This window comes from Meles meles, chromosome 9, assembly GCF_922984935.1.
Source record: "Meles meles chromosome 9, mMelMel3.1 paternal haplotype, whole genome shotgun sequence".
In the NCBI taxonomy this organism is placed as follows: Eukaryota; Metazoa; Chordata; class Mammalia; order Carnivora; family Mustelidae; genus Meles; species Meles meles.
In genome coordinates this window covers 36773450-36917628 of record NC_060074.1, presented here as the reverse complement: position 1 = coordinate 36917628, position 144179 = coordinate 36773450, and the positions used below count along the sequence as shown (strand labels likewise).

At 38.9% G+C, this 144179-nt stretch overlaps 1 protein-coding gene and 2 long non-coding RNA genes across 8 annotated transcripts in view; all 3 read right to left on the bottom strand.

Moving 5' to 3' along the window:
- The window catches only part of LOC123950340, a 14250-nt gene extending 8729 nt beyond the window's left edge, over positions 1 to 5521 (bottom strand). Inside the window, exon 1 of the long non-coding RNA XR_006820222.1 lies at positions 5104 to 5521. This is a non-coding gene — a long non-coding RNA (uncharacterized LOC123950340). The remainder of the gene's footprint in view (positions 1 to 5103) is intronic.
- A 24174-nt stretch (positions 5522 to 29695) lies between these two features.
- LOC123950273 lies at positions 29696 to 32589 on the bottom strand. The gene is made up of 3 exons (XR_006820214.1): positions 32154 to 32589; positions 30840 to 31642; positions 29696 to 29827 (listed from the first exon to the last, which is right to left on the bottom strand). It is a non-coding gene; the product is annotated as an uncharacterized LOC123950273 (long non-coding RNA).
- Positions 32590 to 43979: 11390 nt separating this feature from the next.
- On the bottom strand, positions 43980 to 126079 carry AGFG1 (ArfGAP with FG repeats 1). Of its 6 annotated transcripts, none has more exons than XM_046018384.1 (14): positions 125623 to 126079; positions 108193 to 108286; positions 81009 to 81124; positions 77370 to 77532; positions 75852 to 76005; positions 67921 to 68040; positions 65631 to 65840; positions 64387 to 64567; positions 61552 to 61631; positions 60988 to 61080; positions 55827 to 55874; positions 53599 to 53757; positions 52095 to 52186; positions 43980 to 51507 (listed from the first exon to the last, which is right to left on the bottom strand). In XM_046018384.1, exons 1-14 carry the CDS (start codon positions 125787 to 125789, stop codon positions 51448 to 51450), a joined length of 1737 nt encoding a protein of 578 aa, XP_045874340.1. In that variant the 5' UTR covers positions 125790 to 126079; the 3' UTR covers positions 43980 to 51447. The 6 variants fall into 6 exon arrangements, with proteins under 6 accessions (XP_045874340.1, XP_045874341.1, XP_045874342.1 ...); XM_046018385.1 differs by having other exon boundaries at positions 52095 to 52180; XM_046018386.1 differs by lacking the exon at positions 55827 to 55874.
- Positions 126080 to 144179: the final 18100 nt, after the last annotated feature.

The window sequence follows — 144179 nt, the reverse complement described above, 5'->3', positions numbered from 1 at the left end:
GAAGCACTGCTTTCATGCCTTCAGCTCCTACATGTTTCTCCCCAATTCTCTAACCTTCAAGGTGCCTCTGTTCTCATTTTAAAGGGCTTGTGAGCTTCTACCTTAAAGCACATTAATATTTTCATATCAACTTTGGGGGGGTAGCATATGCAATTAGCTAAGTAGTTGTTGGATTATCCTTGTCTTGGTGGGGGTAATTCTGAGGATACTGTGAGGGCACCATGAAATGAATCCAGACTGTTAGTCTGGTGAGAAATGCATGCATGAAAGAAGAAGGAAAAAAAAGGGAACCCCAAGACATGGCACCAGAACCAGAATAACCCAATCAGTGGACTTTCTTAGAGGTATGAGAAAGAAGTTGTTGATTCTGGGTATATGTGGGAGAAGGGGAATTGGGAAAATTCTGACAGGGACCATCTATTGCAGGAAAGGCTTCTTTTCCTAGAAGGGCTTCAGTAAGGACTAGAGATGGGAACAGGTGAGGGGTGATCCAGGCAGCACCCCCATGGGCCTGCAGCTGGTACTTATGGGATGGGACCCAGGGGAAGGCCTGGAAACATAGGTAGAGTTAAGGGTAGAAATCTCTGGGCACAGGTATCCCCACTTTTTGAAAGTTCATGTTAGGCTACTTTGCTTTTATAAAGACCTACGTTAGCACCTGTTTTTGCGGATGGAAAGAAATCTGAAGAGGCTTTTCACTTTTATGATTAAAGCCAAAATTACAGAGCTGTTCCAGAGGCAGGGAGAGCAGCCCCACCCAGCTCCTTCCCGGGGAAGCACCGCACCCTCAGCATCCCACCATCAAGCGCCCAGAGCTTTTAATTATGTCCGCGAGCATTTGTGCTTTATCCCCATTGATTGTGTGCATCTGTTGGCAATATGTATCCTAAGGTTGCAGAAAAGCTGAAGAGAGGTGCTTTGGGAGTCTGGGAATCCTCAAAAATTTTTCCAGATAAAGTAATACTAATTGCTTCTTCTTCGGCTTTATGCTTCTTTGGTTTATGGAAGTGTTCATAGGAACACTCTGCTTCTGGCCAGAGAACAAGGGGAAGCTGGTCCAGAAGCACTAGGGGTGTGCGGTCCATGGGACCCAGGATTCATGTTTCTGGAAGATGACCGACCACAGAACTTGGGAAGGTGAGACCCCCAAAGTTGGGACCAGTTAAAAGGCTTTGCAACAGCGTTGGCCAGATAACCTCAGTGGTCTAGAGACGGGGACAGAGAGGGAAGGAACAAGTGGTAAGCGGGGCACAGAACATTCCCCAGGGAACTCTATCAGAGTAAAGAAGAAGACAGTATCACATTAACAGTAACAGTGTTTTACTAGATCAGCTACTTAGTCCCTTAGTAAGTGGTCAGTAATTATTGTTCAATGTGTCGATCAATTAACTGATTAACTGAATTTTGCCCATCATTGGGTGCCATGTAGGTCCATCCTCTCACCCTCTTCAGAGGCCTCCTGCCCCAACAACCATGATCCCGGGGGGTCCTCAAGAGGTGTCAATGTGCTCAGGAATGTAGCACACTCAGTGGTCCTGTGAAGCATCCCATTCTCCCCTGGCCAGTCCCTCAGGACCGGCAGTGATACAACTCTGAGCCCTTGCAAGCAGGAAAAGCCATCACAGTACGTGGTGGCTGCCACCAGCTGCCTAAGGGCTGCAGATCCTAAGCCAAAGCCACACCATGATGGAGCCCACACTGTCACCAGACACCGCCCTGTGCTGTGGCTGCTACCAGTGCCGACCTTCCCGGCCACATCTGCACCCGTGTCACTCTGCCCTGAAGTCGCTCTGCTGCCATGGAGAGAATGTCCTCCCCCACCTGATACCGCACCCCAGACTCTCCATGTCTGTCTGGGAATATTGCTCCTTGACTTTTTTCCACATGCCTCAGGCCCAAGACCAATAGCTCTTGGTCCCCGACATAAACCACTGAAAAGACCTCTAGTAACTGGGTCATCGTCCTAGAACTGAGCACCGTTGCCTGACTCTTTTCCCTTCAAAGGACCCTACTTGCTTTTGTTTTCATTAAGATGCCCCTCAGTCTTCATCTCAAGTAACCCTAGACAGTCTCACTTCACCATTTCTGGAGATCTAACCAGACACGTCAGCATCCCAGACCAGTCGAGTTGAAGTTCATATGGAACAGTCATTACCTAAGTGTACGAGGCATCACGGAAGCAGAATTGATAGATATTTGTGATTATCTATATGCTTTTCCAACTACTTATTCTAGCTGAATAAGCAAGACAACTTTACCCCTTCCGGCTACATACTTGCTACTGTCCCCAGTTTTTGTACCAATCCTCCCTACAATTAGGCTAAAATGTAAATTTCTACATATAATACATGTGCTCAAAGTGTATTTGTGGAATGCCAAGGTGAAAAAGTATAGGGAAATTCTTCACCGGTGCCCCTTGATCTCCAAGCTATCCTTCAAGCCAGATATTCAAATAAGGAATAAGACAGTAACTGAATCGTGGTAGAGTTGAAATCATCATTCAGAGGCTCTGCTCCTAATTAAACTGCTAGGGAATGGATTAACAGCAGGTAAAGTAACTTATTGTCTGTAAAGGAAATTGAATTATTTGTTTTTATCTTGAATATTTAACTGTGTTTCCCTTACTTTTTGTTAGTGAAAGGATGGAAGAACCCTTTCTTTCCTTTCTTTTTCTTTTCTCTTCTCTCTTCTCTTCTCTTCTCTCCTCTCTTCTCCTCCCCTTTTTTCTTTTCTTTTCTTTTCTTTGAGGGGGCTTTTGGGAGGAGGGGCAGAGGGAGAAGGAGACAGAGAATCCTAAGCAGGTTCCACACCCAGTGCAGAGGCTGACATGGAGCTCAATCTCACGACCCTGAGATCATGACCTGAGCCAAAAATCAAGAGTCAGATGCCGAGCCGACTGAACCACTCAGGCACCCCAAGAACCCTTACATTTAAAAAAGAAATAGTTTGTTTCTCTTTCCTTCTTAAAGTACAGAAAGGTTCTGCACAGTACCCTAGAGGAAAGAACAGATGTCAGTGGATGTGGCAAAAGGATGTCTTTTAAGGATACTTCACAGAGCCAAAGAGATGATGGAAACGATTGGTTAAACTGGGAAAAGACCCCTGGGGATAAAAATTCATTATATGTTTATTAAAAAATTTTTCTAAAAATTAAATTTTAAAAAAACTGGGAAAAGAGAGTTAAAGACTAAAGAAATAAGAACTCAGAGCACATCAAGATCACCTGTAGACCTTAAACCATAATATTAATCTTAACAATGATGCCTTCCATTGTAAGAGTGTGGGAATCCCAAAGACTAAACTAGACTCCTACAGATACCATCTGATGGGTACTTTGTGTCACTTGAACTTTTACCAAGATTTTGAAAAAATAACATTGGACATTGATCAGATCTCATTCAAAGGGTGACTACATTCAGATTAACTGAATGCATATGGGATGGTCAGCTCATCTCCATCCCTTTGGGATAGAAAACAATTCCAACTCCAACCTGTACAACCAGGTCATTGGAAGCCTCATAGGATTCAAATGTGTGACCCATTAGTCTGTAACACAAATTCCTACCTAAAGCATGGTTCGAATGGATAATGCCAGTTAAAAATAACCAGGTGTGGTTGTTCTAAACAGAGGATACTATGCAGCGCATCTATCAATTAACTTCCTACTTATAGTTCTACTTGGAATGATAAACACTTCAGCAAAGCAAACCACATTAACAAATATCTGTTGAACCCATTTCACATGCCAGGCCACATGGGCAATGGAAAGAAATGTACTTCTAATTAACTCCAACTGATCAGAGATAGGAGAAAATATAATTGGGTAAATTCAGGGGGAAAAAGCTTTAAAATAATGGTCCAACAAAATAGGAGTTGACTCCAAGTGTGGGATGTTTAAGTTCCAAGTGAATATTAAGACTTGCAAGAGTTCATGGAGGGGCTAATTAACTCCAATTAAGTCGCGAAGAAGGAAAGCTTATGAAGCAGGTAGAACTCAAGCTGGGTCTTGAATGGGAAACCAGATGGGAACAGGTAGACAGGAGAAAGGAGTGGGGGCTGTAGCATGCAGTCTGGGATCATCCTGCTTCCTCCCTTCACCTCCAGAGGTATGATCAGATCCTTCTTTATCTCAGTTTCCTGATGAAAAAATAATACCTCTAGCAGAGGGTTATTGTGGAATGTAAAAGTAATAATACCTATAAATACTTAAGAGAGCTTGGGACCTACTCAGTAAAAGCCATTGTTAGTATTAGGATGGCTTTCCTATTTATTTACAAGTTCTTGGGATTACTGATACCCAGTCACAGTCTGAGAACACAATTTGAATAGGAATATTATTCCATGTAGAAAATCTATGTTTGGGGCGCCTGGGTGGCTCAGTGGGTTAAAGCCTCTGCCTTCGGCTCAGGTCATGATCCCAGGGTCCTGGGATCGAGCCCCGCATCAGGCTCTCTGCTCCGCAGGGAGCCTGCTTCCTCCTCTCTCTCTGCCTGCCTCTCTGCCTAGTTGTGATTTCTCTCTGCCAAATAAATAAAATATTAAAAAAAAAAGAAAATCTATGTTTATATCTGCATAGAAACAACAGTGGTGGGGAATATTTGGCTCCACATAATGCTTTCTCCCAGGGCCAGACGTCATATAGGGTGAATGAAGCACTTACCTGGGGTGAAAATTTAAGGTGGCACCAAAAATTTAAGGTAGCACCAAAAACCAAGTCATCAAGAGTTTTTAATACAATATTTTTAAAAATTAAAATTGGTGCAAAAGTCCATGATCATAACAGTATGAAAATTTTACTGAAAGACAGTGTTGGATGATGTACTTGCCTGACTCAGCTTCCCCTAGTCCCAACCCTCCTTCTTACTTTACAAGCGTTTGACAGTTTAATAAATGGTCCACAAACACAAACATGGCTCCACCTCCCACCTGTTAAAGACTGTGCAGGAGGGAAGATACATGTGGTTAGCATGAATGCAGAATCCCTAAGGTCCCATTTCCCAGGGAGCAGATTTTCAATTACAGTCACAGCAAGAGGGAGGCCTCCAGTGTGAATCATGTGCCAGGTTCTGGAAGGCCACAAAGATAAGCAAACCTTGCTCTCACCTTCACTCCTTCTCTATGGCACTTTCTGGGAGCAGAGAAAGTCAGCAGGGTGTCCAGCAGACTGGATTTGATCTGGGCTCCACTATGTAGAGTCTGAGAGATGTCCCCTAACAACCTCAATTTCCCAAACAGTGGGGGTGATTTTCATACCTTCCTTCTAAACCATTGTTGAGGACCAATCAGGAGGAGACTTGCTGGCAGCATCAGCTGCCACCATCAATATCGCTGACTCGGTGGGTGACCCCATGATCCATGATCCATGATCCATTTCACCAGCTCCCCAACCTGTCCCAGGTAGCTCGCCTGGGACTCTTGAATTCTCCTGAAGTCCATTTGCTTCTCCATTTGACATTTAAAATTTCTCAAATTTTCTCTCAAACCCATAGCATGCAGTTCAAGCCCCCTTCATCAGCACCCAGACCACAACCACAGCTTCTTGTCTGTTTTTCTGCCTCTGGACTTGTCTCCCTGCACCCATCCTCCTTATGCTGCCAGACTGGTACTTTCCCTGAAGTACGTCACTTCCCGACTAAAATCCTTCAAGGAATCTTTCACAGTATGGAACACAATGTCCACACACTTGCATGAGGTCTTCCCTGGCCTGGACTTTGCTCACTTCTTGGCCCCATCTCCTCATGTGACACCCACACCCTCAAGTCCACAGCTACACCCAACTCGGGCTCTCCCCACCAGTCATACTGCTTTTCACCTCTGACCTTTGCACACATTGTTGCCTCACCTGAAATAGATCCCATCCCTGCCATGTCCCCTGACACACCCTCTTCCCAGCAGTTGCCTTAACTCTTCTTGACTTGGTCTTAAGTGTCACTTCCTCCATGAGCTTTCTATGACCCTGGCACCACCACCACCTCCCCCACCAAAAACAAAAAAACAACCTGGATTAGGTCTTTGTACATTTCTGTAATACCTCAGGCTGCTGTCAGCCATAGCACTTACCACGTTACAGAGTATTTCTCATTTACTTGCTTGTCTCCCTCCTCAGAGTGTAAGCACCCCAGGGCCAGGAGTCATTGCTTAGCATAGTCCAGCCCCAGCATCTGGCACAGTGAGAGGCACAGTGCGTGAGCATCATTCTGGAGCCTGAATACACAGATACATCAGTGGGACAGAACAGGAAAAAAATGACACCTATAGATAGATTTATTAAAAATTACATGTGTAGGGGGGAGTCAAGATGGCGGGGAAGTAGGGTGAGGCACCATTTCAACCTGTACCCTAAAGTGAGCTGATTACCTACCAAAGAACTCCGACCACCCATGAAATCAGCCTGAGATCAGAATTATACACGTCTGGATCTCTACAGGAGCAGAAGACGCCAGTGGCAGGTAAAGCAGACTGGGAGCTTCAGACTGATATCAGAAGATAAACAAAAGGGGGAGGGAGCCACCAGAGGTGACCGATTGGAAAGTAATACCCCAACACGAGAGTGCTCTGCGTCTGGGGACCAGCATTAACTTGGAGTCTGGTTGAAAGTACTCAAAAAACAAAGAGCAAAGGATCGAGGGGGGTAATAGTGGGAACCTGGGCGATTAGGGTCAGGGACCTAAGTCCCCGGACCCAGGACAGCCTCCCCTGGTGCTGAGCCAGAGAGAGTGCGGCGGAGAAATCAGGTCTCCGTCCCTGAGCCGCCAGTGCGCCTGAACACCAGCGCGCGCGAGAACGAGTGGGGTCTGGCTCCCGTGAGGGGCTGGGAGCCTGGCCAGACGGCAATCCTGAAACGCATGCGTCCCACACCCTCCCTTGGGATAGGTGCTCATAGGCGCTAGCCTGGAGCTCTGGCATCCGGAAAAACCAGACATTCCCAGCCCGGGACAGTGGGAAAACCTCAGTGTGCGATCTCTGCTCCGAACCTCTCTGGCGGTCTGGAGCTGCCTAGACAGCCACTGCTGCCCTGGTTTTGGGTACAACGAGGAGCTCCTACATCCCCAGGGACAGTGACTCCGAACCGACTCTGCCAGCAGCTTTTGCAAAACATTCTGAGGCTTCTCTCTGAGAGGGAGGTTGGGGTGCTGTTTGCTCTCCTCTAAACCTCCAAAAACCATCAAAAGCTGTCAAGGCGAGAGAAAGCAGATGAAAGAACATAAAAACCCCCAGAGAACAAAAGGCTGAAAAAAACAGTTTCCTCAGAGCTCACCCCCTTGAGGGGAGCGGGAGGACCTAACTCATGGAACATCATTGTCTGAAAACCCACGTGGCAGGCCCCTCCCCCAGAAAACCAACCAGGAAGGAAGAAAAAAAAAAAAAAGACTACAAGAGAACAACCACCACTACTTCATAAATACAACTTTTATTTTTAACTCCTTACCAATATTCTGGTTCTTTTTTTTTATACATACAGATAATTTTTTAACCTATTTACCACCACACTGAGATGTCCAGTACATCAAATTCTTTAATAGCCTTCTAACCTGAACTTTTTGATACATACACCCGTGTTTTTCTTTTACTTTTCTATTTTTTTAATTCTTTTTTAATTTTAACTTAGTTTAGTCTAGTTTATTCTTTTTTAATTTTTATTTTCTACTATACATATAGAGTTAAACTTCAAGGTAATCCCCTTTCCCCAATCAATCTACCACTATAGGCAAACCAGTTTCTAATCCCCTGTAACTTAGGAAAGTTAAGTCCCTTAACAAAAACATCAAGATACCTTCAGGAAGAATCAAAATAACCTTCCTCACCCACACTGAGAATTTATAACCACTCTCCCAATTTTTCCTTCTGTCAGTGTTTCTGTGAATTTGTGTTTGTCCTGATAATATATAAATCTTATACTTGGGGTTCTTTCTGATGAGGTTCTTCCCTTTTTTTTGCTTATATATATATTTTTTTCTCTTGTCATATACTTTTATCAGTCTTTTTGTTTGTCTGTTTTTGTTTGTATACTTCATAAATCTTACCTTGTGGCCCATTTGGGCTGAGCCTTCTCTTTTATCTTCCCTTTTTTTCCTATCTCTCTCTCTCTCTCTTTTTTTTTTCCTTTTTTCTTTTCCCTTTTTTTCTTTCTTCTTCTCTATTTCTTTTTCTTTTCTTTTCTCTCTCATTTGGGTGGGGAACCCTGATTGCACAGAAGCGTTCCAGGGTGCACCTTGACTGCACCACAATCGATAAGTCCAGCTGCATCTGTTTAGTCATCTCTTTCCAAAATGACTAGGAGGAGGAATACCCAACAGAAGAAAAATACAAAGGATGGGCCTTCTGCAACAGAGCTAATGGCTATCGACATAGACAATATGTCAGAAAAGGAATTCAGACTAACAATTATCCAGGCAATAGCTAGGTTGGAGAAAGCCATGGATGACCAAACAGAATTGATTAGGGCAGAACTGAAAGCCACCAAGGATGATGTTCACAATGTTAGGGCAGAACTGAAAGCCACCAGGGATGATGTTCAAAATGCTCTCAATGAGTTCCAATCTAATCTAAATTCTCTAAAAGCTAGGGTAACTGAGACAGAAGATAGAATTAGTGATCTGGAGGACAAACAGATAGAGAGAAAGGATCAGGAGGAAGCCTGGAACAAAGAGCTCAGAAGCCACGAAAACAGAATCAGGGAAATAAACGATGCCATGAAACGTTCCAACGTCAGAATTATTGGAATCCCTGAAGGGGAGGAAAAAGAAAGAAGTCTAGAAGATATAGTGGAAGAAGTTGTCTATGAAAATTTTCCCAATCTCACGAATGGAAACAACGTTCATGTACTAGAGGCAGAGAGATTTCCTCCCAAGATTTTAGATTCTCGAAAGTCCTCACGACACCTTATAGTTAGAATGAGGAATTATGTTTCAAGAGAGACCCTCTTAAAAGCAGCTAGGACAAAAAAGCTCCTTACGTACAGAAGAAAGCCCATTAGAATAATGTCAGACCTTTCCACAGAGACCTGGCAAGCCAGGAAGGGCTGGCAAAATATATTCAGAGTACTAAATGAGAAGAACATGCAACCAAGAATACTCTATCCAGCAAGACTGACATTTAAAATGGATGGAGAGATAAAGAGTTTCCAAGACCGGCAAGGCTTAAAAGACTGCAACCACCAAGCCGACACTGCAGGAAATATTAAGGGGGGTCTTTTAAAAGAGAAAAAATCCTAAGAATATCATTGAACAGAAATATAGAAACAATCTACAGACAGAAAGACTTCAAAGGCAACATGATGTCAATAAAAACCTATCTCTCAATAATCACTTTCAATGTGAATGGCCTAAATGCGCCCATAAAATGACACAGGGTTGCAGATTGGATAAAACGACAGGACCCATCCATATGTTGTCTACAAGAGACCCATTTTGAACCTAAGGATACACCCAGACTGAAAGTGAAGGGATGGAGAAGCATCTTTCATGCCAATGGGCCTCAAAAGAAGGCTGGGGTAGCGATTCTCATATCAGATAAATTAGATTTTAAACTAAAGACTGTAGTCAGAGATACAGAAGGACACTACATAATTCTTAAAGGGACTATCCGCCAAGATGATCTAACAATTGTGAATATCTATGCCCCCAATATGGGAGCACCCAATTACATAAGAAAACTATTAATCAAAATAAAGAGTCATATTGATATGAATACAATAATAGTAGGAGATCTTAATAGCCTCTCTCAGAAATAGACAGATCATCGAAGTAAAAAATTAATAAAGAAATAAGAGCATTGAATGAAACATTGGACCAGATGGACCTCATCGACATATACAGAACATTCCACCCTAAAACAACAGAATACTCATTCTTCTCAAGTGCACATGGAACCTTCTCCAGAATAGACCACATACTGGGTCACAAAGCAGGACTCAACCGAAACCAAAAGACTGACATTATTCCCTGCATATTCTCAGATCACAATGCTTTGAAACTGGAACTCAATCACAAGGAAAAGTTCAGAAGGAACTCAAACACCTGGAAGCTAAAGACCACCTTGCTTAAGAATGCTTGGATCAACCAGGAGATCAAAGAAGAACTTAAACAATTCATGGAAACCAATGAGAATGAAGACACTTTGGTCCAAAACCTATGGGATACAGCAAAGGCGGTTCTAAGGGGGAAATACATAGCCATCCAAGCCTCCCTCAAAAAAATTGAAAAATCCAGAATACACCAGCTGTCTCTACACCTTAAAGAACTGGAGAATCAACAACAAATCAAACCAACTCCACATGCAAGAAGGGAAATAATCAAGATTAGAGTAGAGATCAATGAGGTAGAAACGAGAGATACAGTAGAACGTATCAATGAAACTAGAAGCTGGTTTTTTGAAAGAATCAATAAGATCGATAAACCATTGGCCACACTAATCCAAAAGAAAAGAGAGAAAGCCCAAATTAATAAAATTATGAATGAAAAGGGAGAGATCACAAATAACACCAAGGAAATAGAAGCAATTATCAGAAATTATTACCAACAGTTATATGCCAATAAGCTAAGCAACCTAGATGAAATGGATGCATTCCTGGAAAACTACAAACTCCCAAAATTGAACCAGGAAGAAATTGACAACCTGAATAGACCGATATCTAGTAACGAGATTGAAGCAGTGATCAAAAACCTCCCAAAAAACAAGAGCCCAGGACCTGATGGATTCCCTGGGGAATTCTACCAAACTTTCAAAGAAGAAATAACACCAATTCTCCTGAAGCTGTTCCAAAACATTGAAGCAGAAGGAAAACTTCCAGACTCTTTTTATGAAGCCAGCATTATCCTGATCCCCAAACCAGGCAAAGACCCTACCAAAAAGGAGAATTTCAGACCAATATCACTGATGAATATGGATGCAAAGATTCTCAACAAGATCCTAGCAAACAGGATCCAGCAGCACATTCAAAAGATTATCCACCATGACCAGGTGGGATTCATCCCTGGGTTGCAAGGTTGGTTCAACATTCGCAAATCAATCAATGTGATAGAACAAATCAGTAAGAGAAGAGAGAAGAACCACATGGTCCTCTCAATTGATGCAGAAAAAGCATTTGACAAAATCCAGCATCTGTTCCTGATGAAAACGCTTCAAAGTATAGGGATGGAGGGAACATTCATGAACTTCATAAAATCTATCTATGAAAGACCCACAGCAAATATCATCCTCAATGGGAAAAAGCTTGCAGCCTTCCCGTTGAGATCAGGAACACAATAAGGATGCCCACTCTCACCACTCTTGTTCAACATAGTATTAGAAGTTCTAGCAACGGCAATCAGACAACAAAGAGAAATAAAAGGTATCCAAATTGGCAAGGAAGAAGTCAAACTCTCTCTCTTCGCAGATGACATGATTCTTTATATGGAAAACCCCAAAGACTCCACCCCCAAACTACTAGAACTCATACAGCAATTCAGTAACGTGGCAGGATACAAAGTCAATGTACAGAAATCAGTGGCTTTTTTATACACTAACAATGAAAATACAGAAAGGCAAATTAGAGAATCGATTCCATTTACTATAGCACCAAGAACCATAAGATACCTGGGAATAAACCTAACCAAAGAGGTAAAGGACCTGTACTCAAGGAACTACAGAACACTCATGAAAGAAATTGAAGAAGACACAAAAAGATGGAAGACTGTTCCATGCTCTTGGATTGGAAGAATAAACATTGTTAAAATGTCTATACTGCCTAGAGCAATCTATACTTTTAATGCCATTCCGATCAAAATTCCACCGATATTTTTCAAAGAGCTGGAGCAAATAATCCTAAAATTTGTATGGAATCAGAAGAGACCCCGAATTGCTAAGGAAATGTTGAAAAACAAAAACAAAACTGGTGGCATCACGTTACCCGATTTCAAGCTTTACTACAAAGCTGTGATCACCAAGACAGCGTGGTACTGGCATAAAAACAGACACATAGACCAGTGGAATAGAGTGGAGAGCCCAGATATGGACCCTCAACTCTATGGTCAAATAATCTTCGACAAAACAGGAAAAAATATTCAATGGAAAAAAGACAGTCTCTTCAATAAATGGTGCTGGGAAAACTGGACAGCGATATGTAGAAGAATGAAACTCGACCATTCTCTTACACCGTACACAAAGATAAACTCGAAATGGATAAAAGACCTCAACGTGAGACAGGAATCTATCAGAATCCTAAAGGAGAACATAGGCAGTAACCTCTTCGATATCAGCCACAGCAACTTCTTTCAAGATATGTCTCCAAAGGCCAAGGAAACAAAAGCAAAAATGAACTTTTGGGACTTCATCAAGATCAAAAGCTTCTGCACAGCAAAGGAAACAGTCAACAAAACAAAAAGGCAACCCACGGAATGGGAGAAGATATTTGCAAATGACAGTACAGACAAAAGGTTTATATCCAGGATCTATAAAGAACTTCTCAAACTCAACACACACAAAACAGATAATCATATCAAAAAATGGGCAGAAGATATGAACAGACACTTCTCCAACGAAGACATACAAATGGCTATCAGACACATGAAAAAATGTTCATCATCACTAGCCATCAGGGAGATTCAAATTAAAACAACATTGAGATACTACCTGACACCAGTTAGAATGGCCAAAATTAGCAAGACAGGAAACAACGTGTGTTGCAGAGGATGTGGAGAAAGGGGAACCCTCTTACACTGTTGGTGGTAATGCAAGTTAGTGCAGCCACTTTGGAGAACAGTGTGGAGATTCCTGAAGAAATTAAGAATAGAGCTTCCCTATGACCCTGCAATTGCACTGCTGGGTATTTACCCCAAAGATACAGATGTAGTGAAAAGAAGGGCCATCTGTACCCCAATGTTTATTGCAGCAATGGCTACGGTCGCCAAACTGTGGAAAGAACCAAGATGCCCTTCAACGGATGAATGGATAAGGAAGATGTGGTCCATATACACAATGGAGTATTATGCCTCCATCAGAAAGGATGAATACCCAACTTTTGTAGCAACATGGACGGGACTGGAAGAGATTATGCTGAGCGAAATAAGTCAAGCAGAGAGAGTCAAGTATCATATGGTCTCACTTATTTGTGGAGCATAACAAATAACATGGAGGACATGGGGAGATGGAGAGGAGAGTGAGTTGAGGGAAACTGGAAGGGGAGATGAACCATGAGAGACTATGGACTCTGAAAAACAACCAGAGGGTTTTGAAGGGGCGGGGGGGTGGGAGGTTGAGGAACCAGGTGGTGGGTAATAGGGAGGGCATGTACTGCATGGAGCACTGGGTGTGATGCCAAAACAATGAACACTGTTATGCTGTAAATAAACAAATAAACAAATAAAAAAAATAAAAATTAAAAAAAAATTGCATGTGTAGTTATAAAAATTGTGTATATAATTTTATGAAGAAGAAAGTCCCTGTCTGTCTATCTATCTAGCATCATCTCTTATTTATAAGTAACAATAATAAGATACAGAATACATTATTTGATACTATAGAAATAAAGAAGCATTATGAGAGCTCAGAGAGAAATAAGTTCCTAGCCTAGAGGGGAAGATGGGGCCTAACTGAACCCACGCCACCTTTAAATGACCTTGGGGGGGGGGGGGGTGTTCAAGAAGCACAAGAAATAGGACTTAAAAAAATAAAAAGGAGTTAAAGTCCTCCAGCCCCGGCCCCATATCTCCCAGGTAAGCATGGTAAATGGATAACTCCCACACCACTTGTCAAGGAACCCAGAACAAATACACCAACTTCAAGACCACTTCTGGAGACTAAAAGACCCCTCTTCCTTCCAGCATTAAGCATTGGTAAACAGTTACATCCTACCAGGAATGAGTTAAATAGCTGTCACCTGAATAAGCAGAGAATGTGCCCTGGTGTGGCCTAGAAATTCCTTTGATGGCTGAGAAGAAATTTGCTGGAACATAGCTCTTACCTAGGAAGCAGTGTTCAAGGACCACCTGGCAGTATAAAGAACAGACAGATATCATCATATGTATGCATAAGCATGGGAAGATCAAAAAGGGGGGAAATAAATGAACGAGGAAACCTGTTGAAACTCGGAGAATCGTTTTGCTATAGGAAAAGGATTATCATGTTTGGTGTCAGAAAAACCTGGGATTCAGTTGGGATTGATTACCTGCATTTCTTTCAGTGAATTTCTTAACTGCCTCAACGTCAGTCACTTCAGCAATGAAATGGGTCTAATACAACTCACCTTGAAGACTTGTAGTGAGCTATAGATGAGGGGGCCGGTGTCCGGGAGAACGCAACACCCATTCTCTCTTTCCTGCATGGACACCGGAGCAGCATGCAGCCGAAGGAGAAAACCCATTGGCTGCCCTGCTGCTGGAGCTGGTCTGGCCACAAGGGTTGACCCTGATGTCATAACGTGTGGCTCCCCTCCCCCTCCTGTAGCTGAGCAGAATCATCCCATGCACTCAGCAACTGGGCAACGGTACATCTTCCCTCCCCAAGGGCCTGCCCCGAGAGTTTGCTATACAATATCACCAGAAGCAGAGAGAAAAGACACAGTTGTTGGAGGCATGGCCAAGGATGCTAGCAGAGAAAGAACCTTCTAGAACCCTCCACGGAGCTTGAGCTCCTTGCCAGGACTAATGCTTCTCAGTCTCCTGGGAAACCACCCAGCACTGCAGGATAAAGTTTACCTGCCTTCTTCCTTCCTTTGGGGCTTTTCTTTTCTTTTTTTTTTCTTAAATAAGTTTGAAGAAACAGAGTCACACCACCACCAACGCCCACCACCTTTACCCTACCCTGGAACATTCTCCTTTGAGTGTGAGCGCAGAGGCCCCTCAGGGCAGCAGTGAATGGGGCTGTGTGCATGTCTGCTAAGTGGCTATGGATGCAGGGTCCAGCCCCTAGGCCGGCTATGGGGCGATGGGGCCGCGGGAACACCGGAGCTGGATTCACTGTGCAGGCCTTGAGTAGCCCACGGTGAAATTCATAGAACATGGACTAATGGAGAGATGTCATTGTGCATCAAGTCAGTTTATTATCAGTTTATTTAAAACAGCAGATGTGGACAGAGCAACAGAAAAGACAGTGCACAGGCAGAAAACTCCCAAATGGCCAAAAGCCAGGCCTGAATATTTATAAAAGAAAGGCCATTACAAACAAATAAAACTCCTAGGGTTCCCAGTAAACTTTGGCTTTGCCCAGCTGTCTTCTCATGGGCTCTTTGGCTGCATCTTTGTTTCATGCTATGCAATCGGGGCAAATGTGTGCCAGATGTGGGCAGAGGGAGATCTCAGAAGGACAAAGCATCAGGCCCAGGAAGCAGGAGGGGGGAAGCCGGTGGCAGAGAGGCCAAGGGAAAGGAGTAGGTAATGAGGCGAAGCCGGCTTACCCGTAGGGCGGAGGGGCCTCCAGCTCCTGGGAGAGGTGGAGCCGCCGGACGCCTAGCAGCAGCACTGCTTCTTGCAGCAGCACTTCTGCTGGCAACAGCCCTTCCCACAGCCGCAGCCACATGAGCCGCAGCCACACGAGCCACAGCCACAGGAACTGCAGCTACAGGAGCGGCGGCAGCAGCAGACCACGGGGGTACTGCAGCAGCCCCCGCAGCAGCCACAGCAGCAGGGGCAGCAGGCGGAGCAGCAGCCCACGCGGTAGCACCTGCAGGTGGTGCAGCTGCCACAGCCGCCACCGCAGCCACCGCAGCCGCCGCAGCCGCCGCAGCCGCCGCAGCCACCGCCGCAGCCGCCACAACTTCCACAGCCACAGCACCCCATGGTGTCAGGAGAGTAAGGACTCAGGAGAGGTGAGGATGGAGACTCAGGAGGTGAGGGAGGTCTGATGCCGCCTTCTGCTGGGGGAGCCCCTTATATACCAACTGTGGGGGTGAGAGGGAAGACACGTAAGCACTTCCCTGTGGTTGATTTGAGCTCCTCTAGGAAAACTGGGGCCTCTTCCTGTTTATTTCCTGACACCTTTCATCTCATTAAGTCACCTGCTTTTAGGTTTAGCTAAATTTATCTCTGTTTCACCCAACAGGAATATTTAGCAAAGAAACTATCCCCGTTTTCAAATATAGCTGGTCTTAGAATCCAGGATTCTGGGGAGACGCATCTGCCCACTGCATCTGCCCACTGACATTTTGCTTGCTCACCAGTATTTGCCCCGGGGGAATTATTATTTCTCTTGGCACCTCTCTGAAGAAAATTCTGAGGGGTCCTTTTAGTAGGGGAAAGAATACAGAGAACCTTGAATAAAGGAGGTAACTTGCAACATCCACCATGTTTTCTACCAGTGGTCAGCATGGCACAAAGAGGCCACATCCCTCTAGACAGCAGACATGGGTCCTTCTTCTTCCTGGAACACACGCTCTGGCTACAAATGGTGAACTCACTCAGCAAAGGCTAAAACCATCCTCCCTGGAGAAGCCCACAGTCTCCGGATCTGGCTTCAGGACCTTCGCACTCTGGAGTGTCTGCCTTGTCATTAGTTCTGCTTGCTTGAGTCACATGTGTAGCTTTGGTCTTAGTCACAGAGCACGCAACAAGGTGGCCACGTGGTGAGTTTCACGGGCCCTGAGGACGTCCTCTGCCACAGAGACTCCCTCATCCGCTGGCTGCCTTCCGAGCATTAGCATGAATTTTAGAATAACACCATAAGCCCATTACTTGCTCACATAAATAGCACTTTTTGGGGGAAAAAAACTACATTTTCCCAAAAATTTAGTGAATACAGTGACATTGTTTTATAACTTTTGAAAATTGCTTTAATGTCTGACTTAATCAAAGATGACTGGCTTCTCACTATCTACCTTCCACGTTAACTATTGGACTGTGTTGCTTTGGTTGAAGCACATAAAGCAAACCCAGCCTCACACTGATACCAGTTGGAAAAGAATGATCTTACCAGCCTCGGGGCCCCTGTGGGTCTTGCAACCACACACTGAAGCTACCAGAAGAGAGATTTGGAAAAGGGGGTCCCTGAGGAAAGAAACTGCTTTAAAATGTACCCAACTATTAACTTTCGCCTCATCGAGTATAATAAATCTCTACGTATGGTTAGTATATGGTATAATGATGGCTCAATGCCATTTAATGAAATTTTAGTGCTTATACATATAAGCACTAAAATATATATTAAAATTATTATAAATTATATATATATATATAATTAAATATATATAAAGCTTACCTTATGCTGCTATATTTTCCAGGGGCGTATATTTTGTTCATACTCCATAATCCTCAGCTGATTGCCTTTGTCTTTAAACTGAAGTCCAGACTCACCAGTAACAATCTGGCTTCAACAGGCTTTGCAGCCTCAACTGTCTGGGGCTCTAGGATAACCCAGGACTGCATGAGAAGGGAAACTATGGCAATTAATAGCACTATAACTAGCAGTTAATCTTTATGGTACAGGTACTGTGTGCTGCACAGTGTAAGGAGCATTTAGAAATAAGACCAATGACTTTTTTTTTTAAAGATTTTATTTATTTATTTGACAGAGAGAGAGATATCACAAGTAGGCAGCGAGGCAGGCAGAGAGAGAGGAGGAAGCAGGCTCCCGGCTGAGTGGAGACCCCGATGTGGGGCTTGATCCCAGGACCCTGAGATCATGACCTGAGCCGAAGGCAGTGGCTTAACCCGCTGAGCCACCCAGGTGCCCCTAAGACCAAAGACCTTAACGATGAAAGAGGCAAGATTTAGCAAAGAACACGCAGCACAAGAAGGAAGAAGAAGGTCAACAAGCAAAATTCTCTGGGATGACGGTGACAACACAGGACACGCCCTAGATTTCTCCTGTGACCCAGACCTTTTGCTGCTCTCCACAGCAGCCATATAATCATTATGTGAACTTTTATATCCTCCCTTACCTCCCTCATGACAGTGCCTTTAGCTGAAAATGTCCTCTTCCACCCCTGAAATTCTCGTTTTTTAAAAACACAGTTCAAATGTTAGAATTTCCCGATCGTTTCAGTTGAAATTAAGCTTTCTTTTTTCTATCCTACGGTTCTGGCTGGATTTTCATTACATGATAATAAAGGAAGGAGGGAAGACGGGCAAGGAAAACAGGCGCAAATGGTGTTGAGTAGGAGGACAATGGTAGGCGAGAAGGGGCTGAGAGCTGGGAGCACCACCGTCAACGGTGTCCAGTGAACTAGCTGGACCCTCCGCCCTGTCCTCTTCTGCGCTCGCTGCTCTGCTCTCATCAGCTGGGCTCCCCTTCCTCTGCCAATGATACTTCCAATCTCATCCCCTTTCTTCAGATGCCAGATGCCTCCTCCAGCCCCTTCACTCAAGAAGGGCTTTTCTACCACAGACTCTATAAACCCGCCCGTATCTGTGCCCTCTCTCTCCTTCTGCTTTGAGTTACAACCAAGGTGGTGCACCGCCCACTCCTCCCACCACTAGGCCAGCCCCTCCATCTGTGCTCCAAAGACCACCCCTCTGGTCTTTTAAATCTCCTTTCTCATGCACCTCTTACCTCCACAGGTTTTTGCTGAGCACCTACTAAGTAAGTGTCCATCCCATGAAATGCACTGCAGACACAGCAATGAATTCCCTCTGCTTTCGGGACCATTCTCAGCAGCACTGAAACCTTCAGGGTGGCCTCTCTCTCACCCTCAAACAAGAAAGTACCTCCAGAAGGCCCAGTCTGCCTCTTGCTACTTTCTCTTGTTTCCCCTGCCCTTGACAGCCACACTTACAGAAAGCATTGTTCCCAGACTAGCTCCTTGTAGATGACAGGCATGAGAAGAGTGACATTAGAAAACAAGAACTGACCTTTCACACCGTATACCTATATCAAATCATCACGTGGTAAACTTAAATATCTTACAATTTTATTTGTCAATTTTACCTCAGTAAACTGGGGGGAAAAAATCAAATGAAAGAGGGATTCAGTGGGGATGAAGAATGTGGGAAAGGACAGTCAGCAAAATATGCATAAGATTATATACAATAAAATGCATTGGCAATCTTTTAACATATAGTAAAATATGTAGAAACAAAATATTACCATAATTTCACTATTTGAACATAATTATTGATAACTTAATAATACACATATGCATACTTACTACAATTTTTGCTTTTTCTGATCATGAAAGCTATATATGTTCATCATAAAAAATTTGAAAAATGCACAGAAATACCAAGAAAATAAGGATTACCCACAATCACACATTACTGAAATAAATACTGTTCACTATAATTTTCTTCCAGAGTTCTGGAAGTATACACATATGCTTTATTCAAAAGCATACTCTATGGGGATGATAGTGTGTATCTTGGGTGTTATTTGTATTTTTTGTTTACTATAATAAATAAAAATCTTCGCCAAAAATCTAGAAGTTCTCCACTCCTCCCTAGACAAGCACTTCACTGGAACTACTCTAGTTCAAGTCCCAGATGGCCTCCATGCGCTTCACTCCAAAGTATGCTCGTCAGGCAATCTACAAGATAATTTCTCAGAACTGAGCTGTTGGCAAATCTCTCTTTCTTGACACACTCTTATCTCTTGGCTTTGATGAGACAAGATCCTGTTTCTCTCCTACTGATCTTGCCATCTCCCCTCAGTCTACTTTGCAAAAAAGGCTATTTGGGAGGCTTGAGACTTGGTGTATAGTCTTGCCTTGTATTGTCTCTTTAAGAAAAATTCCCTTCATTTTTAGCTCCTTGACTCCTTTGTGGAATACTGTAGATTTTATTACACAGATCGAGCTTCTTTCAAAATCTGATTTTTCTGAAGAGGACTTTCAGTCTGAAATGTTCTCAATAATATTTTCCCAAATGTGGGATCACCTTTTTGTCATTTTCCTGGGAAGGTGGGGGGATATCACCAGGTCTTCTGAGAATGATCTGGATAATTAGAGAGCTATAACTCTTCATCCACTGGAGTCTAGAACCAACACTGGCCAACAGAACTTTTGGCAATGGAGGAAATATTCTATTCTGAGCTAGCCAATATGGTAGCCACTTACCACATGGGACTACTGAGTGTTTAAAGTATGACTAATGAGGCTCAAGAACAAAAACTCTTTACTTATTTAATTTTGATTAATCTAAATTTCAGTAGCCATACATGGTGAGCTCAAATTATATAGAAGAGCAGAGCTCTGGGTTGACAACACCTCAAATGAAAGGACCACATCTCCTCCCTCTTTCAATCGGTTCACCAAGAGTTCAATAACTGTCTCCGAGATTCCAGACACTGTGTAGCAGTCAGGGAAGTAAGGTGAATGAGAGATGAAACTGGCCCTCAAGGAACACACATAATCCATCAAAAAGAGACAGACGTAAATCATAATAATGTAAAACGAAAAGTTCTACCACAGAAGGCCAGGTGGAAAACATACAGAAGATCAGTTCATTAAATTCCCAACACCTAGCATAATTCCTGATATATAATACAGCCAGTTATGTGATAACACATGTTTTAAAAATGCAAATTTGTTCCAAGGAGGACATTATGCTAAGTGAAAGAAGCCAGACATAGAAAGACAAATACTGCATGTTCTCACTTATGGATGGAATCTAAAAAAGCCAAACTCACAGAAGGAGGGAACAGAAAGGCTGCAGGGGTTGAGGGGAGGGGACATGGGGAGGAGGTTGGTCAAAGGGCACCAATTTTTCAGTGAGATGAGTAAGGTGTGGGGATCTCATGTACAACATGGTGACTGTCGTTCATAATACTGTACATGTCCTTGAAATTTGCTTCAAAGGGTTAGTCTCAAATTTCTCACCACAAAAAGGAAAAAAAAATGGTACCTCAGTAAGTTGATGGATGTGGTAATTAACTTGATTATGGTAATTATTTTACAATGTATACATATATCGAATCATCCCACTGTACACCTTAAATATATATAATTTTCATGTGTCAATTATACCTTCAAAGGGCTAGAAAAAAATGTTATTCCAAGGAGATTGCTGTATTAGGGAACAATTAGAGCAGAATGCTAATTCTTTGTTTCTTATGTGGGACTTTGTCGATAAGAAACACCAAATAGATGGAGAGAACTATAGCAATATGGTTTTTACTGCTTAATTTTGTAGTACTATGATTTGCTGGAACACATACATTGTGTTACAGCAGAACCAACTATAAATAGAGAAAAAACGCTGCAATGAGCATAGTTGCCACCCTAATTCTAAACATCATTCTCCAATAAAAGGAACCAGACTCTTTGGAAGAAAGGTTGATTCCAGGTCTGGGGCTGAGGAAGGATGAAATGGGCCGTGAACCCCTTTTGTCAGAATATAAGTCGGTACTCAAAAAATGATAAAGATATTTTAAAAGGTATAGAACCAGCTTGAAGTTGTGGCGACTGGGAAAATGTAGGACAACTTGAGTGTCAAAACAATGACAGTAATAGATGGTAACTCAGTGAGTAGGATTGTTCTTTCCATTAGCGCACACTGATGTAAGTGAGTAAACGGGATAATGCACATCTGTGTCTTGACCAGAAGTGGTTGAATCACTCTGCAAATTGGTCATAGTGATGTACATTCCCATCCAACACCGTATGAACCTTCCAACATTCTCACCAATATTTGGTATTATCAGACTTGAACTTTTTTTTTTTAAGATTTTATTTATTTATTTGACAGAGAGAGACACAGCAAGAGAGGGAACACAGCAGGGGAACAGCAGAGGGAGAGGGAGAAGCAGGCTTCCTGATGAGCCGGGAACCTGATGCGGGGCTCAATCCCAGGACCCCGGGATCACAATCCGAGTCAAAGACAGATGCTTAACAACTGAGGTGCCCCTAGACTTGAACATTTTGATAAGCAGGTGGATATAAACCGTACCACGGTGTGGTCTTAATTTCTAGCTTTCTGATCATTAGTGGCATTGAGCTTCTTCTTGTACGTAGAGCTGTGTCTTCTGTGACCCCTCAGTTAATATCCTTCATGCATTTTCTATTGTTTCCCTTTCTAAAATTGATTTTCTCCTTAGCCTGTGGCTGGTTTTAACTTTTGTTTTCAGCATCATTGTGTAAAACGTTTTCTTCCCTTTCACGTATTTTGTCTTTCATTAATGTATTCCTTTTATATCTGAAGAAATACTTTACGAATTTGAAGTCATAGAGCTAATTTTCCACATCTCCCTAAAATGTCAAATTCTGCTTGTCACTTTTTGATCTTAAAATCATCCAGAACTTATTTTAATGTGTAGGATGACAAAGGACCCTCATATTATTTGTTTCGAGAGAGGCAGCCTGTTATTTCAGTACCAACACTGAATGGCCACGATCTGCTCCTGATTTTTGTAGTGTTTCTGCCATACACCAAATTCCACAATTTGTGTGTTGTTTTTATCTCTGTGCTCTCAGTTTCCATCCACTAGTCTCTGTCTCTCACAGCAACAGACTATCACACTGTTTTAATGATTGTAGCTTTAAAATTAGTTCCAATATATGATGGGTGAACTTTTCTCTTCAGTCTGCTTTAAAAAAATGTTTTGGGATGCCTGGGTGGCTCAATCAGTTAAATGGATGGCTTTTGATTTTGGCTCAGGTCATGACCTCAGGATCCAGGCATCAAGTCCTGCCTTGAGCTCTGGGCTCAGCAGGGAGTCTGCTTGAGGATTCTCTCCTGCCATCTCCCTCTCCCTTCCCCACCTCCCGCTCACATGTGTGCTTTCTCTCTCTCTCTCTCTCTGTCTCTCTCTCTCAAATAAATACATAAATAAATCTTTTTTTTTTAATATCTTACATTCTTGTTTTGTCAAACATATTTTGGGGGAAGCTGTCTGGTTTTTATAAAAAATGAACAATGAACCCATGAAAAGAGATCAATATTTTAAAAATCTCTTAGGGCTTTTCATAGAATAGCAATGAATTTATTAATTGCTTTGGGAAGGACTGACATCTGCATTAACCAGTGTTCTCCAGAGACACATATTCCATAGGATATAGAGATACAGATACAGACATACAGATTTCCCACAGGAATTGTCTCACATAATATGGAGGCTGAGAGTGTTGTGACCTGCCACCTGCAAACTGGAGAATCACGAGAGCCAGTGATGTAATTCCGCCCGCATCTGAAGACCTGAGCAGCAGAAACTCTGATGTCTGCAGGCAGAAGATAGCTGTCCCAGCTCAAGCGAAACAGCAAATTGGCACTTCCTCCACCTTTTCATTCTGTTGGAATCCATCAATGCCCACGCACACTGATGAGCACCATCCTCTTCATTCAATCTACTGATTCAAATGCTAATTTCTCCTGGAAACATTCTCAGAGACACAGAAAAAGATGTCTTACCAGATATCTGGGCCAGCCTTAGCCCAGCCAAGGGGACACAGGAAACACAACCACAACATCGTTTCAATATTGAGAATTCCCATCTATAAACCTGGCACATGTCTCCATTTATTTCCTCTCTTATGTCCTTCCATTCAATTTAATAATTTTCTTTCTAAAGATCTTGCAAGTCACTAGGTTTACACACTGGTATAATTTTGTTGTTATGTTCAATTTTTTAATTAATGTTTGATGTATAAGAAATTTCTTTATTGCGGAAAAATGATTTTTTTTCCCATTTTCCCCCTCCTGGACTTCTTCTTATCTCTGCTACGTTAATGTCAACTCCCCAAATGGAAACATGACTATACAACCCTTCCTGGATTTACTTGACCATAAAATTCATTTGAATAGAGACTCTACACGCCAAAAATCATTGCCTTTTTAAGAGTGATTAGATAAGATAATGTACATAAAGTGCATATAATTAGAGTAAGATAAAAGATAAGATAAAAACGCCAGTCTGAACTCTCCTCTGGGAGGCAAATCCACTGAAGAAAAGGGAAAGCTATATCTCCACAGTCTTGATCATCTAATATTAATCAGAACTGCACTCTCGGGCAGACATATTGGGGGAAAAGCAGCATGTTATTAACTCTTTCAGTCAGTTCTGATTTCACTTTTGAAATAAAACTGAACTCATCTGAAATCGAAAGAAAATTAAGTTGTGTGTACTCATGAGGAAGTTAACAGGAAATAACCATCCATCTCCGAAATGGTTCAAAACAACCGGAGGTTGAATACATAACATGTGCAAAACCCCCACATCCAGTATTTAAGGAACTCTAGCAGAGGCAAATACCAGACCTCCCCATACACTGAGTCTCCCTCCTCACCTCTCCTTAGTCCTCTCTCCTGATACAACGGGGTGCTGTGGCTGCAGAAGTTGTGGCGGCTGCCGTGGCTGCAGTGGTCATCGTGGCCTGCTGCCACACTCCTGTGGCTGCAGCTCCCGTGGCCGTGGCTCCCGTGGCTGCGGTGGTGGGAAGGGCTACTGCAAGACCAGTGCCCTGCTAGGCGGGTGGCCAGCCTCTGGTAGAGGGTGCCCAGATGGCACCCGCCTGTTGGTGTGACTTTCCTCCAATGCTCTCCATTTCTCTTCCCATGACCTGGCAGTCAGTCCCGGGCCCTCAAGAGGAGGAAGCTGACACCCTCCTCTCTGTCATATCACAAATGGATCATTTCAGAAAGACCCTGCGATTGATAAGAACGATAAGAACTGAAAACAAGAGACATCCCAGCTCCTGGAGCCAATTTACATGCCAAACAAACTAAAAATGAAATCAAAGCTACTAACTTATTTTTTGTTTTTCTGGAACTCTTTCTCACAACTTTGGTGCCTGCATTTCCATCATGCCCACACGTTCCAGGCCATTTCTACTCTGTTCTTATGCCCCGCAGGTCTGTGCTGCTGAAAACCAAATGCACGAGTGGAATAATGTACCACACACGGATGGCTGAGATCTCTTTTATTTATTTTTATTTGTTGTCTTACTATGAAAGGACATTTGTGTTCCATAAATTCATGCAAGCTAAATAAAGAAACCCTTGTTGGGGAGAACATCCCCTATTGTGGGAGTCTTGTCCTTTATGATCACAGTTGCCCTGAGAGGCTTTACCGTCAGTGACCCAGGCCTGTGCAAGCTCTGGAGGGCTGAAGAAGCCGGGCCATGGCGAAAGGATGCTAACCCTAAATTTTGCCTGAAGACCCATTTTCAAAAGAAAGGAATTGATATGTTTTCTTCTGTCATGTTTTCTGCCAATTCACACGGAGAGACAGACCCTCAAAAGAATTGGATTTCCATGTCTGTCTCCAACTCCAGGCAAGCAGCCCAGCATTGATGAACCCCCTTCATGGCTGAAATTTCAATGTTCATCTTTAATCCCTGCCACGAACTGTGTAGACATCTTTCTATTAATCTTTTGTTTGAATACTCTCCTGCCTTGTTCCCGGCACTCAAGATGGTGACTGACTCCATTTCCGGTCCTTGAAAGTTGGCTTTGCATTACACCATACGAGGCAAGTGATTCAGATGACACGTGATCCCAGGGGGCGGGGCTGTGGCCTGAAAGCCTATGAGAAGAGGCACTTCTCACCGCGCCCTGGTTAGCCCAGTGCCTGATAAAGCGGGCTCTTTCCTCTGCCTCGAGAGTCGGAGGTGGAGGGGTGGACTACAGCTATGCTCAGGGTCGTGCAGTAAAGATTTTACCTCTCTCTGCTCAGGTCCCTTGAAATGTTCGTTCCATCAGGAAGCTCAGAACGGATATACGCCTTATCAGAAAAGGTCTTCCATTTTGCTTTGAGGTTCAGTGTCTGTCCGCCATGTTACCGCAAAGCCAGGCCATTGTGTCAAGATACGATGAAGTGTTTAGAAAGCAAACATGATGTCTCTATTGTGCAACCTCCTTTCTCAAGGATGTACCTGTCTGTATCAAAGTAATTCTGGGGGGGAAAATCCCTATGGAGTATTCCTGAACATAAACTTTTTCTCTTTTTTCTTTATTAAAAAAGAAAAATCCATGTCACCATTCCCTTTTCAGGAAGACTCTTTCTCTCCCTGTTCACAGTCACAGGCAGGTCTAGACCAGCCTTATTTACATAACTTCAATTCGAGTCTCACTGTCTGGAACACTCAGTTCTTTGAAATCGATGGGGTTGCTATTATTCTTCCCCAAAAGGCCCACATGTCACCTTGGGTTGAAGGAACACGAACCTAGTTTATGTTGTCGTCGCTCCAGTAGAACAGCAGGTTTTCCCCCAAATCACCTAACTACCCCCCAAAAAGGGCATTCTTAAGACAAATGTAATATGTCTATCAATCTGCCTTAAATCTTTGCATTTCAAATATCAATGGGAAGAATGTGGCCTTTGACACAAAATGCTTATCACAGAGAGTGATTTGGGAAGAGGTCATGACCAGGTCAGGCAAGCAGGCATTTAACTCTTACACAGAAATGGCTCTGTGCTGGGTTGGGTCAAGATGCACAGACAGCGGGATTGTGTACAGGTGGAATCAAAATTCGCTACTTCCACTAAGGCTTACCAGTGGATTTCAGTCCTAGTCTCTTCGTTTTTACTCTGACATCTTTCTTTCTTTTTTTATACTTTATTTATTTGAGAGAGAGAGAGCACACACGAGCAGGGGAGGGGGAGGGGGAAAGGGAGAGGGAGAAACAGACCCCCCCCCCCCAGAGCAGGGAGCCTGATATGGGGGCTCCATCCCAGGACCCTGGGATCATGACCTGAACCAAAGGCAGACACTTAACCAACTGAGCCACCCAGGCGTCCCACTCTGGCATCTTTCTTAGACACAGTGAAAATATTTTACTTTTGCATTTGCCAGTTGATGAGGGAGATTCTTTGCCTCATTTTCATGTGAACAAACAAACTAAGTGTGCAAAGCAGATCTAAGATGTTGACCAAGGACTCCCCGCCCCCAAACTATTTCTGTACATTCATGGGCAAGAGGATGAAGACTTTTGAAATCTCTGTGTGACATGGGGATAAGGACCACAATGACTCTTGGCCAAACCAAACCACCCACAAATATACATACCTACCACGAGTGCCTGATTCTCGCCCCCCCCACCTTTTTTTTTAGACTTTATTTATTTAACACATAGAGAGAGATCACAAGTAGGCAGAGAGGCAGGCAGAGAGAGAGGAGGAAGCAGGCCCCCCGCTGAGCGGAGAGCCTGATGTGGGGCTCGATCCAAGGACCCTGAGATCATGACCTGAACCAAAGGCAGAGGCTTAACCCACTGAGCCACCCAGGTGCCCCACGAGTGCCTGATTCTTAAGTCCCAGTCCTTATGTGTAACTAGGGGAACACAAGCCAACCATAGAAAGAAAATATCTATACAACTAAAGAATTTAATTGAGAAATTGGGAAGACTTAATCTATACCACCTTTGTGGCATGTCCTATATTTTCAGAAACTTAATCATTTACCTATAGACAGGAGAACTTCCAAATAATTCAGGACAAAAAATGGCCTGTGGCCTATTTTCTTTAGAAGGACTCCAGGTATAGAAAACTCATGCTCTCTTTGATTGATTGTCCCAATACAATATCATATCTCCCTGGAACTTAATGTCTTCTCTATCTACAATGGAAATCTACTCTACTTTTTGCCCACTGATGACCCAAGGGTAACATCTAGAAATCTGTTCATTCATAGTCTTTGTAGACCTGAGGACAGCCTTCAGTCCTTTCCTTGTCAACCCCAATATTTTAGTCTTTGGTAGAGTTAAGAATAAACTATATTCAATCTAAGAGTTGGGTCCTGACCGTAGCAGCATCAGCATCAGAAGGAAACTTGTTAGAAATGCACGTTTCAGAGAGTCTGGGGCTGGGCCCTGGAATCTGTGTTCTAACTAGTCCTCCAGGTGATTCTGAGCCATGTTCAAATTTGAGACCTTTTTGACTGTGTCAATCTCGAGAAAGAGGCTTATTTCCATTTGGAGTTGGAGTGTCCTCCTGTCATAATAGACACCTTATTTACTATTTCCATCCCACTTTTCCACTGAAGATATTTTAAAAATAGAGAAGATTAAAAAATTGTTTTAATTTAAAAATTAAAATAGAGGGGCACCTGGGTGGCTCAGTGGGTTAAAGCCTCTGCCTTTGGCTCAGGTCATGATCGGTTCTGGGATGGAGCCCCGCATCAGGCTCTCTGCTCGGCAGGGAGCCTGCTACCTCCTCTCTCTCTGCCTGCCTCTCTGCCTACTTGTAATTTCTGTCTTTCAAATAAATAAATAAAATCTTTTTAAAAAAATTAAAATAGAGAAGATTACTAATTTTCATTATTTGGTCACCTTTTGTATGCTTACTTTGCCTTCAGGATTTTCTTTCCATAACTTCTCTTGACCCATGAGTTGATGAAGTCTACTATTTTGAAAGCAGTATCTTTTCTTGCTAAGATTGTATCACCTGCTAAATTTGCACAAATATAACCCAAAACACAGGGTTCCCTAATAATTACCTGGTGCTTCTAGGCTCACATCTCAATAGATACATTTCAAAACACATATAATTTTCCTATCAATAGATAATAACTTAGAACTCATTTACTCAACTCTAATGCTCAGTTTGGGGTTGGGAAGTGTGATTCCCCTAACGACACCAAGTGCTGAACATTCTTTTCATGATGTCTGTCAAATATACAATAAGAAACAGAATAACTGTTCTTGACTTCACAGTTGCTAGTCAGAATAATCTGGGAGCATTTGCCCTTTCCTCAGTGACCAGAGCTGCCAACCTTCAAATTACTTATTTTGATACTGGTTCTTAGACTAATAGGTGAAGAAAACAGAAGTATGTTATTACAACAGGTACATTGGATACTTCCCGACAAAATACAAAAATCAAAGAGAGTAAAATAAATATAGCTTGTATGAACATTCTTTCAGGCCACCTGCCTAATTCTAAATAGATCCAAAGAGCCAAAAACAGCTAATGCAAAGAGAATTGTGATTGCCTGAACAACAAAATCCCTTTCCCTGGAAACAATGCTCCCCTCTTCGTTGACACACAGACTCACAGTGACTCCCAACCAAACATGGAGGTAGAGGTGGTCTAATTCTTACCCAGATGATGATTCCAGAAAACCAGGATTGAAACTGTGTTTGGAAATTGCAATTCCAGGACTCATGATTCTCTTGGTGATTTGTATTTGCTACAAGGTATAATCTTTTACCTGAGAATGGGTGGGGGAAAAAAAGTAGAGCAAAAATAACGTACGTACTAACAATGAGAAAACCCCATGTGGAAATGATTTAAAACAATACCATTTAAAATCGCTCCAAAGAGGGGTGCCTGGGTGGCTCAGTGGGTTAAAGCCTCTGCCTTCGACTCAGGTCATGATCTCAGGGTCCTGGGAACGAGCCCCGCATCGGGCTCTCTGCTCAGTGGGGAGCCTGCTTCCTTCTCTCTCTGCCTGTCTCTCTGCCTACCTGTGATCTCTGTCTGTCAAATAAATAAATAAAATCTTTAAAAAAAAATCGCTCCAAAGAGAATGATACTTAGGTATAAATCTAACAAAACGTGCACAGAACCTATATTCTTGTAAGTCATGAAATGCAGATGGAAGAAATTAAAGTCCTAAATAAACAGAGAGATATATCATGTTTGTGGGATTTGAAGATTCGACATAGTGGAGATGCCAATCTCCCCCCACCTCCAAATTGATCTGCAGGTTTGATCAAATTCCCAAGTCCCAACCAGGTGTTTTGTAGAAACAGAAAAGCTTATTCGAAAGTGTGTATGAAAAGGTGCAGGACCTATAATAGCTAAAGCAATTTTGATAAAGAAAAGTAAAGTGAAAGGAATCGCTTTTACATCCAGGATTATTATACAGATAGAGTAATCAAGACAGCGTGGAATGGGAAGAGGCACCCACTTGCAGATCCGTGCAGCAAGACTCAGGGATCCAGGAGAGGACCGACACTGACATGCCCAGATGACTTTTGAGGAAGGAGCAAAAGCAATTCAGAATAGTCTTTCAACAGAAGCTGCTGGAGCAACTGGACATCCATAGCTAAAAAAGAAGAAGGAAAGAAAGAAAACCTTATACAAAAATTAACTCAAAGTCAATCATGGGTTTAAAGGTAAAACATAAAACTATGACATTAAAAAAAAATGTAGGACAATATTTTTAGGACCTAGAGCAAGATGAAGAGTGGTTGTTTTTTTTTTTAAAGATTTTATTTATTTATTGACAGACAGAGATCACAAGCAGGCAGAGAGGCAGGCAGAGAGGAGGCAGTGGGGGGGGGGTTGGGAAGCAGGCTCACCATGGAGCAGAGAGCCCAATGTGGGGCTTGATCCCAGGACCCTGGGATCATGACCTGAGCCGATGGCAGAGGCTTTAACCCACTGAGCCACCCAGGCACCCCAAGATGAAGAGTTCGTAGACGTGACACAAACCATAAAAGGAAAAGTTGATTACTCAGACCTCATCAATATTACAATGTTTTCTCTGTGAAAAGCCTGCTTGACAGAACAAGGAGACAAGCCACAGGCTGAGACAAAACACGTACAAGCCACATATTTAGCAAAGGACTCATTTCAGAACACGTGAAGAGGGGCATCTGTGTCAGTTAAGCAACTGCCTTCAGCTCAGGTCATGATCTCAGGGTCCTGGGATTGAGCCCCACATTGGACTCTTTGCTCAGCAGGGAGCCTGCTTCTCCTTCTCCCTCTGCCTCCCTCACTGCTTGTGCTCTTTTTTTTTTTTTTTTAAGATTTCATTTATTTATTTGACAGAGAGAGAGAGATCACAAGTAGGCAGAAAGGCAGGCAGAGAGAGAGGGGGAAGAAGGCTCCCCACTGAGCAGAGAGCCCGATTCTGGGCTCAATCCCAGGACCCTAGGATCATGACCTGAGCTGAAGGCAGAGGCTTAACCCACTAAGCCACCCAGGTGCCCCTTGTGCTCTCTTTCTGTCAAATAAATAAAATCCTACCAAAAAAAAAATGCATAAAGAACTCTCAATGCTTGATGGTAAAAGAAAACAACCAGTTAGAAAATGAGCAAGAGACATGAGCTTACTTTTCCCTGAAGAGGATATACAGATGGCAAGTCAGCACATGGAAAGGTGTTCAACGTCCTCAGCCATGGGGGAAATGAAAACTAAAACTGCAAGTAGCTACGGCTACACACCTACCAAAATGGCTAAAATACAAAATAGTGACAACACCCAAAGCCGGTGAGGATGCAGAGAAACTGGATCACTCATTCTTTGTTAGCACCAACGCAAAATAGTGTAGCCATTCTGAAGACATTCCAGCAGTTTCTTACAAAACTAAGTTGTCAAAGAAGTCAGCACTTTTACCCTGGGACATTTATCCCATAGAAATGAAAATTGTGTTCAGGCAAAAAACTATATACAAATGTTCGTAGCATCTTTATTCATAATAGACCCCCACTGGAAAAATTTCAGCCACCACTCCACAGGTGAGCAGTGAAACTTGGGCACGTGCCATTCTCTGAAATACCACGCAGCCCCAAAAAGGAACCTGCAAAACGTGGAGGATCTCAACAGAATTATGCTGAGGGGAAAAGCTTATCGCAAAAAGGTATTTATCGGATAATTCCATTTACATAACATAATAAGAAGAGTCGGGAAACAGAACAGATGACTGGTTACTAGAGGTTGAACTGAAGGAAGTGGCTGGGTGTGATGCCAGGGGTCCTTGTGATTGAACTGTTCTGCATCTTCCCTGTGGGGGCAGTTGCACGCATCTACACACATGATAAAATTGAGGGAAAGCCGGACACAGCCTCCAGTACTGTTTCTCAGCTGCAATATCATACTGTAGTTTGGCAAGATGTTACTCCTGGTTTTAAAAAACCTGTAAGAAACACGTCGAGATTAATATGGCATCAGAGCACCAAGCCCTCGGTCCCTGCTTCTTTATGGCCACTCCCTCTGCTCACTCTCAGCCCTGAGGATGGTTGATATTGACTCTCCCAGACCCGCTGCTGTGTCTCCTGGGTCCTCCCTTCACCTAGGACGCCAGCATCCCTTTCCTCTTTCACAAACACGCACCTCCTGTTCCAGTACCGTCAACCCCTGGTAGCCGCCACCAGCCCTTTCCTCAACTCTTCGTGCAAGCTCACCACCGTTGCTCATGCTTCACTCTCGCCCCAACTAAATGCCATCTTCTGCCCAGCCCAGGACATGCATGGAGACAGTCCCCCAACCGGGTTCCCTTTCCGCTCTGGTCCGTCACCCCTTAGCTCCGCCCAGCAGGTGCCCTGTGGTCTGCCACTGTCCCCTTCCTAGGCCTCACCGCCCACCCCCAGCCACTCCTGCTTTCTTTCCATTTCTCAAACACAGAAAGCTTGTTTCTACAAGAATACCTCTGCCTGAGCTGTCTCCTCTGCCTGGAAGTTTTTCTTCAAATCGTTGCATGACGGACTCCTGCCTAACCGCCAGTTCGGAACTTAAATCCCATGCCCTCACAGTGATCTTCCCTGGTCACTGGATCTGAAGCAGCTCTTAGGTTATCTGTTGGTAAACACTCAATTTTTGTTTGTTTGTTGGCCCTTACTTATTTTTCTCTCTGCCTCCCCATGACAGTTGAACTCTGTCAGCTTATCTGCGCTCTTGGCCCTGCGTTCCTGCTGCTCATGGCAGTGCCAGGCACATAACTCAGTAATGCCCACTGAGTAAATAGAAGGGAGCTCTGACCATCTCTCTCCTCCCCAGTTCAGAGTCGGTTACTTCCTCCCCTGTGCAGGCACCTGCCTTTTCCACGATCTTACTGGTCCTGCAGTCACACACGTGCCTGTTTACAAGACCTTGAAGTTCTTGGGGGCAGGAACTGTATGTTCAGTGCTGCATTCCCAGGCCCTTTCACTGTAGAAGGCATGGGTTAATATTTGATGAATGAATGACTTCACCCTCTTTGCAGGGTTTGACACCAGGTGGTTACATCACCAACAATCCATTTACAGCCATTTACAAGGCCAGTGGTGATGGATATTGAACGTGTCTTATGTGGGGCATATGGGTCAGGCACAGGAGACCTGACACTTCCTTCTCGTTAAAGTACACAATTCGGCAGGGTCAGGAAGCTTCTGGCCAAAGACCCATTTCACAAAAAAACACACCAAAAAAGGAGCAAATCTGCACACCCAAAGCACAGTTGTATCATCTAGAAATATTTTGAATTGAAACACTCTTCCAAAAGGCGTATTATCTAAAGCAGCAGAGAAAGGAAAGCCCCATAAAAACAATACAACAAATTTCACTCAAATTAAAATCAATGGTTTACATAAGGGATGTTCCTGTGGACTCTGGGAGGGAACCAAAGTCTCTGGGAGGGAACCAAAGTGGATGAGGGAAACTCACAGAATAAAGTCATCTTTTTTTTTTTTTTTTTTTTTTTTTTCCCATTTTATTTATTTTTTCAGCGTAACAGTATTCATTCTTTTTGCACAACACCCAGTGCTCCATGCAAAACGTGCCCTCCCCATTACCCACCACCTGTTCCCCCAACCTCCCACCCCTGACCCTTCAAAACCCTCAGGTTGTTTTTCAGAGTCCATAGTCTCTTATGGTTCGCCTCCCCTCCCCAATGTCCATAGCCCGCTCCCCCTCTCCCAATCCCACCTCCCCCCAGCAACCCCCAGTTTGTTTTGTGAGATTAAGAGTCATTTATGGTTTGTCTCCCTCCCAATCCCATCTCGTTTCATTTATTCTTCTCCTATCCCCCTACCCCCCCATGTTGCTTCTCAGAAGATGTGGTATATATACACAATGGAATACTATGCAGCCATCAAAAGAAATGAAATCTTGCCATTTGCGACGACGTGGATGGAACTAGAGCGTATCATGCTTAGTGAAATAAGTCAAGCGGAGAAAGACAACTATCATATGATCTCCCTGATATGAGGACATTGAGAATAAAGTCATCTTAAAAGCAGACGTGGCTTTTTAAAATCTGTGCTGTTATAGGATCATGTTTAACACTCTTTTAAAAATGCTTTAAAACGATCCCCCAATTCATCTCAAGTTTATTGTTATTGTGGCTTTTCTTGTGTTACAAAAATGTGTCATTAGATACAAGCAAAACTGAGCTACCAAAAAAAAAAAAGAAGACAAGCCAAATAAGCAATAGAAAGAAAACCTCTGGAATGAGGTACCTAAAATGTCTAATCTTTGTGGCTATTGCATAACATCCTCTATCCACGTGTCTTAACTAGTTTTCAATAGGCTGGAAACTTAACCTCCAGAAAGAAGACTTTCTCTTTGCTGCTTCCCACCCAGTCCACACCTGCGGGCCATGCTGCACCCAGCCACACCAGCCCCAGGGGCCGGTGGCGTTGTTCAATTCATTCACCAGCCTCTTGATCCTGGGATACAAAGTTTTGCCAGCAGGACCACGACAAGAACAAAGTGATACACCTAATTCCCTGGGATCCAAAGTCTTCAAAATGGCTTTTAACTATTTTTCAAGGAGGATGTTAGTGGGTATTCTTTTCCCTTTGAGTTATTCTGACAAAGAACAGAATAAAGAATTAGAAACTGGGCGCCTGGGTGGCTCAGTGGGTTGGGCCGCTGCCTTCGGCTCAGGTCATGATCTCGGGGTCCTGGGATCGAGTCCCGCATCGGGCTCTCTGCTCAGCGGGGAGCCTGCTTCCCTCTCTCTCTCTCTGCCTGCCTCTCTATCTACTTGTGATCTCTCTCTGTCAAATAAATAAATAAAATCTTTAAAAAAAAAAAAAGAATTAGAAACTAAGATCCATTGAAGGGAATATAAAACAGGTGTCTGGGCAACAACGCTAACCCACCAGGAGCCAGCAGGTAAGACCAAAATCCCATCAAACACTTCTCCATGAGAGCCACAGGATATGGGGCTGAGTATTTTTACCCAGAAATAAGCAGCTCTCTAACTGTTCATAAGGCTGTAGGAATACAGTGTGAGAGGCAATGCTTACTGGCAGCTCTCTGAAACCTTGTGAACTGGAGGTCAGGAGAGAGCCTGGGTGTTGTAAGGCTAATGAACTAGAATGGGTTAGGCGGGGGGCGTGAAAGATGGAAGATGTACACTGGGGAGCTCAAACAGGGAACTGCAGAGACAACAGAAAGAGAAAACCCTAAGGGCAAGTGACCACTATCACTCTTTGTCTTTTCCTGAACATGGGGACTGGTGCCTGGAAACAAGCATTGAGTGGGAATCTGGTTTTGTCCGTATCACTGGTCAGCTGTCTGCCTATCAGTGAGTCACCATTCCTTTCTAAATAGCCATTTCTTCCCTTAAAAACATTGGCTCAGACTCTCCCATTGATCCTGTAAGCTCTTAAATTCTTCAGTGAGTTGAGTTCAGAAAATTCAGAATTGTCAGTTTTAACTAGACAGTCTTTCCCAGATACATACTTGTTTAGTGAATTACTCATTTGTCTAGAGAGTATAAAAGGAGTTATTTTTATTTGATCTGAATTGAAGATCTCGTTCTTATTAATTTGATGTATACAATTAATGTGTGAATTTATTTAAATTAAATTTCTTTTCCTAATGAGAGGTTAAAGAGGCGATGCTAGAATTTTAATTTAAATTAATAGAAGCATATAGACCCAAATTTTCTTCTTAAAAATTAGGCCAGACCTAAAAAAAATTTAGACTCTGAACAAGTAAGAACTTGAAACTAGAGCCATGATGATGATAATGAAGATATAGTAATAGTTAACACCTACAGAGCACACACATAATAGAATTTAATTCTGATGACAATCCTAAAAGATCAACAACACGATCACCATTTTTCAAATGAAGAAACTTTCAAGGAAATGAAATAAGCTACCAAAGGGGCAGGGCTTTCTGAGGAGTGGAGCTGGAAATACAATCCAGATTTGAGGGATTCTACAGCCCACACTCTAAGAGGGCTTGTTGCAAACACCAGCAGAGTCACGGGAACGGTGGGTTGCTGGACAAACAAGGGTAAATGGCAGTTGAGATGAGGAGATGTCTTTGTATATTTTAGCAGTAACATTGTCCATTCTTTCTGGATAAGGAGAACCAATTTATCGACATCTATCTGAAGGACAACTAAACCTTTTCTGGACTTGAGCAATGTCGAGCTCTACCCCTTTAAAAGTAGCGGAGAGAAGTAAATACCAGGCTCTTTCTAAACTGGGGACAGGACCATGTCTCATCAGCACCTGGGCTGGTCCACCCCTTTTCTCACTTGTACCTTCTCCTCCTCCTCCCACAGCGTCTCAACCCACACCCAACATGGTGACGGTTGAATGCTTTCACTGCGGAAACCTCCCATCTCGTTTCTTTATCCAAGCGATCCTGGTGTCCTGAATGAGATCTTGGAATGATCGTCAACAGAGTGGTGGAATACAACGCCGCAGGACTAGATTGCTCATACCACATCACTTGAGCAACTGGATATTTGGTGAGTGGCTGATGGCTAAAGCGGCTCTGGGAGGGAAGCAGCTACATCATCACCGGGAAATGAGTCATAGGGACCCAATTTTATTACCCCTGGGAAATGAGTCAAAGGAATTCAATTTAGGATAACATATGTATTTAGTTCACTTATTTAATTGCTCAAAGTGGGGGGGAAACACAGTGTCTCTAGGCACTGATTTGCTGCTATGGATTTAGAGGAAGTCCTTATTTGCACAACTTACCCATATATAGGGGTTTTGTTTTTCAATTTTTTATTGGGATATAAGTCACCTACCATAAAATATACCTTTTGAAAAGTCAATGGTTTTTAGTATATTCATAAAATTCATCATTTAATGTCAGAACATTTTTATCACACCAAAAAGAAACCCCACCTATTAGTGGTCATTTCCTATTCCCATTCCTCCCTTCTCCCAGCCCTGCTAACCCTAGTCCACTCTCCGTCTCTATGGATTTGCCTGTTGAGAACACTTCATCTAAATGAATATATAGGCGTGCCTGGGTGACTCGGTGGGTTAAAGCCTCTGCCTTCAGCTCAGGTCATGATCCCGGGGTCCTGGAATCGAGCCCTGCATCCCTTCTTCTCTGTTGGTCAAATAAAGTCTTTAAAAATAAATAAATGAATCATAAATAGGTGGCCTTTTGGGTCTGCCTTATTTCATGTAGCATGATGTTTCCAAAGATCCATCCATGTTACAGCACAGATCAGTACTTCATTCCACTGTCTGGCTATTCCACGTTTTATTTATCTGTTTCTCAGTTGATGGATATTTGGGCAGGGCCTACTTTTTGGCTTCTATGAATAATGCTGCTACGAACATTCGTGTACAAGTTTTTGTGTAGACATGTTTTCGGTTCTCTTGGGTACATACCGAGCAGTGGAATTGCTGGGTCATATGGTAACCATGCCGAACTTTTCTGAGGAACTGTTAAACTGTTTTCCAAAGCACCGCATCATTTTAAATTCCCGCCAGCAGTGTGTGAGGGCTCTGCTTTCTCCACCTCCTCACTAACACTTGATGCTGTTCATCTTTTATTATCAGAGCCAGCCCAGTAAATGTGAAGTAGCATCTCACTGTGGGTTTGATTTGTATATCCCTGATGACTGATGACATTGAACATTTTTTCCAAGAGCTTATTGGCCATTTGTATATATTCACTGGAGAAATGTCGGCTCAGATCTTTTGCCCATTTTTTAGCTGGGTTGTCTTTTTTTTTTTTAATTTTAAGATTTTATTTATTTATTTGACAAAGAGATCACAAGTAGGCAGAGAGGCAGGCAGAGGAGGAGGGAGAAGCAGACTCCCCACTGAGCAGAGCTCAACGTGGGGCTCGATCCCAGGACCCTGAGATCATGACCTGAGCCGGAGGCAGAGGATTTAACCCACTGAGCCACCCAGGTGTCCCTGGGTTGTTTTTCTTATTGTTGAGTTTTAAGAGTTGCTCCGAACAGTTTAAAGTACAAAAAGGAATGTGGTACACATTATGTTATACCAAGCTGGAAATACAAGTTTAGAATTCATATATAAGCTTATTTTTGTTCTTTCAGGTTCAATAATTTTTTTTTAATAAATTGATACTTAAGGAATTCAGTTCTGGCCATAGTTATCATAAAAAGAAAGGCTCTACGAACTCTTCAATAGATACTAAAAAGAGAAGTACCAAATATACTTAAATTTTATTACAGGAAACTAATTTCTCAATGGGCATGATATCCAGCACCTGTTCAGCTCTTCACATGTAAACTGGCCACGTATCTTTTTCCAATGATAAGCAATTGAAAAAATTCCGTTATATCAGCCTGAACAAAGCAGGTTGTATACATATATTGAACCACGTCATTAAATATTGGGAAAACAAGACTTTAAACACCTAAATTGTATTCCAAAAGAGATATGCAATAATTTACTAAACATTCCAGTTTGCATTAGTAAAAATATTTTAATAAATATCCTTATACATAAATCTGTGTGTACATATAGTGTTACCTTTACAAAGAGTTCCAGGAATAGGCTTCCTGCGATTGATCTATACACGAGTCTTACTTATTACCAAACGACCTCCCAAGACATTTTACTAAGTTTAGACTCTGACATCAGGTTGTGAATGTTCATTTTGCTTGATCTTAACTGATGGGAAATTTTTAAGTAGTCTTTAGTAGTATTATAAGCAGAAATTGGTATCTCATTGTCTAAATTGTATTTAAACTGCTAGAGAAGCTATTTTCTCAAGTCTTTTTGCTGGTTCTAGTTGCTTTTGTTGCGGGGGGGGGGCGGGATTTGCCTATTCACATCCTTAGCATGTTTCTTAAATGTTTAGTAAAGGAACATTTTTCCTATTTGGAATATATTCATCCTCCAATATCCATTCTAGAGATTAACTAATGGAACTGCAGTCGAGCAAAGATTCTGAAAGTTGGTTCCTAATTAGACAACACGAACAGCCCCCAGGTTCATTGGGGCAGTGGGCAGTGTAGCCTGGGGCCCTGCTTTGTTAAATCACGTGTCACTCACACACAGTACAGCTGGCCCATTTCTATAGTGCTGCTTTTGTTCTGCTGAGGCAGTGCCCAGTGGTTGGGACAGAAACCACACGGCCTGCAAAGTCTAAATATGTATTATCTGGTCATTTTAAGGGTGCAGACCCCTAACCTACAGAAGTAGTAAAGAAATTTATGGTCTGTCTAAAAAATTATCTCCATCATTAAAAATCACTTTATATACTAATGATGGAAGAGTATTTTTCAATTATTAAAATGTAAAAGTAGACAGAATATTTCCATAATTGTATGCCCCAAAAACCCCAATTATAATTGGGAAACTCGACATTAACATGTTGATATTGGTGATCTCGGGATGATGAGGTTATTCTTTGGAGGGGGAGGGGCTCTTTTAAAGTTTCCTTCAATGAACAGATATTACTTTTGTAAAAATGCAAATAACAGATCTATGAAGTAACTGCTTTTACCGGTTCAAAGGTAAATGGTTGGGGTAAAAGAAAAAAACTGTGAAATCATTTCTTCGAAATCATCATGGGAACCACTGCCCCTCCTCAGCCAGTGTCCAGCGCCCGGGCAGCCCCTAGGCCAGCAGGGGAGGGACCCTCCTCCTTTCCGTCACTGCTCTTCTGTGCCAGCTGCTCCAGTGTGCACTGCCACAGTTCAGCGGTCACTACCAAGAAACACCTCCAGCGTCCTTAGCTGCTTCAGTTCTGTCATCTGCAGAGCCTCCTTTGCTTGCCAGTGACTGGCTTCAGTGAGCTGTGACCTTGCAGCCCGTTTCCTTTGAACTCCCCTCTTCTGCAACGCCCTCTGAAGAGAAAGGCTTACCTCTTTCAGGCACACCCTCCTTTTATAGCCTCACCTAATGCCTTTATGTGTTATGAGGGCAGCATTGGCATATGTCTTTACTAATTCTTTTTTCAACAAATAAAATACCCTCTGCACTGACTCCTGATTCCTAGAAACATTTAAAACTGAGTAAAAGGGAACTGAATTCAAATTTGCTTTTACCTAATTTCTTTTGGTTTTTCTTAATCTATCTTAAGATTCTCTAAGGCAATTTTAGCAAAAAAAAAAATTATAAGATTTAAAAAGCTAGATGCAAAACTTATTTCTCTAACACAGGATCAAAAGCGATACATCTCGATCTCTTCAATGTGTACAAATCACCCGAGATTTGCTAAAATGCAGACATTGACTTATTACCAGGGGATGAGATTCTGCATGGTTAACAGGATCCCAGGCGACATCCAGGTTACAGAGCCCCAGACCACACTCTCGAGTAGCAAATAACCATAATCGTCTTTAATGCAACAGCTGCAATACAGATGTTGTAGAGAAATCCAAATTATTACTACATTGCAAAGGAAAGTATTTGCAACAAGTATTCTACACACACACACACACACACACACACATTATCCTTTCACCTAATGCTCCAATGCCCTGGGGAAAAATTGGCCGAAGTGTTTCTAACAGCTGCTTTTCTGTCATTACCCACAACACAAACTCCTCTTCATCCTGCTTCCCTCCACTTCTGCTGTCTTAAATCCTATTCTTGCGAGGCTACCACTGCTTTGTCAAGTGTGCATCAGGCAGGGTTGAGATGTTTCCCACTCTCCAGAGCTCCCTTTCCCTGCCCTTGATCTGCACCAATACATCCATCAGTCTTCCCCTGCCCCAACCCCCAGGTCTAAGGGGTCCTTTCCTTCAGGTGACAGTAAAGTGGTTCTGAGCACCTGCTTCGAGTGAGAGCTGCATTCAGAGGTCAGTGCTAGCACCCACTTTGCCTGAGCAATTAAATCACCTTCTCTAAGCCTGTCTTGCCTGGTAAAATACAAGTCATTCCTACATATAAGGTTGTGAGGATTATTGGAAATAATATTTAAAAATTATTTAGCAAAGTAGCACCAAAATGACACTAAATGGGAGCTACTATTATGACAAGGACATAAAGCACTTAATTTCTTTTATATGGGTAGTTCTCAAACATCACTTAAAAAGTCAAAATTGTTATGCATTTTAAAATGTTATGCATTTTAAAGGTATTATTAATAACATTTTAATTAAATATCTTAATTAACACTTAAGATATTATTTCTAAATAGGAGAAACTCAAAATATTGGAAGTTTCTCAGTGGCCTGGGACTTGCAAGTTTCTCTATTCTGAAATTCCCGGTTTATTTAGGATGTTGGATATCTTTATCTGGAAGACGTGGCAATTCCTCACTTCTCTCTTTGAGAGAGCAACCCAAATATGTATAGTAACTGAAAATAAGGTTTGAGGGGAACCGTACTGTTCCAAAATCATAACTAATGTAGTCTATAAATACACACTATCCTTCTGTGGAATTTCATGGAAATGTAGTCTGAAATGTTATTTATAACCATAAAAAATTAATATTTAAAATTCTTCTATGATTACAGAGAATTTTCTTTCAAAACCTTGAACATTACTGCAGAAGTGCATACAGCAGAGATGACACTTAAAAAGACAGAATGATCAAGAAACTTGTAGAACTGGTAAAAACTCAAGGACCATCAAAATCCATGCACAAAATAAATAATAAACAAAATAAACACTACATCCAAATCCCATAGTGAAACTGATATATCCTGCAAAAAAGAATCACTTTACTAGTTCTTTACTAGTTCTGTAGATCTGCACTCTTTTCTTAAAATGACCAGATAGCACATCCTGCAAAATAGCCATTTCTGCATGTAGCAAATTCAGGGAAGGGAGAAAAGGAGTTCGTGGGCCTGCATAATGGCCAGCTCAACTAGGGGATCTGAAAAAGCAATCTTTTTTTTTTTCTTTAAGAGATTTTATTTATTTGAGAGAGAGCGCATGAGCAGGCAGGAGGGGGAGAGAGAAGTAGGCTACCCGCTGAGCAGGGAGCCAGACACAGGCTGGATCCCAGAGTCCTGGGATCATGACCTGAGCCAAAGGCAGCCACTTAACCACATGAGCCAAGCAGGCACCCTAGAAATAATCCGTTCTGGATTAAAAAAGGAAAAAATTATGAAACTAGAAGAATCTCAGCAGTTTTCTAGATTCGAAATCCCATTACAGATGAGGTTATTTATCCTAAATGACATCATTAGCATTAGAAAGGTTCTCTTTTGTATGTGTAATCCCCAAATACAGAATGTGATAAAGATATAACTTTAGGTGACCTAATTAATATTTTTACATTAACTTTAAAAACAATCCACAAATGAGAAAATGCAACTAGGAAATCATGGGAAAAATCAACTTCAGTAATCAAAGAAAGGAAAATAAGATGAGGCATTATTTCGTATCCCTTACATTAGCAATCATTAAAAAGAATTCCCTCTGGCAACTGGATATAAGGTAAAAATGGGCCACATGCCTTTAAGGTATTTGTAAAAATTAAATCAATCCCTTTAAATAGCAATTTAGTTGAGAGGATAAAATGTTAATCCTTATACACCATTTGTGTGATTTTATAAGAATTTATTCCAAGACCTAACACAAATGAAAGGTTATACACAGCAAAATGCTCAATTAACATTAAATTATGAATAATAAGTAACAAAGAGATACACTGTTCACTCAACAATTCTAAGAAAATCTGATGACAAACCCTAAGTGTATGAAGGGCAGGTAAAAATTCTGATGCTGAAAAATTACAAGCAATCTCAATGTTCACCATAGGGAGGCAAACACCACATAATGAAACATCCTTAGCAGAGAATGTAGATCTACGTTTTAAACTGAAAGAAACCCATGGTATATTGAGGAAAAGGTTACAAAATAGTGAGCACAGCATGATTCCACTCTGGAAGAGGTCTTTATACTTACTTATACATGGGACAGAATCCAGAAGTACAATATATCTACACAAGAGAATAGTTTTTTTTAAAAGGAAGTTAATTTTCTCGATTTTCAGATTCTTTATAAACATATTATTTTTACAAGCAGAAACAATAGTAAATGCATTTCCAGTTTGGAAGAACATAGTCATGTGGGGAAAGCATCTTAAAAATTAACTGGCTATGATCACAATGCAAGATCTGCTATGGGCAAGGAGCAAATACGAAGGGGAAAAACAGCCAGAACTAGATCACTTAGGATAAGAAGGCTGTTTTTTTACGTCCATTAATATTTGTGAAATAGGTTGTTTTTTCAAAAAAAAAAAAAAACAAACCCACTCTTACTAGAAGTTTCAAAGTGTGAATATAGAAGAGGATGAATTATAAAGTCAGACAGAATTCTACTCCTGCCACTTACTAAATAACTATAATCTTGGCCAAATATAAATACCTTTTCTGTCACAAATACTGCCTGGAAACAGTTGTTGTGACTATTAAATAATAGCAATTCCATGTGATACAGGTCACAAAATTGGTTTAATTAACAAATACTAAGTTCTAAACTGTATGAATTAGAATCCCCAAGGGTAATCACTATCTAATTTAAACACGTATTCTAATGGCTGAGGGGAATCCTACTTCACCATTTGGAAGAGGTGTCATTTTGAAGTTGAGGAACTGAAAGGATCTAAATTATAGGCCTGAAGGCCAGTTAACAGCAGAACTTAAGATTTGAACGCAGGAAATTTGACTCTGGTTTCTTTTTCTAGAGTCCCAATCAAGTTCAGTAAAAATTGTTAGCATACCCTTTAATGTGGGGAAAGAAAAGGAAAAAAAGAATTTTAATCTTTTCTCATTAAATGAGACTAAAATAATTTTCCCATAAAATGAGACTAAAATAGTTTCCCCCTGGGAGAAGGGAGGTGATACTGGTGGTCATGGTGGAAATAAGGATTCTAAAGAAAGTACATTTTCTTCTGGGTTCTGGTGACGGTTATTAATGGAAATAAACAGAAATGTACAGAATAATCAGGATGGATACAAATAATAGTGACGGCTACCACAAAGACTGGGTAGTAGAGAACTAGGCAGATAGTTCACGATTTACCTGTTAAATTTCTATAGGTAATAGAGTGTGTAAAACCCAATTACAATAAATCTATCTTAAAAACAAGCCAGATCAACATGTATCTCAAGGAAAAAAAGTCATCTTTTAGGGGCAAAAAAAAAAAAAAAAAAAAAAAATCAGTACTGGAAACAGTAAAAATATGTGCTTTTAAAAAATGTTTCGTAATGTATAAAGACAAAAGTGAGAAACGTTACTAATGTATAATTAATGGAATAGAAAAGATTAAGTTGGAAGTAGATGCATGAGCTGCTTTACAAAAAATAATGTTACATGACAATTAAAGAGGCTATTCTCAAATGGTACACAAATTGAGGAGTCTTTATTTTGAAAAAATTCTTCCAACAATATTTTACAATGAACAAAAAACTCAACCAAATTTATCTACTATACTAAAGGTTTTAAGAGATACTGAAATCAGTCAGCAGGTTTTCGTCCCAATACCTAAAACCACCTCCTGCGTTAAGACTGGTCTTCATAAATGTTGGCATGTTACCATATCTTCCAAGACCTGTCTTGCTAGGTAAAAAGCTCTCCTTTCTTTCAGACTTCTCAGGAAGTCCTCTCTCTCCCTTCACTTAGCCAGAAGGTGCTACAGTACTTTCGCTGACATCGGTCCTCCTAAAGAAACTTCCAGGAAGCACATCCTGTCTTGACAAATGGTAAATGCACAATAAGAAATTCTCTAGTCTTTTGAGGAGTAAGAATCAGAACTTTAAGTTATTATCCAAGTCTTTTCTAAGGCAAAGGGAACTAATTTTGAAGAATAAAATACATGGTTGTGCCAGTATAGTTTATTGCAGTAAATCTATCTTTTTTTTTTTTTTTTTTAAATATAAGGCATATTCTAAATGTTAAGGAAAGGTGCAACACCAACAAGCAGTAATAGAAAATCACCCCAAAGAGCACTTTTAGAAACTTCCAGAGTCATGGGTAGGGACAATGGAAAAATTAAAGTGCAAAATGGGTATGAACTTGCACAACCTTTCAATGACTGACTGAAAACCTTCAAAGTTTAATTTAAAAGCACAGAATTTTTCAAATATCTTCAGATAGTCAATTGGAAGGATTCCCCTGCCTCCTTAAGTGGAAGAATTTCCTAAATGGAAGCATAAGAAAATAAACAGCTGGTGAGCCTCAAAATTGAATGAGGTCTGTCTGATTGAGTTTCTAGTCAGGCAAGGTCAAGACTTATCTTCATATATGCGTAAGGATGTTCTCAATTTTAATAATAGTTTTAGTAGAAAAATCTATACAAATACTCTTCAAAACGGACATCCATGTAATGAAATCCTGTAGCCATTAAAATAATGAGTTAGAGCTGATGTGTTAATATGTAAAGATAACCAATTAAATAAAAAGAACCAAGTTACAAAACTGTACATTTAAAATAAGGGACGACAGCAAGAGGAGTAGATATGTATACAGACATACGAAATAAACGATAACATTTCTGAAAGACTATACGAGAATACAAGAAAACTATATTCCCCTGGAGTGTGGGAATGAAGTCACAGGAAGGAGACAAGATTTAATTTTTCACTTTATACCCTTTATATATCACATAATTTAAAAAAAATCACAAGCATGTATTATTTTATAACATATAAAAAAGTTAGAGTCTTTAAAAAAACCTGATTGTACCTACAGCATTCTAGGAAACACTGACTGTATAACGTCAGTTTACAATCCTTTGCTGCCTTTTATTTAATGGTCATTTAGTCAAAATTAGAAGGCTACTTGGGTGCATGCTTCCTCTCTCTCTCCACTCAAGATTAAGGGAAAATACTGAGAATTTAGAGTTTAAATCTTAACTCGCAATGATTAAACTGTGGCTTGGATGACACCTAGTCAAGATTCCAGAGAACCAATGACAAAATTAACTTATATGAGAATTTTAATCACTAATTAAAATATTTTATCCAAGATCACTTTTCCTTTTCACAAGAGCCAGAGTCACAACATTTCTCTTTTCATTAAGCTCCACAGCCCTCTGAGTTGGACAAGCACAGATTTCAAAAATACATTTAAATACATGTTGAATTCTTATGCAGGACCAAAACATAAGCAGAATACATAGATGTCACAAGTTTGAAAAGAAACACACTCTTAGCAAAAATCTTCACTGGAAAATAATATCATAAATTCAAATCCTACAGGACTCCAAAATCAGAACAAGAAGGTTGCATAAGAACTCCCTTACCTAGACATGGGATTTGCCAACTCAAGGGTCTTAAAACACATTTGAATGTTTGAGGCTAAGAAAATTAGGAGTGGGAGGCCAGTGGCCATCTTAAGCATGCTTGCTTTAAAACTATGCAAAATTCAAGTTTGTGAAACACTGTGCTGATCAAACGAAAAACTGCGGGCAGAATTCAGAGTATATGTCATGACTGTACAAGCCTTACCATTAGCACAATAACTGGAATTTTTAACACCAGGGTTCACAATACTTGAGTCTTTCCAGATTAAGTATCTCCATATTCCATTCTACTTATTAAAGCAAATTAGTGTCCAAATGCTTGCTGAATTAACAATATAAAACAAAAGGCTCTTCAAATATTGGATACCATCACCAATAAATTTAATGAACAAGGTGTAGAACTGGGAGTGTTGCGCTGCAGTTGGTCTGCAAAGGCTTGGGAGCCTGGTGTACATCTCTTTCTACTTCCGAGTTTAATGACATCAGATTGATAAGTGACATCAGCCATTGTGAGAGTATATACACCACAAATATCAGTAAACAGTACAAAACAGGGCACTTTTTCATGAGAGAAAAAGTCTCATCAGCACAACACTAAGAACTACATGTTGGTCATTATACTCACTTGTTCAAATATACAATGCAAGCTTTTAGTTAATGACATTACAATGTTCTAAAATATACAAGGAAAAATTTAGCTAATGAGGATGAATTTCATATTAACAGGCTAACTTAACACAAATTTTAACAACAGCATCCTTTAGAAAGTAAATTTTAAAATCACCTAGTACACAAACATATCAATAAAAGATGGAATGTTTCTCAAAAATAGGAATCATTGTAATACTTCAGATATTTCTTTAATAAAATAAGCTCCACTAATTACCCCATTAATTAACTTGAAAAGTTTAAATAAAAACCTAGTGAATAAACTGTACTGATTTCATCAATTATGAATGGGACTCAAATAACTAAGTTTTATTAGGTACACAGGATACAGAAATTGGAATTTTCAAAGACTTTTTAAAGGACTACTTACACATAAATGTGACAGCCCTTTAATCCAACAATGAAATACTTGCTCCCTAGAGCAAAAGCTCTGTCACTAGCTTAACCTCTCTATGTCTTGCCTTCTTTCATCCTTAAAGTATGCATCCACTTTAAGGATTGTATAATACATGAAAAGCACTTAGCAAGTTTCTCATACATTTAAAGGGCTTAATAAACCACACCCCATAATACCACCACATTACTTTGAAGTCATTACTTTTTTTAAAAAAAAACGTATCTTCACAATGGTCTCCTAGAGATTTTCTGAGGGAAGTCTGACACTGTCGGTGGAGACCAAAGATGAGGTGAGTCATTCTGAACACAAGCTCAGTGAAGGAGCACAAACACATGGACGAAGAAGGCCCAAGAAGCAAAGCACAAGGATGGCCTGGGGATGGAAACGGAGTATTAGTTCAGAAAAGCCTATTTTACAATATGCCAACAACGGCAGCAACAAAGCCAGAGTCTGTGGTGACTTATTATTGTGAACTATCTTGCAAAGTCGCTTCAAAAGAATTTTACATTTTGTTTAAATGAGAAGCAACTGCTCTCTTTATAGATGGACAAGGTATAAAAAGCCACTGGTAGAAAAACCATAGCAAACCTCTTTCTAAAGAAGCGAACACATTCCTTTAATTGTATGTAGTAGCAGACTTCCTGGAGGGTAATGATTTCTGTTACAGGAATCCACTTTTCATTAAAAAAATTCTTTAACTATAGCTAAAATTAACAACTGTAAACATGAGAGATAAACTATTCACTTTGAACTTTCAAAATATGCAAAGCATTTTTTCATTTTTAAAATAGCTATTTGATAGCTATTAAACAATGACACAATTTCAAAGTGGTTGGAATAGTAATAATTCCAAAATAAACATCAATAACCATGAATCAGAAATTGTAATATCCTTGAAGGACATATTCACCAATGTCAACATTAAAACAATTTTAAATAAAAATAGGAGAAAATCTAGAAAACAATATTAAAAATATTTGCAGTTTCGACTCAACTTTCCACTTTTCCCACCAAGCAAAGAAAACCACTGGCAAGTTCAATGAGCAGTATGTTTACCCTATAAACCACACGCTGTTATTCTGGAAAATAGAAAGTTAAAGTGTAGCACAGCGGTTTTCAAAGTGTGGTCTGAGGACCTCTGAAAGTCCTCAAAAGCCAAGCGTCACAACTATTTTCATACTACTACTAAGATATTACAGATCTGTCTCATGAGTTCACAAGTGCATGGTGGAGTTTCCCAGGGCCCATATGCCACGTGACGGAAAAATCACTGCAATGCCAAGGGAGCATAAGAAAATCGCTGCTTCTCAAGTCAGGTGCTAGAGATGTGCAAAACATAAAATAATGTTCTTCTCATTAATTAACTGCTTTTGGAAGACAACTATAGTTTTTATTTAAAAATGGCATTTATGGGGGTGCTTGCATGGCTCAGTGGGTTAAAGCCTCTGCCTTTAGTTCAGGTCATGGTCCCAGGGTCCTGGGATGGAGCCCTGTGTCGGGCTCTCTGTTCAGCAGGGAGCCTACTTCCGTTCCTCTCTCTCTGCCTGCCTCTCTGCCTACTTGTGATCTCTGTCTGTCAAATAAATAAATAAAATTTTTAAAAAATGTTTAAAAATGGCATTTATGTTAACATGCAATGGGTTTATTATTGTTATGTTTAAATGAATGAACACGGTTTTTTAAGTATCTCAGTTATTAATTTCTAATACAGTAATTTCTGGTAGATACAAACTACATAAACAAAAGCTCTCTGGGCATCTTCAGTAATCTAAAAGAGAGTGAGTGCTGCCACACAAAAGCAACCAGTTAGTCTTCTCTTCATTTTTCCAATTTTCAGGAACTGTTCCAAACACGGTATGTGCTGGGGGCTAGGGCAATACGCAGGTAAAGCACGGACAGGTATCTTCAAATTTACAAAAGGAATTACTTTAAGGAAGAAAGTGATTGCCTAATCTCTATTGTCACAAAAAATATGCCTTTCAATATATCAACAATGTTTGCCACCCTAAAAGAAATTTTCCTTCCAGAGCAAAGACAGGAGAGAAGATCTGATTCTACTACTAAGCCAGGAAAATTGGAAGGTTTTCAGCCTTGTCCTCCTCTTTCTTCAATACTCAACACAATTCTGATGGGTCTACATTCAAAAACAAATTTGAATATGAAAGTCTAAAAGAATTGATTTAAATCCACATTAAAGCTGGATCACTTTTTAAACTAAGGATTTCTACTTTATAAGCACTCATTTAAAGTCAATTAAGAGTTCTCAATTACTTAAAAACTTCAAGATGGTACCAGAAAAAAAAGTCTTTAAAATCATTTTAATAACAACTGTTTAATTCACTTATTTCTTAGATGGAAAGCCTGGGAGGTTATTTGGGTAATGGCCTACAATCATATAGCATAACTTTGTACATATGAATTGATTGGGACCCAATACAATCTAAAACATAGAAATTCAAAGACATTTCTTAAGTAGTCCCTCCATGAAAAAAAGGGCTGGAGAGAGACCCCCAAACTGTAGGTATTTTAAGTTATACCCACACACAGCTAGACCTCTGCAGCATTTTCAATATTAAGAGAAGAGGCATAACATTCAAAAAGGGGCAGAGATTTCTGTCTTCTTGCTCATCAAAATAGTTCAGAAAAACTACACACTGAGCTAGAGATACAATGGACAGCAATGCTTGACCAAGTCTGAAACACTACACAGACTTCAAGATTGTGTAACAACTCATGTAGTCACCACTGGAAAAGGTATTCAACACAAATAAAATGTTTGAAGAAACTGATGTTCATTTCTTTTAATACCAAAGCTTTAAAAAAAAATGTTTAATCATGGTAAGATGAAACTTTCCAAACACGTATTACATATTTGTATATGTAACTTTACCTTTTCTCGATGACAGAGTCAAAGTACCAGACTATTATCAGAATATGATGTCATACAGTGATGTCTTCTAGGCTGGCCTGGCTGTCCTTAAACTAAATGGTCGACAGGTTTTCATGGTTTGTCTATCTCCTTCCAAACTGTTCCTTCTGAATTGCTAATAATACACTAGGGCTGGGAAATCAAATAATCAAAATTTCACATATATAGAGATTTTGTGACTTGTGTTGCTCAAAAGCATTTAAAAAGAATTATTCCAAGTTTCTCAGTTGTGTTCTGTATTGATGAAGACTGCTAGATTACGTCTTAATGAATGAGGCATTACTGTACATAAATATTTAAACAAGTTCATCTATTAACAAAAAGATATAACTAAACATTAGTATTGTTGCCTTTTTAAACAAAGTATTCTATAACCTTAAGGTAACACTGGGTTCCAGTTTGTTTTGCCCCCAGAAATGAACATAAATAAATGTCCTATTTTAATAATATCAGTTTGTCCAAACAAAGGGGAAAAAAAAAAAAACTGAGGTGCAATCATGTCACAGTTAATGCATGTCTGCTTCCAATACATTCAAAGACAGTATTTTTGTTTAAAAATCAATAGTTAAAATAGGACTTCTGCAGTCTGAGAATTCAAGATACTTAAAAAAATTTGTAAATACACATACATGCAAATTCTTCATATATACAAATTTTCACAAAATTAAGAAGTTGCAAAGAAATTAGAAGGATTACGGTGAATCTGACAAGCTACATTTAAATGCTTTACCACTGACATATTCCTGAATATAGCAGTCATAGTAGTTTTAATAAATTTTCTACATGGCCTTTTTTATAAAATTTTCTCTTTTAGACATAAAAGTTAGTCACTAGAAGTCTTCTGAAATTCTAATTTAAGAATTCAAGATGTTCTCAATTCACTACTCATATTTTAAGGCCACTTTGGTAAAGGCATTGCAGCAAGAACACAAAAACAATAGCATATTTTCTAATATTTATTTTTTTCACCTGCAAACTGTAGCAAAACATGATCAGCTTTATTATGCAGACAGGTATCCCTCTACATTTTTAAAGAATTTAGGTATGTATAAATAGAAGAGCTCTTTAGAAAGGAAAAATTCAAGAATGAATAAAACCTTCCAATTTTGACTTTGTAACTTTCCAGTAGCAATGGTTAAAATGATTTTAGGTCATTCATTCCAAGATATAGGACAGCACCTTAAAAGTGGCTGATCTATTTCCCCAGTAACATTTCTCACATAACAATGTGTTAAAGTTACAAATACTGATATGCACAAATAGCTAATTTCTAAGAAAAATATGTACAGTACTGCAGCATAATGAATGTGGTATCTGCAATAACTTAATATTAGCCAATTTTTAATATACATGATACCGCTACCTTTTTCTGCCAATTCACAGGTTAAAAGTTGTTACTGGAGCCCTCTGTTTTGCACATATTACCTGGTGTTTAATACACAATGCAGGCTTTTTAAAGACTTCTCCTGTGTTTAAAGCTAAGATCAGTGAAACAAGACAACAGTGCAAGAGGCGGAGAGATGTAATGTGACCACGTAAAAGTTCGTTCCAGTAAAGTGTCTATATAAGGCTATAAGAAAGGATTGGTTGATGAGCTTCCTGTTGGAAATTGTCCTGTTGGTGCACCAGTCTAAAGGAAAACATAAGACAAAATAAAGACACAAATAAGGGTGGTATATGTGTGAACTATGAAAAGATTTAACTTTGATTAATTAAACAGTATTTAGATTAGAAATTATTTTATAATTATTGGCAATCATATTTATTCATTATTGTTATTAGCAACATGATATAATAAAACTTAGGTGTCAGAAGATCTGTTATGGCCTTTAAAATCCATTGTTACACATAATTCTTATAACAGAGTCTAAGAAAGGACTTGGCCCTTAAGAAATTGCATTTATGATTCAAACCAAATCTGAGTCCAAGCCCTTTTCACACAGTTCAACTAAATCTACAGCTTTTCATAAGGCATTACTTTGACAAGAAAACAGCTAAGTTTCATGCTATAAAATAGCTTATACTGTCAGTGCTTTGATTTGCAACTGATTAATAATGTGTGTGTGTCTTTTTTAAGTCAAAAAAGGATCATGCATGATAGCTGCCTCAATCTGTAAAATCTTTTACTGTCACATCAATAGAAGAGTCACATCTTGCTTTTCCTAACTTGAAGATAACACACAAATTATAAAGTGCTTAAAATTGCATCTCACTTACCATAAAAGGATTACTAGATACTCCAGCAGCTGCAACTTGACCAAAAGGGGTTACCACTGGCTTTGTTTGTCCAAATGCTGCAAAACCTGCACCTTGTTAAAACAGAACCACCAATTAAAACCCATACCTTTCAGAGACAATCTGCTGTTTATAAAGACTCATAAGAAGTTTCAGAGAAATTCCTACCAGAGCAACAATAATAAAATATCAATGTTTAACTGTTGAGTCTCCTGCTCTTTCAAATACCAGAGAAAAACTTCCTGTGGCACATGTAACAGAGCTTTCATACAGCTTCTCAGAAATGGTTTCTTCTCATGTGTCTCAGCTATGTAAGCTGCTGACATCTGAAGAATGGAATTAATAAATGACCTGTGGCTATCTGAGACGGGATGTGAGCAAAACACAATGGATTCATGTGAACAGCACAATATTTGTTAGGAAATATTTTATCATTATGGCTCTGCCATGGACCTTATTTCCAAATTTTTATCTAACCAGAGACACTAAATATAGAAACACAATTATAACTTAAGAATAATCTTCAAACCTATGGTCTTTCAAACTTCAGCAAATAAGCTTGATTAAAAAAAAAAAAAAAAAAATCCCTGGCTTCTAGAACACAAACTCTAACCACAATACAGTTACCTACTTGGAAAATTAAGTCTATGTCTCCCACATAAATACATTATACAAAAGAGCAGATCCACAAGTTTTCTGATGCAAAGTTTTCTTTTTCTTTTTTTTAAAAGATTTTATTTATTTGACAGACAGAGATTACAAGCAGGCTGAGAGGCAGGCAGAGAGAGAGGAGAAAGTAGGCTCCCTGCTGAGCAGAGAGCCTGCTGCTGGGCTCTATCCCAGGACCCTGGGATCATGACCTGAGCCACAGGCAAAGGCTTTAACCCACTGAGCCACCCAGGTGCCCTACAAAGTTTTCTTTTAAAATCAAGAGACATGTTAGAACAAACAAGAGAAATTAATAAGAAAGAGACTGGGGCGGTGGGGAGAGAGCGCGTGGGTTGCTCAGCCAGTTAAGTATCCGGCTCTTGGTTTCGGCTCTGGTTGTGATCTCACGGGTCTGAAACCAAGCACTTTCTTCAGCTCCACTCTTAGAGGAGAGTCCACTTGAAGATTCTCTCCCTCTGCCCCTCCTCCAATTCACACACAGGCTCTGTCTCTCTCTCTCTCTCTCTCTCTAAAATAAACAAATCTTTTTTTAAAAAAAGAAAAAAGATAAAAGAAAAGACACTGGAGATTCTAAGAAGGGGTACTCTTTAGAGAGTCTCTGATTTCTCCTAAATCTATAACCTGGTCACAAAATATTACCAAATCATTCAGTTCTCTAAGGCCCAAACCAACGAAGGCATCTATATTTGTGTTGTAAATGTTTAGCAGACAGTGCCACAGCATTCTTTGGACAAGTCTTTCTGTCCAAACATAAAAGATTATGATACATAAAGGATATCTGAAGTGGACTTACAGCTAGCCAAGTGTGAGATCTTACCATTGGGCTGTTGAGAAAAAGCTGTCTGTTGAGGAAAAGCTGCTTGGGCTGGGAAAGCAGGCTGCTGGAAGCTGCCGCTGAAGCTGGTGGGAAGACTATAGGGAGCAGGAGTTCCGAAGCCCGCGGGCATGCTCATGGAGGCGGTGCCAAAGGTTGCAGCTGACAGGAGAAAGCAAGGGCTGATAACTAATACACAAAAGAGCAGGCTTTGCTCCTCATACCACACGCTACAGAATGACTTCACTTGAAAAACATTAACTTGTACACTAAAGGCACCTTAAATTCCAAAACGCTGACAAAGTTAGTAATAAGTTTTAGCACTATACAGTTTAACACAATCTATAAATTGTTGTTCTCCTGAAACCCATGACCAGAATGACACTAATAAAGCTATCATTTGAAATCATAAGAAAATTTCTCAAAGTAATTAAAAGTCTAAACAGCGGTCAACTTTCTTAAAGCCCATCATGCGAGTCACATGTGTACTAATATACATTTGTTTTTAGCTTTATTTTGCTACATACAGTAAAATCGCCAAAAATCGAATTTTATCCACTGAATTGTCTGCTATAACATAGTAAGTATGTTCCTGATAAAAACAACTTTAAAACTTCTAAAAAATAGTTCATTGAAAATAACAAGACTTATAGGAGAAACAGAGTTTAGAAGCAGGCCTCTCAAAACCTATACAGTTTTGTTAACAGAGCCCAAAAGGAGCCGGAGGGGAAATGGCTTTCCCTAATAAAACCACTAACACAATTAAAAGAACATGTGAGGTTCTTAATACATCAATTCCAAAAGAAATATATGGACCACTGTATCTTATTTGAAAGATAAGTAGACTGCTTTGGATAAGAGGTTTAAGGTTAGGACTGCTAAGTTATAGAGATGCATAAAGATTGCATAAAATGCATAAAGATTGCATAAAACGCATAAAGATTGAAAAGGGAGTGAAATAAGCATTCTTAGAAAAGATGGATATAGGGTGAATGAGCGTAGTAATCTAGACTGCACTGAAATCAGTGTATTAACAATCACTACACATGTGGTATGCTGCCATCACTCCCCCACTTATGAATTACTTATAACCTAATTTGCATTACAGAAACGCATGTAGTAGGGGCACATGGGTGGCTCAGTAGGTTAGGCGTCTGAATCCTGATTTTGGCTCAGGTCATGATCTCAGGGTTAAGAGACTGAACCCCATATCAGGCTTTCAGCTCTACGCAGGGCCCAAGATTGTCTGTCTACCACTCCCCTGCCTCTCTCTCTCTCTCAAAAAAAAAATTGAAAAGGAATGCATGTAGTAGCAAAACAGTATATTACTTACTGCTAATGGAGATTAAAAACAGCACCTTCTGAATGTATGTTCCAGAAAAAGTCTCGGTAAAGTAAGAGCCAATAGTGGCGCTTTTAACACAGAATACTAGCAATTAAAATAGTGAAACATTGTTGGCATGATGCTATCAAAAACATGACAATTCACTGTATTTGATTTAAAATTTTTTTTTAAATTTACCAACTTGATCTCTGATTTAAGGCACAGGAATTAATACTAAACATGTTACACAGATTGTATTTTATTTTTAAAAAACCTTGGAAGTCATGTTATAGATACTCCCCAAAGAAATCCTCATAAACCTATTGTTTATAACTTTTCAATTTTTCTCAATGAACCTAGTCAGAATTTTTTTTTGAAATTACAATTGATGAGAAAACAGGAGAAACAAGCCACTACGAAGCAAGTGAATTAAAGAATAATAAGCACACTGCAAAGGAAACAGAAGGGTTTCATAACAGACAACAATGCATTGACAAAACTTTGACAAATCACTTTTTAAGAAAGCACTAAAAAGCGAAACTTGTATACAGTTAAGCAAAACCAAACCCATGGAATAATGTGGTAAAATGGTTTTTGGTATATCAAAAAGGTGTCAAAAGTGCTATGAATTCAAACTCAAGGAAAATAATCAAAAAAGCTATTAACATTCTAATGTGACCATGGAGGTAAGCGATAATGCTTTTCAGCATGAAAACACAAATCACCACAATTTTTATGTAACTTTAAATATAATGTAAACCCCAATGCCACACATCCATGCCCACTCCATTGTAAAACATGGAAAAAATTTAATTCCACATGCAGGGATCCAGAACACTAGCAGAAGCTTCCACAAGCAGGTAGACAGATTGCCACACAAATCCAAGTATCAGTTGTGGCCACCTACCAAAATGAGCGTGAGGGAATACTTGAGAATGCATTGCTCCAGAAAGGCCTTATGGAAAGCCATAAAGAGACCAATGTCAATTAACTTAAGGATAATTATTGTCAAAAAAAAAAAAGTAAATTTGTTTCATTAGAAAGTACTAAAATTAGAATATACTGTTACAAAGTGGGTAGCATAAGAATACATAATAAAAACATATCCACAAAGTCTTTTAATTTCAACAACATTCATGACACTAATATTTAACCTGTTTGAAATAAAGGGAAAATTAGCATAATAAATATCAGAGAAAGAAATACCAAATGATAAAACCATTTATGAAACCCATTTTTAATTAAACACTAACATTTTTTTCATGTTAAGATGCAACTATAGCCATAAAAAGACTTTGTAGGCCTCATGAGTTACACCCTATGCTATTCACAGGATTATCTAAAATGACCTGGAATCTAACTTTTACATCTAAAAAGTCAAATCTTGTGGACAGCACCTGAAGGATGTTTAATTATTTTATTTACAGTTCTGTACACTAACTAGAAATTCATAAAGATAACTCAAGTAAACTAAGTATGATGAGTGGGAAATTATTTAGTGTAAATCATTAGAAAGGTGAGCACAACTTTCAGCTTACAATGTAATGGCTGAAAAGAGAAGAGAAGAGAAAAATCCATCTTGTGTAAATCTTATCAGGCATAAATGAGGTCAGAGAGTTTACACATAAATACATGTAAAGAACAGAAACCAAATTACGTTTTTAAGTACTAGAAATTTTCTGTTGGTTTTAACCATCTGGAGTGGAAATGTTTCTAAAATATATGTCCATGCATTTTAAATTACCATACTTAACCAATTAAATGTGGGAAAACAGAACTAGTGAGAGATTAGAGTAGTCAGGAGTCTTGGTTCTGTCATTTTCTAACTACCGAATGTCATTTAACTTCCACAAGCTTCTGTTTCCTCATTTGCAAACAGGAGGCAGAGGGAGGGAAAACAGTACCTACCTGAAAAAGCTGCCACGAAGATAAATTTAACAAATTTTTTAAAAGTACTGTAAATACTCAATGGATATATTTTCCTTGCTAATAACTTTAAAAGATGGATACTTAAGAGATACATCGGTACTGTGTTCTGAATTCAACAAGAGGGTAACCGAGGAGGAAGGATACCATAATAAATAAGTTAAGTCACTCTATGTTTATCTCCTTTCTTAAAATCCTTAAGTCTCTTAAGAAGTCCTGCACTAATAGTCATGGATTAAACTGTTTGTACCAGCGTTTCCCATATGTGTTTGGGCATAGAACCCTTTTCCACGGAGTATTTGATAACATCTCAAGATACATGCTCTACAAAATACACTTTGGTACAAACTGACCTTCAGTCAACAGTGACTGTGACCCAATATTAACTGCTGTAACCTCAGTCTGCAACAATGATGCCCTCGTAAGCTCTAGTCCTGCTGCAATAAAACTTGCGACTTAACAGCTTTTTAAGATATAATCTACATTATCACACTATTTGTCCACTTGAAGTGTAGAATTCAACGCTTTTTAGTATCTTCCCAGGGTTGTAAAACCACCATCACAATGGAACTGTAGCACATTTTCATCACCTCCACCCCAAGAAATTCCGTATCTATCAGCTGTCACCCTCCCTCTCACCTCCCCTCCTTTCCAGGTCTACAGATGTGTCCATTCTGGACATACCACTTACAAATGGAATCACAGGCTTATACGTTACTCTATGACTAGCTTCCTTTAGGCCAATGTTTTCAAGGTTCATCCATGTTGCAGCATGTGTCAGGACTTCATTACTGTTTATTACCAAGCAAATTTCTATTGTGATTATAACATATTTGGTTTATCCATTCATCAGCTGATGACATTTTGGGCCGTTTCCACTTTTTGGTTATTATGAATAATGTTATGAACATCTATGTACCAGTTTCTACGTGGATGTATTTTCATTTCTCTTAGGTATTGTTCTTAAAAAGTGGAATCAGTGGAACCAGCAGAAACAGTGATGGTTTAGAAGAGTTCTAAACTATCACAACTATTGTAACTATTAGATTAGTCATTAATCAATTCTGAAAGTTTAAGGCAAACCCATCAAATCAGTCTCCACCTAGGTAATAAAACAAGGATGCTGGCCTAGATGCTACTATGATTCTTTCATCTCTACATTTCTGTTAAGTTTATCTCGTTGGAGGGGTAAAAAAAAATCCTTTAAATCGTTCCATCATTCATTAAAATGAAGTTAGGGAAATAAAGACTATTCATTCCATAGCGAAGGAGAAATTTAAGAATTATAAGAGAATTTCATAATAATTGAAAATTGTATTAACTGTTAGATTTAAGGTCTCAAAAGCTCTATAAAAAAATGCTATTATAGAATCCTAAAATGAAAAAGGTCTGGGGTGCCTGCGTGGCTCAGTGGGTTAAAGCCTCGGCCTTCGGCTCAGGTCATGGTCCCAGGGTCCTGGGATCAAGCCCCACATCGGGCTCTCTGCTCAGCAGGGAGCCTGCTTCCTCCTCTCTCTCCCTGCCTGCCTCTCTGACTAGTTGCAATCTCTATCAAATAAATAAATAAATAAATAAATAAATTTTTAAAGAAAAAGGTCTTAGGCCATATTGGTTAATATCCTAATGAAGGTTTCTATGTAATACGGTAAAAGAAAATTAAAGCCCCAAAGCTTTATAAATGCAGAAGAAAAATGATTATTAAAATATGTATTTCAAGAAAGAAACATCAAAAAAAAGAAACATTTGTAAAATGTTTTAAATTTTCAAAGAACTACTATGCAATACCCTCTTTCAAAGGCTACCTCATATTTAACAAAATATTTGAAAGCAACAAAAAATATGTCCTAAAGAACTAATATTAATTTTGACATGGGAAATTTCTAAGCATAGTGTATTTTATCAAAATACTATTTATATTACAACTTCAACAGAAAAATTAGTAGTTAACATTTACTTTTAATATTTTATAAAAACTTAACAAAGGTGGGGCACCTGGGTGGCTCAGTGGGTTAAAGCCTCTGCCTTCAGCTCAGGTCATGATCCCAGGGTTCTGGGATCGAGCCCTGCATTGGGCTCTCCACTCAGCGGGGAGCCTGCTTCCTCCTCTCTCTCTCTGCCTGCCTCTCTGCCTGCTTGTGATCTCTGTCTGTCAAATAAATAAATAAAATCTTAAAAAAAAAAAAAAAAGGTGATCAATGTCATAAATTGAAGCGGTTTATAATGGAAAACATTTTTTGCCTTGAAATAAAAATTTGGGGACATAATTTCCTTTCAATAAACTGTGCTTAGCCTAATACTAAAGATCACCTTATAACATCTGAACATACATCATACCTTTTATATTCATGTACATCCTACATAGATCCTTAACTTTAAAGGACTTTCATACTCTACATAAAATAGAAGTTAATAGAAGTTAAGAAAGCCCTTAACTCTAATGACAAATCAATTTGGAGATACAATCATGAACGGAAAATAATAGAAAGATTTACCAACCATATAGAATAATGCAAAGACCAAACAGTGATTTGTAATTCTCACAAAAACTCTGCCAGTAGGAGAATATTGTTCACATTCTATAGAAAAGGGTAACATTAAGGCTCAGAAAAGTTAGATCAATATAAGCTTAGTCAAGGTACAATCTGGGTTTCCAAACTTCAGTTGTCAAATGGTGTTATATAGCTATAAAAATTGTGACACTACCTTGCAAACAATTTTAAACACTCAACAAACATCAGTACATCTTCCTAACATCTTTACTCTACTCATTATGAAATTAATATATAAAAAGATATCTTAAGATCATCAAACATGTAAATATGAAGTCAAGATTTGAACACAAGTCTGGCTGTACCCAAAACATATTCACTTAATTTTTCTAAGCCTCACTTTCCTCAGCTGTCAACATGTATTTGATGAGAGTTAAGAGGACTAAATAAGAAAATATACAGAACCCTCTGGGCCCAGAGACACCATATATATTCATTCCACCAGGTCAAAATAATATGCTAAGAAATAGAAATGTTCCATATATTTTAACTGATGAATATTTCTGTCTGAAACAGAAATTAAATCACTGATTAAGTATAACTGAATTAAAACAAAATCAATTTAAGGAATTATGTGAAATTAAAATACTTATTAAACATCTATTACATGAGATACCAACAAATCATGACTGAAGAAACTCCTACTACCACAATTCCTAATCTTGCCAATGACACAGATTTGCTAATAATTACCAATTCTTAAGGCACAAATTATGTTACAAACACCTTATTCTTTCAAGATTTCACATCAATATATGCTATACGCTTAACGATTTCGTTCTAAAATTATTGGGACACGTGCACAAGAACAAAGCTAGCCAACTTTAAACTTAATGGGTTTCAGGCTATACCATGTACACTTGCTGACACCCTAAGATACTGGCAAACAGTTCTGGTGTTCAGGGTAACAGGACAAAAATCAAGGAAGTGCAATATAAAAGTTATGTGGCTGGCTTGCAACATGAACCAAAAAGAAAAAAGGGAAGGAATAAAGAGGATTAAAAAAATTATCAAGAGAGAATATTCAAATACTGTACCCCAAATCAAATCAAGTTTACGCAACTTAAAAAAAATGTGAAATGCTCTAAAATAGAGAAGCACTAGAAGACCTAATTGCTAAGACCTCATGTAATAAAGCTAATGTGTTCCTCACCAACTCATGAAGAGCAAAACACGAAACAAAAAAAAACTTCTCATAAATTTTTCCTATTAAGCTTGAGTGAGTAATAACCAGTAATTCCAAAACCAGACCACCAAATGAGTCAGAATTACTGTATTCAAAAGTCCCATCTCAGTCACAAAATGGCATGGCTGGAAGAAGTCTCATCTCCATGCTTGGGGCTGCCTCACCTGAAGAATGAAAGCTGTGACTGATCCATGGGGGCTGCTTGAGAACTGCTAGGGTCCCTCTCAAATATTAAAGTCCAGGATTTTATAAATTTTTAGCTAGTGTACTCTTTACGGACAAACTCTTCCATCCACTTCAGTAAGAAAGAAGAACTTTACTTTCTGATGTTCTTCTCATGGTGTCTTTGCAATAAATAAACACCTTTTCCAAAGTTTTCTGTTCTATAATCTATACTTATTTCTTACCTGTTGCTCCTCTGGCATTGGTCTGAAATGGATTTGTAGAAGATGCCACAGAAGGACCAGCAGCAGCAACAAATGGATTTGTAGAAGGCGTAGCTTTAAGAAATTACAAAAATATACTATAAAATCCTAATATATTTGTATTCAATTAACAAAAATACTTGTTCACACATTAATGAGGACAGAAAACTAGAGCTTTTTGGGGCGCCTGGGTGGCTCTGTGAGTTGAAGCCTCTGCCTTCAGCTCAGGTCATGATCCCAGGGTCCTGGGATCGAGCCCCACGTCATGCTCTCTGCTCGACAGGGAGCCTGCTTCCTCCTCTCTCTCTGCCTGCTTCTCTGCCTACTTGTGATCTTTGTCTGTCAAATAAATAAATAAAATCTTAAAAAAAAAAAGAAAAAACTAGAGCTTTTTGATAAATTGTTGCTTTCATAATCTTCCAGTACTCCTAAGAAAATGCAATACTATAATAAGCTTTATATGTTTTATAAAAATCAATACACACATTCATATATATATATATATGCGTATATATATATGTATATATATATCGCAGAAACACGTACCTCCAAATGGAGCAGGCACACTTGAAGAAGCAGGCTGTGTCTGTGCAGAAGCACCCACTGGCACTGTTCCAAAAACGTTGCTGAAAACAAACACAGAAGGAGTTCTTTTTATTTTTTTTAAAGCAAAGGTAATCAGTGTAAAGGGTGGCCATAAAATGTGGAAACAGGTAATACTGAGAATACCATATATCATATATCATATATATATCATCATATGTATCATAGCAGTTCTTAAACTTTACATCTCAGGACTCATTAACATTCTGAAAAGTTACTGAGAATTCCAAAGAGTCTTTGTGTAAATGTGCTGTACATTAACAATACGTACAGTAAAGAAATTAAACCAGAAAATTTTAAAAATTTCATTCTTTTAAAATTAACCATAAAGCTATTACATGCTCACATAACTAGCATTTTTATGATAGAGAATTATATTTTCTATAACCAAAGGAACTTAGCAAAAATCAAAAATTTACATTAATATCACCACTCATTTTATTAGAAAAGTAATGTGAAGCTGTAAAGCTCATGGTGGATTAAAAAATTTTCTAAAATTCTAGTATTTGTTTGGACGTGTGAATTTTATCAGTTATTTTCCTTAAAATGACAGACTTAAATATTCATTTTTGAGAAAATTTCTGCCAAATATCCAAACCTGAATAACCATGGTATATCATTCTTACTTTTAAGGAAAACCAGTGTTCCATAAAACAATGGATGTATTCATTATTATGTGTGGCTGATTCATTCCACAACTCGAACAACCACACAAGCTGACTTTCCTCCAGTTACCCATGATACTTCAACATGCAGCAAAAATTATTTGATACATACCTTGCTTGAACACATAGAAAGTTAAGAGTACATTATTTAAGGGTCAGGATTTAATAAAATTAGATTTGCTTAGAAGGTTTTATTTTGGGGGGGCAAGAAAGAGGTGGAGAGAATCTCAAGCCAGCTCCCCGCCGAGGTTGGAGCCTAATGTGGGGCTTGATCCCACAACCCATGAGATCATGACCCAAATTGAAACCAGGAGTCAGATGTTTAAACAACTGAGCCACCCAGGCACTCTAGTAAAATTTACTGTTTTGTCAAGAATATTTGTAAGAGGGGCGCCTGGGTGGCTCAGTGGGTTAAAGCCTCTGCCTTCGGCTCGGGTCATGATCTCAGGGTCCTGGGATCGAGCCCCGCATCGGGCTCTCTGCTCCGCAGGGAGCCTGCTTCCTCCTCTCTCTCTGCCTGCCTCTCTGCCTGCCTCTCTGTCTGCTTGTGATTTCTGTCTGTCAAATAAATAAAAAAAAATATAAAAAAAAAAAAAAAGAATATTTGTAAGAATATATAAGTAAGTCTCAGGGTAGTAATGTACAGCACAGTGACCAGTCAATAATATTATAGTGCATACTTGAAAGTTATAAAGAGAGTAAATCCTAAAAGTTAGCTTTGTATGGGGACGGATAGTAACTACATTTACATGATCATTTCACAATGCACACAAACATCAAATTATTATGCTGTACACTCGAAGCCAATATTAGATACCAATTACACCTCATGAAAATAATTAAAAAGAATATTCATAAGAAAAACTAAATCAAGACTATCCACAAGTAAAACTGAGTATGTGGTAGTAAGAAATATAATGACTACTAGATGACTACTAGTACAGTTTGGTATCACAGTCTTAATTTGTGCTAAAGTGTTGGCAAGTTTTTACTTGTCACTGGTTCCGCACCATCAATACAAATGTCTACACTGAAAACACAAATAACCTGTGAGAACTATTATGACTATAGTTTTAATTTCAAAGACCCCTTTGAAAGGGTCTCACGTACCTAAATGTTCCATGGACCTCACAGTATGAACCACTAATATACTGTAATACAGTATCAATAAACCATGTGTTATGTATACCTATGTTTCCAGACTTTATGGTTACCTTGCTATAGGTCACTATTTCGTATGTCTAAACACAGACATCCTAATGAAACAAGATATATACAAATACTCTTAACTTTACTTTTTAGATTCAGTTTTCCTGCTTGGCATATAGAAAATCAATTACTGGAGAATCCAAGTAGTTAGTGTTACAATCTTCCCATTTCTCTCTAGAAAAGGTGCTGAAGGGAAACAAAAAGCTACTCAGATAACAGAAGAAAGAAGAGACAATCTGCAGGATGGAAAACAAAGAGATGGATAAAGCACTGTGTGGTTAAGTCACCTGTACTTCTGCATCTGTTTTCTTTCAGAAATGTAAAAGTTACAACTAGAAGAGTTTTTAAAGCTCTATTGCTATTAAAATGTGTCAAGACTTTCTGATGCCAAAAATACCCTCACATCAGATATATTTGAACACAGTTAATGGTATGCCTATGTGTTAATACTAGTAGGACACCGACGAGATACAGAATTGGATCCGGGGTTCTCTTGCAAACATTTCTAAAAATATTTATTTACAACTAAAGCTACAACATGTTACTTTCAGTGTTTAGTCTTCATGACTGAAAACTGTACCTTAAAAGTATATAATTTTCTAAATGGATTCTCTGCTCAGTATAATTAAATCTGTATATAACTCCTCACTCTGAGATGTGTACATACCCTCAACTATAACTTCAGTGTTCAGGAAAGAAAAGTAACAAAAGCTTTAATTAAATAAAAAGATAAAATGACAATTACTCAAGGATATTTGAATTAGCAAATTAAACTCAGTTTCTGCAAACTATAAAAATACTCAAGATTTTAAAAAATATGTCACCAGTCATTATTTAACATTATTATTCAGAGTCGAAAAAAAGATGACAACACGAAGCAGGAACACTGACTGAGACAAGGTACCTGCTAGCATTACTTGTGGAAGTATATGCGTTACTGGAAGTGGCTGCAGAGCTGAAAACGCTGTCTAGTTCTGCCAGGGCTGCATATTTGTCTGAGGATGCACTTGACTGAGTGGGAACTGAAACCACAGAACCAACAGGAGCTTTACCTGCGGTCCCAAAGCCACTCCCCTGATCACCACCTATAAATGAACAAAAACGAATTACACTGAAATTTTAAGTTATGCTTACAATTTATCAACCACATTTGCCATGAAATACGTGTACATTTAAAGCTGATTTAAAGCTAAGCAAATAAATGGATAGAACTCCACAGTTTTATCTAATAAACTACCTAGAAACCATTGGATGAGATTAATTGCTACACATACCACTGTGGTAGAGACAAAATACTGTTTCTGTAACAAAAATGAACACTGTAACAATAACATGTCTAGCTTATGTATAAAGAACACATTCTCAAAATGCTACATTAACATCTCCAAAACAGGTGATTCTCATTCAAGTGAACATCAAATTTATAAAATGCTAGACCCAATGTGAACAATTCATTAATAATATCATTTTCCCAGGGTTGTCCATGAAAAAATTAGAGACAGTAATAAAAGGAAACATTCCTAATAGCACTTACCACGTGCCAGGCACTGTTCTAAGTGACTGAGATACAACAACACATACAAGTTCAATGCTATTACTATCCTCATTCTGGAGATGAGAAAGCATGGTCAGAGATAGATCAGGATGCAGACTCCAGTCCAAAACCAGACCTCTGCTGTACTCTATCACACTATGCATTTTGAGAGGCAAAATACTGGCCATAAGATCAAAACCGCTTTAAATATATACTGTAAAAATAATGGGTTTAGTTTTTTTTAATACCAAAATATTAATGGCAAAAATAGTCCAAAACAAATATATTACAAAAACCACCACATAACCCTCCAGTCAGCATTACTAATAGGATTTGTTGGCCCTCCAAATCCTTCCAACAGTGAAGCATGCTTTCTAAGACAAAATTAAATTTTGTCACTTAATTTCTTTTAAAATTAGAAGCTTACAAATAGTTTCTAGGACTTCCAAAAGGCCTGTTATTGGATTATGGTAAATACTCATGAACTTTTAATATAGACAAAATTTCTTCATAACTATGAAAAGCATAGTGACCATAAATTATAATAAATATAACAAAATGTAGAGGATTGTTTAATATACAAATTTGTATTTATTTTGTTTAAAGCTTAATACCTTGCCCAGCACTGAAGATATTGTCTAAATTAGCAAGTGCTGCATATTTGTCTGTAGTCTGTAGACCAGCTTTGTTCGTTGAAACTTTACTAACAGCTGATGCTGTTTGATGACTCTGGGAAGTATTGAAGGTTCCAAAATCAGCACTGGAGGATTTGGGGAAGTTATCAAAATGAGCAAAATTAGCATTTACTGATCCAGCACTTCCACCTGTAACAGAATAAACAAAACACTTAAAATTTCTAGACTTCTCCCAAAATCCTTTGATAGATCATGTGATTTCTTCCTTAAGTGTTCTACAAGCATTTCTATTGGCAAATGGCATTTAACTTTAATCATCTACATATGACTTTTCATAATTTGGGAAACTATGTTTTCAAAGGCCCGGGAAACATGTAGGGTAACAAGTTACTATGTATTAATTATCTACACTGAAGTGAAGATTATAACTCATAGAAGAGTAACTCCATGATACTGGGTTTTAAACTCAAGTTACTTTATAGACTATTCAGCTATCTATGTACTATCACTTTTTATTAGTTCTCCCTGAACAGTCTCCATAAGCAAGACACAAAGTATCTTACACTATAAGATCTTATAGCTCCAAAACAGACATGGTTGAAACAAATCCTAGAGTACAGATTTAAAATGTTTAAGATGTACTATTTTGATCCACAATTTCTTAAAATGTGGTCTTTGAGCTTTAGGCTTATTTTACTTGAAGAGCTAATACTTAATTCCACATAATAATTTAATGTCCGTATAATATCATGGTTGTCCTCAGTAAAATCATGCCCTATTATATAGTTCAAAGAATAAAAATTATAGTATACAATGCATAATCTAAATATCATACCAATTTTTTAATTTATAGATCACAATTCACCTAATGGTCATTACTGTATATAGCCTGCTAAGAATTTAAAGACTGTTCTGTCCTCTAGAGACTTCTCTAAAGTACTATCAAAAAATTAAAGCCAGACTATTTCATTCTATGCTTTTGATGCTACACTGTTGGTATTAGTTCTTTACACCTACATATTAGTTTCAGCAATCAAAATAGTATATAGAGTTAAATATTAAATGATAGCAAAGCACAATTACAGATATTCTAAAAAACAGAAAGATACAGCTCTATTGAAAAAAGAAAACACACTTTTCCATCAAGTAGTATTATAGACATTGTAAAATTTACACTGATAAAATATCTTTCAGGAATTAAACTCCAGTTGTTTTCAATCAAAACTAAGTAATGTGTGTTGGTATTTAACACTGCGATCTGTTACAAGTAGCTGGTGAACAAAGTACATAATACTAACTTTCAATATTTGATGAAATTTACTTCAAATTATTAAAACCTCAATAAGTCAACTCTTTTTTTATATATTACTGTATTCTCTAAGTCTGAGTTTAGTAATAGTGAAAAGAGAATAAAAGTGAGAATTTCAGAATGATTATCATTAAAAGATGAGTAACATTCTATAATTGAAAAAATCCATGAAATAACATAAAACATACAAATTAGTAAAAGATGCCTACTTGACAACAGAACTTACTGTTGGAAGCCTGGAGAGGAAAAGCTGAAGTAAATTCACCAAAACTGCAGCTAGATGAAAGCATTCTAAATGCTGGACAGCCAGAAATTATGTAAATGATGGAATTTAAAGAAGGGGGAAAAAAAAAAGAAAAATGAAAGAAAAAGCTTTAAGACAATACACAGAGTTAAAAGTTGAAAGAAAAATAATCAGTCAAAAATCTAAAGGAGGGTTCAATGAGATTCTGAAAACAATATATTTTATGAGAGAGTACTCAATGTTTAAAGACCAATTCCTGCACAGAAAACTACTTCCAGTCTGATTATAGAGTGACTGTTCAATGGTCTCCTTTTAACTACTAGTATTTATCTTCTCAAGCTTGCTGCCCTGAAAATTGCTTATATTTTTCTATCTATGGAAGCAAACCATTAGCTTCCTTTATTCAGAGCCTAAATCAATGTGCCCTGAGATTCTAACAAATTTTAAGCTCTGTAATGCTCCTGTGCATAAAGAAATTTAAGGGAGATTCATATGCAGGAAAAGGAAAAGAGTAGACACTGAATTAGACAACACACCAGATAATTTAAAATAAAACAAAACAAACAAAAGGAACACGGAAAAAAATAAAGATTTCAGGTTTCCCCAGAGCTTTGTAAGGATTATAGAATTTAAGTTCAGAATAATTCTTCAAACTATATCTAGAGAGTTTTGTGTTTTAAAGTAAACATTGAAGCATAATGCCAGAGAAGCTCTACCTGTAGTTTGGGGCTGAAAAGGAGAGTGACTCGCTGTGGGGAAACCTCCAAAATTACTCGAACCACTAGACTGTCCAAATGCATCAAAGTTTGCAAAATCTGCATTTGCAGAATTCTGAGCTGTAAATGGTAAGGAACAATATATGTTAATGAATATGAAAATTATAAATGAAAAATATGACGAATGAAATTTTGTGAAAAGTTTCTGTCTCACAACTCACTTTAAAGAGAATTCATTTAGAAATCAAATCTTAAATCCTAACAGTGTTTATTGAACCCACTTTCAAGCAATTCATTAAAAAGTATCCCAAAATTTCCCCACTTTGTATTAACAATAAATGTGTGCACACACAATGCACTTTGAATAACCTCAAGAATATACAATAAAAGTGACTCTATTAAAGGAAACTCTAAGAGCATTAAATACATTAATTACAGTAATGTAAACACAGATGTAAGATTATAGATTACATTCTGGAAAATTCAGATTTAAAACGGTAGTAAGTGACTCATCAGCTATGTGAATCTAAAATAATGATACAGAGAACGTTAAATTCCTGGTTTTCTCTAAGTTTACAACTATTTTACACCATGGCATATAAAAATTTAAAAACGGAATGTGTAACAGGGACATGATTGCCAAACAAATCAAAGATATTCACATTCTGTTAAAAGCCTGCCATTCTTCACATATATTAAAATTTGAGAAATGATGAAAACAGTAATTTATAACGTTAGTGTACTTCAGACTCAGTGAAAAAGACCCAACTGGTATCTTCCCACAGGTCATCAACAAAAAAAGAGCAAATTTTTAGGCTTTTCTAAACTTAAAATATATAGCTAAGTAAAATAGTTCAAAAGTTTTTTTTTTAAAGGCTAAAATGGATGTTGAATAAGATTTTTTACAAAGAATATAATGAGAAGTGGCTGGTATGCAGGAAAGGGAATGTTAAGTGGGAAGAATGCAAAGCATGCCCAAAAGATAAAGGTTAAACGCCATCAGCATAGTAAAAGTCAGCCACTTTAAATCCTTTGCAGGCAGTATCACTTCAAGGAAGTTCCTGTGAAGAAAAAATCTTGTAAATGAGTATGGCTATATCTAACAGTTAAACAACATGTGTTTAATAATAATGAAAAAAATTAAAAACTCATATGGCCAGTAATGCAGGATCACTTAAATATACTACAGAACACTGCAGAAATAAAAGGCAGCCATTTAAAAAAAAAAAATCACAAAGAATATGTAGTGCTATTCAAAAATGCTTATCACAAAGTAAATAAGATAAATAGGTCAAATAAATTCCAAATACATTTTCATTTGCCAATTTTGTTAGCATGGTACCACATGCAAGGAAAATCTGCATTTTCATTACCCAAAGTAGTGAATTTTCAGATTGGTTATCATTTATTCCTTTGTTTGCTTGAGTTTACTAACCTTTTGCAATAAATATGTATTCTAACTTACACAAACCCAAAAAAAGTTATTAAATAAGAAATTTTCTACTAACAAAGTAAAACATTATCCTAGGAAGATAATCAGGAAAACTTACAGCATTTTATGTCATTACTCTTTTGTGTCTATCTGAAAGGGTATGACTGCAGCAGGGGGAAATGCACCTAAAGCAGACCTCTTTTTACTAGACACCTGAGCCACTTCCCTTCTTATGTCCTCACATCTAGCACGTCTGACAGGTGGAAGTGCTATGCTATATATACGTATCACTACTCACACTCTGTTCTTAAAAACCTTTTTAAACACATTTGTCCTAGCTCTCAAACATTACACAGTGGTATCTAAATTAAAAGGCTGCTTATTACATAACAAAATAAATTTTTGTATTTTCTGGATACTCTGAAATCTTTTTGTTATTATTTCTACTTCACATAATAAAATTCAATTTCTTTACAGGCTGATATTTTACTTTCCCAAAAATAAATACAATGAAAGATAAACTAATAAGTTATAAATAAAAGATCAATGTACTGAAAAATATTTTGGAAGAAATATGTACACAAGTTTAAATCATAAATATAAGTTTAAACCCAGTTACCACTTAGTATAACCAAATAAGCTTGTGAAAAGGGAATCTAAAATAATCAGAGAATTCCGTCTTAACATAAAAACTGTACAGCCTTGGGGCACCTCGGTGGCTCAGTGGGTTAAGACTCTCCCTTCAGCTCAGGTCATGATCTCAGGGTCCTGGGATCAAGCCCAGAGTCAGGCTATCTGCTCAGCGGGGAGCCTTGCTTCTCCCTCTCTCTCTCTGCCTGCCTACTTGTGATCTCTGTCTGTCAAATAAATAAATAAAATCTCAAAAAAAAAAATTGTACAGCCTTGGACAAGTCCCTCAACTGCTCATGCTCTACCAGTTTTTTCACTAGCAAAACAATAGGATTCAGTAAATGGTCTATACTTGCAAATCCAGCAGTATGACTACAAATTCAGCAGTATGATTCTATAATTTATAAGACAATGGGAATTGATTTTTAATAACTTTGGAATACTAGGCCCAGAAGAGGAAAATTCTATTAAAAGACAAAAGAAGTCGAATATTTAACTTATAAAGAATACAACTATCAACCAAAAGAATAAAAGAATATGGTACAGGAAGTTCTCAAATTTAGAGTAGGTTCGTATAGAGTATATACTACAAAAATTTTGAGTAGTATATACTCAAATTTAGAGTATATTTGCAAAGACAAGTTCTAAGTTTTTTGAACAACTTAGTTGTACATTTGAGAGTAAATGAAATGGATCTATACCTTGGAGAAAAAGGAATTCAGTCCCTAAGCTGGTTCATCACTTATAACCTCCAATATATGTGAGTATGTAGTCTACAATAATATATATTCTACAGTTAACTTACATTTAGACCATTATAGGGAAAATATACATTTAACACGTTTGAAACATCATCAGGAAACAAATCAGTTCAACATAATCCAATTTGTTAGTCAAGTCTACTTTATCACATTTATAAACACTGGTGTTTTCCAACCAGAGCACCAAACACATTAATCAAATACCTATTCATTAGGGCAAAGCAGGACTTTGTAATGCTTCTTTCAGTTTTTATATGGAGACATTGAATCTACTCAGTGTCTTCAACGACTGGTTATAGTAACTTTTAAAATTGTTAAGTACCATAGAATGAAATTTTAAAAACCAAAATTTTGGAAAATAAACACTAATAAATTCAATAATATAAAAATTACTATCTGGAACCTTAAGCAATCTCTATACAAAGAAATATAAACTGAACAGAATATGACAAAACAGTAAATATGCTTTTTAAATATAATCTTATTTCTAAGACCACAAAGAAGTAATCTCGGTTTAAGAATTTAAGGCACTAAAGTTAACCAGCCTGAACCTTGTTGAAAACTGTCTTTCATCTTCCGTGAAACAGGGGTACTCAGGAAAAAGGAAGATAAACAGAGACCAGAGTAGAAACGGACTGCCTTCATCAAATTCAGCTGAATTTGTTTCATCTACAAATTTAAATTTTTCAACCTCAACACTTACAAAGAGAACATTTCACATTAAATAACTTTCTTGCTTCTCTTAAAAGAAAATCAGTGTATCTAGTAATCCTGAGCCTGTGTATCCATGTGGCAACAGGGGATTAGAACATCCCCCTTTGCATGTGGTTCCTTCATTGTATTACTCACTGGTGTTAACTGGCTGGCAAGACAATGAAGTTTAACACCCCCAGTACAAGGTGTGACAAAAAATCAATGACAGTTTATAGTTCATAAGATATGTTTATGACCAAGCAAAATAACTACTAAATTCTTTAAGTTAATTACATTTCTAACTGAACAAGTACTTCTGTAGAAGTTGACTTTTCCTGAACACAGCAATAACCACACCACTGATACACATCTTCACATACCATGTCAACCAGAATGTTTAGATGAAGACATCTGGCTTTTAAGCCATTAAACTATCTGCAAACATAACAGGGTTCCCTATAAAATAATGCTAACTAGATTGGCATATCTGAATAATTATCATTTGCTGTTAAAAGTTCCATTTGTCATATCAATCTGTACAGGAGAAAATTTTCACCTTAAGAAGTTTTTTAAGAGGTGCCTGGGTAACTCAGTTGGTTGAGTGTCCAACTCAACTTTTGGCTCAGGTCATAATCCCTTGGGAGAGTCTGCTTGAGGATGCTCACCCTCCTCTCCCTCCACCCGCTGCACACCTGCTCACTTGCACATCTCTCTCTCAAATAAACAAATCTTAAAACTTTAAAAAAAAAAAACATGAAAATTTCGGGGTGCCTGGGTGGCTCAGTGGGTTAAAGCCTCTGCCTTCAGCTCAGGTCATGATCCCAGAGTTCTGGGATTGAGCCCCACATTGGGCTCTCTGCTCAGCCGGGAGCCTGCTTCCTCCTCACTCTCTGCCTGCTTCTCTGCCTACTTGTGATCTCTGTCAAATAAATAAAATCTTAAAAAAAAAAAAAATGAAAATTTCAGGGTGACAATTCAGTTATCAATGATTTTACATTTGTGGACCATACATGGAAAAATAAAGATTCTGGGTTCTTGTAAAGGCTAGCGGAAAGACAGAATGGAAAAAGAAGAAATAAATTATTAATTTTCTTAGCTTCCTCTTGTAGTATGTGTCTATATTTTATTCTCCTGGAATCAAATGGAGTTTTGTTTTTTTTTTTTTTAAAAGGTGATTTGACAGTATATTCGTAAATAAGAACTCCAGGCTAAAAAACTACTCCTCTTAGGCAACCTGACCTAATTGACGTGGTTATTAAACTATATCCTCACAGACTCATCTTTCCTACCATTTCTACCACATGTGGAAAAGAGACAAAATAGTTAAGATCTCATATCAGTCTGATAAAATTACACAATTCATTTTTTTTAAAACATATTCTACAATTAAGCAATAGCTATTATTTTCAAAGATCATTTTAAAGGAGTTATTGATGCTATGAGTGGAATCATGGTACAAAGCAGCTTGTGGAGCCTGCAATGACCTGTATAACTATTTCTGGCTACCTATTTTTGGCTAACAAGGCTACCTGGAAGATACAGCATTAATTCCCTGAATGGTGAATATTCACAAATTGCATTTAAAGACAAAAACACAAGGGAAACATGAAATAAACTGAAAATTTACAAAAGAAATTGGTAGTTACTTATCAGTCATATCAAATTGTATTTCAGTAAGTGTAAAACTGAAATAAATGCAAACTATTCATGAATTACAGAAGGTTTCACTCTATATTCTTAGATTCTTCAACTCCTTTTCCCAGCATTCAAAAGCAACAGGTGGCAACAGAGAGCTGGGGGCTCACCTACCACAGCCCCAACATCCTAAGCTTCCTGATTTCTTACCCTTCTCAGTATAAACTTTGCTGAGAAAGATATCCTCTTTATCCCAGAATCCCTTTTTCAAGCAAACATACATAAATTATACCATAATTTCCTTCTGTAGCAGGCCCTTAGAAAATACTTTCATTAATATTTATTTTTCTCATTAATATTTAAAACAAAAATTCTTTTAATGCTGGCTAAAAAGAAATGTGGCTAAAGAGCAGCTTTTCCATAATTTTTGAACTATCTTAAACAGTACATTTTGGGTGTGTGTGTGTATATATATAAAAAACATATACATACAATATGTTATACTTCATACCATTATTATCCAACTATATAAGCCAGGTCGTCAAATTAAAAAGAAGGGCCAGCATCACAATCTCACAGGTGAGTAAAAGAAGGTAAAATAAGTTCTAAAATACAAGTAGGAAATCAATTCTGTTAAGTGCTAGTTGCTGCTATGCTCACAAAATAGTGAAAATCCAAGTTTTGAAAAGATAGTCTTAAATTTTTCTTGATTATATAATTGAAGCTATGATAATTAGTGACAAAGAAACAGTAAAAAACATTAGCTAATACATTAAACATACATGCAAAAATATAAAGCAAAGTTTCAAATAATCAAATAAAACGGCTACAAAATGACTAAATCAATTCTTAATTTGTGATCCACATTTGGTTTGTTGCTTACTCAACCACTGACAAATGCAAACAGGTAAACTTTCTATGACATACACAAAGCTTATTGGCATTCAAAAGATTATTTCATGCATATCTCTGATATAAATACAATGTAGGTTTTCAGACCATTTACATCAGAACTAATTTTTTAAAAAAAAAGTAGAAGGAAGCATTAAGAAACAACAACTCTAAAGACTCATTCTGAATCCAAAGCCCATTTCTTTACACTACAATATGCCATTTCAATGTCTATTACAGTTATTTACTATTACAATTAGAAAGGCACAAGTAACTACATCTATACTTTAAAAATCAACTTTTAAATATTACCTAGGTAACTGCAATGTTTCTATATTCATTCACAAAACAAAACTCCATAATTTCTAATTTCCAGTGAAGTTCATTTAACTCTTTGTAACAAACATGTTAAGTCTGGGAATAGAAAAGAAGTTGTATTTTCTAGAGCCAACCTGAAGATACTGCTACTCTAAAAACAGGATAATATGAACATCAATAAAGATAATAATGACAACAGATTTGAGATGTAGCAAATGTTAAATCTATGAATCCATAATGATATGAAACGAAAAACAGATCATCATTAAAATATGGTGGGGCTTCAACCATTCTGATATATGACTGGTCAGAATTAGTCATATATTAACTTTCCTATACAAATGATACCACTGGGTAACCAAAGATTTTTTAAAGATATTTCAGCTCATAAATGAAGTAATGATAAATTTAGAATATCAACATTTTGCATAATGGACCCAGGGACAGAGCATCAACAGCTTACCCTACAAGAACAGAAATAATCGATAATACGTGCCTCTTAAACCATAAATAGTAAGTTTGCACCCCTCCAAAAATATAACCTGTAACGGATCATATATCTAGAACCAATTATCAATTTAGAGAGAAGAACCTGTCAAGGGACCCCCACAGTGGTGCAATCAACAAATTCAGAGTAAAATCAACCAAATAGTCTGCAGGACAAATAACCTGATTTCTTCAACAAATAACAGAGGAGAAAAATGAGATGGAGGAAGAACCCACAGGCTATGGGATACATGTCACAACTACAGTGTGTACACCTTATCTGAATAACCTCTGTGTGTTTGTGTGTATGTGTATGTGTGTGAGGGTGTCTGAACTGGAATGGAAAATCTGAATAGTGACTAATGAATAATACTAAATATTATTATTACTAGTTAGGGAGTGGTAACACTACTGTGGTTATGCTTAACAAAGTTCTTCTGTTTTACAGATACATATAAAATATTTAGGGATAAACCAGTATGTCTAAAATTGCTTCAAAATAATGTAAGAAAAGGAAATGAACAGAATGACAAATGAAACCAGATTAGGCATAAGCAATGAGTACACAAGGGTTATAATATCTGCTTTTGAATATTCGCAATTTTCCTTATTAAAAGGGTAAAAAAAAATACATTAAAAAGTCTTTTCCCATTTTTCTCTGGAAAGAGGTCATGTCACTAACTGTCTGACATTAGATATAATCTCTTCTGTGATTAAAAAAGCACCACGGCTGGGGCGCCGGGGTGGCTCAGTTGGTTAAGCCACTGCCTTCAGCTCAGATCATGATTCAGGAGTCCTGGGATCAAGTCCCACGTCTGGCTTCCCCTGCTCTGCAGGGAGCCTGTTTCTCCCTCTTCCTCTGCCTGCCACTCCCACTTGCGCATGCTTTCTCCCTCTCTGTCAAATAAATAAATAAAATCTTTGGCGGGGGGGAGCACAATGGCTACATATTACACCTCAATAACTATGAGGCCCACCCCCTCAATGTAACACATTTACTGATATTTAAGTTTTAAAAAGAATGGATGTTTCTTGGTGCTACATACATGTGTCTGGCAAAAAGCTGTTGGGGAAAAAACACGTACCTGCGTGACTGTTGAAATGTGCAAAGTTAGCAAAATTGGCTGTAGCTGTTGACTGAGGTGCTGGAGCAGCAAAGATGTCTGAGCCAAGATCACTTAAAAGGTCAAACTGCTTCTTTTCCTGCTGCTGCACTTGAGAGCGACCTACAACTGGGGACTATAAACCACATATTAACTATAAAGAGCTTCTGGTCAGTTCAGGTACATTTTTATAACACTATTTCCAATTCACCACGTTTAAAACACAGTTTTAAAGATTACACAATCTTTTACTTGTAGTCTTGAAAACTTTTGTTATTTTCTGAAAAGCACAAATTTTTAGTATCTATTCCCAAATTCTCTTGTTACAACAGTTGTTACACCTTCTAACACAAGACAGACTTAATGCTAAGAGCACAGTGATGAGACTTTCACAAAACACATCCTTTATATGATGGGAAGAGTACAATTATTTTTTATTCCAACCTCATCTTATCCAGATGCCCAAGTGTGATTTTTTTTTTTTAAAGATTCTGTTTATTTATTTAACAGAAAGAGATCACAAGTAGGCAGAGAGGCAGGCAGAGAGAGAGGGGGAAGCAGGCTCCCTGCTGAGCAGAGAGCCCGATTCAGGGCCTGATCCCAGGACCCTGGGATCATGACCTGAGCCAAAGGCAGAGGCTTAACCCACTGAGCCACCCAGGTGCCCCACCCAAGTGTGCATTATTAAAAACAGTAGGCTTTAATTCAAATAGTACTATACCTCAGAACCACTCTTGTGTAGGACAAACGTTGTAAGCCAGACAGGAACGAATCTGTCATACCTGAGTCAATTCTAATAAAGCGCAGAAACACAGACTTTACCAAGTTATGAAAAGACTTCAGTCTGTTTAGTTTTTTTAAATAAAGTATATAGGGGCTCCTGGGTGGCTCAGTGGGTTAAAGCCTCTGCCTTCGGCTCAGGTCATAATCCCAGGGTCCTGGGATCGAGCCCCGCATTGGGCTCTCTGCTCAGCAGGGAGCCTGCTTCCCTTCCTCTCTCTCTGCCTACTTGTGATCTCTGTCAAATAAATAAATAAAATCTTAAAAAAAAAAAAAGAAAATTAGGTATATAAAGCAAAGCCACCTGTGTTTCAATGATAAACATGCTTCACCATTAGGCAGGGAGAAAATTCTACTGCTTAAGAAATTCCTTCTTGTGAAAGTCCACTGCGGAGTCTATTCTGCTCTAACACTGATGGCCCCCATACACGTATGTTTTACTAAATGTATGTTATAGGACAGCTAGCTATTAACAACATTCCTGTACATCTTTACAAACCGGTGGAGCATTCAAAGAAACTCTAATTTGCAGTAGCAAAAGAGAACAAAAATATGCACCTTTCAACCACTTAACCAAGGTTCTTTTAACTTATTATAAACCTTTAGGACAGAATGCTACTGGCATATAAGTTTATGCTACTGTCTTAAAGAATTCTCAGATTCATGATACTCACTAACCTCCTTAAGTAGAAGCCTCTACAAAGACTTAAGACTACTCACCTGACTAGGTGTGCCCTTATTTAAGTGCAGTGCTGGTGCTGAATCTCCTAAAAGAGACTTCAGTGGTTTGACCTCAGGTGTGCTGCTTGTGCTACTGGCAGAGGACCCTGAAATAGATGCATGAACTGATGCCACCACTTTGGCTTGTTCTGGAGGGACATACCTAAAACACATGAAAAATTAAGCAGGTAGTTAACTTAAAAAATGTAGGGAATACTCTGCTTTAAAATGATAGACTTAATTATCATTTTTTATGAGACTACTTCAACAACAATCTTATTTCAAAACCCTCTTAGAATTGATAGCTTCAGACTGTATTTAATTGAAATACTCAAAAGGGTAATAAAGACTAACTACAAATCTTGTTTCAATTATTTACTTATAATTTTTCTAAGAAAATAAACAAAATACTGTTTTTTTAAAAAAGAGAGAACCTACAGTTAATATTCAGGATGAACAGTTAAAACTTTTAATTTTTAAAAACTAAACTATCATAAGATCATAAATAACATTTGGGAAGAGAGCAAAATTGGAAAATATTTATTATATTACAGTTAACAGTCTAAAATATAAAAGTCTATTACATTTCTAGGAGAGTAACAATGTAATCTTTAAATAAGCAGAAACAATTCACAAATGGAGACAAAGAAATGAAAAACACTTGTAAAACTCATAAAAATGCAAATTAAAATATCATTCACATTTGCTCCAAGCATAAATTTTATAAATTTTGTTATTTCCTATTAAAATATATAGGTAAGTATGCTCTTGTGTCCCAGAAATACAACTTCGAGGAACGTTTACTTCAGGATTAATGGGATAAGTAACACAGATAAATAAATGTGCATGTATGTTATCAGCTCTTTTTATAATTTCAAAAAACTGGCCATATATCAAACATTCATCAGGAGAAAAATATTTAAAGGGGTTATGTTAACATCTGTATAATAAAATGCTACATAGCTACTTTTGTTCTAACATGAAAAGATGTCCCTAAGACTTTACAGGTCTTTCAGGTTTGTTCTCAGTCATATAAATACAAGATTTACAGGAGGAAGAGCATAAAGACAGGAAAAAGAGGCAGTAGGAACATAATGCCCAAACATTGCCAATGCTAATCTCCAGGGCTAGGACCATGTCAGAGCTTTAGTTCTACTTCTAGTTTTTTGTCCCACCCTACTCTCTTCCCCTCCCATACCTCCAATATCACTTGAGGGACACGGGAAAACAGTGGTTAAGAGCATCTAAATGTTCTAGAGACAGAATTCTAATCCCAGCTCTACCACTCAACAGCTATGAAACCTAGGGCAAACTACTCCACCCTTTGTGCCTCCAATTTTTCATCTATAAAATGGAGATATAGTTGCTAGGAGGTATAACTGAGTTAACATTTGTAAATACTTAGAACAGTTCCTGGTACAGGTGTATTAGCTATGTAATTGTTAGCTCTTATCAAATTATATAATAATGACAAACAATACAAATGCTTTCCCAATAAATGGGACAGATGTGATATGAAAATGGAAACAGGAAGTTATGCTTTTCCATAATTTGGTGTATTTACTGATATCAATTTTTGAGTATAGTCAATCTCCTCAAAGGATACAACCAGATAATACCTATTTGGTTCTAAACACTCACCTAACTAAAAGTAAAGCAACCAGGCTTGTGTAGCATAGGAAGTGAGTTTGAAAACTGGTCAATTTCAAAACCCCTTCAAATTTAAGACAATAGCCTCAAGGTGTTAAGTACAGTGAGGATCTTTAGAGAGACTGCATTTGGCTAGTGCTTATGTCATGTTAAAAACCCACTGCACTGCTCTCTCATTACATTGTCCCAGGGATGCAGAAGTGTGAGTTTAAAATGCACAGGGCCTGGCCCACCTGACTGTGGGTCACTCCCTCTAGGGGCCCATGTTTCAACTGTGTATTTGTATTATTCTTGTCATTACCACCCTGTTTCTCAGGACAGAAAAAGTAACACTAATAATAATTATTTGAGGTTAACAGTTATTTGGGTTATGGTCTGAATAATTTTATTATTATCATCATAAATGCAAGAAGGGAATCAATGGTTTTAAATCTATTAACTCTTACTAATGCACATTTTCCTTTTGCTGCTTAAAGATAAACCATCTGAAATCCCATCTAAGTTCTATTCAAACTAACTTTCTGAGTTGGTAAAACTGTTGGGAAAAAATCAAAATTAGGCTATAGCTATGCAAGGAGAAAGGTCTAACTACAGGATACAAGGTCTTGGAAATTAAGAGCTGAAATGATAGAACGATAAATATACACTTCATTTTAAGAGAATCATTCATGCCACCATGTTTTTACTATTACTCCACCCTCAAAGATTTTCTTCTTTCCTGATCTAAAATTTTACTAGTATGGGGGTGTCTGGGTGGCTCAGTTGGTTAAACATCTGCCTTTGGCTCAGGTCATGATCCCGGAGTCCCAGGATCAAGTTCCAGATCAGATTCCCTGCTTGGTGTGGAATCTGCTTCTCTCTCTGCTCCTCGCCCCATCTCATGCTCTCTCACTCCCTCTCTCAAGTAAATAAATAGAATCTTTAAAATTGTACTGGTTTGTTTTTATCTCCGTTCATACTAAACATATCTGGTGCTGCTGAATATAGCCCTGAATATGGCTATGGCTAATCTTGCCTCGCAAAAAGTAGTCTCCTCTAGAGAACAATAAGAATTCAAAGTTCACAGAGCACACAAACCAAAGCCACTTCTTTCTACTGTGCTCACTGAATAAAAGTAGAGATATGCCACCCATGAACCATAGCAAGTACTCCCTTAGGATCCCCTGGGTTAAAATACAGCTCCTCAGGGAAACAAGAAACCATTTACTTCCTCCTTATCTATTCCCCCTACTTGTGACTCTCTCGTTAATCTTCTTAACCCCTCAAGAAGGAAATATATACCAACGAATAAAGAGTCTTAGTAAACTGAACTGTGTTAATATAGCTAAAAAATGATGATTCTAGAGTAGTTGAATACTAGTTTTATAGACACATTTCCTGCTCTGCTTTTTAAATGGCTTTACCAGCCACACGTCCAACCTGTTCTAGTTTCTTTTTAAAAATTAACATCTGATGGATTTAGTCAGGGGAGCATAAAGGCTCCCTTCTTAACCAGGTAGTAAGATAATTTCTTGGGTGAGAAGTGAGGATATTTTGAGCAAAGACTTAACTGCAAAATGCAATTAAGTGGATGGATTACTACACAAGAGCTTTAGCATAGTGCTTAGTATATAAAAGATGCTAAATACTTGCTAAATGAATGATGAATGATGATTTTAAGAAAGAGGCTGTATAAAACTAGAATGTCTTGAGAAGCTAATAGGACTACAGAATGATTAGAAGGAAGGATCCCTAACTTTCCAAAAAATGGTAGGAGGCCTGGGAATAAGGAACAAGCTGCTGTTTGGCACAGGTGACTTAAGTAGAAGTCAAGGCTTTTAGAAACCAAACCCAATAAAATGCCAGTATATAATAAGGATCAATCTACCTGCACACCTATTTCCGTATTTCCTATCTACCTGAATTTCCTGCCTTTGTTTTCAGATTAATCTTACCCATAATTAATGTGAATTTGGGAGCCTTTGCTCTAAATACAAACTATTCACTCACCATCTTTTCTTTTCATACTTTTCTTGTAGGAACTCTTTCACTTTTTGTGGATCCCTGAAGTCTGGAATTGCTGAAGATCTATCATCAAATAATCCTAGCCAAATCTGTTTACAGACCTTTGGAAAGAATTAAAAAAACAAAAGTGTTAAATTCAACATCTTAACTTAATGAAATTTTAAGGGAAAATTATGATTCTTTCAAAAAGCTAACCTACTTAATACCACTGCTTTCAATGAGAATATTTTACCACAAAGAAAAATGAAGCAACGAATGAAGTAAATTTATTTTAATATATTCCAGTATGCAGTAAAATCTTAGCAACGGTATAAAAAATAACACCTCACAGGGAAACAACTAATGAAATGGGATTTGAGGGGATCTGGGACTTTTTGGTCTTGAAACGACCATAAACTGTAAGCCCTGAGCAAAGTCGATACTTTTATAAACCTCTGTTCCTTCACCCCATAAAACAGAGGAATTAGATCAGCAGCAATTTTATGGCTCTTTGACATATTTAAAATCAACCAAAAAAGGGGTGCCCAGCTGGTTTCAGTCAGTAGAGTACGTGACTCTTGTTTTAAAAAAAGATTTATCTATTTATTTGAGAGAGAAAGAGAGCGCGTGCATATGCCTCAACACCGGGGGCGGGGGGGGGCAGAGGGAGAGGAAGAAAGAGTCTTAAGCAGATTCAGCACTGAGCAGGGAGCCCGACATGAGGCTCAATCCCACGACCTGAGATCTCAACCACAGCCAAAACCAAGAGTCAGACACTTAACCAACTATGCCACCCAGATGCCTCTAGATCATGTGACTCATGATCTCAGGATCGTAAGTTCAAGCCCCATGTTGGATGCAGAGATTAATTTAAAAAAAAAAACAAAAAATTTAACCAAAAAAAAAAAAAACAAAAAAAAAACCCAAGTATAAAGTACTAGAATCATAAATGATTTGACCTTAAAGTACAATAACAATAACAAAGATACAAGGCAGATACAACTCTAGCTTTATAATTACCTCCTATGCTTTCTTACCTCTAATGGCTAAAAAGTAAGAATCTAAGATATTTAACTTTTTAGAAAAACTACAGAAATGAAATGATGCAGAACTCATATACAACACAAAGAGCAGAGAAGTATAAAGAATAAACTGATAAGGAGGACTTCAAAATTTACAACTATTGCTCTTTCATAAAACTTAAAAGAAAAAATGAAAAGGAAAGCCACCAACTGATAAAAAGTGTTGGCAAAATGTGTTAAGAAGCTAAAAGAACATGAATCCAAAATACATTTAAAAATTCTTAAAACTCAATTATAAAAAAACTTTTAAGAGTGGGCAGAGAAGGTGGACACTTCATAGAAGACACACGTATCACTAATAAGCAGCCCAAAATCACTAGTCATGCAAAAAATTAAAACATCAAGACTCCACAGACACCCATAGATACCACTAGATGGCTAAAAATAAAAAGATTAACCATATCATGTGTTGTTGGTAACAAAGTGGAACAACTGGAACTCTCAAAAATGTTAAAATGATACAATCACTTTGGAAGACTGTTGACAGTTTCTTTAAAGTTAAATATATACCTACCTACCAGATGACCCAGCCTTCCCACTTCTAAGTATTTACCCAACAAATATAAAAAATACATGTCTACACTCAGATATGCATACAATGTTCACAGCTGTTTTATAGTTCTACTCCAAAGTGGAAACAACCCAAAATGTTCATCAACAGGTAGAACAGATCAATTTTGGAACACCCAAGTAGGATACTATTCAGTAATTAGGAGGAGTAAATTATTGATATATGCCAACTACATTAATCAACCTCAAGATAATTATGCTGACTGAGAAGCCAGACCTCCCCCTCTAAAAGTACAAACTGTAAGATTCCATTCATTTCTATTTCAGAAAATATAAACTTATGAATAGTAACAGAAAGCAGATCAGCAGATACATTACAAATGAGCACAAAAAACCTCTTCAGGATAATGAAAATGTATGTTGTCTTGTCACTACAGTGACGGTTTCGCATATATCAAAATTCATCAAAACTGTATAGTTTAAACACACACAAGTTATTGTAATTAATTACTCTTCAGTAAAACTATAAGGAACTAGTCCACAAGTTCCCAAAATTAATTATTTTAAAAAATAACCAATTATGACACTGTGAAGAGAACACAGTATCTAGCTTCAGAGTCCGACAAAGATTTGAGGAATCAGAATGAAAAGCAGTAGCACATCTCTCAATCTTACCCTGTTCACTGAAGTAAGGGAGAAAGAACCAGGAAAAGGACACACCCTTTTCTTCTATCTGTATCCCAAGCATGTTTCAAGACAAACTCTCTTGTGGTTCCCTCCTACTCCAGGCTCAATACAGATACTATACCATCATTAAGGCAGTCTAGTTGACACACATTAAGTTCTAGGCTTCAGTATCATTATAAAAAATTTTCAGTGGCAAAGCCCAAGAAGTGCAGACACCCAGAAATGGTGATGCAACTTACTGCCAGAAATAATATCAACCCTGTAGAGAGCCAGTTTCTCCAAAAGCTATTTAATAACTTAAAAGGAACCACATGAGATTCTCCTTAGTCAGAAACCTGACTAATGATTCTCCAAAAATGTAATTTTGAAAGATGCTGTGGCTTTACAATTACATTTACAAAGGGGGACTAGAAGTTTCTAATTCTTCTACCTTAAAAATTTCCAGATGAGAAAACAAGAGACATGGCGATCATTTGCTCAAAGCCAAAGAATTATTAACTGTAACTGACACAATTAGTTCAGGACACTTTACAACATTTAGTCTTTACATTCCAAAAATCCCCATTTACTACTATATACAATTTTTTTTTTTTTTTTTTAATATTTTATTTATTTGACAGAGAGAAATCACAACTAGGCAGAGAGACAGGCAGAGAGAAAGGAGGAAGCAGGCTCCCCGCGGAGCAGAGAGCCCAATGTGGGGCTCGATCCCAGGACCCTGGGATCATGACCTGAGCTGAAGGCAGAGGCTTTAACCCACTGAGCCACTCAGGTGCCCCTACTATATACAATTTTTTAAACTACAAACAGTGAATAAATAACAAATATACAAATAAATAAAAAGAAGGGCTGAAGAGAGATCATTAAGTTACTGTCTTGGCACTCATCATGGTAATATAAAGATGAAGTACTTGATGGTAAACCTTATAGAAATCTGGCATCAGCAGCCTGATCGGCTCGGCCACTCACAATTCTGTACTAACTGCTATGGTCCTGCTCCTGCTCTCTGACTGGAAAAATCATTAAAACTAGCTGCTTTGGTCCACTACAAATTCATAATATCTCACTATCAAAGCCCCTTAATGGTAGTAGTTCTTATTTCTGACTGTTAGCCCACAATAACTATTTTCCATATTGCTCAAAATCCTAACCATAACTGCCACTCTTGTCAGTTGACTTTGGACCTTCATACCTAAGTGAAGTTGCTCTCAAAATGCATTCCCTAGGGGGACCTGGGTGGCTCAGTAGGTTAAGCATCCCCATCTCTTGGTTTTGGGCTCAGGTCTCCTCAGGGACCTGAGGGAGTCTGCTTCTGGGTTCTATCTCTCCCACTGCCCCTCCCTCAGCTCATGCCCTCTGTCTCTAAAAAGAAATAGATGAATCTTTAAAAAAAAAAAAAAAGAAGAACAAAACACACCACAACACTCTCCAACTCCCTGGACCAGCAGCATCAGCATCACCTAAGAACTTGTAAATGCAAACATTCAGGACCCAATCAAGAACTAAGAAATCAGGACCTCAAGAGGTGGTGCCCAGCCATGTATCTCAGCAAGCCCTTTGGGTAACTAGGGAATAGGCCAAGGTTTGAAAACCAATGCTTTATTAAAATCAAGCCAGGAAATGTAAACTTCCTTTCCATATATATATACACTACATATAGTTTTCAGTACTTCTTAAAATTATGTACTCTAAGCCTATTATTGGGCAAGATTCATTTGAGAGAAAGTGTTCCAGGGACACATTTGGGAAACTGTCAGTCTCTAAATCTTTAAGACCCATTCACATTTTAGTTCCTGAAAAGCTGGCTTCTGTTACAACCATTCTAACTAAAATTGCTCTTTCAGGTTTATAGATTTTTTGATAGAAACGTATAAAGTTCTCTGTTTTGTTAGTAAAATAATAAATACTATCAACTGAAAAGGGAGTTTTTTAAAGTTAAAGGAGAATGGGAGAGTGAATTACTAACACAGCAAGCAGTACTGAGGTCTGTGGTTGTGAGTACTAAAATGAAACCAGTCATCAAAGTTGTGTGTTTCCCTCCAGCCTCATCTGGCTATCTAGGTGGAAAGTAGTCAAGTGTTGGCTTTAACCAAGGTAAAATACAACAAAAATTAAAGAGGAATGGTTATAACAGACTATGGAATCTAAAGTGAGAAAAACAAAGATATGATGAGGATGATGGACAACAAAGAAGTTTAGCCTCAGGTTGTACCAAAGTTGCTGGGAGTTAGAAATTAGAGGGAAAGAGCTGGGAAGAAAAAAGTGGAGGTGCTCAGAGAACAGGATGCTTGAACTTGAACTCTGAGAGGTGATTCAATTACTGATAAATAAAAAAATCTAAAATAAGATGCAGGATTATTAGAGGTTAAGAAGTCAAGGAATTAGGAGGCCAGATTGTCCGTGCAGATACTGAGATTGGCAGAAATGATTAACACTAGTAGAGAAGACACTAAGTAAGGAGGTAAAATCTATAATGAATGAGCGGCCTCAAAGGTATAACTGCAACAAGAAGCCACAGCAGTTGATAAAACCTATTTGCATGAGAAACATGCAGCTAGGGGACCAGAAACACCACTGGGGAGCAAGAATGATCTGAAAAGTCACCACCATTAAGAGCTGCACTCATAATGTAATTAGTTTTGATAATCTCTTTGAGGGAGGTGGATAATCAGCTCTAATTATAGAATAATGGGATGGCTGGGTAGTTCAGAGCCTAGACTAGGGAACCAGACAGCCTGAATTTGAATTCCAACTCTGTTTAGTAATAGAAGCTGCTTCACAGGGATGGTGGAAGGGTTAAATAAGTTAACAGGTGTTTTCCACTCCACAACAGGTATATATAGTGAACTTTAATTAGTATTAGTTATTACTACTTTCAGAGGTGGGTTATGGTACAATAAAGTGAGCAAGGCTAGAAAGCAGAGGTCTCCTCAAGAACACAGGAACTATGAGTCTCCCTTCTTTCCTGCTACAGACAGAACCAAAGTCTTCCTGATAAAATAATCTTCCTCCCCCAAACTTCTATAGCACTCTGTACCTCTCACATGAGATTCATTACTAACTGCCTCATATTTAAATTACTGCACATCTCATGTACTTCTGAATTCCCAATGCTTAAAAAAATGGGTTGTGCCATAGTGTGCTCAATAAACATACCGATAATGCTCAAAACCACACATCATTTATTTTAAAATAAAATTACATATCAGTCAACACAATAAACCCATGAAATTGCCAGAATATTTTTTCCTTATTCTAGTGCTAATCCACTTTAGAACTGCAATCATAATAGCCACTGACAGAACCTAAAATATTTTAAAGCATATTTATTAGTCAAGGTTGCCACAGAAAACAGGTGGCATACTCAATTTGGGAAATTTGAAAAAAGTTTAATAGACTATTTACAAAGCACAGAGGCTATAAGGAAATCATGAGTACAGTACCCCATATTAGTAACAGCAGGGCCCAACCCTACCCATTGGTAGGAGGAGGTAGGAGGAGGTGAATAAGAGGTCAGTAATCTTAAAAGAAAGAGGGCTACTTGATGGGAGATTGACCTTCAATGGAAGGATGCAGAAAGGATACAAGAAATCCCACAGGAAAGAAGAATGTAAATATTTTAACCTCTCCCTCTTTACTTTCTTTCTCTGAGCCACTGACAATGCTCCCCAACAGCTACCCAAATGGAAGCCAGGAATCAAGAAAGCCCATTTGTGTATCCACATAAACCAGCTGCCTGAAGCAGCAGGGTAAAGACCAGAGCTAGAAGGGCAGATGAAAGCTCTCCAGCACAGCACCCAAACCGTGGTAATAAATATATGCAGTGCAAGCAATTTAACAAACTCAATTACGGACACCAGAGATAGGAAACATCCCTACCAATTCTCAATTACTCTTATAAAAAAGGAAGGGTAAGAAAACACTTCTGCATTGGGCTTGAGAAGGGTAGAGGGTACAGCTTTATTACCGTCTCATGAGACAGCAAAAGAGAGCAGAAATTTGTGTGAGAGGGAATTTACCTTTATAACCCTTATTTTCACAAAAAGGATACAAAGAATAAAGACTGTGACAAGACTCTGTTTTGCAACCTCTACGTAAAAAGATAAAAAATAAGGAAAGGATAGAAGGATGTTCTGGAATTAGAGAATCTTTTTTCATTAATCCAATCTATATATATCCAACTACTTTTTTGTCTTTTCACTTCACACTGAAGAGATGGGAGGATTATTGACTCCATGTAAGATATAATTACAGCATCTGATAATATTGCCCATAAAATACAGAAACAAATAATGAGACTTAAAGAATTGAAAAGTTTATGAACAAGTAACTAATACCCACTCTTTCTAAGCAACAGAAAAACTGAGCAAAAATAAATATTAACAAACAGAAAATCCCATTAAAAGCTCTCAAGAGAGATACCATGTATCATCAATACATTATTTTGCCCCCAAAAGGAGAAAAATCATTTTTTTGCCTTATTTTGCCCTAAAAATCCAAAATCAGAAAAATAGCTCAAAAACATGTCATGACTCAAGTAAAATACTGGAAAAATAAGTACATCATTAATATTTCCTACACCCATCCAAGCTACGTTAGCGTGATTATGCTAATACTTCTAGACTGGTAGGTATTTCTCTGTGATGGCCTAGTTAAAGGATATATATTAGTTAATAATACTTAGAGAAACAAAGACACTATTCATAGGAGTTATGCAAGAGAAACAAATAGTTCTCTGTGTATATATCTTTTTAGGACTATATGGCATATTCCAACTTAAAATTTGGTTTTAAAAAAACATGCCAGAGGATGCCTGGGTGGCTCAGTTGGTTAAGCGGCTGCCTTCAGCTCAGGTCATGATCCCAGCGTCCTGGGATCGAGTCCCACATTGGGTTCCTTGTTCAGTGGGGAGCCTGCTTCTCCCTCTGCCTCTGCCTACCACTCTGTCTGCCTGCGCTTGCTCTCTCGCGCGCTCTAATAAATAAATAAATAAATGCCAGAATTAGAACATATGCAACTGATTCATTGAAGAGGAACTCACAAACTTTATGTGCAGATAACTAAGAAACAGCCTCTGTGAACCAGACACATAAATGGATATGTGAGGAAATAAGACCTATATCAAATCCAATTTATTTAATCTTAGGTATTTTTTTTAATTTAAGCACAAACTATCTTATAATGGCTTCCTTTATATAGAAATCAAATTCTTCAACAATTTAGGCTCCAAAAGAGCCAACCCCTGATTAACTCTAGTCTCCTCTTCTATCATCACTCTTTCTAGCCACATAGGCCTCCTCAGAAAGTCTTCCCTGAACATCCAATCCAAAGGGGGCAACAACCCCCACACCAAACCTCATATATACATTACTACAACATATTATTTACTTTCACCCCTTTATTTCACAGCTAATAAATGTAAACTTCATGAGGTAGGAACCTTCTCTCTACCACTATTTTTATTCTCAGTGTCTGACAGCAGACATGAAATAAATAACCTATATAAATAACCTATATAACCTATGAAATATGAAATATTTCATATAAATATGAAATAAATAACCAACTTCCTATCAGTATTGAAATATACGTGATGCAGAAATTATCTGTTTGCCCTTCGTTCCACTTAAAATATATATGCTGACCCAGAACATTAGCTTACCAACTTACTCATGCAGAAGTAATAAATTCACTGATCCAAATTCTCACATTCTATATAGACCAGAGGTTAGCAAATTAGACCTCACAGGCTAAATCTGGCCTACGGTCTGTGTTAGTGGCTACAGTTTCATTGGAACACAGCCACGTGCACTTGTTTATCTACTGTCTGTGCTGCTTTGTTGGGTAGCTACAAGAGAGACTGTATGGTCCAAAAAACCTCATATGTACTGTTTGGGTACTTCCCAATTAGATATGTACTGACCCTTTATAGAAAAGGTCTGCCAACCCCTGACTTACCTCCAAGTATGGATTTTACTAGGATACCATCCCAATATCCAAAAATAAAAATGATTTAAATAGAATAATAAATTAAAGCCTATTTTAGAGGTAGGTATCATATTGTGCATGAGGAATAACAGAGATGAAACTAAAATGACCCCTTTCCAAGAATAAGGACTATATAAGGGCCAATTTATTCCCTAGAGAATAAAGGAGAAAAAGTATCAGAGTAAGTTTCATGTAAGGATTAATAGATATTTAACACTTGTTTTCTAAGTAGCTGATGAGTACAAAGAGAAAAGATAAAAGCAGCAAATATTTAGAACACTAAAGAGAAATTAAATGCAGTGGAAACCACAGTAAAACTTACTTGCAAATATCCATGGTTTGTGAAGCGATCAGGAGCGTTAACTCAGAAACCTACCATGGCCACTTAGTAAAAGGCAGTATACAATACACAGCGCATTCCCAGGCCTGATTTCATTTAAAGTCTCTAATGTCAGATAGTATTCCAGATAGGTTTCAAAAAACAAAAACCCAGCCACAGTAGTTCAGATAAAACAAGTTCACAGGACACATACAGCAACTCTTCAAGAAAACAAAGACTTATGGGAACCTAGCCTGCAAAGAGAAAGCCATCTGGGACCTAGGTAGTCTGAGTATCTGTTTCCAAAACCCCTCTCCAAAACCGTCCCACCAAACAGTTTATTACCTCTGATTCTCACAGTATATCTATAAAGTTACTGCTCTTACCTTAGTACATGATTTTTTTTTCCTATTGACTTGTTAGGATTGCACATGGCCCAAGTACCTATGTTTTCGGTTTAAGTGATTCATCAGTTGCATCCAGCCTCAGTGAACCTCAATTCAATTTCTTATAAGAGGGAGGATCTGATTAGTCACTGGCCTCCAGGGTTAGCTGTCCATTCCTGGGCCAACAAACTGTGTGTTTTGTATCCTTATTTTGTGGTTTTCCCAAGACAGCAAGGGAGCCTTCTCCCTTTCTTCCGCCAGCAAGGAGCATGAGCAAGGTAAGGACTCCTCAACTCAAAATACATGTTGATTCATGAATGTGCTTTGCAAATTATAGAAAGTTTTATAAATGTAAAATTTACTACCTTAGTTAAGTCACATTAGTGTGGAGAAAGATTATCATCTGCCCTAACTTCTCAAACTAAGATGACATAATTACATTACCCTGTATGGGTAACAAAACAACTGGGTCTTATCATTTTTGTGTATCTTTAAAAAGCTTCCTGGTTTTAGCTAGTTAAATTTATCAATATTTACTCTGTGATTTTTCCACTGCTTTTCGTATATAAAGTCCTTACAAATTTAAATGTTAAACAGTCAGTCAGCTATATTTTCTATTAATTTTTATGGTAATTGCTTGTGGATTTTTTAATTGTCTACCCCCAAGCATATACAACCTTAAATACTACAATTTAGTCTGTTTTTTAGCCATAAAATAATTTGTTTTACAGAAAAGCTGCAAGTGCAGTAGAAAAGAACTCTCACATACCCCTTACTCAAAGTCTCTAATGTTAACATTTACTTTACCATTCTCTCTTGGGATAGACAAATTTTTTTCTGAACCATTTAGATATGGACCTTCTCTTTCTAAATGTGTATCTCCTAAAAATAAGGACATTCTTTTATATGACAAATATAGCAAAATTATTAAAATAAGGAAATAAATATTTTGGGTTTTTATTATCTAATCCACAGACTAATCAATCATCTTAACAATGTCCTTTATTGCAAAAGGAAAAGGATCAATCACCCGGTACAGAATCCATAACCGTCTTGTTGCCTTTAATCTGGAACAGTTTCTTGGTGAACAGTTCTTTCATGCGTCTTTGCCTTCATGACCCTGACATTTTTGAAGAGCACAGGCCAGTTATTTTGCAGTATGTTCCTTTATTGGTTTTCTCAAAACAAAATTTCTGTCATACATGTAAGTCATGTTGTAAACTCCTCAGTGCATATCAGGAGCACTGATGTCAACTTAATCCCATTCTTGGGTGATGTTAAGTGTACATAAACCAGGTTTCTCCAAAATAAAGTCACATTTTTCTCTTTGGGATTAAAAAACATCTTGTAGGGAGATACTCTGAGACATTTTCTATATTTTTATTGTTTGGGGGCTTTTAAATTGTAACTTTAAGTACTTCTAGGGACACCTGGGTGGCTCAGTTGGTTAAGCACCTGCCTTCAGCTCACATCATGATCCCAAGGTCCTGGGATCAAATTCCTCATTAGGTTCCTTGCTCAGAAGGGGGTCTCCTTCTCCCTCTGCCTGCTTCTGCCTGCTGCTCTCCCTCCTTGTGCTTTTTCTCTGACAAATAAATAAATAAAATCTTTAAAAAATTTCAAATTAAAAATACTTCTGAAATATATTTTGATATATTCTGTTGATTAACATTCTGACTTTCCCTTTACTGAATAAACAACTCTTTCCATACCGAACTGCTGAAATTCATTTATTTTATGATAACGTCATACACCTAATACATAGAGAGATTATAGCATATCTCAGAATCTACTCTACGGATCTGTGCCTAGTCTAGTTTCAGACTACTGTAGTTGCCACACGTTTATATTACAAATTATTGCCTATAAACACAGATACATTTAGTATCTAAGTACAGCCAATCTTATTTCCTCTTCTGTTTACAATTTCTTCCTAGTTAATTTTACTTCTTCGTTTTTTTGGATGAACTTTAGAATCACCGTCTAAAAAGGATAACAAAATTCATACCAGTGTTTTGGTTCCAATCATTCTACACTAATTTGTGAACCTCTTCAAGCACAGCATTCTCATTCCCAAAGACAGTTATAAATCTTATATGCCAGACTGCCAAGAAGGAAAATTAACCAAGGTTTTGGTTTCTCTCTCTCCACAGAGAAAGTTTTCAATTTTTATATTTTCCAGAATATAACTAGAACAGACAAGGTATTGAGCAAGGGAGGAGAATGGGCAAGTTAACATAATCATATTTCTTTTAGAACTGAATATTAAGAACCAGTTTTATTTACTTGTCATGATATGAAATAAGAACTGTTTGTGGATTACCAATGACTTAAGGACAGCATTAAATACCAGCGAACCAACTCTAACAAGAACACTACTCATTCAATGTTTAACTCAATCTAAGGCTCAACGATAATAATTGATTTGTACTGACACTTCTATTGTCTGGTTGTCCTGGTGACTAAAGGCATGCATTTGCCAGACAGCTGACCCAGGCTGGGAATGTAGCCTTTGGCTGAGGAATAGAGAGACTAACTGCCCCAAATGCAAAACAACCCTCTGAAGTAAACCTGTTCTCTACCATATTCTATGTAAATGAATGATCAGAAGAAGAAACAATATGCAAATACAAGGGTGACTCATCAGTTGATAAAAAAGAAAAAAAAAGGAGGAATATTCAGGCAAAGCTCTTCTAAGCAGACTTGAGGTTTGCAGAAGAGCTAAGTTTTAAGTAGGTTTCCAAAAGAGATTATTTCCATGTCCAAAGGGGACAATTTGAGCATTAATAGGAATAACTACAACAGACTAAATACATCAAGTAATGTCATAATGATATTTAAAAGAACACACCTAGTTTGTCACTGTTGAAGATGCTATGGAACTACTCATTTTGAAAACAGTTAAATATTGAGAACCACAAATAGCTCTATGTGCACTATACCTGATATGTATGAGACGTAGTTTGATATACTTAAAAAGAATAAGAATAGATTAAAAGAATAAAGGCATTCCATATTAATGTAAATGACTTATTTATGAAAAACAGCTGTATTTTCTAAAACTAAAAAACATTAGTGAAAAAAAGTGGCACTGTTCTACATCTTTGCAAATTTCATTAATACCTGACTGAACATTAGACAGCTTATTTCTCATCTGCTTCTGCATCTTTACGTTATATAGCGTCTGGAAAACTCTCCTATATACTCATGAGAATGAAAATAAAAATAGCAAATCAAGTATAATCAAAAATTTTTGACTTTATAAAATCCCTGAAAAGATCTTAAGAATCATCAACAGGTCCCCAGACTGCACTTGGAAAATCGCCAAATTAGAAATCACCACCTTAAGCCCAAATTAATGGATCTAGGAATAGAGAACTGCAGTAACAGCTTCTAACATACCACTCACCACCACACTAACATACCACCCGAGGGCCTATGAAACATCGCATCTTCCCCTTCTCCAAACTAAACGTGAACCTTAAGAAGCTACTAGATCCAACTACCAATTTACAGGTAACCATGATGATAGAGAAACACTGACACTACGACATGGATAGAATCAGCAAAATCCAGACATTGGAAACTACTGAACAAATAACTGGGCTGGGAGAAGGGAGAAGCAAGAGGGAGTGGAGAAAGGAAGGGGAGAAGGAAGAAGAGAGAGGGAGAGAGAATAGGAGTAAATAATGCTGGAGGAGAACCTTATAGAAAAAAGAAAAGATTTAAAAGGCAAGCAAAACAGTTTCCACTTCCAGTAATGTCAGAGAGCTCACATTAACCCCCAACTCTCCAGCAGAGGACAACTATAAAATCTGTGCAAACTATCAGAAGACACTAAAGAGCAACCATAGCAAACAGAAACTGGAGAGGAAACTAGGTATTTTCTGTTTTTTGTTTTTTTTTTTTTTTTTTAAAGATCATCACTAGAAAGTAGGACCAGTCAGTGTCAAGCAGAGCTGTGTAAAACTTGAACAGAAATTCACAAATCTTAAAAAGGAGATTCCTGCAACCACAGTAATGGGGGGGGGGGGGGGAGCAAATACAGAGAGGGAGAGACTCAGAGACTAAGAGCCACAAAACCTGCAGAACAACTCTGCCCAGATCTCTAGCTCACCCTTAACCTAGGCATGTATGGGGCCACTCCAAGCAATTAGAGACTAAAAGAACTAAAGCAGAGATTTTAACTGGTATCCTCATGAGAAGCAGAGTTTGCTAAAGTAAAAAGTGAACAAAAGAGGGGCACCTGGGTGGCTCAGTGGGTTAAAGCCTCTGCCTTTGGCTCAGGTCATGATCCCAGGGTCTCGGGATTGAATCCCACATCGGGCTCTTTGCTCCGCAGGGACCTTGCTTCCTCCTCTCTCTTTCTGCCTGCCTCTCTGCCTATTTGTGATCTCTGTCAAATAAGTAAATAAAATCTTAAAAAAAAAAAAAAGTGAACAAAAGAAACAAACAAAACCAATACCTTTAAGGAACAAGACAGAATTCATAAGATCTACAACCTATCATTTCCAATATTCTGAATATAATCCAAAATCATTAGATATACAAAGAAATAGCAAAGTGTGACCTACAACCATAAGAAAAGCAATCAGTAGGAACAGATCTGATATGATGAGGACTTTTGAATTAACAGACAATGATTTGAAGCAGATAGTATCCATAGTATCCCCCTACGCAAGATCTTACAATGAATAAAACTATGAAATCTCAGCAGAGAAATAAAAACTATAAAAAAGAGCCAAATGTGAGAATGCAAGCTGGTGCAGCCACTCTGGAAAACAGTATGGAGGTTCCTCAAAAAGTTGAAAATAGAGCTACCCTATGACCCAGGAATTGCACTACTGGGTATTTACCCTAAAGATACAAATGTAGTGATCCAAAGGGGCACTTGCACCTGAATGTTTATAGCAGCAATGTCCACAATAGCCAAACTATGGAAAGACCCTAGATGTCCATCAACAGATGAATGGATAAAGAAGATGTGGTGTGTATGTGTATACACAGACGCGCGCGCGCGCACTGGAATATTATGCAGCCATAAAAAGAATGAAATCTTGCCATTTGCGACGACATGGATGGAACTGGAGGGTATTATGCTGAGCGAAATAAGTCAATCAGAGAAAGACAATTATCATATGATCTCTCTGATATGAGGAATCTGAGAGGCAGGATGGGGAATTGTGGGGGGTAGGGAAGGAAAAAAATGAAACAAGATGGGATCAGGAAAGGAGACAAACCATAAAGAGACTCTTAATCTCATGAAACAAACTGAGGGTTGCTGGGGGGTGGGGGGAAAGGGATAGGGTGCCTGAGTTATAGACATTGGTGAGGGTATGTGCTATGAAATGTGTAGGCCTGATGATTCACAGACCTGTACCCCTGCGGCAAATGAATTATATGTTAACTTAAAGAAGAAAAAAAAAAGAACCAAATGTAAATTCTAGAAATGAAAAGTATAAAATTAATTCTAAATAAAAAACTAGAGTACGGAGATAACAGAAGAGTCAGGTGGGGAAAACAGAAATTATTCATTCTGATGACTAGAGACTGGAGTTGAAAAAAGTAGTTAAGTAAACTTGAATACATAAATTAATAGAAATCTGAAGAATCAAAGATTGAGAAAAAAATTACCAGAGCTTCAGGGACTTGTAGGACAATTATCAGAATGTTAAGATATATGCAGGTGAAGTCTCAATTTCAACGTAATTTTGGGGGCACCTGGGGGGCTCAGATGGTTAAGCATCTGCCCTCAGCTTCGGTCATGATCTCCAGGTTCTGGGATCAAGATCCGGGTCTGGCTCCCTGCTCAGCGGAGAGTCTGCTTCTCTCTCTCCCACTGCCTCTCCCCTCCACTCGTGCTCTCTCTCTCTCTCTCTAATGGATAATTAAAATCTTTAAAAATAAATAAAATAATCTCGAAGACAAATTCATAGATTCACAAAGCTCAGCAAACACCATGAGTATAAACACAAACATATATATACTTGCAAAGCATGCATAAGTACATCATAGTCATACTTTAGAAAACAAAGATAAAGAGCTTTAAAATGGCCTATCACTACAGAGCAACAACAATATAAATATCATATAACATACTCTTTTCAAAGAAGAGTACTACCAAAGATAAAAAGAGGTATTGTGTAATGACACAATGACACCTTTATCAAGATGACATAGTAATGTCAGCCCCAACAACAGTTTCAAAATAAATGAAGCAAACAATAAAATAGGGGGAAATATGCAGATCCACAATCATTTGTTAACTGCTCTATCAGTAACCGATAAATTACCTAGACAAAATCAGTAAAGCAGACCTACAAGAACTGAACAGCACTATTAACCACAAACCTATAAATGACATTTACAGAATACTATACCCAACAACTTCAGAAACAGATTCTTTTCAAATGCACATCATATGTTCACCAATACAGACTATGTGCTGGACCATAAAACAGGTCTCAAAAAATAAGAAAGCGTTGAGAGAACATACAGAGAATGTTCACTGACAAAAACAGAAGTAAATTAGAAGCTGATTAGAGTTAAGAGACCTACAAAAACGCCAAATATGTCGAAATTAAGCAATCACTTTTATATAATCCATGGATCAAAGAAGAAATCACACGGAAAGCTGAAAACATTTTGAACTGAATTGACAAAAAACATATCAAAATTTGTTCAAAGCAGGTAAAGCAGAGGAGAGAAATTTATTGCTTTAAAATACTAGAAAAGTGAGCTTTCAAATCAATGATTTTAGGCTCTACCTTAAGCAAAGAAAGAGCAAATAACAGAGCAAACAGAAGGAAAAAAATAATAAAGAGCAAAAACTGTTATAGAATCTGTACACTTTTAAAAGGGGCTCTCATTAATGTCAATAAATATGACAACATACATGAAACAGGCAAATTTCCTGAAAAACAGAAATCATCAAAACTGATACAAGAAACAGATAATCTGAATAACCACAGTAGTCACTTTCATTCTCCGCCCCAGTGACACTCAGATCCCAGCATTCTTCCTGTCCTAGAAATCCCAGTCATCTCAACTTAAGCAGCTGGCCAAAGATGATGGAGTCACCCACTCCCACGTTAAGATCCCAACACTTGGTACAGAAGGTGCCAACAGGGGGAAGGGGAACGGGGACAACAGGGGAGCAGCCTGGGCTTGGTCCCTATGTCAAACAGTAGATCGCTAAGTGGGACATATAAAAACAGGCAATTGGCCAAATTTGGGTGGAGGTGCGGGGGACACAGTATGCCAACTCCAGATCTAGACATGTAGAGAGTATTCTTCAAAGAAACGGAAACTGGACTTGCACTAGCTGACTTCAAGATTGATTGATGTGGCACTGGTATAAGGACCAAAGAATAAATGAATGAAACCGAACACAGAACCCTGAAACATAATCATTCTTACATGGTCAATTTCATGTTTGACAAAGATTTCAAGACAATCCATTGAGAAAAGTGTTGTTAACAAATGGAGCTGGAACAACTGTATATATTCACAGAAAAATATGAACCTCTTAGCAGCAATGTCCACAACAGTCAAACTGTGGAAAGAGGCAAGGTGCCCCTCAACAGACGAATGAATAATGAAGATGTGGTCCATATATACAAAAGAATTATTACTCAGCCATGAGAAAGGATGAATACCCAACTTTTATGTCGGGATAGATGGAACTGGAGGAGATTATGCTAAGTGAAATAAGTCAAACAAAGAAAGTCAATTATCATATGGTTTCACTTATTTGTGGAACGTAAGAAATATCATGGAGGACTTTAGGAAAAGGAAGGGAAAAATGAAGGAGGGGAAATCAGAAGGGGAGACAAACTGAGAGAGGCTATAGGCTCTGGGAAACAAACTAAGGGTTTCAGAGGGGAGGAGGTGGGCGGAAGGATTAGCCCTCGATGGGTATTAAGGAGGGCACATATTGCACGGAGCACTGGGTATTATAAGCAAACAATGAATCATGGAACACTACATCAAAAACTAATGATATAATGTATGGTGACTAACAACAACAAAAAAATGAACCTCAACCTCTAGCACACCATATCCTAAAATTAATTTGAGATTGATCATAGATGTAAATGTAAGAGCTAAAGTTTTCAAAGCCTCTAAAATAAAATGAGATTATTATGATTTAGAAGCCAGAGATTTCTTAAGATAGAGCTGAGAAAGCAATAACTATAAAACTAGAAACAGATAAAATTCATCAAGACAAACTTTTGCTTGTCAAAAGATCCCAATAAGAAAATAAATGAGAAAGCCACAGACTGAAAGAAAATACTCACTAATCACAGATCTTACAAAGACTGAATAAATTCTTATCTATTCATATAATAGAAAAGTACTAGGTAATAAAAAAAAAGGAACTACATGTATCCACATTCACAATTTTCAAAATAACAAAAAAGCACACTTAATTATTTTATTTATATGAATACAAATAAAAATCAAAACACTGGTTGCCTCTGGAGGGGATTAAATACGAAGGAATGACAGGGAATTTCTTGGGAAGATGGTCATGTTCTTTATCTCTGCAGGGGTCTGGGTTGTCAAATTGGATGTACTTATTAAAACTCTTTCCCAAGGTAAGATTTTTATAATGTCAATTATACCTCAAACAATTTTTAACAAATACTGAATTTCAATTAATGATATCCTAAAGATTTAAGTGGTGATGTGAACCAATGTTTGCAGCATACTTTGGAATATAAGAAAAATATAAGATGGACTGACTAATGCACAGATACATACATATGTGCTAAAGCAAACATAGCACAGTATTTACTGTACCTGCATAATTTTTCCACTTTTAGGTATATTTGAATTCTTCATAATAAAATGTTAGGAGGTGGAGGAGCAGAAGACAGGCAAATCTGGTCACTGTGCTGCGGCTTTGAGCAGCCTCTGCTAAGATGAGATCTTGCCACCACCATCCATGAGAAGGGGTTCTGAGAGACACCGCAGCATGTAGCTCAACCTGGGAAGCAGAGCCGCTGCTCCATCATAGCACTCTCACTACTGGGAGACCCCGCTTACCTTCAGTAAGATCTAGAGGATCAAGCTGCAACAAGTTCTGCAACAGAAGGTGACTGCTCACAATCACCCCATCCTTACAAAGACCCTAGAGTTACAAGACAGTACGAGACTGTCCTTGGGGAATCAGTGGAGCCCACAGTCCAACAGAAGACTAACAAGATACAATCTAAAACTCTAAGAAGTTCTTGCTGGGCATGGCCTTTGCTTACTCCTTCCCAAAGCCGATCTTGCCTGTGCAGGATGGCTTGACTTTCATGAAACAGATGAAGAAGTCTTCAATGTCATCACCCATTCCTCAAAAATCTACAGGCCCAGAGCCTGTTTCAACTTTCTTCTTACCAGTTTATAAAGTACCCCACAACCAGATGGCACCCTGTGCTGCCAAGATGAATGCCAGTTGCTACCACAAACAGACTTCCTGCTCTGTAGTTAAGCATTAAACATCAGTCATGAGGAAGCTGTACAGCAGCTGATGCTGGAGCAGTGGAGGAAACATGGATGAGGGACTATGCCTTAAAGGTGTGCCACAGGGTACCTGTGCTATAGGTTTGACTGCAAGGCCTAAAGTAATCTGAGCTGTTATGTTTCCCAGGGACATAAGATGGCAGAGCCCCCAGGTTACACGGTATCCACTGGTCTGGTCGGAGGCCCTCACTCTCAGAAGCAAAACTGGCTTGTTCCCTGAGTCCAAGGGATACAGGGCCTAAGAAGTTGCCTGGTCAGACTGTGATCATCTAGTCTCTGATCCTTTATCAGCAGTACAGTTTCAAAACCCATATTAACCACTCAGAGCATGTGGACCTTACTTGTGTTTTGATTTGTACAAACTCTTACAAGAAGGAAAAAAATGAAATTTATGAAATGAAAGAAATTTGAATACTTGCTAGATAACTAGATTATTATTAATTTTTATGGATGTGAAAATGGTGTATATTGTGATTATATATATTTTTTAAAGTCCTTGTGTTTTAGAGATAACTTCGCTAAAGGGTTTACAGATGAAATTATAGGTCTCAGATTTGCTTCAAAATAATAAAGGAGGAGCAAGACCATGAGTTGGCAGAAGTTTGTTATATCATTCTGTCTACTTGCATAGATACATGAACATCTCCATAACAAAAAGTTTTAAAAGGAACAAAAAAGACTAATAATTTCTATTTTTAATTAAATCCAAGTAAGTTTTTAAAAAGATAACACACTAATAACAAGAAACAAACAAAAAGCTTAGATAAAAAGAAGCTAAAAATGGCTGAGGCCAATAAACTAGAAGGAAATAAATCATGTGAACTTGGATACCAGTGCAAAAAAAAGTTAAATAAATGCTCAGAACAGTAGTTACAACCTAACATCTAGGTCTTTCTTCAATACTCTGGGTTTTCAATCACCACTAGAAAAGAACATGTTACATATATATAAAACAAAGGTACAAAACAGGTGCTTCTCACAGATTACAAAGGAAAACGAAGCTCAGAAAAAGCAGTTTGTCCAAAGAGGTAAGATTCATTTCATTAGTGGTGCTGAAACCAGACCACAGATTATTTTGAGTCCTAGTCAGGTATCTTTAGTTGCTATACTGGTTGTCTCAAATGGTGGTCCCTAGCCCTCAGCTTCAGAATCACAGTGGGGTTCCAGCCAAAAATGCAAATAGACAGTCCTTTACCTCACCCAGGATGAGAATCTCTGTAGAGTAACACCCAGGACGTTTCACCAAAAAAATAAATAAATAAATATTTTTAAAAATTTACTAAGAGTAATTCCAATGAAACTCACATGATCTTAAGTTTCAAACTCCCTTGGGTGTATAGTATTGTACCTTCTCACTGCTGTATGCGTAATGAAAAGGTATATAAGATTATGCCACAGAAATGTCTCTAATGTTTCAAGGGTAGTAAAACCAACACAGAAGAACTACAAGAGCAATAAAAATTTTGTGTAGGGGTACCTGGGGGGCTTAGTCAGTTAAGTGACCAGTTCTTGATTACCACTCAGGTCATGACCTCAGGGTCCTGGGATCAAGCCCCAAGTGGGACTCTCTGCTCAGTGGGGTGTCTGCCCAAGATTCTCTCCTTTGCCCTCTCTCTGCCCCTCCCTCCCACTCACTCGTACACTCTCTCTCTGGCTCTCTCTCAAATACATAAAACTTAAAAAAAAAATGTGTGCAGGATCTTATAGTGAATACTATATATATACACATGCGCACATACATGTGTATATACGTGTGTATGCACATATATATATAAATACATATATAAATTTTTTTTTTTTTTTTTTTTTTTTTTTTTTTAGATTTTTTTATTCATTTATTTGACAGAGAGAGAGAGAGATCACAAGTAGGCAGAGAGGCAGGCAGAGAGAGAGGAGGAAGCAGGCTCCCTGCGGAGCAGAGAGCCCGATGCGGGGCTCGATCCCAGGACCCTGAGATCATGACCTGAGCCGAAGGCAGCGGCTTAATCCACTGAGCCACCCAGGCGCCCCATATATAAATTTTTAAAGTATGAGTGGGGGTTTTATAGTCCCTTTCAGCCACAATATTCTTGCAAGACCTGATAGGAGTAAAAATTTGATAGGACTTAAAAAAAGATTCACAATAAATTAAACAGCATGGGCAAAATGGCAAGAAAACGAATACAGACAGCAAATATGGAAAACAAAACAGAGATCACTACAGTTAAAACATTCCTGCTGGGAATGAAGCAAGATTAACTAGGAGGGTTATAAAAGGATTTACACTGAGAAAAGAAAGCTTTGGAATGTCACATACCAGGAGTCTTAAGCCCACCACCTCTAGATCAAATTGGGCCACTGGCCTGCTTTTGCACTGCCCCGATCTAACAATGGTTTTTAAATGTTTAAAGGATTATTTGTTTTTAAATGCTTTTTTCAAACAAGGATATGAAACAGTGACTATGCAGATGGCCCACTAAGCCTACAATATTTACTGGTCCCTTACAGAAATAGTTTGTGAACTTCTGCTAAAAGCAATACAGTAAGTGTAGATACTGGAATAATGAGTCTGTAACTCAGCCCTACGCTCAATAATGACATTGAATATGTTGTTACTAAAATAAAAGCCAACTTTTGCTCTTATTATTTAAGCTCACCATAAAGGTTAAAACATCCCCAGAGTTTAAATACATAAAACAAATATTAATGTATATGACACTTTTGAATTCTATGAAAACTAAAAAAAATCTTTCTAATAATAAAACCACTCAGTGCAGGGAGTAAAAATATTGATAATCCTTCCCCTATAATTTCTATTATCTCAGATTTTGACTCAATAAACATCTGAATATCTACATTATTTGGCAAAAACTACACTAAAAGCTTTCATAGGTTGCCTGACTTCAAAGTATTTTAGGGGTGGCTGTGACTCGGTCGGTTAAGCATCTGCCTTTGGTTCAGGTCATGGTCCTGGGGTCTTGGGACTGAGCCCCGCATCAGGCTCCTTGCTCAGTGGGGAGCCTGCTTCTCCTCTGCCATTCTCCCTGCTTGTGTGCTCATGCGCTCTCCCTCTCTCAAACAAATAAAATCTTTAAAAAAAAAAAAAAGAAATGAATACAATACTTTGAAGCTACATGATATTTCCATAAGCTGATTCACAAGTCATTCAAATACTCACTGCCTTTGCTCTGATAATGTCCTAAGCAATCTTCCTAATATTGGCCTTCTACTTTTCAGAGTCCACGATTGTACTGTACAAAGAACCACCATCACGTACTATAGATTACAGGATGGGAAGATTTAGGAAATAACCGCTAGTGTGCTGTCTAATCTCATAACAGACTAGGCATAAATAACATATCATAAAATGATACCTGGATATTCCAGCAAAACTATCAGAGCATGTTAATTTAGAATCTTAAATTTTTCTAGAAACTAATATTTTTTCGTGGTAGTGCTTGCCTTTGGTTATAAATGGCTCCAATCTCTCCCAAGGATACAATTTAATTGCCCAAAAGCTCTGAACAGCTTGTCTCATAAAATAAGGCCTATGTATATCTTCCTGAAAAATACTATGTCTCTGCACTCTCAAAGCCAACCCCCTACTGAAAGCACCCTCCCCCCCGATTTTTTTTAAAGATTTTATTTATTTGTTTGACAGAGAGACAGAGAGAGGGAACACAAGCAGAGGGAGTGGAAGAGGGAGAAGCAGGCTTACCACCAAGCAGGGAGCCTGACATGGGACTCGATCCCAGGACTCTGGGATCATGACCTGAGCTGAAGGCAGATGTTTAATGATTGAGCCACCCAGGCACCCTGAAGCCCTTTCTTACTCTTTAACCAAAATGGAATTGACAGAAATGATTTTTCTTGTCTCTCTCCCCCCACTAAACTCTAAGTGACACAAAGTATGTGTGTCTTCCTTAATGAATGTTTAAAAAGTTGGTATATTTTCTAACAGTATGAACTATCATAAAACTCTTAAGCCCTGCTTTTGCTTATCCCTGTATCTCTGGTACCCAAGGGGATAGTCCCTGGTATACAGTAGGTGATTAATGAATCTCTGCTTCAAAAATAAAAAAGGAATCCATCATAATCGTCAACAGAGAAGAACACCTTACTTTATGGGTTTATTATTTTAGAAGGATTTTTTAAAAATGCAGTAGTTTGTTTTGTGGGTTATTTTGATAATCTAGCATAAAAATAACCAAATACTATCAACAACGCATGATTTTCTCTGTGTAGACTGTATGCCTGTGGAGCATCAGTAGTAACTCTTTTATGCTCAGGCCTAAAACATAATTATGAAGAGTTCATTTGCTACCAGAAAAGTAAAACTGATGCTTCAAAATAAAATTACATATACATTTTCTTTTTATTGAATTATGTATAGCTCTGATCATCAATCAGCCTTCCTTCCATATTAACTTTAATAATCAGAAGTTAACCCAATAGTGAAATTCCTTCAACTAGAGGACCATAAATTACCCACAATATCACAAAAGAGGATAGATGAGGAAAACCACTAAAGATTTTTTTCAAAGTTAACATCATGATATAAAAGAAAGTATTGCAAGATAAATATGTGGATTTTTTTGGTAAAATATTTTACTTTTGAAAAAAATAAAGTTAAAACAATTTCCTCAAACAATAAATAAAAAGTGCTTCACCGCAAAATATTTTACTAACATCTGGCATACAATGGTCCATAATGTAATAATGTACATATCTGCTCCACTGAACACACTGTAGGAGTCTGAGAATACTAAAGTAATATTCAAGTATTTTGTAAACTACATATATAGAAACTATCTATTTTTATAAATACTAAGCATGTCCTTGGTACATGCTTATAAATAGTAACAACTTTATTTGCTTACCACGGCTTACAGACCAATACAGATGTACTTTATTAATGACTCAAATACCGTAAGTGGCACTGCCATCAGTTTTGAGATTTTCCAAAAACAATGAACAATTCATAATGTACTGAAGGAAAACTGAAATCTTCCCTAGATATACACATGTGCTAGGCCACTGCGCTGACGGTGAATTAAATGGCTTCCCTGTATCCATGTCCCTTGCCCTGTAACTTGGCAGTGCCCTCCTACTCTTTTTTCTGAATTTGGCAGCATGATTTTCTTTGGCAAGTTGTTCACAACTGTAATGCAAGCATTAAAACAGATTAAAGTTAAACACACAGATGACTGCACAGGTTTTCCTACATATAAATGTCTGGAGGAGCATTCAAAGCATGTGGAACAAAGATTAATTTATCACTCTGTGAGTCATCCAACAACCACTACGCTTACCTGCTTAAGCCTGCAATACCGGAATCATGAACCAAATATGCCCCTCAGAACACTAAGCCCCCTGGACGGAGTAGAAGAACCCAGACTGCTGTCAGTCAGTTTACTCTCTGTTAACTGGTGAAGCACTCCTCTTCAGGCATGACCCATTCATGCAAAAAAATGTATAACAGTAGTGTCTCTTTTTTTTTTTTTTAAAGATTTTATTTATTTATTTGACAGGCAGAGATCACAAGTTGGCAGAGAGGCAGGCAGAGAGAGAGGAGGAAGCAGGCTCCCTGTGGAGCAGAGAGCCCGACATGGGGCTCGATCCCAGGACCCTGAAATCATGACCTGAGCCGAAGGCAGAGGCTTAACCCACTGAACCACCCAGGTGCCCCAACAGTAGTGTCCTTTTAAACCAAAATGTAAGTGGTTAAGTATGGCCTTCTCCAAACTACTGACAGATGACACAAAGAATATGGCAACATGTTTTGAAATGAAAAATTAAGATTTGTATACTTTTCTCTATGCATGTTATACTTATGATTTAAATGTTTAAATAAGGTAAACTGATACTGAAGCATCTGCATTTGAAGTCTATGAAGTTTTTAAGTTGTTAACCATTCTGCACTTCATATCAATCCTCACCTTCTACACATCTCTTAAGTTTTTAAAAACACAGATACTGTTACTACTGTTAAGAATTAAATATACCCAGACCAATACTTTGGTTCTAAGGCGTTCTTAAGGACACAAAGTATGTGTGTCTTCCTTAACAAACATTTAAGAAGTTGGTATATTTTCTAACAGTATGAACTATCATAAATTTCCCTTCTTCTTGTGCACTGTGTTTGATCTGCCTTCAGCATCTTTTCCTGCCACAGGGTACCTTGCTAGTCAGAAGAGCATGTGACTTTTGATCTCAGGGTCTTGAGTTCAAATTCCATGCTGGATGTAGAGATTACTTATAAGCAAACAAACTTAAAAACAAATGAACCAAACCAGTATCTTCCTGCCAGCTTAGGTCCTAACCGTTTTACCTCTATGAGATCTTCCAATCCTCTCCTTTTCACCAACAAGTTGAGCCTCTTCCCATATTCATACTTCTGAAACTTTTTATTGTTACCATTAATAATCTAACACATGCTATCACTGTTACATTATCTGTCTCCCCAACTAGATTTTAAGCTGTCAGCTAAGCCTATGAGAAATGCCTATAACTGTATCCGCAGTACCTAGCACAGCAACTACCTTGGTGAGTGTTTAAGTGGCCTATCAATTTGCACAACTCTTTTTAGGATTAATATTCATGACCCATTCCAGTCATCTCTAAGTTTACATCCTGTTTCTATTTTGATATGAGTTGCCCAAAATCAAGGATTTCTTTGTATATATTCTAAATTTATTTTGTTATCAATCTTAATGACTGCCATATTTGACAACATGATTGAACTCTAAGGACACAAGGCTAACTGAAATAAGCCACTCAGAGCAGGACAAAAACTGTCTGATTCCACTTACATGAGGTATCTGAAACAGTCAAACTCATAGAAGCAGAAAGTAGAATGGCAAATGTCAAGGGCTCAGAAGGGGGAATGGGGAGTTGCTAGTCAGTGGGTACAAACTTCACTTATGCAAGACGAGGAAGTTCTAAAGACGAAATTTACAACACTATCCCTCTTTCTAAGAATACTGTATTGATACTGTATTGATAATTGATTGTATTGTAACTTTTTTAAGAGAGGAGAATCTTTGTTAAGCTTTCTTACCAAAATTAAAAGTTCCTTCAATCTTAGTATGTGGAGACCAGTCTTCACCCAAACTCAGCTACTTCCTGACAGGTACAGATGTTTTTACTTACTTCTCCAATGGACTGTTACTTTTTTAGTTCTACAACTCTGAATTTATCTGAATAAATACTATGAATTTAGATTTTTAATCTGAGAACAGAATAATATTTTTCTTTGTTTTTTTAAAGATTTTATTTCTTTGACAGACAGAGAAAGATCACAAGTAGGCAGAGAGGCAGACAGAGAGAGAGGAGGAGGCAAGCTCCCTGCTGAGCAGAGAGCCCAATGTGGGGCTTGATCCCAGGACCCTGAGGCCATGACCTGAGCCAAAGGCAGAGATTTAACCCACTGAGCCACCCAGGTGCCCCCAGAATAATACTTATTTCTAACTCCACATTCTGATGTCCAAAATTTTGCACTCTAGGGCAACATTCTAAGAGTGCAACCAGAAGTTTACACTACAGGTCTAATCTCAAACTTTATATATAAATAGTTCAAACTGTATTTCAATTGGTAAATATATTATTCTATACTTACAGCCATTACAAATCTTCTGCCCTTTCCTCTAGCTTTAGATTTTCCCACATCAGTCTAGAAGTTGATTATGCAAAATAATTTTTTATCAGCAAAATAGTGTGTTCACTTCTCTATATCATGCATTAAAAAATATTTCATAGTTTTTAATTTATACTTCTTCACTGTTTTAGAGACAAAATGACATGTGCATAACAAGAAGGCAAGCAAGTTTAAGATATTACTATCAAAATGTTAAGGAAGAAAGAGAGGCAAATTTTAAAATGTTTACATATAACATCTCAGGGTGAAAAAGATTAAAACTAATAAAATCTTAAAACAACTTTCTTTCTATTATATCAAAAATATGCAAGCAGAATAGTATAACTAAAGTAATATTTCCTTCCTATTAAGGAATAATGGTTATTATTAATCAATTAGGATGACTGGCTCAATCTTATCCCAAAATGTCCACTTTTCTTGTCAATTCTATAGTTTTTTCAATTATTAGATCACCACTTTTACAAACAACATGGTAAAAGCATAAAACCAAAAACAAGAAAGCAACAATCAGAATGCAATTACTGGAAACCCATTAAAGCAGAGTTAGAAGGAAAAAGCTCCTCTCCAAATTCTTACTGGGTTCCCCTTAATGATGGGCTGCCCCCAGCACTGCCAGTCCCTTTTCCTCCCAGCACCTGCTGAACAGAAAGTTTGGCAAAAAAAAAAAAAAAGGCATGAGGGGACCTCAAGTAAAAGCTGATCACACAATGGCCTAACAGAAGTTTACTACAGTACCACAAAGTTACTTCTCTTTCTCGTTCTCTCTCTTTTGGCCTTTTAAAGCAAAGACTAACGGTTATTCCAATACTAGATGTCCTCCAAAAATGCCTTTTACATTCAACACTGATGAATTTTACATACATGTTCCACCTCAGGATAAAGGCATTTATTAGATATTTAGTAGATATTAATTCTAAGTACATTATAGATGAGTAATTCTAAAATATCTAAATATAGAAAACAAAGATAACTTTTTAGATAGTGAAATTCACCATTCTAAGCAACTTATTAAATCTTATTAAAATGACTGCCAACAAAAAAGTTAAAAATTGTAAAAAACACTTACTTCATTTCCATGTTTTTGCAGAAATTCAATTTCTTGTTGTGTGAATGTTGTCATGGAGATAGATTTCACCCTGTGTGGTGGATTTAACCCTCTCCTAAAAGATAAAATATTTACAAATTTATTACTATGTATCTTAAAAATTACACATCAGTGTAAAACATTTTTAACTAGCACATTTAAACATTTAAAGTGAACAGTGTTCACTTATAAACTAAAAGTATTTAAAAATTATTTTAAACTATTAATCCCCATAATCCCCGATATGTCAAGGTAAGTTACGTTCACACTAAATAATGCATTTAAATATAAATTCAAGTACCATCTAGTTAGGAACACAGGGCACCTGTAACACATGAGCTTCTAGGAAATAAAATATTGCTTTACTGTGTTTCTAATGGAAGAAGATTATGTAAGAACTCTATGGTAAAGAATTCAAAAAGTAATTAACCATTTAAATATTTTCACATTTCCTAAGAAAATGACAATATTTTGTTAAGTCTGGAGCTATACAAATATTCTAATCAAACAGCCATTACCTTTAAGCTTGAGGATGATTTGAAAACTGAAAACTAACCTAAGAAAACTGGAAATTATTAACCCATAAGAATGAAGTCTCACCTTTCCTTCAATTCAAGTAAAGATTTATAATAAAGGACATTTTCAATCACCTCAGAAAGTAGTAAGTGCTCAAGAAGAAACTTAAAAGATATGAGGGAACTCGAGAAATACCTGGATACATGATTAAATGCCTCTGAAGTTCTTTTACACTCTTGAAGCCTTTCTGTATAGATGGCCTTAAGAGAACTTTATCTCTGTTTCTTCATGATGTTCACAGTGTACATAAAAAACTGATAGAAAAGCACTCAGAGAAGAGTAAAAAACTATTTACATTTTGTCCAACTATAACATACATTATATATTATGTCCAACTATACATATATATAGTCCAACTATTACAGAGTATATATAATACTCTACCACCTACAAAAATAAGGGTTAAATAATCTATGCAAAGTAAAAAGTAATCTATGCAAAGTTTCATAAAATTATGTTTAAGTCATGTCCTCTGCCAAAGGCTTCATTTGAAATCCAAGTTCTAGAACAGATTATTAATACTTTTACATAATTTGTCATAGTCATCATGCTAACTGAGAGATTTAATGATGTAAAATAATAAATGAACCAAAGCTCTTCCAAAAATAACCTGAAAACATTTTTTAATAAATGATATATAATAATCCTAGAAATTCACAATGTTGTAATTCAACAAGTAGGGAAATTCAGAACTAACAGAAGGTCCTCAATTATCATATTCCACTCCTCTCTCTCTGACAGAACTGGTACATCTTTTGAATCATGCTTTGAATGGGGGCAAAGCACTTTATCTGTTTCATATTTTGAAGAAGGAAAACGTTAAGTTGGGTTTTGTTGCTGTTTTGTTTTGTTTAAATTTTAAACTAACTCATTTATTTCTAACTCTTGATTAAGTTACAAGATACAGAAACAAAGATTGCACAGTAGAAGAAAGTGAGTACAGCAATTTCATCCTTGTAAAACTTACAAACTTTGCTATGAAAAAAACTACAGAATGAATTATTTTCAAGTAAATCTGCACTCATAAATTAAGGCTTCAGAAATATCTCCAAGGGGGCACCCGGGTGGCTCAGCTGGTTAAGCATCTGACTCAGGGTTTCAGCTCTAGCCATGATCTCAGGGTTGTGAGATCAAGCCCCACCCCCCCACCCCCTACCCCCTACCCTGGGCTCCGCACTCAGTGGGGAATCTGCTTGAGATTCTTCCCCCACCATCCCCCCACTCACACATTTTTCTCTCTGTAAAATAAAATAGATAAATCTGTAAAAAATAATAAAAATAAAAAATAAAAGTATCTTCCAAATTTCCTAAAGTGAAAATGTAGGAAAGCCATTATTCATTTAAAGCAGTAGGCTTCTTTTTCCAATTCATCTGTATCATGAGAACAAGATCAGATTCACCATTTTCAGGAAAGCTTATAAATTTATGATGTGTAATTACATCCTACCTTGTTCCAAAACAACTTAAGAGGAATTAACTTATTGTTCTCTTAAATTTTACTACTCCTCCAACTTAGCAACTTCGTCTCTCCTTATTTCCTAATATGTCCTTCTTTGTTTCAGCCAACCGTTTACTTTTCCACCTCTCTTACAGTATCCTTTTTAAAAAAGGAAAAGGCAAAGGAATAATTTTCTAATGAGAAAATGTCAAGCACTATTACAATGGTTTATGTTTTGGATAAGAAATTTTAGAGCACAGAATTATGCCCCTGTATTTCTCAGAAGATTAAATGAGGAAACCTCTGATTCTTTTTTAGTTATAGTTTACAGATGTCCCCTCATAAGAGCAGTACAGTGTATAGCCTATTCACTCACAAATATCATGGCCCTATAGTATCACAGGATCTACTTATGCATAAAGAAGGCATTCATACTACTTAAATATGTGACAAAATTTAGAACTTACAAAACAAATACAACCAGAATGAACTCATAACCGACCTATGAAAAGACATTTTTTTCCCACTAAACAAGAACATTTACTACAGGACTTCTTTAAGTGAGCTGATTCGGTGCATTTAAAATAGGACTCAATTTACACAACTGCAAGACACAATTTTGTCAGGCCTCAATAATTATACAAATAAGGTCACTCCAGGGAAATTTTACATTTGTTCATGTTGCCTTCTCTAATCACCCTTTTATATCCTATTTACCCAGGCAGATTAACCATACCCTCAATGCAAGGATATACCTGGATTTTCCCCCTTTTAGTCTCTAAAAGCTTTATAAAGATATTACATGCTTATAAAATAATTCCGTTAAAAAAAGCTGTTCAGTCCAAAGTGAAAGCTGATAGTCTCATACACTAAGGTAGGATAAATTCACCAATCTGTATCAAGACAAGAACCTCATTCACACCTTTTGACCTAGTAGTACCCTTTTAACAAACTACTCTAAAACAGGAATCTGAAACACAGCTATCTCCAAGATGTTCATCAAACAGGATTTATAAAAGGAAAACATCAGGAACACCTCAATATTAAAGAGGAAGTGATTAAATGACAGTAACATCGTAAACATTATGCATTCTTATGGTTATATTTTAATTTTTAGGATGAAAATTATATAGTATTCTCAGAACTATAGAAAAAATATCTGCAAAGAAAACAAACTAAATATCCCCAAATGTTAGCAGTTCTTGCATATAAATGATAGGGATAGGATGATTTTTTTTTTTCTATTTATAATTTTCTATTCTCTCCAAGTTTTCCACAATGAATATGCATTATTCTATAACAGGAAAAAGAAACAGCAAGAAATAACAGAGTCCAACTGACTAGTAGCAGTAGTCAAAGATTTTGGACTTTCAAGTCCTGGCAATACTGATGTGAATGTCTGTGCTGAAGAACTGGAGAAAGAATATATGGGAAGGGGAGAACAATTTTCCTTTCTAAGGCTTTCCTTCATTTTTTCTTAAAAAACTGGAAAGCCTTTCTTCTCAAATATATCTACCAGCATCAACACCTTATCTTCACTTTGTTTCTCTAAATCAGGGATTTCTCAGTTTGGGCACTACTGACATTTGGGCCAGGTAACTGTGTATTGCGAAGGAGCTGCTCTGTGCATTGTAGTATGTAAAGCAGCATCCCCAACCTCTACCCACTAAATACCAGTAGCATCCTCAACCAGTAGGGACAACAAAAAAATGTTTCCAGATGCTGCCAAATCTCCCCCAGGCAGCAAAAATCCCTCTAGTTGAGAATCACTGCTCTCAATACGCCAAATGTTAATTGCCAAGCTAAAGAAATTACTGGAATTCCTTTGGATCTTTATTGCATATAAACCCTACCTAGGTTTAATCGTCTACAAAACTCTCTACACATTCACCCCATATACAATAAAAAAGTTGGAATTTTCCCATAAGTAATTATTTTCAGAAGAACAGAAAATAGAAATGTACACTTTTTTCTATGAAATGATAACAAAATAAATAAGCTTAAAAGTTGTATTGTACATATTAAATTTAAATTAGAAAATACTAAGGAAAGTGTCCACCAAAAAAGAAAACAAAAAAACATGGAACTGTATTATGTCAAGCATGCTTAACACAAATGCATAGGCAAAATGTAAGTTAATAAGGCAGAACAAAACTAGTATTTATAAAGTACCTATAAAGCCTATTTAATCTCATTCAATTTCTACTTTCAATTGTGTGGCAGACCGGATATTCTGGAAAGTTTCCTGTGCTAAAATATGAGAAATACTCTGTAAGTTATGAACAAAAAAATCCTGTTAACATATTGTTGAGCTACCTACAAAGTAAAGGAAATCTCTAAGGATCCCCACCCCCCCCAAAAAAAAAAATTAAAAACTGAGCTAAAACCAGAAGAGTGACACATTTTATATCCAAAATTTAGTATTGCTCAGAAGGCAAATACCAATCAATAACAGCTAAGACAAGACCACAGAGCTGAACCTGAGACAAACCTGTTAAACCTAAGACCCTGGATAAGAAATAAAGCTGCTTCAGGCTATAGTATCCCTGGGTCCCAGCAGAAGAATATGCAAATCCTCTCAGAAGGAATGTAGTTTCCATTTATGCTATCGGGATTTGGAAAAATTAAGTTTAATAAAAATCATCACACAGCAACAAAACATGACCCTGAGCTTGTCAGTAGAAACATCTTTAGACTGACCTCTCCCTTCCAAAGACTTTTGATATTGGAATGATCAAATACAAAATAGAAAATATAGTATATAGGAAACATTATAATAAATAAAAGACAGCATAAAAATAAACAAGATATATGTAGTTATTAGATAACCATGCACTTTAAAAGTGAGAACTTTTAGAAATGAAAAATTATAAATGTGGAAATTAAAAACTCAACAAAGATGGTAAAGAGCAGATTAGAAAATTAGTGAATTAAAAGACAGAAAAAAACCATCCAGAAAGCAGCACAGACAAAGACAGAAGGAAGAAAAAAGGATATTAGAAGGTCTAACATATCTAGTCAACACTCTTTAAAGATTATTTTGAGAGAAAGAGAGTGGGCATGGGAAACGAGGAAGGGGAGGAGAAAATCTCCAGCAGACTCCCCACTGAGCACAAAGCCCAATGAGGGCTCAGGTTTTAGGATCCTGAGATCATGAACTGAACTGAAACCAAGACTCTGACACTCAACCTGTCTGAGCCACCCAGGTGCCCTCTAATCAACACTCTTACTTTTGAGAGTGTAAATGAAAAAAATGAAGAGAGGTGATATTTGAAGAGATCACGGCTGAGATTTTTCAGATCAAGTGAAAGGTATGCATCTACAAATACAGGGATTATAGCTTATCAAAAACAAGATCAATAAAACCCACTCTCAGAAACATTTTGTTGAAACTTCAAACACAGAACAATCTTAAAAGCAGTCAGACAGAAAAGACCAAGAAAACAAAATTTGACTAAAAGTAGACTTCTCAATAGAAACCAGAAGATAACAAAACATTATCTTTAAGTAGTAAGAAAAAAATAACAGTTGTGAACCCAGCAAAACTATCTCTGAAAGTATAAGATCAAAATAATATTTTTAGATAAACAAAAACCAAGAGTTTACCCCAGGAGATCCTCACTGAAAAAGTATAGATTATAGAAGAAGGACCCCAGGAAGGTCCTGAAATGCAAAGAGGTAAGGAAAGAAACTGGTAAACACCTTCAGGTAAAACCAAACATCATCTGATTTTAAAATGTCCAATTTATGAGGAAGAACAGGGACAAATTTAATGTCTCACCAACAACAGCTTTTAAGCGAGGGTACTTTGTATTTTTAAAGACCTTGTGTTATTAGGGAAAGGTTAAAATACTGATTAACTCTAGAATATCAATATGGAGAATTAAATTTCAATGATGACCATGAAAGTACATGAAATTTACAGCTTTCAAGCCAGTAGAAAGGGAAAATCAAATCAGATCAAAACAAAAAAACTGTCATTTTTTTTAAATAACATTAAATATACAATTTCCATATGACCTAGCAATCCCACTCTTATTTACCAGGTGAAAGGAAAACTTATGTTCACCCAAGAATCTGTATATAAATATCTGTAGCAGCTCTATTCATATGAATCAAAAACTAGAAACCCAACTATCCTTCAAATGGGAAATAGATAAATTCACAAGCAACAGAATACTAACTACTAAGTACTAAGAAGAAATGAACTTTTCGAATATGCAACTAACCTGGATTAATCTTAAAGATCCTCTGCTGAGTGAAGGTGGCAATCTGAAAAAGTTACATACTTAAGACAGAATTTCCGTGACATTCTCAGAAAGAAAAACTAAAGTGTTGAGAGAACTAACAGTAGTTGGCAGGGGTTAGGAACAGATAAGGGTTAAGAAAGGTCTTCAGGGGTGGTGGCAGCTGACTGTGGCATAAGTTACACAAATCCATACATGTTAAGACTCATATAACTGTATACCAAGAAAGTTAATATTGATGTAGGTTAACTACTAAAGAAACAAAACACTATCATCTTGATTCTATGTTACTATTCACAGTAACCAAAATTTTCACACTAATTAAATATTTTCTCATTAGTGGACCTACCTTCTTCTCTACCTACCAAATCTGATCATTTAATTGAATGAAATCTAATCAAAACTGAATTACTTTATCTAGTTATTTCAAAGGTATTTGTGGAAGCTGGTGCCACTTCCCTTTTTTTGCTAAGTCTAGTCTAGCTGTCATGTGAATTCAACATTTATAAAACAGCTTACTGTAATGACATTAGTCATAACTACTGGATGGGAGTGTTGGACAAGTAAGCCACATCATTTTTGTAGTGCCAATATAGTGACCCATTTCAGATCCTAAAATACAAACTTTAAGTCTCTGGTGCAAAAAAAAAAATATATATGACACATTTAGTAACAACAATATTGATATTTTGAAAGCATGTTTGCCAGTTATTTGGTTTCAAGAAGTTCCAAAGTCACTTACTAGTAAGCCAATATGTTTTAGCAGTATGATTAAGTCATATGCAGATCCCCAGGAGCTTTAGTTTTAAAGACCACCACCCAGGTATGACTGTAACCAGATGGTGTGACTCATTCCATATGTCCACCAGTATGCTGCTCTTAACTATGCCTCAAACAATCTTGCAAATAGCCATTTGTTCAACTCAAATAACAATGTATGCGACATGAATAAGAAAGCTTATTTAGTTTTATTCATTGCTTTTCTCCTGCTGGGAGAGAAGCTGGTGGAAATTTATGTGGTTGCTAATCCTGACATAAATAAAGTTAATTTGACATTTAGATCTATCCCAATCCTAGTTATTTAGTAAAAATATTACATATAAATGTTATATATAATTCAGAAAAATTATACACTTAAAGTCTACAACAGATGAACGATGCCTTTAACAGGACATCAAGATTTCACAAACTACTGATGCCAAGGCACTGTATGTATTGGACAGTCCAAAATATTAGTCTATCCAGAACCCAATCTAAAATACTGAAAACACACACACAAAACGTAAACCACATTTGCTATTTTCGTTTTGTTTTGTTTTTTCCCTGAAACTCACAAAACTACACTGTAAAGTCCTTGTAACACTTAGGAGAGACATCTAAAAAATACTACTCAACAATTTAAACCTAATTAAGGTATCCCAGTTAAATGTGTCCCCTCCCCCTAAAAAAGGTGGCACCAACTCTTTGATTCTGGCCCTGCGGTTGTGAGACTGAGCCTGCCATCAAGCTCCAGGATCCACGGTGGGGAAGCCTGCTTAAGATTCTCTCCCTCCACCCCTCTCTCTCCACCTACTCTGCTAATGTGGTCCTATGCACGCGCTCTCTCCTTCTCTCTCTCTCTCTCTCTCTCAAAAAAAAAAAAAAAGTGGACAAAACCCAAGGTCTTCACAACCTCTCCAAACCTCACTGAAATAAAAGCAAAGGAATAAAAAGGCATTAACCCGCAGAGACAGAGGGGCAGAGAATAAGGGAGGAGGCCAAAAGCATACTATAGGTCTCCAGTAACAAGTTTTAGAAGATAAAAAGTGAATATAACAACAATAACTGACTCTGCAGAGTAAAAAAAGTAAAAGCAAAACAGAAGCTCCTTCAGAGAGAGGCCAACTAGAAGCTGATCCCCACTACAGAACCCCTAAAGATTCACTAAAGGAATGAGAGGCAGGTTAGGGGGATTCACATAGGATCAAAAATAAACTTCCAGTTCCCCTTCAGCCACAAGACTACCTCTACCAGGCCCTAGGCAGAAGTATGAATGATAATTTAATCAGCAGAGATTATCCAAACAGACTCGGGACTCAAGCATAGCTAAGGACTGTTATTAGGCACTCTGCTAAAAACTAAGGAATTAACTGAGACTCTGCCTCCTAAATGACTGATTACATGCCCCTCATCTCCTCCCTCAACCTGGATCCTAGAAAAATGGCAGCCAAAAAGAAAGAATATTGGAGAAAATATCTTTGAATTTAAAACAACAACAAAAAAAACCCCCATGATTTCCAAACCAATGAGTCCAAAAGAACGGCTACAATATTGAACAAAAGACCTAACCAGAATGTTTCCATGTACAGTTCAGAAAAGCAGGAATAAGAAAAAGATCATATATAATCCCAAAGAGGGAGGGGGGAAATGGGGTACAAAGAATCAGTAATAAGAAGAGCATCAGGGGGGCGCCTGGGTGGCTCAGTGGGTTAAGCTGCTGCCTTCGGCTCAGGTCATGATCTCAGGGTCCTGGGATCGAGCCCCGCATTGGGCTCTCCGCTCAGCGGGGAGCCTGCTTCCCTTCCTCTCTCTCTCTCTGCCTGCCTCTCTGCCTACTTGTGATCTCTGTCTGTCAAATAAATAAATAAAATCTTTAAAAAAAAAAAAAAAAAAAAAAGAAGAGCATCAGGGGTGCTGGGTGGCTCAGTCAGTTAACGGTCTGACTCTTAGTTTCAGCCTAGGTCATGATCCCAGAGTCCTGGGATGGAGCCCCAACTTGGGGCCTCTGCACTCAGCATGGGGTCCACTTGAGATTCTTTCCCTGTAATAAATAAATTCTTTAAAAAAAAAAAAAATAGCATCAGACTTCCCAACATTGATACTGAGGATATGGAGATAATTAAGCACTGCCTTAAAACCTCAAGGATAAAGTATTTTACCTTATGAATAGGTACAGACTATCAATTTAAAAATGAAGTGGAATAAGTCATTTATAGCCATACACCTCTCAAAATAATCTCCCAGTGACCTTCAATCAGGAGGCCAAGGGAGATGTGGGGGTCCTGAAAACAGAGGGTCCAACACTGGTTAGGCATGAAAAGAATTTCCAGAATGAAGGCAGAAGAAAAGTCCCAGGATGATCACTGCATAGCAGGTTTAGAGAGCAGCATTTCCAGACTAGAAGATGACAAAAGTACTCAGAAAAGATTTATCAATTTAAAACAAAAATAAACAGGTACCTGATGTATCTGATGATACTGAAAGAAGTTTTATGCCTCAGCCGGAGACTTTTTAATGATTAATGATACATATATGAAAAAGGAAATGATAAGAACTACACAAGTACAAACTTCCTAGGGAAAAAGGTTGTACAAGTAAGAAAATAACAGCAATATACTGTATGACTCAGCTGAGAACAATACATATACTTGCAACAAGGCAAATACCAAATAAGTGATTTAGCCAACAACTGATAACATTATACGGGAGAGGTAGAAACAGTAGGTAGAAAAGGAAAAAGAAGCATGAAGAGGACCAAATTTGTATCTTCCTCCTCGTACAGCAGAAGTCAATATATAAAGCCAAACTGAAAAAAATTTTAAAATAGCTGTGTGTTAGCTAGAAATACTAAGGTAAACATAGAAGGAGGGCACAGACAAAAGTTGACAGTCACTGTCTAGGGCAATCAGAAATGGAGAAAGAGAACAGATGACTACTGTTGTTCATTTAATGCCTTTGTCTTTTTAAATTATAGGCATGTGTTCTTTTGATAAAAATTAAAATTGAATTAAAAACTGAGCACAAACAAGAATGGAGATAAACAGTTCTTGCTCTTCAAAACCAAATTTAACTGACATATACTTATAGATTATTATCTTTGATGAAAAAGTTTGAGGAACTTCTAAAATTCCTGAAGTACCAAGTCTCTTTACTAAACACCAGAGATCTTTTTGTAGAGGTTACCTACTGAACACAATTGTTCCAAATTAGAGCCACCAAGATTAACGGAGTAAAAGATAAAGCTTTGAAGACAAAAGAGAATTTTCACATGTTCCCAAGAGTTTTCACATGTTCGCATATTATTAATTCCACTGATTTTAACTCTCCCCATCAAAGAGCTTGCACAGTCTAACAAAAAATGGGGGAAGAACAAGAATCTTTAGAATTTAACAACGACAAGAAAAATTCCTCTCTTCCTTTTGTAAACATGCATGTTTCTCTGTAACTTCCATACACTTGTTTCCTATCTTCCCCTAGGGAATATATCTATTACCTCTTTCACATATAGGCCTTTAAATTACCCAAAGATAGTGACCATATGTAGAGCTCCCCATACCCACTAGTCTTTTCTTCTTTAAGCTAACATTTCTGGCTCCTGCAAATGTTCTTCTCATACATAGTTTTAAGTTTCCTTATCATCCTGATGAAATTCCTTAGAGCATGCTATAGTTAGTATACCTCTTAAAAGAAGCAACCAGAATAAAAGCAAGGTGTAATTATGACTTCCCTCCTTCTAAAACAGCATAGTACCGATCAAAGAGAGACCACGTCTTACTCAGGAGTCTTTGAAGGAAATATGTTCTAACTTAAAAAGAACAAAAACCAAAAAAAAACCCTATCATTCCTCATATTCTGAACAATTTAAACAAGTTTCCCAACCTTACTGTAATAGAAGTAAATGAATTTCATTCTTAACACACCCAATCAGGGGTCTGTAGGGCAAGAGCTCTCACATGTGGGCCTATAAAGGATGTCAGAAGGAATCTGCTACTAATTAAAGTACCCAAAGTTATGAATGATTCCCCTTTCATATATATGGGTATTCCTAACCAATTATCACTCTGACTATATGAAGCGGGAAATGCATTAATGAGTTGGGGGAAACGCAAAGGGTAACAGCTCCAGTTCTGAGTATCTCCGCAGGAGTTTCTCAAGAATATGAACATTATGCATGTTGTATAGAAAAGAGTGAAAATGTGATGCCACCATACCACATATGCTTAAGAATTTTCCCAGGACAAGAAGATGTTCACAGTACCACAGAAGAGTCCCTCTTAATTTGCGAGGTGAATCCATGTTTCTCCTCCCTGCTGAAAAACCTACAACAAAGGCCTACTGCACAACAAACATTCATAGCTAGGAGGGCATGCTCTCCTGCTCCTTCCAACCGAGTTTTATGTTTATCAAGAGTTGTTTAATATAATAACTTGGCAATACAGTTGGCACAGAATTTGGTAAATATATAGTTGAAGTGAGTATTTTGTGAAATACTGACACAAGTGAGAACTGTTTCCATAAAAACGAAGTACTTTAGAGACAACTAAATTCAATTACCATGAAAAGCTGTTACTTAACTGTAAACAAGAACTGGAAAAAGACTGAAAAAAAGATCTAGAACAATCCAGCACTCAACTTACTTTAAAAAGTAACTTAGGGGTGCCTGGGTGACTCAGTGGGTTAAGCCTCTGCCTTCAGCTCAGGTCATGATCTCAGAGTCCTGTGACTGAGCCCCACATCAGGCTCTCTCAGCGGGGAGCCTGCTTCCCCCTCTCTCTCTGCCTGCCTCTCTGCCTGCTTGCGATCTTTCTGTCAAATAAATAAATAAAATCTTAAAAAAAAAAGGTAACTTAAAATTCTGAACACTGTAAACACGATGTGAGTCTGGGTTATATCAATGGGACAAAGAATCTAATCAGTGGAACCACATTCGAAGAGAAGTACTAGGTGTTACATTAAAAGACTGGCAAATTAACAACTACATTAAAATTTAAAAAAACCTAAGTATATAAAAACATACATATATATGCATACATACATAATTTACTTACAAATAAATCTAATCACTATTTATCCTACATGCACAGGGCAGAGGTTTTAATTACAATTCAGATAAAGAAAATAGCAAGAGAATTCATTCATGGCAGGACAGATGGGTCAAATTTAAAACAGGTACCACCGAATTCCCATTATACTCACAATATACAATAGCAGTTTCTGAATAAAACTCAAAGAAAACACAAAGTTAAGAAAAGCTAACTTCCTTTAATTTTTTTTAAAAAGCATAGCTATAAAGCAAAAATGCACGTACATCCATAAATTATCTGTTCTGCTTTTAAAATAAACATGAAGTTAAAATCTACTATTTAAATCCCCAAAATACAGAATTCACAAATAATTTACAATAATTCCTGGGAAAGATATATACCTTTGTTAGTGGTGGATCATCATTAGTTCTGGATACCTAGTTCAGGGTATCACAACAAAGCATTAAGAATGTAAGCAAATTTTACAATTTGAAGTTGGGGGACAGGGGAGGAATCCTCATAAGATTTTTATGAGAATCACACCTGACACACAGCTAACATTCAATAAAAGTGACTAATAGTTATTATTATTATTATATTTCTCATTTCAACAAATACTGTGTTATATCCCCAACATATGTACTAGTGCCAATCTGCTTAAAAATTGTCCTTCATTGTGTAAACCTGGTGATTCACAGACCTGTACCCCTAGGGATAAAAATACATTATATGTTTATTTTAAAAAAAAAAAAAAAAGGATGAATACCCAACTTTTGTAGCAACATGGACGGGACTGGAGGTGATTGTGCGGAGTGAAGTAAGTCAAGCAGAGAGAGTCAAGTATCATATGGTTTCACTTATTTGTGGAGCATAACAAATGACATGGAGGACATTGGGAGATGGAGAGGAGAAGGAAGTTGGGGGAAATTGGAAGGGGAGGCAAACCATGAGAGATTATGGACTCTGAGAAACAACCTGGGGGTTTTGAAGGGGCGGGGGTGGGAGGTTGGGGGAACCAGGTGGTGGGTAATAGGGAGGGCACGTGTTGCATGGAGCACTGGGTGTTGTGCAAAAACAATGAATACTGTACGCTGAAAAAATAAATTAATTAATTAAAAAAAATTGTCCTTCATAATGGGATCAAATAATTTTCCCACTTACACTAAATTGAAATGGTACTATTAAAGATATAAGTCACTGCCCACTGTAACCTTACAAGGTCTTGAATATTATAAACAGAGCTCCAAAAAGTATTTGATTTCAATCCACTCTAATGTCAATAAACGTATAAAAACAAATTAAATGTCTTTTCATCTAACTTTAAAAATTCTTGCAATATTCACCATTAAAGTCAAAATGTACACAAAATTAACATGTAAGTTAGTATCAAGCTCTATCTATACACCTATGAAAGTCCCACTTTAAATACTCTGTCCACATAAAACAGCTGGAACTGAGACAAAGTGTTTCTTAAAATTTATTTTTTACTTTACCTAAACCCTCTCTGAAAAACTTGTGAATCACTTTTTAAAGACGAACAATTCTTATTTACTGATTAAACTAATGTTAAATAATTTGGTCTAAACCTCATCTTTAAATGAACTAAAGCTCTTCGGCATGAAGGCCAATGTTTTGTTGTAGGCTATCCATTCATAATTTGAAGTATTTTGGTAGCTAGAACATGAAAGAAAGTGACAAATCTATCTGCTACAATACCCCCATTCTACCTCAGTAATAAATAGTAAAACTGCCTCTAAATTTAAAGTTCCACAAACTGAATTCAGTTATATACTCTGAATGAGCACCAAACAAGTATATGACAGTCACCCAGAAGAAGATTCTGAGTCTAGTAAAATAAACAGTAAGATGCTTGTTCAATTTGTTTAAGCGAAGATACTGTTAAATTAATGATAAAAGGTATGTGACTAACCTCTAAAATTTAGAATTCATGACAGCAGATACTCTTTCTTATATATAAGCATTTTCTAGGCAAGTTTTCCCAACGGTAGCTAGAAGCTTTATACTTTGTAAATCCACTGCTTAGCCTCATCTTCTCATATAGTATATGTTCAATAACTACTCAAATTGTACAATCTAATCCTTATACCAACCTTAAGCTATGCATTATCTTCTTAATACAAAAGAAACTAAGGCTGAAGAGATGGATCCTGGTCAACTGACACATGGTGGCCCGGCTTAATACCTTGCCCTAAGTCTCAATGCTAGTGGCAGTATCAGAATCTGATTGCAAAATTATTGTCTTCCGAGTATCCATACCATCAAAATAGCAAACATATAATTACTCAACTCAATAGTTACTCAATTCTTTTCAAATTATTTTCCTTTATTACTGCTTTTCAAGAACAGAAATCCTTAGGAGCTTCAATAGATCCCTTCAATATTTCTACAGTAGACATCTGATCCAGCATCTATCCCTTCCTTCCCAAGAATCCCAGATTTCTGACTTGAGAATTCTATTTGGAGATCTTTGTTGTTCCAATGAAGTCACTGTAGAATATGAGTCCAATCAGGGCACTGGTTTAAGGTAGTATATGACCTGAGTGAAGTGCAGAACTTCTGGAAAAGTTGGGACACCAATATAAAATATGGCAATATGCAGCCCTAGGAGCTGGAAGCAGCCATCTATGGGTGAGAGAAATCTAGGCAACATCATTAACCCACTGGAAAAAGTCTTACTTAAAACAAAGAAAAATCCAAACTCATAGATTTTTACAGGGTAGTTACATCTTGTTTCAATGTCTTTCCAATACTGTTCCCTACTCATGGAATATCCTTTCCCCCCTTGTTAATACCTTCCATCTACTGGGCAGCTATTCCGTACCAGGCATCAAATGTGATGTTAAACACATGTTACCTCTAATATTGAAAACTAATCTACACCCAAAATTTACAAGGTAAACTTTATTCTCAATATTCATGGATGAGAAAATTCAAACTCAAGGAGACTGAGTGACACTGCCAACACCATACAGCTAATACGCAAAGCCAGGATTTAAGACCAGGTTTATCCAACTCACGAGTACTTATTCTTTCAACAACATGAAGCAGTCAGCCACATGGACCTTGTCTTTAAAGGTCTTTGCTCAGGCATCACATCTTTTGTGAAGCTTCTTCTATCCATTTACATATTTCAGGGATAGCTCATTTAGAGAAAGGAAATATTACAATGTATCATCACTGTTTATTTAAAATGCAGGCTCCTTAAATTTGAGAGGATCCAAGGAACATCAGTGCCTCCTACAACGTATGACATAGGCCAGTCAAGCAGTAAACATTTGTAAAATTATCCCTGAATGGAGATAAAAAGTCCTCTCTCTCACAGATTAAATTATTTAAAATAAACAACCATCATTACACTGAGATATACTCTTATACAGAATGCTTCAGAAATGTGGGTTTTAGGAAATGTGTAAATATTTCTTGATCTCATACTTCTACTGCAGAAAATGTTGCCCTGCTAGACTTACGAAGAACCACAGAGAAATGCCAGAAATTCAAAACAGTAACTACATACATTTTTTTCAAACCAAGTATTTCATATGTACCAAAGGATCTTGTGTCTAGTAAACAGAGGACATATTTACTATGCACATAATAAAAATCAAATACAGTTAAAACACTGGACTGTTGGCTTCATTCTAGAACCAAAGTTGCCTAACCCATGTCAGTTTATCTGTAAATGAAAAGTATGAAGCAGGCTATCTCTCAGATTTCACCCAGCTCTATGATTCTGTTGTAATTCAATAATATCACTAACTGTCAACTTCTCAGAGTGCTTCCCTAACTATAATCTAAAAGTAACCTCTCAAAACAAGGGCTCTGCTATCATACTATTTTAATGCATACTTATCCCAGACATTTTTCTCATTTAATGACTTACATATTATCATCTTCCCTAGCAGAATGTACCTCCAAAAGAACAGGGATTTTACTGTATTCATCAGCACGTCTCAAAGCTTCACACAGAACACAGTAGACACCGGGTACATGTTTGTTGAAGAAAACACATTCATGGAAGACTAATAATGCCTTGTTGACCAACATGAAGGGAAAAAACCAAATGGAGCACTGCTGGGCATGTCCTGCATTTTCCAAATAACGAGTTTTCTAATATAGTATGTACTCTGTCCCTAATATTAATCTTACAAAGGTTTTTTTTGGGGGGGGGGCAAATTAATTTCTATGAAGAAATGCTACAAATGAAAGAACCTAAGTAGATGTTTTGGTGTAATAAAGGTTTTAAGAATATTTAGTGACTACTTTAAATACAAAATCATTACTACATAAAAGCAACTTATCAGTTCCAAAAATCATCCACAAACTTTCCAACGAAAATTTCACAGTAACGAAGTAACAAAAATATTATCAAAATAAAGCTTAATGAAGCAAAGAACACAAACCATCCCAATAACTCAAGACGGTAGTCTCCATTTCTCTGAAGCAATGCTGTCTTCCCATCTCTCCCAATTTCTGTATACAGCGTATCGGTACTGATAGAAGTCTTACAGACACTACCACATGTACAATGACACAGCTTCTAGTCAATATCTTATTTCCATTAAAACTCTCCCCAAACTCAGGACTCTCTTTGGACCATAAAGCTAAAACCCCACAATCTCACATCTGCTTCTCTGCCTCCCTCTCTTGCAATTAAGCCTCTCGAACTTTTCTCTTGGGATTCAAATCTCTGCCATCAAGACATTTTAATCCCGCTACCACTCATAAGTGCCTGCTTTTTCCCAGTGACCCAGGTGCTTTAGACCCGAGTTAAAAAACAAAAACAAAAACGGGCTACGCATCCTTGCCCTTTCCCACCCTAGCTTCTCCCCCACCCTCTCTACGGGCGCCCTGCAGGTGCCTCACTGGGAACCTCAGCGCCACCCGGGGCCGCCCAGAGGAGGAGCACACAAAAGACCCGCACGGCCCTCCCAGCCTACTCCTGTGTCTCCCCTACAGTCCCATCGGGTCAGTGCCCTGGAGAACAAGCGGAGGCCAGAGGGAGACGGAGCCGGCTCCGCCGAGAACAGCGATGCTCGTCCCGGGCGCCCCTTCCAGACCCCACCTTCGCCCACGCCCCACCCACGAAGGCTGCCCTGGGCCGGGACCCTCGCCCAGAGAAACGGAAAGCGCATCCCCAGCCCAGGAGCAGAGGCAGAGAGCATCCCACCCGCCGGCCTCCGCCGCCCCTCCCCGCGAGCCCGCGCCCCAACCGCCGCGCCGGCCCGAGCGGGCGCCCCCGCTGGCCTCCCGCGCCGCCTTGCACCACCCGCCACCGGCCCTGTTGTCCGCTCCCCCGCCCCCCAACACGCGGGAAGGGCCCACGCCCGCCCGGCCGCCCGGCACTCACAGACTGCCGGAGCAGGAGGTACAGACGAAGGAGCCGACCGTCATGTTCACGTAGGTGGGGCCGCGCTGGTCGCAGTCGAAGCACTTTCGGTTGTGTGGGAGACCGGTCATGTCCCGCAGCATCTTCAGGTGCTTCTCCTCCTGCTTCCGCTTCGCGCTGGCCGCCATGGCCGCGGCGCCGAAGGAAGAGGCCGGCAGGGCCAGGAGCGGGAGCCGGGCGGCGCTGCGCCGGGGGCCCGCGGTCCCACGGGCCGCCCTGGCCGCGGCCGCCGCCCTCCGTCAGCGCGCGCCGCCCGCGCTGGACCTGGCCGCCTTGGAGCGACTCGACTTCGCTGGGCGCGGCGCGGACGCTGCGGAGCGCGGGGTGACGGGCCACACCAACCGGTCGGGCCGGGACAACCGCCACCGCCACCGCCTCCACTGCCGCCACCACCACCGCCACCTTCCCGACTTCTCCTGAGGGGAAAAGAGGAGGAAGGGGGACGGCAAGAGGATGCCCGCCCTGGGCGGCCGGAAGCCAAGTGTCGGCCGGCGCCCTCTGCTGGCCGGGAGGAGTTAGTTACTGCGGCCGCGCTCAGGCCCGGATTTGGGCGGGGGCAAAGCAGCGAAGACACGAAGGTAGTGGTGAAGGTAGACAGTATTTATTAGGGAGCTTATATGTGCTAAGCGCATCACCGAACTTAACCTCGTCCCCTGCTCAAAACTCTCCAAGGACTGCCCACTTCTTTGGAGATAATTCCAGGGTCCCTCACCGTACTCTAAAATGTGCTCCCTCATCTAACCCAACCTACCTCTGTCCTCATCCCGGTTTCTCACGACACTGGCTTTCCGTTTGTCCCCCACACATGATAAGCTCCCTTCTGACCCAGGACCCTTGCCATGCTGTTCTCTCTCTCTTAAGGTTTCTCAGCCCTGACACTATTCACATTTTGGATTTGATAATTGGTGTGGTGGATATTGTGTTGAGAGGTATTTCATGGCATCCCTAGCATTCATGCACTAGATGCCAGAATGACCCCTCCCCACACCCTACATGTGGCAACCAAAAATCCCCACACATTGCCAAGGGTAGACTGAGATGTAGTCAATTCATTTATGCACGTCTGGCAGGCAACCTTCCTTAACCCAATCAACCTATTTAAAGTTGCAACCCATCTTCCTGAAAAGTAGCCCTCCATGAAATAGCTGTGTTGGATTTCCTTCCTAGTGCTAGCTATTTGAAATCCTGCTTCTTATTTAGTGTTTACTTAGTGTTGTCTGGGATCCCCCGTTAGGCTCCAGATTTTCCTCACTACTCCTCCACCCTCTGCCCTTCCCAGAGCTGGAAGCTTGTGCTCAGTGTTCACGGAATGAAAGCATTCAGTATCTCATTTAATCTTCACAAGATCCCTTTGGGGTAGGCATTACTGTTCTTTCCATCTCACAAATCTGGAAGCTAAAGCTCTGGGGGATTAAGTAAATTTACTGGAGGATACATATGGGAAAACTGGGATTCCAACCCAGACAGTCAGACCGTAAGACCCAAATCTCTTCATCGCTCTAAGCAAACACAGCTAACAGGATGTTAGAAATCATCCCTGCCCCTCCTTTCCCAAAGGAGTGCAGGGAGACCCAGAGAGCTGAAGTTCTGAAATCACTCAGCTGGTGAATGGGAAAGTAAGATTAGAACGCACATTTCCTAATTGCCAAGGCCAGCCCTCAGACATCCCTTGAAAGTAACTGGACGAAACGCCCAAGTGAGACTTCATGTTAATATAATGCTATTAATAATAGCTAAATATTATAAGAAAGTGATCAACAGATTTTGGATTGGTCAACGGATTTTTAACTTTCTATTAGGGAAAATGTCAAACTCCCATGAGACTGTGTCCCATCGTCAATAATTATTAGCTCATGGCTAATGTGCTTTCTACTCACCCCAAACTCCCATCACCCCTCCTGTTATTTTGAAGCAAATTGCAGATAGCGTACCATTCATCCGCACATACATTCCTTTGCATTGCTAAAATACATACATTCATAAATAAATAGATAAATACTTTTAAAAACTGAAACGGGGTACTGTTAGCACACTTAAAAAAACTAACAATAATTCCTTAAGAATCATGAAATATCTCAGCAAGAAATGAAGTTTCCCATTGATGTTTATAAAAGATGCTTATAGTTTATTCTAATCCATACGTGTAGTTGGGTAATATATGGGTACTAAAGTCTTTGTGTATCTATCTCTTTTTCTATCTCTTTTTCCTTTGTAATTCTTTTTTTTCTTTTTTTTTTTTGGAACTGGCCATTTGCCCTGTTGTTTTCCACAGCCTATGTTATTTAACACCCCTGCCTTTCCTAAAAATTTGTGGGTAGGTCCAGTTCCCTGTGTTCGGTTCAGTTCTTTTGTTGTTCTTGGCAAAATTTTATTTCTTTGTCCCCTTCCATCAGGCAGCACATAATGGGGGGAGGGGAAGGTCCTTTCTATCTTTTTATATTAGCAGCCATTGATGATTAATATCTAGATCGCTTAATTTATGAAGGGTCACAGAGTGGTGATACTCTAACTCTGTCATTCTTTCTCTGTTTGTCAGCTGAAATATTCCCCCTCGGCTACCCTCTGGCACAGCTTTTGTCAGAAAGGATAAATGTTTGATTCCTTTATTCACAAATTTTCAAAATAATATATTGGTTTCCTGTCACCTTGCAATGGTGATCAACATGTTTTTCAATGTCATGACTAACTCAAGAAATTAAACCTAGTTGATATGTTTCATATCCTTGGTGCTTACACTGTCTCATCACTGGCTGGTGGGAGGCTCTTAAAGCTGGCTCCTGAGCCTTTTTGACAAGACCCGTGACTTAAGGTCATCTGGAGAGCCCTTATGGCAGGGCTCTGGGCTGCTTAGAAGATAACAGCACTGAAATGTCCAAACCTGGCCTGATCAAAACAGAGGCTCACTTACCAGTCCCATTCTGGCTAAATATAATACATTCAGCAGACTTATTCATCACCAACAAATGCATTTTACCCACAGTCAATGCCTTGCTTCTCTGTTTGTGATGATCCTTTGGCATTTGTATGTTTTCTGGTTATTCATCTTTCCATGGTTTGTCATCTGATAAATGCCAAAATCAGAAGGCGTGGCTGCAGCAACTTGTACAAACAGTTTACTGTGGGGTTGTTTTATTATCGTGTTGTTTAATGAAGCCACAGACCGTATTTCCAGACTACCTATCTGGATAGCTGAAGTTCAGGTGAAGTCCAAAATATTTTCTGCACTTAAAGCTGAAAGTCCATATGACGGGCTGAATTTTGGATTTTTGTATTCTGTATAATATCAAAACAGTTTGCTACTTTTAAAAATCCCAAGGGAAGTTCACAGCATGTCAAGCCAGACTATTTATTTATTTACTGAAATTTGCTTATCCCTCACACCAACGCGCGAGGAGGTATTATTATCCCCACTTTATATAGGAGGAAATTGAGAGTCTGAAATGCTGACTTGCCCAAGGCCACGCTGGAAAGGAAGCAAGAAGCTGGGATTCAAACCCACATTAGGCTGGGCCGCCCCAGCTTCTGCTTCCAGTAACTGAATCTTGGCCCTGCATATGAAACACAAATCACCTTCAGAGATGTTAGCACTGCAGCAAGACTGATCTTTCCAAATGTTAATGTGATTCAGGCATCCCTAGTCTCCTCCCCCTGCTTAAAGCCTTTCAGTGACTTCTCTTTGCTCTGAGGCTGAAAGAAAATCTGGGAGGCCCAGAAACCCTTTGAAAGTGGTCTCCTTCCTGCAGACCATGCTAGGCCTCCCCACCCTGCCCCAGCTCCCATCTCTACCACCCTGCTCCAGCCCTACTTCCTTCTTTTGTTTTTATATTCTCTTTTGCCCCACCTCAGGGCCTTTGCACATGCATTATTGGTTCCAAAAAGAGACTTCCCTCTCTTTCCTTTCTCATCCCTTAGATCCAGTTTAATATCTGGTTTCAGCGATCCCTCTCTGTCCCTCCTTATTAAGCCAGACCCCATAATAGGTGCTCATAGTAGCATGTACCTCTCGTTTAGAGCACTTGCTGCTGTGGCTATTTACAGTGCTTTGTGATTTTTCATTTAGGGTCCCTAATCCCGCCCCCCACACACACACTATACAGTGGACTTGACTCAGGAGGGGCCTCAGTCTACATTTGCTCACCATTACTCCCTCAGCACTTAGCATGGAGCCTAGCTCTTAGAAGGAACTTAGTAAATATTGGTTGAATGAATAAATGAATACAGCAGTGAGAATAAAGCTTCCTTCAATCGTATGCAGTGGGTTCTGGGTTCTGTTTATTGTTGTTCTGCTCTTTTAGCTCCTGGAATAACTACAGCTCTGTCCAAGCTACTAGAGTTTTGATAAAGAACTTGTAAATTCTGAAATCAAACCTCTGATGGTAGGAATCTAAAACCTGACTTGCTTAGAGGCTCCTGCCTGTCTTATCACCAAGAGTGACTCAGAGAAAATGTCCTGAACAAACCCTGGTGTTTGGAGAGGCACCAAGGAGCCAGCGATGGAGCTGCCAACTCATCCTAGGTTACCCCACCCTCTGCGCCTGGAGGCCAGGCCCAGGAAGGAGGGCCCTCTGCTCAGACAGCAGAGCCGAACAAGCGTTCACAAGAATCAGAGGGTAGCTAGAAGTGACTCTGTTACCCAGAGCATTGGAGTGAGGAGGCAAGGGCTCCCCATTCAGGCAGGAATCAAATTTAGATTTAATAATCTCTAACTGAGTTACCCACAGGGTCAAGAAGATCCACCAACAGAACAGAAAGAAGATATTGCCAGGCACACACACATGTCCATCCTTGCCACCTGCCGCACACCCTGAATTCATACTTCTTCTTTTTTTTAAAGATTTTATTTATTTATTTATCAGACAGAGATCACAGGGAGGCAGAGAGGCAGCCAGAGAGAGAGGAAGGGAAGCAGGCTCCCTGCTAAGCAGAGAGCCCAATGCGGGGCTTGATCCCAGGACCCTGGGATCATGCCCTGAGCCGAAGGCAGAGGCTTTAACCCACTGAGCCACCCAGGTGCCCCTGAATTCATACTTCTAATAAGTCCTGGATTTACGTTGTGAATGGTACCATTGTCTTGTTTACTTGGTTTGCTTAGATATTAAAATGTCTCATTTGTTAAGCATAATTATTTTTAAATATGCCACAATTTTTGTGACTCTATTTTGACATCTTTTCATGTTTTCATAAACTGGAAGCCTTGAAAATGTTGAAGGGGCATTCTCTGAGGCCAGTGCCAAGTTCCCTCTTCCTCCCCTCTCTGCCCAGCTCCAGCTTGAGCGCTAAACTTTCAGAAGTTCCGGATCCTCCCTCAGACACCCAGTTTCGGACTGGTGAGCCTGGGCTGTTGGGGAGGCTCAATTCTATCTTCTTAGGGTCTTCATATCTTCTTTTCCTTCAGGGCCCCCTGATGCCCCAAGCTGATTTTGATTAGGAGAGACATTACCAAACAAGAGTGAGAATTTACAATCTAGGAAAACTGGACGGCGGGTTTTCCCTCTTTCTTGACAACTCCCCTCCCCATAGTGTGACTTTTTCCAACTTGTGGCCCTGAAACCAATGCTCATTTTTGTAGCTCGTTTCAGCAATGCAGAAGACAAGTAATGGTGGCCTCATTAGTTCCCCCAGGCCTCCACGGTTTCACAGAATGAATAATCACAGGGTCTGTGTATAAAGCACCACGGAATAATATTCAACTCAATTTTTCCTCCTTTCTTCTCTTGATAGCGCCTTCCTTTAGCTGTGGTTTGATTATTTTTAACATTGCTTTCTGAGTCGCTTTCTAATTTGCAAGAAGTGGTGAGATAGAAAAGGAAGAGGGGAAAAAACCTACAGAAGATATGCAGTTAGTGCACACTTCCTGGAAACATCGGTGTGGTTTCTGGGTAGTCTCTGCCGAGAGCGCCAAGAAACTAGACACCTGAACAACCCGCGACCCTCAGCACCAGGCTGTCACCTGTCTTCCTTCTCCCTACAGACACCAGGATAAGCAGAGAGGCTGCAGACTTGTTCCCCCCACCCACACACACAGCTGTCCAAGCTGTTGAAGACCTTCTTGTCGGCTGGTGTTCGTTGTACCCTATCTTTTGTGAGCTTTGTCATATTAGCCAAAATCTGTCTGTCAGAGAGCAGGGGTCATCAGGTCATAACCTGTGTCTCTAGTTTGCTAGGCCCTAGAAGGGTCATGCCTATTGGTTGACGGATCCAACCCCAGAACACTGTGGAAGAACAATTGCAACTAGACTTCAGTTATCCATGTATCAGAAAGGCATTTTCCAAATTTTAGAGAAAAACCAGAAATACCTTTCATCCATCCATCATTCATTCATTCATTCATTCATTTACAAAACCTCTATTGAACATCTAACTGGCTGCCAGGCTCTGTGCCAGACACTAGGGACTGGGCAACGAACAAGGCAGAGTCCCTACTTTCCTGGAGCTCATGCTCCCACAAGAGTGAGAACAAGCAATGAACACGTTAATAGAAATGGACGAGGTGGGGCTAAGCGCTCTCATGGAAAATGAAGCAGAGTAAGGGAAGGTAGTGTGAAAGGAGGGGATGTTCCTGGGTGGTCATGGCAGGCCCAGGGACGGGTGACACAGGGAAAATTCTGGCACTTGCACATGTCCGAAATCTTAGGGAAAATGGCCTGTTACAGAGACCCTGCTACCGAGCAGCTTCCCCTCCTCAGATCGTGCTGGAAGCAGAAATCCTGAATTGCCCTGCCATGGCCGCCTCTGGAGAACTGGAATCATCATCTTTGGGAGCCAAGGGAGAGAGAAAAGGTCCCTGCCTCTGCAGCAGGAAGAGTCTCAGGGTAAGAAACGCTCCATTCACGTTGTCAATGGAACGTTGTTCTTGCCCATTACTGAAGAGAGAAAGGGGACCTTCCCTTCTGGTTCAGGGGAAAGAAAGGGGCCCCTGTGGGGAGAGAAACCTGCTCTAGTTATCAGAAAAGAAACACCAGCAGGGCCTATGAGACTTACAGAAAAGGAAAATGGACCCTCCCCATCAGCCCTCCATTTGGAAGGGGTCAGATGATGACATTTTAAAAATGAATCTCTGAAAAGATTCCTCTTCCTTGTCTAGTTCTCACCTAATGCTGGCAGATGAGTGATGGCTCCTTACACAACAGGGAGTGAACTGAGCACAAAGTAACTCTCTTGAGCCCAACTGAATGATGTTGCCATCACACCTCACCTCCAGAAGGGAAGAAATTGCATGGAATTGCACTGTTGCTATCCCAGTAATGGTGACTAGCATTTTCTAGCCCAAAGCATTAAGCCCTATGCAGAGCACGTGCCACAAAGTAACCCCATTAATCCTCATACCAGCCTTGTGTGGTACCTTTTATTGTTATGCCCATTCTACAGATGAAGAAACTAAGACTCCCAAGTTAAGGACCTTGCCAACGTCATACAGCCAGGAAGTGATGGAGCTGGGATCTGCAAGTTGGTGCAAGTTGGTCCTTTGACTCCGGAGCCCATTCCTCAGCCTCCATGGTCAGCACTGCAGTCAGTCCCCGCGGGATGCTCTTGTCAATCAAGCCCGATCTGACAGGAGAGCAGGAAAAATCAGGAGGTATGTGTGCTTTCCTGCTCTCTTTCTGGCTGCTGAGGGTCTGAACAGCCCAGACTGTAATAGCCCGAGGTTTCTGCTGATGAGGACGCAGCCTTCCCCCCAGAGCTTTAGGTAGTGCACTTGAAGGTCCTATCTTCTCTCAAGAAGCTATTTAGTTGAGCAAAATTACCTGAAAAGCCACATACACCAAGTTCCCATGGGGAAAACATCCTGAATGTTCATTTCGGTAATTGTTGCCATACAGATCTGGTCCTCCCTGGATGTGTGTGGGACTCTGGAGAGCCAAGTGTGCTCTGGACGTTGGGGAGCCCCTGGAGCAAGTTGCAGGAACAAGCCCACAATCAATGTTATGATAAGGATAATATACCATTATTTTATTAGTCACCATCCCAGCCCTGGGTCTACTGATGGTTCAGAAGGTTGTTGTAAGGACTGAATGAGGTGATGTACCCAGCACAGTGCCCAGCATTTATGTCAGCCCTAATCATTCTTATTTCAAACATGCCTCTGAATTCCCTTTCCTTCCCTCCATGTGTGTTGCTTGTAAGGCACCAAGTCAACCACAATTGCTGCTGAGCACCAATTTGCTAGAAGCTGCTCTAAGTGAACAACCCACCCCCCCGCCCCCGCCATCTGTGGCTACTCTTTGACCAGGGCGACATCCCACTCTGATTGGCAGAAATCACGTGTGGTCTGAGGAATCTGCAAGGCAGTCGGTGCTATGCATGAACTCAGCCCATACTGCTTGGAGTAAATGTCTGACTATATCTTGTTTTATTTTATTTTTGCTTTTATTGCTCGGAGTAAATGTCTGACTATATCTTGTTCAATAGATTCTGCAGATGAAATGCTCCAAACGCGTCTAACCATAGAAGCCACCACTCATTGATGATTGTTCTGTTTGGAGAGGAGGGAGAGCATGCGGCTCTGTGTGTGTTTAGGAAGTGGTGAGAAGTTTCTTGAAACAGATCTACATCTCCTACGTGGGCCTTGCACAGGACAGGGGGCAGCTATGAGCACAGGTTCTGGGTCAGACAGTCTGCACACCAATCCTGGATTTCCCCTGGGACCTTGAGCAAGTAACTTCACTTGTCTGTGCCTCCGTTTTCTCGCCTGTAAAATGGGAAGGATACTAACACCTGCTTTATAAGATTGCTATAAGGATTAAGTGATTTAATAGGTAAAAGCAAGCACTTAAAACAGTGTCTGGCAGGTAGAAAGCTCCCTACAGTGTTACGGGTTTCTAGTATATTCCCTTCCCTACCTCCTGTCTGCCTCACTGGCAATCAGCCAAGGTAAACAAGCGAATGTGTGTGTGTGTGTGTGTGTGTGTGTGTACACATGTACTAGCTTCCTAGAACACTCTTTTCTGTGATTGTTTCATTTGTTTTTTTTAATATCCTAAGTACAATCTCATTTAAAAAAAATGAGTACAATCTCATTAAAAAAACAAAATAACGAAACTTCAAACATTACTGGTGTGTGGTGAGTTACATCCCATCCTCCATTCACCGGGACCCTCAGGAGGTGATCTTATTTAGAAATAAGGCGCCTGAGTGGCTCAGTGGGTTAAAGCCTCTGCCTTCGGCTCGGGTCATGATTTCATGGTCCTGGGATCGAGTCCCACATTGGGCTCTCTGCTTGGCGGGGAGCCTGCTTCCTCCTCTCTCTCTCCCTGCCTCTCTGCCTACTTGTGATCTCTGTCAAATAAATAAATAAAATCTTTAAAAAAAAAAAAAAGAAAGAAAGAAATGGGGTCTAAAGTGATGCCTGGGTGGTTCAATTGGTTAACTGCCTTTGGCTTAGATCATGATCCCAGCGTCCTGGGATCAAGGCCCTCATCAGGCTCCTTGCTGAGCAGGGAATCTTCTCCCTTTGCCTGCTGCTCCCCCTGCCTGTGTTTGCTCGCTCGCTCTCTCTCTCTCTCTCTCTCTGACAAGTAAATTGATAAATAAATAAAACCTTTATAAAAAAAAAAAGAAATAGGGCCTATGAAGATGTAATTAGTTAGGGATCTCAAGATGAAATTATCCTGATTTAGAGTGGGCCCTAAATTGGGATGCCTGGGTGGCTCAGTGGGTTAAAGCCTCTGCCTTCGGCTCAGGTCATGATCCCAGAGTCCTGGGATCGAGCCCCGCATCGGGGTCTCTGCTCAGCAGGGAGCCTGCTTCCTCCTCTCTCTCTGCCTGCCTCTCTGCCTACTTGTGATCTCTCTCTATCAAATAAATAAATTTTTTAAAAAAATAGAGTGGGCCCTAAATCCAATGACTGGTGCCCTTAGAAGATGAGAGGAGGGGTGCCTGGGTGGCTCAGGCACTTGAGCCTCTGACTCTGAATTTCAGCTCAGGTCATGATCTCAAGGTCATGAGATCGAGCCTGGCTTTGGGCTCCACACTCAGCGTGGAGTCTCCTCCTGTCTCTCTCCCTCTGTCTGCCCCTCCCCCTGCTCACTCATACTCTCTCTCTAATATAAATAAATAAATCTTAAAGAAAAAGAAGAAGAAGAAAAGAGGACACACACAGAGGCGCAGGGAAAGAGACTACGTGACAATGGAGGCTGAGACTGGGGTGATGCTGTCATGACCTGAGCCACACCTGGGACCCCCAAGAAGTGGGAGATGCAAGGATGGATTCTTCCCTGGAGCCTTTGCAAAGAACATGGCCCTGCTGACACCTTGATTTTGAGCTCCTGGCCTCCAGAACTCTGAGAGAATAAATCCCAGGTGTTTTCAACCACCTAGTTTGTGAAACTAGCAGCCCTAACATTGAATACGAGTCAGTAAAACCCATTTCCCCCAGACCACGGCCAGGATGAGGTCTGCCGCTGCCACAGCCTTGTCTGGGAAACTTTACGGACCATATCCTGTCCCCTGTGAACATTGCCTCTGATTCACAACCTTAAAAGACAAGGGAATCCTCTAGAACAATGTCTCCTTCTTTCATAACTCATGGGCTTTCAGGGTAATTTTAACGTTACTTCCTCTTTCTCCTACAGGTTACATTTTCGGTCCCCCTTAGTCATTTTCTACAAAGTTGATTAATATAGGTCCTTTAATATCAAGGTGGGTCACTCTCTGTAAGAACTGGAAGTTGCTCTTTGAAGAGTCTTGGTCCCATCTTGCAGCTGTGAGCAGGAGGACAAGGGATCTCTACATGCAACGTTTCAAATTAAATGAGTGTTAGAAATCACCTCTGCCTCTGACCGTAAATGGTGTGGGGGTTACAGCTCTTTTTGAGAATCCGATAAAAGATGCCAACTCCCATCCCTGAACTATGCACCAAACATATAAGATATCATTTGAGTTCTGTCCTTGTGCAGAGGTTAAAATCCCCCTTGTTTTACAGATGAGGAACATCAGCCTCTGGAATATAAAGCAAGAAAGACCTCAAAGGGATCTGTGACAGACTCAGGAAAAGAGCCCAGGTTCTCCATGACCCCCCGCCCCCATCAGGGGGCTCTTTCCGTCCCTCAGTCTGATGACCCCGGTTTGCCAGTAGAGGCGACAAAGAGGGGGAAGCGGGTGCCGAGGGAGGGGAAGCCCCAGACTAAAGGAGCCAGTGGTTAGAGCAAGGAGAGAGTCCAAGGGCTATGTCTTTGACAGTGGTGGCGGCCAGGACACCGCAGTGGGTTCCGAGGACCTGGCTCTCTTCCACTCTCCACCGAGGCCAAGACAGAAGAGAACTTTACATTAAAGCAACAAAGCCTCGGATAATGCAAGGAGAACTTTAAGTAACAATCTTTGCATTTTTGAAAGAAGTTTATAGAATATCCTCTACTGCAAACCCCTTAAAAATAGAATAGCACCTCATCATTCTAAGACAATTTAAATGTGGATGAATATGAAGGCACAAGGACAGGCTAGTCAGGAAGGGTAAATATGTTGTCTGCGTACACCAGTCCCACTCCCATGGCCTGAGAAAGGCATTGCTTGTCCACATGGTACCACACCTATACCAATACCAGATGTGACCTCAGAATCATTCCCCTCAGCACTCTAGACGTTACTCCCAGTAGACAATGAGGCCTGCAACCTATTTGCCATCCTAGTGCTAAATGAGCTTCCGACACTCTTTCTAGTCTCTTGTGAGTAGATATCTCCCTATGGTCCCATTTCAAGTTTCTGATGGCTTTACTTGGTTCAGAAGAGGCCTAGAGACCTCCCTTTCTAGGGCAGTGATCTCCCGCAGGATTTCTTCTAATAGCTGTGCTCCTACATTCTCCGTCCTAAGAATTCTCACTGACTTCCTGATGTTGACATGGACCATGAAGACGGTTCTTTCCAAGCGTCAGGTTCAACCTCACTATCGCCCACAGGTCTTGTGTCGTGGTTTTTGATAGTCTCTTTTATAACAGCGATCTCTCTCTCCCTTCTCTCTCTCAACTACATCCGTAATGCCCTAGTGTTAGATATTGAAAAAGGAAAAAAAAAATAGATGACACCAGCCCAAGCTACCTCACAAAATTCAAAGACAATGACAGAGTAAGGAATGGTGTGGTATTTCACATCTTGTCACTCTAAATGTAAAGAAGAGCAGCTCTGGGGCACCTGGGTGGCTCAGGCTTTTAAGTGTCCAATCCTTGATTTCAGCTCAGGTCATGATCTCAAAGTCATGAGATCAATCCCCATGCAGGAGATTCCACATGGAGCCTGCTTAAAATACTTTCTTCCCTGCTACCCCTGCCACCCCTGCCCTTGGATTCTTTCTCCCAGAACAAAACAAAATAAAAATAAACCAGCAGCTCTATGTATCCACTATACAGTTTAGATACATTGGTTCTAGAGCCTTGGGGTGGCCTTCTTTCATGTTGTTTGCTTGCATCACCAAGTATTCCAGAACTACTCTGGAACTTCCAACCCTATGTTTGCCTCAGTGTCCCTTGACTTGGTGCTTTGTCTTCTGTGATATAACTGTATGCCCCTCACCCCCTAGGGAACTACCAAGTTAGTTCAAAGGAAATGCCCCACCTGAGTGGAAGAAGCCAGATGTTAGGGACGTTGCAGCCTGTGTCGAAGAGTGTGGCCGAGTTTTCTGTGCAAGACATGGAGCACAAGAGAGGGGCTGAACCGAAGGAGGTATTGTGTTTTTGGTCTTCTAGTTCAAAGTCTGGTTTAAAACAGCGTAAACCAGAGGATGCCTGGGTGGTTCAGTTGGTTAAATGTCTGCCCTTGGCTCAGGTTATGATCCTGCGGTCCTGAGATCGAACCCTATATTGGGCTCCCTATTCACCGGGGAGCCTACTTCTCCCTCTCCCTCTGCCCCTCCCCACTGCTCTTTATCTCAAATAAATAAATAAAATACTTAAAAAAAAATAAAACAACGTAAACCAAGGAGGTTTTCATACTTTCTGATGTGGTTTCTGTTCAAGAAATCACTTGGTCTTCCTGCTTCCATGTTCACCTTCCTCCACTGTCCATTTCAACCCAATGCTAGAGGGATCTTTTTAAACTTACAGATCATGTCCTGTTGCTGCTCAATAATCTTATATTGCCCATCCCCCACCCCCACCTTTGTCCCCATGTCTGCAAAGGCTCCTCCTCTTCCTGTCTTCTCCGCTCCAGCCACTCTAACTTTCTTGCCCGAATCAGAAAGACACCAGGCTCCCACCTGGGGCACTTACTCTAACCATCGCTTCTTCACTAACCTGGATGTTCCTTGGCCAACTGCCTCGCTTCTCTTCATCCTGGTCTCTCCACAGGGCCTATCCTGGTGGCCCTGTTTCACCTGCTCCCATGTATGCACACTCCAGCCCGCCATCCCCATTAGCCTACCCTCCTTTTTGTCTTTATTTTTATTTTCCCAGAACACTTGAACTTCCTAGGCACTATATTATTCCTACTTATTATGTTTACTGTTTATTACCTATCTCTCTTGAGAATATAAGCTCCAGGAGGGCAGGAATCTTTTCCACTAATTTTCTTTTGCACTAATGTATTCCAAGGGCCTTGACTAGTGCTAGGCACTTAAGAGGTTCTCAGATAATATATGATGCATAAATGGTTGAATGAATAAATGAGTGAATAAAGCCTTTGTTCTGGGATACATAATGATTAGTGGCCAAAAAAAAAAAAAAAATCCCCTTTGAAGGGTTTCTGAAGTAAGGAAATGGAGGGGAAAATCAACATTGTAGGAAGACGAAAAACAAATAACATTCACCCTTCTCCTTGATGTATTACTCACTGGTGGTATTTACCTATTTTTATAGGAACAAAACTGACAAAATTTCGAGCAGGTAGTTTTTACAGTAATTTTATTTTTACACTAAAGAAGTTCCCAGTAGATCTTTGGGTCTTTTGAGCAAAAAACAAATCATTGTTTAGATTACTCTAATAGAACGTTAGGTTTCCCTTCATTGGACAGGCAGCAGAAATGCATGTACAAGAAAGTGACTTAAAAGTCATAAATGTTTTGCCCAAAGAAAGATGCTTTTGTGGTTGAATGATGGAATAATTTATGCAAACTACCTTTCAGTGGCTCTAATTTTGCATGCAGAGGTGAGCTCATGTGATGAGGAGCCAAAAAGCCTTAGTGAGACACGTTCTCTGCACTGTTAATGAAATGCCAGGCCCAAGGGTAACACTAAGGCAGTGTAATGTATGATCATGGAATAACCATCATCCCATCCAATTAACTTTTGCAGAGGAAGCAACCTTGAATCTAAATGCCAACAATATTGGGCTGTATAAAGACATCACGATTCTCTTTAAAAGAAAGCCCAACACTTGAGGCCTCATGAAATTGTGTCCATATAACTCTGAGCCTGAAAGAGGAGAGGAGATCTGCAAAATAACAAAACAAACGAGATGTACTCAGGGGCTTTATGTTTAAAGGAAACGTGCATTTTTATAGTAGTTCACGTTTGAAAGACTGACAGGTGTTTCTTGTCTCCTTCACTGTACTTTGCTGAAGTACTTTTCAAAGTCTAGATGCCGACCTAATTGATTAACCACGAGCACAAAACATACTATCATGCACTCATAACAAAATTGGCGAGTCTAACCTTTGACAAAAGCATACACAGTCGCTAAGACTTGATGAGCGGTGACAGTGGAGGAAATCTCTTCAGATGAATCCCTGGTGTAAGTCAAGGGTCAGCAGCATTTCACGGACAGAGAAGGAAGGGACTTAACCTTGCTTTCTTAGACAAGGTGGCCTTCTAAGAAAACCCAGGCCCTGTGTTTAAATCTGGCCTGCATTTGCAAAATCTGGAACCCTCCTTCTTGTTGCCTTCGAAGTCAAGGTATTAACAGGGCTCAATGCCAGGCCACTCTCTATGACCTCTCGGTGGCCACAGTGCCAAGCCTTGTCCCTCCAGCCCTTGTATCCCAAAGCTTCTTCAACACACACCATTTCCTTCTGACCGTGCGTCTTTCTTCTCTTCATCAGGCTGCTCCTCAGGAGAGGAAGACCCTGAGCTTTTCATTCACCTTCTCTGCTACCATACTACTTCCCGTGCCCAGCCTCCCCCATCCCTCTTACCTCCCACCTGCACCCCCTGGCCCCCGCCCCGTCCTGTTCCATGCCAAGGTTATGAGTTCAAGCCCAGGAACCCCGCAACTCAGGTCTAGTTACCGCTCTGCCCCCAACCCTGTGTGGGACTTTGGATGAGCCACCTGCCCTCCCCGTGCCCTGATTTTCTCATTTGCAAAGTGGATGACCACACTAGCCACCAGCAGCTAGAGCCTGTTTTGTTGAGTATTCAGTGAGTAAATTGCTCTGAACAATGTGAGGCACAAATTAACCCCTCGGCTACAGTCTTCAAATGCAGAAATGTGTTTATCCTTCAGGCTTCAGGCCAGATGTCAATCTTACCGGAAGCCTGGCCAGATTGTTTGACTAGATGTAATGGTTCTTGGTTCTCGTTTATTAATTTGAAGACTTGAGTACTAGCATCTTTCTTATGCCCTTGGAAAGGTAGCATTGACCAAGCAACTAGAAGTTTCTGGTGCAGGGGTTCGATACTTCATGAGTATCCTCCTATTTGTTTTTGCAAAGTAGGTATTACTACTTTCATTTTCAGTTGAGGAAACCAACATTCACAAAAGTGAAATTCACAGAGCAAACAGGACTAAACTCACATGTCTCCTCCACTTCACTTCTAGATTAAATGCCCTCCAAAGGTAAGGTGAGCAGCTCGTACTCACTTTCTCTGTCCCTCATATTGGAGAAGGTGTTTGGAAACACCAACTGTTGTTGATTTGACATGAATGTACAGTTCGGATACGAGAATCTGGAGATATAAGAGTTGGCATGTATACAACATTGAACAACTTCCCAAAGCACATTCACCTGCATCGTCTCATTGAAATCTTGCAACAATTCTGGAAGATATGTGTCGTTATTGTCTTAACTTTTCAAATAAGGGACTGGGAGAAGGAGAGGTTAGTTGGCTTTCCCCAGACCAAATCACCAATAGTGGCAGAGCCAGGACACCCATGCGGGTGTCCTTCCATATGCCGCCCACTAGAACACCATTATCTTTTCCCCAATACCATCTGAGATCCAACCGATGGCACAGTATCTTGGAGATAGAATACATGTTATATGAATCTCAATTACTGCAAAAGAGGCAATGGCCACAAATTGCCAGAAAAACGTGAAACTGTGTTTCCAGAGTTCGGTTCTTCAAAAGGAGGAAGACAGACAATCCCCGAGCCAGGCCAAGTTAAGGAAACCTAATTCTCATTCTGTGGGAAGAAATATGCAGCTTGACTAGTTCCTTTAATCCAAATATCAATTTATATAAAGTAACAAGCCAATGGGTGTAGGAACTCTTAAACGTTGTTCTTCCTCATCCAAAGAATTCACTTCTAGAACATTCTTTCTTGTCTTTCTGAAGGATCAAGCATGGTGTCATTTCAACCTCTCTCCTGCAGTGGTACCCCTGCAAAGGGTTTGGACCAGGTGACGTAATTGTTTTTATATTTCTGAATATGAATGAGCAGGTTGGGGTGCTGTACAACAGAGAAAGAAAGTGAATGGCTGTGTCTTTAGTAGCAGGCCCCATTGCAAGAAGAAACCCGTGTTTCCTGGGGAGTTTGTTCATCACAGGTCTGTAGAAAGAATGGTAGCAAAAATGCTGACTCGTGTTCACAAAGGGAAGGATTGCAACATTAGTCCAGGGAGTTGAACTAGAACTCTTATTTGCCTTTCTTCACCTGATGGGATTGGAGAGGAGCTTAACTCCATTCTCTTGACCTTCAGGAAGACTATTGTACCCTAAATAGGGTAGAATAAATATCAGACGTGGATGGGGTACCTACAGGGCCGTGGATTTAACATGTTGTATACCGAAAGCAGTGCTCTCAGCCACATGGTATGAGAAATAGAACAAGGAACCAGAGACAGATCCTTTGCTGAAAGGGTTTTCTGTGTAAAGAAAGGAAATGTAAATGACCTCAAAATGAGGCAGAAAGTGAAGCGTCACAGGAGTGGTGAGATAATGTGCTAAGGCAGCTCAAAGGAAGGCGTGATTTCATCGGTCTCAAAGCCTAAGGGACAGGAGCGCTCATAGAGGAGGTAAGTGGCAGTTGAGATGGGCAGGTTTTGGAGGGCACTCCGCCCTGGGAAGAAAGACCATCCCAGACCAAGGAAACAACCAGGACTAAGGTTAGAAGTGGGAAAAGCCAGGAGGCAGACAGAGAATAGAGAATTTTGTCGGTTCATGGTGTATGATGTCGGAAGGTCAGATTTTATGGTAGGTTCTACTAATGAGGTTTAGGAAACATGAGTAGGGTTTTTTTTTCCATGAAGTGAAATTGGTATCAATGAGCCAGTCACTTGTCTGACCCCCTCATACCTCTCCTAACAGAAGATGTTTTCCGGAGCATCAAGCCACATGGCGGGTTCGGTCAGTTGGCCGCCACCCACTAGAAAGCAGTTCATGGAATAATTTTAGCTTTTACAACTAAAGACCTGTCTGGGATTCATACAATAGGAGAAGTTCTGTAGGTTCTGGAAAAGATGGCAAAATCCACCCTGCTTTCTTCACAAGCTGCCTGATTGTCAATGTTCAATCACATATTAGCAGTACTCGACGCTTGTGCTAACACATCCATGCCCCGTGCTTGACTTTACAATCCAGATGTGTTGAATCAACTTTTCTTCTCTCTATGAACACCATCATGGAAAAAAAGAGAAAAGGGCACAAGGAAAACTGTTTTTTGTTGTGTTTTTTGTTGTTGTTTTTTTTTTGTCCCGGCGTCTCAATTTCTGCATTCATAATTCAGCAGAATCTAGGAGGCAGAGTGTGATATCTCTCCCAAAAAGGAAAGAAGGTGTCTTACTGCCAAACCGAATATCTAGATTTGGCTGTGAGTTTTAAGCCACCTGGTTACATATTTCAAGATTTCTCCTTTTGCGACTCTACGTTAGTGCCTTCTGTATACAAATAGATGCTGAGCCTCACTGAAATAAAAAGGCTGGCTTTTTACTTCGCCCTGAATCTCCAACGTTTTCCGCCTTATGAAAAATGTATGCTGCAATGTTGTGTTTGGCCCAGGCTACTAAAAAACAAAACAAAACAAAACAAAAAACTTTCTTCAGGAGAATCTGACCCTGTTCCCATTGTTTTCTCAGCATGTTTTCAGCATCAGGACATTGATTATGCTGTCATTAGCCAGAATCCTGAGACAGGAAAAGATCTATTAGGTCATCCAAGTGCATTCCTGGAGCAGGCCGAAGTCCCTCGGGAGAGGCGGGGACACGCCATCTTAGGCAAATGACCAAGGAAAATGGAGAGGCATGTACAATTTTACCCTGCTACAGTTTTTAATTTTTTCTAGTTTCTGAAATAACTCCCGGAGATTCTGTGAAACAGTTACACTGCTCTCTTTAGGTTAGAGGTTCTCAGCAGAGTGACTGTGTCCCCCAACCCCCACCCAGGAGACATTTGGCAATATTTGGAGATATTTTTGATTGACACAGCTTGGGGAAGGAGAGG

Bases quoted from the DNA above. Each gene is read 5' to 3' on its own strand.
- AGFG1 (XM_046018384.1), bottom strand. From the start codon at position 125,789: ATGGCGGCCAGCGCGAAGCGGAAGCAGGAGGAGAAGCACCTGAAGATG. The intron at 68,041-75,851 runs GTACGTGTTTTT...TACCATTTACAG, and splicing joins ACATTTCAACAGTCACGCAG to CTCAGAATTCTGCAAATGCA. The intron at 51,508-52,094 runs GTAAGTGAGATG...GTTTTCCTTTAG, and splicing joins TATCTAGTAATCCTTTTATG to ACTGGTGCACCAACAGGACA.